The 141,996-nt window shown below is 44.6% G+C and overlaps 4 protein-coding genes and 1 long non-coding RNA gene across 19 annotated transcripts; 2 read left to right on the top strand and 3 right to left on the bottom strand.

Annotated features, from left to right (window-relative positions):
* Positions 1-2,498: 2,498 nt before the first annotated feature.
* On the bottom strand, positions 2,499-38,146 carry Itgb1bp2 (integrin subunit beta 1 binding protein 2). 4 transcript variants are annotated; one of them, XR_007228430.3, is made up of 14 exons: positions 37,774-38,146; positions 37,509-37,558; positions 37,360-37,416; positions 37,144-37,286; positions 35,396-35,490; positions 35,234-35,292; positions 35,052-35,122; positions 34,861-34,960; positions 34,490-34,603; positions 34,012-34,074; positions 29,238-29,276; positions 15,088-15,241; positions 3,777-3,961; positions 2,499-3,267 (listed from the first exon to the last, which is right to left on the bottom strand). XR_007228430.3 is itself a non-coding variant. In XM_085684856.2 (12 exons), the coding sequence occupies exons 1-11, from the start codon at positions 37,835-37,837 to the stop codon at positions 33,505-33,507; spliced, it is 1,047 nt and encodes a 348-aa protein (XP_085540982.1). In that variant the 5' UTR covers positions 37,838-38,141; the 3' UTR covers positions 30,481-30,891; positions 33,480-33,504. The 4 variants fall into 4 exon arrangements, 3 of the variants coding, with proteins under 3 accessions (XP_085540982.1, XP_048273680.1, XP_048273682.1); XM_085684856.2 differs by lacking the exons at positions 2,499-3,267; positions 3,777-3,961; positions 15,088-15,241; positions 29,238-29,276 and adding exons at positions 30,481-30,891; positions 33,480-33,735 and having other exon boundaries at positions 37,774-38,141; XM_048417723.3 differs by lacking the exons at positions 2,499-3,267; positions 3,777-3,961; positions 15,088-15,241; positions 29,238-29,276 and adding an exon at positions 33,343-33,735 and having other exon boundaries at positions 37,774-38,140.
* A 266-nt stretch (positions 38,147-38,412) lies between these two features.
* Positions 38,413-59,251, bottom strand: Nono (non-POU domain containing octamer binding). 2 transcript variants are annotated; one of them, XM_048417722.3, is made up of 12 exons: positions 59,099-59,251; positions 58,354-58,413; positions 49,116-49,281; positions 46,962-47,155; positions 45,556-45,857; positions 44,308-44,403; positions 43,802-43,998; positions 42,932-43,016; positions 42,346-42,448; positions 41,421-41,460; positions 40,613-40,722; positions 38,413-39,471 (listed from the first exon to the last, which is right to left on the bottom strand). In XM_048417722.3, exons 3-12 carry the CDS (start codon positions 49,270-49,272, stop codon positions 39,337-39,339), a joined length of 1,419 nt encoding a protein of 472 aa, XP_048273679.1. In that variant the 5' UTR covers positions 49,273-49,281; positions 58,354-58,413; positions 59,099-59,251; the 3' UTR covers positions 38,413-39,336. The 2 variants fall into 2 exon arrangements, with proteins under 2 accessions (XP_048273679.1, XP_087758658.1); XM_087902532.1 differs by lacking the exons at positions 58,354-58,413; positions 59,099-59,251 and adding an exon at positions 54,917-55,007.
* A 9,250-nt stretch (positions 59,252-68,501) lies between these two features.
* Zmym3 (zinc finger MYM-type containing 3) lies at positions 68,502-85,065 on the top strand. 9 transcript variants are annotated; one of them, XM_087902525.1, is made up of 25 exons: positions 68,502-68,713; positions 70,267-70,952; positions 71,825-71,868; positions 72,178-72,250; positions 72,696-72,990; positions 73,219-73,396; positions 73,751-73,969; positions 74,260-74,410; positions 74,621-74,736; positions 74,902-74,988; positions 75,103-75,253; positions 75,490-75,662; positions 75,821-75,986; positions 76,541-76,638; positions 76,723-76,882; positions 77,105-77,217; positions 77,372-77,546; positions 77,721-77,867; positions 79,170-79,273; positions 79,575-79,743; positions 80,052-80,203; positions 80,748-80,862; positions 81,856-82,110; positions 83,389-83,503; positions 83,612-85,065. In XM_087902525.1, exons 2-25 carry the CDS (start codon positions 70,280-70,282, stop codon positions 83,802-83,804), a joined length of 4,122 nt encoding a protein of 1,373 aa, XP_087758651.1. In that variant the 5' UTR covers positions 68,502-68,713; positions 70,267-70,279; the 3' UTR covers positions 83,805-85,065. The 9 variants fall into 9 exon arrangements, with proteins under 9 accessions (XP_087758651.1, XP_087758650.1, XP_087758653.1 ...); XM_087902524.1 differs by lacking the exon at positions 68,502-68,713 and adding an exon at positions 68,802-68,893; XM_087902527.1 differs by lacking the exon at positions 68,502-68,713 and adding an exon at positions 68,993-69,071.
* Positions 85,066-87,601: 2,536 nt separating this feature from the next.
* LOC146889135 (uncharacterized) lies at positions 87,602-95,679 on the top strand. 2 transcript variants are annotated; one of them, XR_015736936.1, is made up of 6 exons: positions 87,602-87,820; positions 90,019-90,133; positions 94,023-94,126; positions 94,614-94,652; positions 94,927-95,184; positions 95,598-95,679. It is a non-coding gene; the product is annotated as an uncharacterized LOC146889135 (long non-coding RNA). The 2 variants fall into 2 exon arrangements; XR_015736937.1 differs by lacking the exon at positions 94,614-94,652.
* A 2,617-nt stretch (positions 95,680-98,296) lies between these two features.
* Gjb1 (gap junction protein beta 1) lies at positions 98,297-106,636 on the bottom strand. 2 transcript variants are annotated; one of them, XM_048417899.3, is made up of 2 exons: positions 106,501-106,636; positions 98,297-99,813 (listed from the first exon to the last, which is right to left on the bottom strand). In XM_048417899.3, exon 2 carries the CDS (start codon positions 99,795-99,797, stop codon positions 98,946-98,948), a length of 852 nt encoding a protein of 283 aa, XP_048273856.1. In that variant the 5' UTR covers positions 99,798-99,813; positions 106,501-106,636; the 3' UTR covers positions 98,297-98,945. The 2 variants fall into 2 exon arrangements, with proteins under 2 accessions (XP_048273856.1, XP_048273857.1); XM_048417900.3 differs by having other exon boundaries at positions 106,534-106,626.
* Between the last annotated feature and the right edge of the window lie 35,360 nt (positions 106,637-141,996).

The following is a 141,996-nucleotide window of genomic DNA, read 5'->3' on the forward strand; positions in this document are numbered from 1 at the left end:
GGGCTACATAGAGACCTTGTCTCAAAAATAATAATAAAGCTTACGGGGCTGCAGAGATAGCTCAGCAGTTAAGAGCATTCATCATTCTTGCAGAAGACCCAGGCTCCATTCCCAGCGCCCATATGGTGGCTTGCAGCTGTCCATCATTCCAATTTGAGAGGAGCCAACGCCCTCTTCTGACCTCCCTGGACAACAGGCGGTACACACACACACACACACAGAGTCAAAACACACATAAAATAAGAAGAAAAATAAAAATTTAAAAATCTAATCTTAGAACATTTTCATCACAATCTAAAATTGCCTATTTTTAGTTGCCTCTGCGTCCGGAATGCTGGGATTAAAGGTGTGCACCACCACCGCCTAGCAAGTAACTCCACCTTGTAACAAGTCACCAGGTAGCCATGTCATGTGCCAGATTTACATAAACTGCTCACAGTTAGACTGTGTTTGCTAAATCCAGAGAAGTCCCCCAGTAAGGACAAAGATAATATTCGCAGAGTCTGGTTCAAGCTTTTAATCACCTCTGCTAATATAACACTAGGTGGCGCTCTAAAATCAGGTTTGTTAATATTACTGTCGCTTTAACGCTGTAAACCAAAGGAGGATGAGAGGGTAGGGGGTTGACGATTTTGGGAAAATGAAATTGTCCACATTTGTCTTTCCCCCTGCAATGCTACGTAAGCATTTTATCAGTAAGTTCCATCGAAGATTTACTTAAAAGTGCCTCATTCTTTGAGCCATCCCAACGCAAAGTCAGATGTGGGCTCTTCCCAGCCTTTTGGCTAAAATCATGTGCAGAGTCAAATGTTAATTTACATCTAGGGATAGTCTCATGAGAATCTGCCATCTTTCGAGGCTAGTTTAAAGTTATTGATATTACAGTGTTCATCAGTACTTTGTCTAATTTTATTACCTAATTACATTTCTTTGTGGGTTTTGTTTGTTTTGTTTTGCTTGAGGCAGGGTCTCTCCTGTAGCCAAGTCTAGCTTTCAACACAAAGCCTGTTTGGAGCTCCCAAGTGCTGGGATTCCAGGTGTCTGTGTTACCACGCCCAGCTCAGCATATATCTTTTGTGCTCTTTGTATTTCTCTTTTTTCTATAAAACTTGCTTTTATTATTTTTATTACATATAGATGTGCATGTTTGTATGTGGGTATATGCACATAGGTGCTATAGGGGCTCCTGGAACTGGAGCTAAAGATGGCTGTGAGCCACCTTAAGTTAGTTCTGGAAATCAGACTTGGGTTGGAGGAGTCACAAATGCTCTTATCTGTTGAGTCAGCTCTCTGATCCCTTCTTTTAAGTTTCATTGTTTTTCTTTATTTTGATTTTTTGCTTATTTTTCTTTTCATTTGTTGCTTTTAATTCTTGTTGATTTATTTTTTACTTTTTTAAAAAGGGGTATAATTTACTCTTCCTTAGTGCATGTCTGTGGGAATGTATGCCATTTGTGTGTGGTGGTTGTGCAGGCCAGAAGATGCATCGGATCAGTCTATATAATGTTACTTGTATGTATGTTCTCAGGGCTGACTATTGGGATTGGATAAGCAGTTGGTGTGCTCCTCCCTGGGGAAGACAGTACCTCTCCCTCTAGCATTCCTTAGTTGACTGTGGGCCTTGTGTAGGGCTGAGGCCTCCTGGGCTTTCCCCTGTCCATGTTACCATGTCTACTATTGTTCTTGTTTCTTTGCCTGTATCACTTTATATCTTTTGTTACTATTATAAGTAGAATTTGTTTCCTATATGTGCTCTTAATAGAGCCATCTCTCTAACCCTCAAGATTCAGGTATAATTTTAGGTCACTTTGCATATAAATGCTTCCTTTGTTTAGTGAATGGGGAGTTGGCTGTTTGGATTTCCACCTTGTTATAGGGTATTCACCAGGGAAGGGTGCTTGGGGACATGAGTTTAGGTCAACAGAAAGGCTTTATTAGCCACTAGGTGACTACACTGTGTGTTCAGGATCCGTCTTTCTCAGGGTGGCCTTTTAAGCACAAAAAGACATGATCTGGGTTGACATATTTCAGTAAACAAGAACAGTTAGCCAGAAGCAGAACCACAGAAGCCAAAAAGCAAGGTTGGTGTATTTAGAGACTTTCCCAGAACTATGGACTTTGGTGGATTAGGTCTTTGTTTTAGTTTTGGCAGGTGGTGCTGTCTATATGCCAAGTTTTATGGCCTGAATGATACTTCCATCATGGGGTCAGTTGTATTAAAATCTGGGGGCCTAAAAGGTCTGAGGTCCTTTACAACATCAACTGGAAATGATGAATTTCTTATTACCTTTTATTTTGAAGTCTTATTTCGCTGCATTGGTTAAGATTACCACAATACCTGGGGTTGAAGCTGAGGGCAGAACACTTGCCTAGCATACACAAGGCCCTGGCTCAAATTCCCAATATCACAGGGGAAAAAATAGAATGCTATCATAAGCTTAAATGGTAGCTAAGTTGTAATTGGGTTTCAGGAAATAAGAGGAAGACTGCCAGTCAGGTAGAGTAGCACAAGGCTTTAATGATGGTATGGGGGTGTTGCAAGGAGGGCTACAGACAATCCCTTTGGATGTCAGTGTGGCGATTTCTCAGAAAATTAGGAAACAACCTTCCTCAAGACCCAGCAATACCACTTTTGGGTATACATCCAAATAATGCTCAATCGTGCCACAAGGACATGTGCTCAACTATGTTCAAAGCATCTTTGTTTGTCATAGCCAGAATCTGGAAACAACCTAAATGCCCTTCGACCAAATAATGGATAAGGAAAATGTGGTACATTTACACAATGGAGTACTACACAGCAGAAAAAATAATGAGATCTTGAAATTTGCAGGCAAATGGATGGAGCTAGAAAACATCATATTGAGTGAGGTAACCCAGACCCAGAAAGACAAATATCATATGTACTCACTCATAAGTGGCTTTTAAACATAAAACAGAGAAAACCAGCACACAAATCACAATCCCAGAGAACCTAGAGAACAAAGACGACCCGAAGAGAGACATACATGGATCTAATCTACATGGGAAATAGAAAGTAGAAAAAGACAAGATCTCCAAATTGGGAGCATGGGGACCATAGAAGAGTATTGAAGGGGAGAGGAGAGGAAGAGAGGGGAGCAGAGAAAAATGTATAGCTCAATAAAATCAATAAAAAAGAATGGGCTCTATCCTCAGCAGTGCATAAACTAAGGGGCATGGTGGCACATCCTTGTAATCCCAGCACTTGGGAGGTGGAAGTAGGAGAATCTTGAGTTCAAGGTCAACCTGGAACATAAGAGAGCTTATCTCACACACACAAAAAGATAAAATATAGCTAAGAATTTCCTCTGTTTTTAATTGAAACAGAATCACACCACTTTCCCTCTACCTTTCTTCCCTCCAGTCCCTCCCAGGTACCCTCTCATTAGCCCCTTCCATGCCCCCTGCTCAAGTTGACATCCTCTTCTGATTCTTATTGTTACATAATACATGTATATGTGTGCATACAAATATATAACTACAATGTATTTAGTCTGTTTTTGTTGTTTGTGGATATATATTTCAGGGCTGACCCTCTGTGTTGAATAAGTAGTAAGAGGGCTCATCCCAGAGAAAGTCTCCTTCTCCCAGCAGCCATTAGTTGCCTATAGTTCTTTTTAGAAAGGAGGGACCCTGAAAATCTCCCCCTTCCCCGTAAACATGTCCACTGATATTGCCACTGTCCTGATCTTTGTCAATAGCCATTTCTATGAGAGACTGTTTCACAGTGGGTTCCCTGGTGTTCTGGCTCTTACAATCTTTCTGCCCACTCTTCCATGTTCTTCCCTGAGCCACGGATGCAGGAGCTGTGATGTAATCTGTTAGGGCTGGGCTCCCCACGATCTGTCGGTCTCTGCATTGGGTCCAGTTGTGGTTTCTCTAATGTTTCCATTTGCTGTAAAGCAAGGCTTCTTTGATGAGGGGTGGCAGCTACCCTTCTCTGTGGGAGTAAGGATAAGATTCAGAATGCAGTAAGGCATTACACTGGTCTAGCAAAATGGCAGTAGTTGATTCTTTTCTAAGCCCATGACTCACTAGCCCCAGAAAATTATTTAGGTTTCTAGTTCCAGGTATGATTTCCCTCTTTTAGAGTGGGTCTATTAGCCAGCTGTTGTCACCAACAGTGCCACTTCCTGCACCTTTACAAATCCCTTGCCATGCTGGGGACTGTCACCGTTCACAGGTGTTACAGCTGGCTAGGACTATTTAATTGCTTTCCTCCATTGGCAGCTTGCATAGTATTTTTCTGTCACCATGGAAGCCAGACTGTAGGAAAGAGGCTTTTAGGTCAGATCCAGCTCTAAGCATCCTAATGCTGGGTCCTAAGTGCAATGTCTTCAGCGATAGGGGTCCACCCTCAAGCTGAGGGCAACCAAGGGTTACAGTGATAGTCTAGTGTTGAAAGTCACTTGGACTACACTTACCAAGCACTCAAAAGGAGATTTATTGTGCCTCGTACTAGGGTTTTTGTTAGCTTTGTTAGCTCTATATCTGCCAGAGGATTAGTATGAAGAATGTACAAAGAACTAAAAAAAAAAAAAGAAAATCAAGGAAACAAATGACTCAATTAAAAATGAGGTAGGGATATAAACAGAGAGTTCTCAATAGAGGAAATAAAAATGGTGAAGAAATACCTCCAAAAGTGCTCATAATCCATAGCGATTATGGAAATGCAAATTAAAACAACTTTGAATTCATTGTCACTTTGGCCAACCCCTTGGACAAAGCATCTGGAGACTTTCCAGGTGGGAGAAGAGCTGTGTAGGGTGGGGGTGGATGGGCTCAAATGTGAGCACAGGTAAATTGTTGCTGATAGACTGCATTTCCTATTTTTAAGTTTCATTTGGATTTTAGACATTGGGGGAGGTGGTGGCTGGAGAGATGGTTTAGTGGTTAAGAACACTGGCTGCTCTTCCAGAGGACCTGGATTCAATTCCCAGCACCCACAGAACAGCTCACAACTGTCTGTAACTCCATTCTAGGGGATCTGGCTCCCTTGCATGGACATAACTGCAGGCAAACTACCAATGCACACAAATAATAAATAATAATAATAATAAAGAAATTGTGTGTGTGTGTGTGTGTGTGTGTGTGTGTGTGTGTGTCTATGCACATGAGCATAGGTGATGGTGGAGGTCAGAAGTATCAGGTCCCCTTTGGCTGTTGTTATAGGAACTTGTGAGCTGATATGAGGATTCTCAAAAATGAACCTATGTCCTCTGTAAGAGCAGTGGGCAGTATGCAGTTTTATTTTGAAACAAAGTCTCACTATGTAGCCCTGGCTGTTTTGGAACTATCTTTGTACACTAGACTGGCCTCCATCTCAGAAATTCACCTGCCTCTGCCACCCAAGTGCTGGGAATAAAGGTGTACATCTGGACATCAGTATGGTCTCTTAACTACTGTGCACAGAACTCTTGTCTTAAAGATTTTTATTTATGCATACGCATGTGTTTCTATATGGGGGTATGCACATGTGAGTATGGTACCCCAGGCCAGAAGAGAGCAGCAGATCCCCTGGAGCTGGAAGTATAGGCTGCTGTGTGTTTCCTAATGTGAGTGCTGGGATCCAAACTCAGGTCCTCTGGAAGGGCAGTATGTATGGCTCTTAACCACTAAGCTGGCTCTCCTGCCCCAGGATTTTCATTTTTTAAATGTGACCCCAGACTGTGTGGCCCTACTCTAGGCCATAGAGCAATCTCTTCAGAGACAAGACCAGAGAAGTCACCACCACAGCAGTCACGCTCTGGGTGAGCCTTTGTCTGTCATGAATGAGTGCTCGCCGTTCTTCAGAACCCCCATGAGATTTCAGCTGAGACGTTACAAAATGTCTAGCACTGAAAATCCATTATAAAATGCCAGTGAATCAGCCTGGAAATGGTTGCATTAAGAATAATCTAGAAAGTTGGGGGCTGAGAGAATAGGAATAAATTAGTTTATAATGTTTTTGTGTAAGGTGTGCTAAAAATCAGAAGCCAGGCAGGGCTTTGCACATGCTTAGCTACACTCCTAGCCTATTTTCTTCCTTTCCCTTTGGAGGCAGGATGTCTTTTAGCCCAGGTTGGCCTCAAACACACTTATGTAGCCAAGGTGACCTTGAATTTTGCTCCTTTGGCTCCTGTTCCCCATGCTGGAATTATGTACACCACAGCACCAACATATGAGGGGCAGGGATGGAACCCAGGAATTTGTGCATGCTCTACTAGCCGCCCAATCCTTGCTTCCTGTTCTTTCCTGAAACAGGGTCTCTTTGTAGCCCTGGATATCTTTAAATTCACAGACATCTGTCTGCCTTTGCATCCCAAGAGTGCTGGGATTGAAGGTGAGTGCCACTATGCCCAGGAACTCTTGTCTTTCTTCTTCTTCATTCTTTTCCTTCTTCCTCTCTGTCTCTCTGTCTCCTGTATATCCTGTATATTAAGTGTTTTGTCTGCATGTATGTATGTGCTCTATGCTATCTGTGGAGGACAGAAGATCCTGGAACTGGAGTTCTATATGGATGGCTGTGAACCATCATTATACAGGTGCTGGGAATTGAACCTGGTTCCTCTTAATCACTGAGTCATCTCTCCAGCACCTCTTTCTTTAGCTCTTGTTTGTTTGTTGAGACAGAATTTCTCCGTAGCCCAGACTGTCCTGGAACTTGTGCTGTAGACCAGGCTGGCCTTGAACTCAGAGATTGGCTCCCACCTCCACTCCGCCTCCTGAGTACTGGAATTAAAGGCATGCACCTCCAGCGCCTAGAACCTCTTGCTTTCTTAAGACACGGTCTCACTATGTAGCTCATATTAGCCCCAAACTTGCTATGTCACCCTGGCTGGGCTTAAACTCTCCTTTCTTCTGGTGAATTAATTATAATATATTTTTAAGAAAAAATTTACTACCTTGAACTGTATTTAGTACTTTAAAGATTTTCCAGCTGGACGTGATGGCAGAGACCTTGCTCAAAAAATTCTAAATAAAGGTATTTTCCAGACCTGTTTAATAGAAATTAAATAGAAGAACCTCATTGTCATTCTGTGCCATTTGCCACAGAACCCTAGTTCTCTTAAGTGCTGCATTGCATCGGACTGATCGCCAGAGGGAGCAGGAGCAGGATCTCGGCCTCCCTGGACAGCTGCCTTCAGGCAGAATTTAGCAGAGGGAAATAGCTGAAGTCTGGCAGGCAAGAGGAAGGAAAAGTATGATATTCACCCCTCCCTTTTTCTTCCCTGCCCCTGTCCGGCTGCAGACGAGGTTGCTCTGTGGTGCCAGCTCTTTTGTTAATCCTTGGGTTGATCACAGTCCCCCACTGACTTCTTAGTACTTGCCATTGACTCATTACTAAATTTTCTCTGTGCTTCCTAGTTTCCAGATTAAAACCTAAGTGCTAAATCTAGCATCATACCAGGAACTCACTAGACATGATTGTTAAATTGGGTGCATAGCCCCAGCCCCTGGCAACAATCCCAGCCTCCATGACCTGGGAGTTGCTTTGGTCTGGACTCCAAATCCCAGCATATCAGGACCACTCCCACAGGGCATTTAAGTGGGTTCCCACAAGAGAAACACGTGGTTTTCGGGTCTTCATGGGCTCCCTGCTGTCCTCTCTCCCCGCCATGCACTCGGCCACCAGAGAGCGTCATTCTTAATAAAATGATGGGCATTTTGATTTGGTTTGATTTGACCTAATTGGATTTCTTGCCCCGGTGGAGCTGCCCTTTTCTTACTATTTTTACTTAACAATGATTTCTTTTGAAGTAGATTGTATTGCTTCTATTAGTTCTCCCCCCCCCCCCCATATAGGTCAAAGGGTATCTCACAGGAGTCAGTTTCCTACTTCTAGTGAGTTCCAGGGCTCAACTCATGTCATCAGGCTTGGCAGCAAATGAATTTGACCTACTAAGCCATCTCACCAGATATTTGCCCGTATTTTATAAAGTAGAATGCTGAGTTAAGTTGAAATACCAGCCAGGTGCTGTGGCATATGCCAATAAACCCAACTGTAGGGTAGAAAAGACAAAAAAACAACTGGGGCAGGAAACCGACCAATCACTGAGCACCTGACTCTGAACCCAGGGCCAGTGAAAGAAACACACCCTGTGTTTGAGACCTGAGCCGGGAAAGAAACATCTTTATCCCTGAACTCAGAACTAAAGACGTGTGCCCTGGCTCTGAAACTAGTGTCAAAGAGACATACTTAGTCCTTAGAATCAGAGCCAGTGAAAGAAATGTGCCCTGGTCCTAAGATTAGAGTCCAAAAGCTAAAAAGGACCAGTGAAAGAAACACAGTTTGGCCATGAAGGCAGAGCCACCTCTGCCCTGACCAGTTAAACTGGCCAATCCCTGAGCAGGGAAAAATTAACCAATCCCCTTTCTTCCTGGAAAAACTCCACTTCCTAAGAAGCCCTATATAAGCATCTTCACCCCTTCGGGTGAGAGCTGCCACTAAGTGGCCTGTGCAGTCAGTCCACTCTCCCGGACTCCTCCTTCCCTTCCCAAGTAAATCTCTTTCTCAAAAGAGTCTTGAGTGACGATCTTCATTCACCGCTTTGTCCAGGGCTGAGCTGTCCCATTGCAGCTCTGGCCTCCAGAGCTTGTCTTATTGTAGCTCTACCACTCCAGAGCTACCCTATTGTGGCCCTACATATATTCTCACTTCCTGATAAGTCAGGACATCCCAATACAACTACTGTACCACATTCCCCTACACCAACTACTTGGAAGGGTGGGACAGAGGGATGGCAAGATCAAAGCAAGTTTAGGCAACATGACAGACCATACATCTAAAAGACAGGGTTAAGCCACTCAAGAACAGAACAACTTATTTAAGCAGTTCTAAGATGAATCAGACATGATGGCATGTGCCTGTAAATCAATAAATGGTTTAAACCATTCATAATTCCAGTTCCAGAGGATCTAATACTTGCTACTCTGACCTCCGAGGGCATCAAGGGCACATATGGTACACATGGGCAAAACACTACACATAAAATGAGATAAGCCAGGTAGGTTCAGCACTTGGGAGGCAGAGGCAGGCAGATCTAAATTTAAGGCCAGTCTGCAGGAAGGTTACAGCTAGTAATTACCCGCCTACTGGGGTGTGGCCTCATATACTATTTACCCAGATGCTGAAGAGTGTCCAGTCCTTATCTCCTCCACCCTGGTCCTCATTTGCTCATTTGGATTATTTTGGATCCCATCTCCATCCACTGTTCAAGCAGAGAATCCTGATTTGTAAGTTTTCCCACTAAACAAATATCTATCTCTCAGTTCTGAGCTAGTGTGGGATTTCTTTTAAGCGTCCAATCTCTCCGCCACCAGTCTACAGAGTGAGTTCTAGGACAGTCACAGCTATACTTAGAAACCCTGTATCAAAAAAACAAAATAATAAACAAAATTAAAAGTAAATAAATCTTTATTTGAGATAGGGCTTTATAGTGTAGCCCTGGCTGTACTGGAACTTAGACCAGGCTGGCTCAAACTCACAGAGATCTGCCTGATTCTGCCTTCCAAGTGCTAGGATTAAGAAATCTTTAAAAGTTTTTAAGAGGCCTGGCACTGATGGTGAACACCTTTAATCCCAGCACTTGGGAGGCCGAGACAGGCGGATCTCTGAGTTTGAGGCCAGCCTGATCTACAGAAAGCATCCCAGGACAGTCAGGGCTGTTATATGGAGGAACCCTATTTTGAAAAAAAAAATCTTGAGAGGGGAAAGGAGGGGTGCTATAGTGATGCCTCAGTAGTTAAAAGCATTTACTGTTCTTGCAGAGGACCCAGGTTTGGTTCCCCAGTACTCTGCCTCTGCCTCCCAAGTACTGAGATTAAAGCCATGTACCACCATGCCCAGAAATTTTTCAGTTTTCATAAAGCTGGGTATGCTCACACCTGCAATCCCAGCATTGGGGAGTGAAGCCAGGAGAATCACTGAGGCTTGCTGACAATCAGTCTAGCTCGGGTTCAGTGACAGACCTTGTTTTTAGGGAGTAAGTGAAAAGCAGTAGAGCAGGACATCCAATGGCATCTACACAAACATAGGTACATGCCCGCTCACATATGTAATTAAAACATGATGGCCCAGCAGTAAAGAGTATGGGCTGCCCTTCCAGAGGACCTGGGTTTGATTTCTAGCACCCATGTGTTTGTTCACAACCACCTGTAATTCCAATTTCGGGGGATCTGATATTCACTTCTGGCTTCCACAGGCATACACATGCACAGTACACAGATATACATGCAGGAAAAACACCTGAACACATAAAAATAAATTTATGGAATTTAAAACCTAGGTTAAATCCCTAGAACTACAAGTCAGATTCAGTAGCATGCACCTGCCATATCCAGTCAGGAGACTGAGGCAGGAGAATTGTAAGCAGTAAGGACCTGTCTTGAAATAAAAAGGGACTGGAAATATAGCTCAGTGTTATAGAGTGCTTAAGTAGCATGCACAGAGCCTGGCTTTAATCTTCAGTACTGAAAAAAAATGTATGCCCAGCGGTGGTGAACACTTTTAATAACAGCACTTGGAGGCAGAGGCAGGAGGATCTCTGAATTGGAGGTCAGCCTGGTCTACATAGTGAGTTCCAGGACAGCCAAGGCTACATAGAGAAACCTTGTCTTGAAAAAAATAAAATGCAAGCCATATGTGCACTCAGAGAAGGCTAAGACAGAATTTCTTGGGCCAAGGGGTTTGGGACAGTTTGGGCAATAGAGCAAGACCCAATTTCTTTTTCTTCTTTCTCCCCCCCCTTTTTTTGAGGTGGGGGTTAGAGACAGGGTTTCTCTGGGTTTTTTGTTTTGTTTTGTTTTGTTTTGTTTTTCGAGATAGGGTTTCTCTGTAGCTATGGAGCTAGTACTGGAACTTGCTCTGTAGACCAGGCTGGCCTTGAACTCACAGAGATCCACCTGCCGCTGCCTTCTGAGTGCTGGGATTAAAGGCGTGCACCACCACTGCCCAGCTTTGTTGTTTTTTTTGAAACAAAACACCACTCATCTTTTTCTTGGTTTTTTTTAAAAAATTATTTATTTATTAAGTATACAGTGTTCAGCTTGCATGTATCCATGCACACCAGAAGACACCAGATCTCATTATGTGTGCAACCATGTGTGTGTCACCATGTAGTTGCTGGGAATTGAACTTGGAACCTCTGGAAGAGCAGGCAGTGCTCTTAATTGCTGAGCCATCTCTCCAGTCCTGTTTTGTTTTTAAAACAAAAATTTAAATATATTTTATAACAAAATTTCTCACATTCATTTAGTGCACGTGAGTGTGTGTTTGCATGCATAGCCACAGTGCACATGTTGAAATCAAAGGGCAACGTTTGGGTTCTGGGCATCAAACTCAGGTAGTCAGGCTTGGCAGAAAATGCCTTCGTCCACTGAGCCATCTTACTGGCTCTCTATTTTGGCATTGCTTTGTTTTGTTTTTGAGACAACTTTACTATATAGCTGTGGCTGGCCTTGCACACAAGGTAATATTCCTGATTCAGTCTCCCAAGTACTAGGATTATAAGTGTACAACCCTATGCCCACCTAGCTCAGACCCAGTTTCTTTTGTCTTTTATTTTATATGTATGTTTGGGTGGTATGTGTTTATACGCGTTTCTCTGCATAGGAAGGTACACATACATGTGGAGTCAAAGATTAATATCAGGTATTTTGATCTGTTGCTTTGCACCTTTATTTTTTGAGATAGGGTTTCTCACCACACCTGAAACTGATTCAGCTAGACTGGCTGACCCGTGAGCCCCAGGGCTCATTAATGTCCACCTCCTCCCCAGTAATGGGGTTACAGATACATGGTGCTGTGATCAGCTTTTACACTAATACCCTTGACCCACTGAGCCATATCCCTAGATCCCAGACCCGTTTCTTTTAAAAATGTGTCAATGTGGTAGTGTGCACACCTTTAATCCCAGGATTTGGGAGGCAGAGGTAGACAGATCTCTGAGTTTGAGGCCAGCCTGGTCTATAGCATGAGTTTCATGACAGCCAGGCAGAAAAATCCTATCTCAAAAAACAAAACAATAACAAAAAGTGGCACACTGCATTTCTATATACTGGCAATGAAAATTACAACCCCCCTGGGGGGTGATCTAATGCTCTATTCTTATTTCCATGGAAACTTCAGGCACATGGACACATACATAAATACAAGCACACAAGTAAATGCAGACACACATACATACACATAAAATATTAAAAATAAGACAAATAGTCAGGTGGTAGTGGTGGTGCATGCCTTTGATCCCAGCACTCAGGAGGCAGAGGCAGAAGGATCTCTGTGAGTTCAAGACCAGCATGGTCTACATAGCAAGTTCCAGGACAGTCAGGGCTACATACACAGACCCTGTCTCAAAAACATGTTATAAAACTCACCCTAATAGTCATATAGGATCTGAAAGAACCTCAAGGAGTCAACATAATAGTAAAACAAAACAAAAATGGGGGGCTGGAGAGATGGCTCAGAGGTTAAGAGCACTGACTGCTCTTCCTGAGGTCCCGAGTTCAATTCCCAGCAACCACATGGTGGCTCACAGTCATCTATAATGAGATTCGGTGCCCTCTTCTGGCCTGCAAGCATACATGGAAGGAAAGTTGTATACATAATAAATAAATCTTTTTAAAAAATGGGTTGAAGAGATGGCTTAGAGGTTAAGAGCACTGGTAGCTAGAGGTCCTGAGTTCAATTCCCAGCAACCCCATGGTGACTCAAAGCAATCTATAATGAGATATGGCACCCTCTTCTGCCACATAGGCATACATGCAGGCAGAACACTGTTTACATAATAAATAGATCTTTAAAAAATTGTCAGAGAACTCAAACTTCTGGATTTCTTTTTTTTAAACTTTATTTAACTTTATTTCATGCATATTGGTATAATGATGTCAGATTCTCTTGAAGTGGATTTACAGACAGCTGTGAGCTGCCATGTGGGTGCTGGGAATTGAACCCAGGTCCTCTGGAGGAGCAGTCAGTCAGTGCTCTTAACCACTGAGCCATCTCACCAGCCCCCTCAAACTTCTGGATTTCAAAAGTCTCTGCAAAGCTTTAGTGTAACTGGAGGTTTCTCTCCCGCCCGTCAGTTTCCGAATAACCACTCTGAGGCTTAATATTAATTACAAACTGTTTGGCCTATTAGTTCAAGTTTATTATTAACTTGCTCTCACAACTTAAGTTAACCCATTTCTATTTTATATTTACCACAAGGTTTGTGACTTGTCACCTCACATTTTGCTTCTCCAGCAGCTATTGGCATCTCCCTCGACTCTGCCTTCTTTCTCCCTGTATTCAGTTTGACTTTCCGGCCTGTCAAAGGCCAAAGCAGCTTCTTTATTAACCAATGGTAATAAAACATATTCACAGTACACAGAGGGAATCCCACATCACTTCAGTAATGAAAACTGTGGTCCTGGTGCTGGGGTTGCAGCTCAGTGCTTTACATGTGAAATATCCATGCTACAAAAGCACTCCATCACTGAGTTACATACATGCTCAGGCTTCTTAACCATTTTGAAATGTACAGCACACCACTGTTTACTACATTCAACAGACAATATAATTCATCTCAAAGAAAATTAAACTTATTCATTCTAATTGAGACATCAGACCTTTGCCTATCATCTCCCCATTTCCTCTACCCCTCTCAGCATCTACTTATCACCATTCTGCTCCCTGCTTCATTGAATTTAATTATAATTGAGAAAATACAGTAATTGCAGCACTATTCACAATAGCCAAATTGTAGAGATCAGTCTAAGCATACATAAACAGATGAATAGATAAGGGAAAAGATAATTTATGTGCACAGAATGAAACACTACTTAGGTTTTAAAAAGAAACCTTGGGGCCAGTGAGATGGTTCAGAGGGTAAATGTACTTGCTGACAAATCAGATAATGCAATCCCTTGGACCCATTTGGTGGGAAGTGAGAACCAATTCCTGCAAATTATCCTATGACCTCCATATGCACATTGTAACAAACACACATGTACACATGCACATACACAAAATACATGTAAAAAATTTAAAGAAACTTTGTTATTTGGAAATAGTTCCGAAGGTAGAAGTAGAGAACATGAATCAACCTTGAAACATGCTAAGTGAATGAAGTCAGATACAAAAGGACAAGTGGGGTAGGATTCCCTCTCATGAGCAAACTCATTGGCACTTACATAGGCAAACTCAGTAGTAAGCAATATTTAATATTTATATACTTCAAATTACTAAAACAGTACACTGCCTGAAAAAACTCTTTTTTATAAAAGAAATACAGAATGAGTTTGGTGGATCTCTGTAAGTGGAGAGAGGTGGGGAAGAAAAGGGGAGAGCAATTCAGGAAATATTTCAACTCATATGATAAAGATCATCCTTAGAATTTTCCCAATGATGTTTTTTTTAGTAAACAACTGGACAGCGGCCACGAATGGCATATATACTCATACAGGAATGAAATATACATAGCTTTTTGTTGAGACAGGATCTCTCTATCATGTAACTCTCACTGTCCTGGAACTCACTCTGTAGAGCAGGCTGGCCTCAAACTCACAGAGATCCACCTGCCTCTGCCTCCCGAGTGCTGGGATTTAAAGTGTATCACCACGTCCAGCCAGCTTTTAGTTTTAAAAAGCCAGTCTCACTGTATAGTTGTGCCTGACCTAGAACTCACTATGTAGACCAAACAGGCCTCAAACTCGTAAAGATGCAACTATTTCTGCCTTGCAAGTGCTAGGATTAAAGGTGTATCACCATGCCTAGCATATAGGATTTTAAGTAGGTGACATGTGGAGAGAAGAGGAAACCCTGAGTGTGTGAAGTCCTGAGTGGAGTGTGTTGCTACCATGAGCTGGCCATGTCAAGGACTCTAGTCTCAGACAAATGGTCGAGCCTTTCTCCTGGGTAAGGTTCAGTGGGATAGCAAAGCCTTTCTCTTGCTTAAGTACAAATGTTGATACTGTGTGCGGAACATGTCCACTGGAGCTTTCTCCCCTAGATACTTATGACTGAAGACTGCTCCCCTACAGAACGTGCTCCTAACCCAAGATTAGTTAACCTGCCTCCTTATGCAGCTGTATGTAATAGCCTACCTCCAGTTCAACTGTATATAATAAATGCACCGAACTTCCAGGATGCTGCAGTTTCTCCACCCGAGAGCTTAGTGGTCCACCAGATCCCAGCTTTTTCATGTATCCCTGTGTTTCTCCTTTCTTCATTTTCCTGCAGCCCCTGTTAGGCCAATCCCTGGAGCAATGAAAGATGTGGCAGTGAAAAACACAAACCTGATTTTACTGAGATTATAAATTAAATACAAAAGATCATAAATTAAACACAAAGCAAGACAAAAACTTTTATTACAAAAATGGTAATATCAGGGATCGCTGAGGAAGAGGGCACAGAAAGACCTTAAGAGCCAGAAGTGGGAGATTTTTTTCAAGGAAGCATTTCACTGCACATAGAACTCACAGTGACGGGGACTGCATGCACAAGACCTTTGAAAGTTCAGACCAAAGTCCCAGCAACTGATTGGTGTTTACAGTCCTGGGCATCAAGTCCCACCCCTGAGGTGTTATTGGCATTCAAGAACTGCTGGCAAGGGAGAGTCAGTGTCCTTTTAAGAGTGTCACCTCTGGTAGGGCCACCATACTCCAGGAAACGCCCCCAACCCAACAAGACTATTTGGGCAACACAAACTGGGCTACATGGTTGGGTAGAGAGGTGGGGGTGAGTGTTGGAGGAAGTGGGTGAGGGGTGAATATGATCAAAACACATTGTATGAAATTCTCACAGAATAAAAGTACTTTTGAATGGTAATATCAGAAAATATACTAATACATTATTTTGGTAAGAATATAGAGAAACACCCTCCTGTTCTATTGTTCAACTGTTGGTATAAGTTCTAGAAAGGCAACTTGTCAAAAATTTTAGCAGTACACATTCTTACTGGGCATGGTGCCACATGCCTTTAGTCTCAGCACTCAGGAGGCCAGCCTGGTCTACGTAAGAGTGTTCCAGGACAGCCAGGGATACACAGAGAAACCCTGTCTCAAAAAACAAAACAAAAAAAAGCACGCATCCTTTTAAAATTAGCAAGTTACAAAAAACCCAATTCCAATAGGTTTCAACACTAAAGAGAATTTCTCGGTTCATTTACTTGCAAGCTTCAGAGGAGCAGGTATTATGCTGGTTTGATTTCATAGATAACAATATCAAAGACCTAATTTCCTTCCTTCAGCCTTCCAAAGTATATGGACTTCATTTTAAATTTGATTTATTTCTTGGTAGCAAAAGGAATGAAGTACCTGGAGGCAGTCATACCACACTGTCTAAAAGAAAAGAAGAAAAAAAACATAAAAATATTCTACCCACAAAACCTTCAGCAAATCTCCTCAATCATTTTATTGGTTTTCTGGTGCACTCCCAATCAATCCCCTTGAACAGGAAAAATGGAGTCATGGGGGTAAGCCTGAGTCACCTGAACCAATCTATAAGGCTTACAGGCATGATTGGGTTTCACCCATGGTACACCACTCTAGAAGCTGGTGAAATCAATTCTGCCTCTCCACTCCCAATGTTATGAGTACTAAAGATGAGGAAGATGTGGGATGAACTGCCAAGGAATGATATCATCATCTACCATGTGATATCCAGCAATACCACTAGGATTTACCCTGCATTATACTGCACATGTGCACAAATAAGTGTGTTCAAGGGGTTTTGCACGTTAGGAAACTGCAAATAACTGAAATGTTGAGGGCTGGTTAAAGTACGACATAGACATATAGAAAAATAAGGCACTGTGTATATATATTGGTATAATACAATCTTAGAGATGTATTAGTGAAGAATAGAATAATAGTGTGTGACTAGTTCTGGGAAAAAAAGGAAGAGATATTGATACATTCCAAGTAAAAAAAGAAAGTAAGCTTCTGTTTTTAGCAATAAGCCAGACTAGATATATAAACACACGCACCAGCAGGCATGGTGGCACAAGCTGTAACACCAGCACTCTTCAGTTTGATGCTATCTTGGGTTATATAGTGAGTTTCAAGTCATCAAAGGCTAAACAGTGAGACTCCTTTTCAAAAAAACACAAAAACCGAGGCTGGAGAGATGGCTCAGCGGTTAAGAGCACTGACTACTCTTCCAGAGGACCCAGGTTCAATTCCCAGCACCCACATGTCGGCTCACAACTGTCTGAAGATCCAGTTTCAGGGGATCTGACACCTTCACACCAATGCACATAAAATAAAGTTAAATAAACCATAAGAAATATTTAAAAAAAAACACAAAAACCATTAGCAATAGAAGCTGCATCTGAAAAGACAATCAGGGAATTGGAGTAATATATAAAAAAGTATGTGTGTGTGTGCATGTACATGTTTCTTGTGCTTGTTTTTTCTCTATGTCCATTTGCTTTATTTCATTTTTTTAATAATTTATTTAATGTGCACTGGTGTGATGGTATCAGATTCCCTGGAACTGAGTTACAGACAGGAATGAGTTGCATGTGGGTGCTGGGAATTGAACCTGGGTCCTCTGGAAGGGCAGCTGAATCATCTCTCCAGCCTCCTGGTTTGTTTTTTATTGGCTTATTTATTTTCAAAAGAGAGAAAGAAGGTGTGAAGGTGTGGAGTTGGATGGGTGGGGAGGCGGAGAGAGTCTGGGAGGAGATGAGGGAGGGAAAACTGTGATCTGAATATATTGTATGAAAACAAATCTTTGGTTTTTTTGTTTTTCAAGATGGAGGTCTGTGTAGCCCGGGCTGTTTTGAAACTAGCTAGGCTGATTTTGAACTCAGACATCCACTGGCCTTTGCCTCCCAAGTGCTGGGACTAAACGTATGCATCATTATGCTTGCCTATAAACAAATTTGCAGCTAAAAAAACAACCCTACATAGCGAGTTCCAGGATAGCCAGGACAGTTACACGGAGAAACCCTGTCTCAAACAAATGAAACAAGAAAAAAAAAAAACAAACAAAAACCAACCTAAGTGTCTATCAATAGGGGAACAACCAGTGTATAAAATATCCACATAATAAAGTACTATGCAACACAGACTGAGTATCAGAGATTTCTACATATTGACAAGAAATACCTTCAAGGATTATATGTGGAGGCTCGGTGTAGTCAGTGATAGAGCACTTAAGGGCCTGGCTTTGATCCCTAGTTCCACATAGTGGATTATACAAAGATGATATAGTTAGTGGTTACACAAGTTACAGAACACTATTACAAAATGACTGCAGGCTGGGGATGCAGCTCAGTGACAGAGCGAATGCTTAGCATGCACAAAAGTCTGGGTTCAATATCCAGCATCAAAACATTTTTTTATTCAAAATTATCCAGAAAGAAAAAAATAAACTTTGCATATTAGGAATTGTGAGTATTTGTTCAGACATTTTCTATGTCTCTAAAGCAGTGACTTTCCACCTTCCTAATGCTGCGAGCCTTTAATACAGTTTTTTACGTTGTGGTGACCCCAACCATACAATTATTTTTGTTGCTATTTCATAACTATAATTTCATTACTATTATGAATTATAAATATCACATATGCAGGATACCCGCTATGCAAACCCCATGTTGAAAAAACACTGCTCTAATGTTCTAGTGTATATTTGAAATGCCTAGAAAATAGATGAATCACGGACCACAGTGACACATGCCTGTAATTAAAAAGAGGCTGGAGGATCACTACAAGTTCATCAAGGGCTACATACAGCCAAATGCTGTTTCACACTTCTCCACTTGTACCTCAAAAGGAAAAAGGAAATTGATAGATGACTGAGTCTACCAAACTGCTAAATGTGACTTTCTCTGAAGAATAAATTGGAGGAAACAAAATTTTCATTTTCATTTAACTCATTTCTGTAAACTTGTTCCATTTTAGAAATGAAGGAATCTTATATGAAAATATTAATACTATCAGACACGGTGGAACATACTTTTAACTCCAGCACTGAGAACAAGGGGACAGGAAAATTAGGAGTTCAAGGCCAGAATCTGCTTTGTGAGACCTTCTAAGTTTTTATTTTAACTTCATTGATTTACTTTGGATCTATATGTGTGTGTACATGTGGGTATGTGTATGTGACTATCGTGGTGGCTCCATTTCCAGGGGATTGTGATAATCTTCTAACCTCCAAGGGCCCCAGGCATACACATAGTGCACAGATGTACATGGGAGCAAAACACTCATATACACTAAATAAGTCTAAATAAATGAATAAAGTTCGCTATTTTAAAATAGCACAATGATGCAGGTAATGCTCAGACCTATTTTGAGTGGTGACTTTTCTCACAAACTCCAATATTGCATTTACCACTAAGTATCTCCTTGCTTTTCTATTCCTACATGTCAATTTTCTCAAACTCATTTCTAAAATAACATTTTCACAATAATATTCAAATAAAATTAGTTCCCATTCATTGCTTTGCTATGCTTTTTTTGTTTGTTTTTATTTTTTGAGACAGGGCCTCTCTATTATGTAGCTCTGGCTGTCCTGGAACTCACTAGATAGACCAGGCTGGCCTCAGACTCACTGTCTCAGCTTGCAGAATGCTGAAACTAAAGGCATGTGCCACCACATCCAGCTTGTTTTCCTATGTCTTCTAAGGTCCTAGTTTTCAGGGCTCAAGATGAACTCAGTGGGATTACTTGCTTAGAACATGCAAGACCCTGGTTTAAATTTGAGGCATAAGAAGCTTGAGAAATGGCTCAGCAGTTAAAAGAATCCTGGATACTCTTGTAGTGAAACCAGGTTTGATCCCCAACATCTACATGATGGTTCACAGCTGTCTGTAATTCCAGCTCCAGGGGGTCTAACACCCTCCTCTGGCCTCTGCTGGTATTAAGTATGCACGTGGTCCACAGACATAGGTGCAGGCGAAACATTAATACACATAAAATAAATATTGAAAAGAAATTTTAAAGTCTTTTAAAAACAATCCCAAGCATAAGAAAGAGTATTAGCCTTCTACTTACTACTTCAACTTAAAATCTCAGAAACATTTTATATATTTTTTCATCCTATCACAAAAATGTCATCTTCCAGAGCTGGGGAGATGGTTCAGCAGACAAAAGCATTCATCCTTCAAACCTAAAGACCTGAGTTTGGTCCCCAAGACCCACAAGCTGGACACTGAAACCTGAGTCCACAAAGGTGTCCTTTGGACTCCACATGCGAGCCATGGTGTTGACATGACAGTGCATGTGGGTGCACACACACATACAGCTCCACTTCCAGGGTTCCCTTTTCTTTCCTTCTTCATGGCACTGGTACAAACCTAGTGCCTCTCACAAGCTCAGCTATACTATACCACTGAGCAGTATCGTCAGCCTGAGGATTTCCTTCCTCTGTGTTTTTACATGCCACCCCCACTTTTTTTTCTGAGACAGGGTTTCACTGTGTAGGCCCCACAGGCCTGTAACTCCCTGTGTAGACTAGGCTGACCTCAAACTCAAAAGAGATCCATCTGCCTCTGCCCAATGAGTGCTGGAATTAAAGGCCTGGCTCTTGTTTGGTTGAGACAGGATCTCACGTAATCCAGGCTGAACTGGATGTTCCTGTCTCAGTCTTTCAAGCAGCTAGGACCACAGTGCGCGTTCCGGCACCTGGCTCCTACCCATTCTTTGCCAGCTCAATTGAAGTCCTTCATTCAACAAACATTTATTGTTTATTCTTTTGATTTTTTGAAATAGGGGTTCTCTGTGTAACAACAAACATTTATTAATAACATATTGTGTATATACTTGGTAAATTTTGGTTCTGAGAATATTGCATTAATACAGCATTTTATTCTAGTGGAAAAGAAATAATGTACAAATAAATGAACAATCATACAATAAGATAACACTTAACGTTAACATTTAGCAATGGACCCTGTACCAGGCACTATGCTGAGGGTGTTTATATATGTCATTTGATTTACTATTTCTAATGATGCCATGATATAGTGTTATTCCTGTTTTATAGTTAGGTGTACTAATACACATAGTTCCTAAATACTTCAAGGTAATATAGCTAGAAAGTGGAGAAGACAACTTGAATTCAGTCTGACATGATAGTGTATCCTCTTACTTTTCTGCTCTACTGCTTCTCATGTAAGGAAACCAGTTGATAAAGGTTATGGGAAAAATAATCAAGGCTACTCTGAACATAACTGGGACACTAGGTGCTGATTTAAAGGAGATTGTCTAGAATGGCCTTCCCGAGCCAGGTACAGTGGCACAGGCCTGTAATCTTAACACTGGGAAGGCTGTGAGTTCAAAGTCAACCCAGGTAACTGAGTTACAGTACTGAGTAACTGAGTTTGAGTAGTTTGAGTAACTGAGATTACATGCCTGAACTACCACATCCAGATTGATCCATCGATCGATCCATCCATCCATCTATCTAACTATATATCTATCTAAACAGGGTCTATGTAGCCCTGGCTATCCTGAAACTCACTATGTAGACCAGGTTGGTCTATAGAGATCTGCCTGCTTCTATCTCCCTAGTGCTGGGATTAAATGCTTTTGCCACCACGCCATGCTCCACATCTATATTTTTTTTTCTGTAGGAGACTGCATATTCGTTTCCCAGCTGCCCAGACCCAAATAATCACACAGAAATTATATTACTTACAACACTGTTTGGCCAGTGGCTCAGGCATATTTCTAACTAGCTCTTACATCTTAAATTAACCCATTTCTATTAATAAGATTTCCCGGCTGGCTTTGCTCTTCTAAATCATTGGCTGAAACAGCTTTATTCATCAACCAATAAAAGTAACACATATACAGAAGGATATCCAACATCATCTTTCTTTAAAAAATGGTAATATTCTAATTTGTTGGAATACTTTTTTTTTGGTTTTTCAAGACAGGATTTCTCCATAGCTTTGGAGCCTGTCCTGGAACTAGCTCTTGTAGACCAGGCTGGCCTCGAACTCACAGAGATCCGCCTGCCTCTACCTTCCAAGTGCTGGGATTAAAGGTGGGCACCATTACTACCCTGCTTTGTTGGAAAACTATAAAAAAGGACACAACTAATATTCTAGTTCCCCTGGGAACAGGTTAATGGTGCATTTTTTTATTGGCCAGTTTTTCAACTTAATTAACCAATTATCAACTAATAGTTATTAATCCTTATCATGATAGGTAATTTGAAATCTGGAAGAAAATTATTCTAGGCAGAATAAGCAGATAGCACAGAGACACTAGAGACTGAATTGTGTGTGTTATGTTCAAGAACAGAGAAGAGGGCTGCAGTGATGGCTCAGCCATTAAGAGCGCCTGCTGATTTTTCAGTGTATCTGAGTTTGATTCACAGTTCCCATATGTGGTGTCTGAAACTCCAGGTCCAGGGGAATCCGACACTTCTCATATCCAAAGGCACCTAAACTCATGTGTGACATGTACATACACACACAATGAAAAATAAATATTACATAGAAAAGAACAGAGAAGAGCACATTTCTTCCTTATTCCTAGCTATCGCGCTTTCTCTCCAGCCCATGCACATACTTTCTGTTCTCCCCACCAGAGCTGGACTATGTTCTGTCCTAATCTGGACATGATGGTACACACAGGGAGTCCCAGGTGAGGGTGCTACTGGATAGGTTCAACTCAAATCTTAAGGCCATCCTGGGCATCGTAAACCCCATCTCCTAAAAAATATCAATCCCTTGCTGCTGGAGAGATGGTTCAGTGGTTATGTACACCGGATGCTTTTACAGAGGACCAGAAGTTAAGTCTTGGCACCTACACAGCAGCTCACTACTGTCTGGAACTCAAGTTCCAGAGGATCCCATACTCTCTTCTGATCTCCAGGGCACTAGGTGCACATGTGATGCACAGACATACAACACATATGAAGACAAGACAATTATACTTTTTTGTTTTGGTTTGGTTTTTGAGACAGGGTTTCTCTGTAGCTTTGGATCCTGTCCTAAAACTACCTCTTGTAGACCAGGCTGGCCTCAAACTCACAGAGATCCACCTGCCTCTGCCTCCTGAATGCTGGGATTAAAGGTGTACACCACTGTCCAGTAACAGTCATACTTATAATAAAGAAATTTTAGAAAAGATTATGGGTTCATGTGACCACTCTTAGATACAGTATCTTTAATTTAATTTAATTTAATTTAATTTTGGTGAGAAGGTCTTGCTATGTAGCCTTGTCTGGAACTTGCAGCAATCAGCCTGCCTCTGCCTCCAGAGGACAGAGATTATATTTTGAGTCACCACACCTGTTAGGTAGGTAGGTTTGTTTGCTTACTGGAACACAATCCCCAGTAGCCCAAGCTAGTCTCATAACTTCCCTATGTAGAATGACCTTGAACTCCACACCCCAAATGATAGTACTAGAACCCTGCACATACCACCACTCTTGCCTCATTAAATGAATCTTATTTTGCTAACAGCACTATTATAAAATTATCCATATGATTTCTTTCCTCTTTTTCTGGATTTTGTTGAGGGGAGGCAGACGAGGTCTCTCTACACAGCCCTGGCTGTCCTGAAACTCACACAGGAACTCTGTATCCTGTATACTGAGATTAAAGGTGTGTACCACCATGCCTGGCTTACCCATACATTTTCACCAATAATTAGGGAGAGTTAAAAGATTTGATGATTTGTTTAACCTTTTTTCATTTGATGTGTAGGAGTGTTTTGCCTGCATATATGTCTGTGCACCACTATCTTCCAGCCCCATAATAAATTTCTTTACAAAATAATCAAGTAGTTAGACATGGTGGCACACACCCTTAGTCCCAGCAGAGAAATAGGCAGATCTCTGAGTTGAGCCAGGGTGGTCAACCCGCCTACCAGACCAGCATGAGCTATATAGGTGCGAGAGTCCTATCTAAAAAACATACAAAGCCTTTAATTACAGGTCAGCAATACATATGAATGAGTTAAGGTGATGGCCCTAGGAATGACTGACCGCTCACCAGGACCTACCTGGCAGAAGGAGAACTGACTCCCTCAAGTTGTTCTCTGATCCATGCAAATGGTGAGTAGCGTATCTCTTCCAACACAAACAGCAAATAAATGTAACTCTTTAATTAAACAAACAAAAATTCAAAAACCCAGTCACTGCTAAGAGCTGTCTTAGTGCCATCCGAAAACATGCAAAGTCTAAGACCCTGGCAGGGATCTTAGAAGAAAAGAGCATCCCCCCAGCTTCCCAGTCTGTCCCTTTGACCAGCCTAACTGCGGACTGGGGATCCTCTTGCTCAGTGATGTCATGCACTGATGTGAGACTTTTCTAAGTTACTCAGACCTCCCCCCACAATGGCCTGATCTCTGACCTCAGTGGGACTGCAGCCACTGCACCCCCTACTTCTCCAAATTAAGACATTCTCCCAGGTATACTTGCCTTCACACTCCCCTGCAGCAGCCACTTCAGTGGCACTGCCTCTGGGAGTCCCTCATCTACTTTCTTTCTGCTCTTTCTCTTTCTGCTCCTAAAGTCCCAGGTCACTGCTAGAGGGATGAACCAGGCAGGCAAATATGAATTCATGCTGTCCAGTTCCAAGTTGGCCCTCGCAGCTGCTCAGCAACCCTTTATTTGTCTCATCCACTCCCTGGCGCTCTCCCGCAGGGCTCTTCAGACCGTCCTCATCTTAAATTCCACTCCTCCTGTTCTACTCTTTCTAACTAATATATAGACTTTCATCAAATGCTTAGAATTTAAAAAAAGTTGTTATAAAACTTTTTTTTGTGTGGAGAATTTACAGCAAAGACAAAAGTAGGCAGAATAGCTTAATCATTTACCAAGCATGCAGAAGGAATACAAATTTCTGGGCAACCTTGTTCCAAGTATCTTTCATTCATTTCCTTTCTCCTATATTATTTTGAAGAAACTCCCAGACAGTGTATCATTCCATACTTAAGAATTTCAGTGTGCACCTCGAAAAATAAAAATCCTAATTGTAAAAAAATCCTAATTCTAATGCATTAGCACATAAAATAAATGACACCCAATACAAATTGGTATCTGTATTTACAAGTTTCACAAATGTAAAAAATATAGCTTTTTTTGGTTTGAATCACTATCCAAATAAAGTTAGACTCTAGCATTGATTGGTGGCCAGATATTATATGTCACCTTTTTCTCTTTTCTTTTTAAATGTTGTATTATCATATATGAATTATACACAGTAATGGGATTCATTGTGACATTTTCATATGTGTATATGATGTGCTTGCCCATATTCACATATCCACACCTATTACTTTATTATCTCCTTCCACTTCTGCTAATCCCCTTCTTTGCTGTCAGCCCCCTTTCTATGCTCATGTTTTTGTTTTTTGTGATCTAGTAAGTTACATTAGGATTGTTTACTGGAGCATGGGCGGCACCTTACCAATGGTTACATCACTGAACAGCATGTTTCTCCTTCTCCCTTCAACTGTTAAATGTATATAAATCCTTAGGAGCCAGGCATGGTGGTGCACGCCTTGAATCCCAGCACTTAGGAGGAAGAGGCAGATGAGTTAGAAGCTAGCCTGGTAAGTTCCAAGACAGCCAGAGCTACAAAATGAGACCCTGTCTCAAGGAAACAAGTCCCCATGGAAGAGTAGGTCCATAAGTCGCTCCCTCCCATGACAGAATGATAGCAGGCCCAACCTCGTGCAGTCATCATGGCTGCTGTGAGTTACAGGAGTGCAGCAGCCATGACATGTCTGGAGGTGAGCATTCGTCTGTCCTCCCTCCATCTTTTCACTCTTTCCACAGTCTTCCCCAGTAATTCCCTGAGCATTGGAGTGTGGGATACAGATGTCCCATGTATGGCGATTGCTCTGCAATCACTTTTTCTTAACACTTTGACTAGTTACGAGTCTCTGAGGTCACTGCTAACCACTGCAAAAAAAGTTCTCTAATCAAAACCAACAGCATTACTATTGTGTGAGCATAAGCACAGTTATTTAGAAGGCATTTGCCCAGTTTGCAAAAGAACAGTAGTAGCTAGCTTCCCTGCTAGGGCCAGGCTTCAAGATCTCCCCAGCCATAGACTTTTGACTAGGTTTATAGGACCATATCTTCCTTTTTTTCCTTTCTTGCAATTGTTTTAAGAATCTTACTGGGGCTGGAAAGATGGCTTGGCAGTTAAGAGCAGAGGCTGCTCTTGCAGAGAACCCAGGTTCGATTCTCAGCACACACTCACAGTGGTAGACAACCACTTCAGTATCTTCAGTTCCAGGGTATCTGTCTTCTACTAGCCTGCATGTGGACTGTGTGTATGTGACACACAGATATACATACATGTGGTAACTCATACACATAAAATAAATATTAAAATAAGAATCTTACTATGTAGCTCAGGCTAATGTTGAACTCACTATTAGTCCAGGGTTGCTTTGAACTTGTTCTCCTTCTGCCTCCATCTCCTGAGTACTGGGGTTAGAAGTGTGCATCATCGCATAAATCTTCTTTTTAACTGTTTCTTTGTAGTTTTGAAGCCTGGATTTTACTGACTGCATGTCTATTATGTAGTTTAACCTGTTCTTTTTACCTCTTTGTATTAACATCTTTATAAAAGCATCATTTTTTTAAATTTTTTGAGACAGGGTTTCTCTGTTTAACAGTCCTGGCTGTCCTGGAACTCACTCTGTAGACCAGGCTGGCCTCAAACTCACAGAGATCCATCTCCCGAGTGCTGTGATTAAATGCATACACCACCATTACCTGGCTAAAAGCATCTTTTATATTCATTGTCCTTCCTGGTTTTAGTGGTGTGGAGAAACTGTCCATATGACAAAGGAAATGGGAGACTGCTCACTCACTGGCTTGTAGAGTGACTCAGGACAGAACTGGGACCTCTTTACTAGGACTAAAACAGATGGTTGGAGTCAAAGCTCAATAAATAGTAACAGAGGTCCAGAAAAGGTAGGGCGTGCGAGGGGCCTTATAGTGTCCAATTTCCACACAGCTGGTATGCGTAGCAGGCCAGGCAAGGAACATTGAGGTTGAAGTCAGAGCTGGAAAAGGAGAAGCTGCCGTTGAGGCAGCAGCTGGGATTATTGCTCAGGGGATTACTCTCCTCAACTCCTCCTGTTTTCTAAATATATCTTCTCTCCCTCTGTGCCTTTGCCCAGGACAAGTCCTGTGTTGGAATTTCTTTCTCTCTTCATGTGTAACAACCAGCACACATTCTTTGTTTCTATCTTTTTACTGATAGGGTCCTATGTAAGGAAGAATAAATGAGAGAAATGGTGATTGCTTTTCCAGCAGGGAACTGGATAGGTAAGAGAAAGAAGGGCTGGAAGTCAGACAGATAGTACTAATTTGTTGTGGACAGAACAGTTAATCTGATCAGAGTATCCAGCAGGGAATCTTTTGAAGTAGGAGTGCGACAGGAATTTGTAGTTTCAGAAGAAGACAGACGGTCTGAAGAGCCCTGCGGGAGAGCGCCAGGGAGTGGATGAGACAAATAAAGGGTTGCTGAGCAGCTGCGAGGGCCAACTTGGACTGGACAGCATGAATTCATATTTGCCTGCCTGGTTCATCCCTCTAGCAGTGACCTGGGACTTTAGGAGCAGAAAGAGAAAGAGCAGAAAGAAAGTAGATGAGGGACTCCCAGAGGCAGTGCCACTGAAGTGGCTGCTGCAGGGGAGTGTGAAGGCAAGTATACCTGGGAGAATGTCTTAATTTGGAGAAGTAGGGGGTGCAGTGGCTGCAGTCCCACTGAGGTCAGAGATCAGGCCATTGTGGGGGGAGGTCTGAGTAGCTTAGAAAAGTCTCACATCAGTGCATGACATCACTGAGCAAGAGGATCCCCAGTCCGCAGTTAGGCTGGTCAAAGGGACAGACTGGGAGGCTGGGGGGATGCTCTTTTCTTCTAAGATCCCTGCCAGGGTCTTAGACTTTGCATGTTTTCGGATGGCACTAAGACAGCTCTTAGCAGTGACTAAGGTTCTAATTAGTAGCCACGTGGCCTCAAGCAACCCAAACAATCCATTTCTTTCTTGTATCTCTTTTTGTTTGTGCGCCTGTGATTGAATGCATGACCTCAGGCACACTTTAGCACTAAGTTATATTCTCAGTCTACCATTGTTTCTTTTTCCCTCTCTTTTTTGAGAGAGTCTCATAGAGCTCAGATAAGCCTTGTTCTCTCTATGTAGCCAAAGACAATCTTTGTATCCATTTCTGAGTGTTGGCATTATAGGTGCATGGCAACATGCTAGGTTTATGTGGTGCTTGGGATAGAACCTAGGATCTCACATGCTAGATAAGTATTTTACCAATTGAGTCATATCTACCACCCCATTTCCTTGATTTCTTCATCTCTAAGAAGTTGGGAAATAGTGTGGTGATAAACACATGTAATTCTAGTACTCAGGCTGGATAGGAGGGTTACAAATTCAAGGCCAGCCTGGTCTACAAGAGCTAGATCCTGAACTGGCACCAAAGTTAAAGAGAAACCCTGTCTCAAAACAAACAAACAAACAAACACCAAATGATAGATTAGTAAGAGTAATAGTAAATATTTACATGGCAATTATTAAATCTGGACCAAAAAGGAAGACGTGGCCTAGAGATAAAAAGGTGAGCAAATGCCCTACATGAAATGTTTGAAGTCATGGGTAAACTGGATGTCTGGAAAAGGAGTCACATAAGAGAAAGGCTACGATTGAACAGCCAAGTAGAAAAAGAGAAGCTGAACAGGAGTGGCTGGAGTGGTAGGAAGACACGGGCCTGGAAAGCCTGTGTATAAAAGGGGTTTCAAGGAAGAAATAATGCTGAGTATCACATATTGCTTCATAGGTCAAGGAGGATGAGAACTAAACGTATCCATTGGATTTATTGACTTGGTGGTCAATTATGACCTTATTATAAACTGAGGTTTGGAGGTCAGATTAGAATGTACAGAATAGGAGCAAACAAGCAGTCAGGCACTTAGGAGGTGGAAGCAGAAGGACCAGAGGTTCAAGGTCTACTTTGCCTCAGCTACATCTATGGGAATTTTCAGGCCAACCTGAGCTACATGAGAAAAAGTATAAAAACCAAAGAAAGACAAGAAAGAAGGGAGGAGAGAGGGCTGAGAATAAAGCTCCTTGGTAGTCACACTTAGACCTATACAGATCACATATTGGATATACAGATCATATTGGAAATTTCTTATATTTTAGACTTTGGCTTTATAAAATGAACTAGTACCATACTTTGTTAACACTAAACATTTGGCATTTTATATATAAACCTTATATATAAGAATTATCTGAATTTTTTGAACCCTTACCTTCTTTCTCTTCAGGATTTTGGGACAGTTGCTGTTATCCTGATTTTGATAAGATAGAAAAACTTACAGTTAAGATTAATGCATATTATGTATCTTTCCCTAGTCATTTTACCTCAAACTTTGAAAATCTCCCTATGAAACCAACACTAGCCTTGAACTTGTTACATAGCCCAGGGTGTCTTCAAAGTTGCCATGTACTTCAGTTTGGCCATGAACTCATGATTCCCTTGCCACAACTTCCAAGTGCTAAGATTACAGATGGGTATGCACTACCACACCTGGCGAGGGGGGAATCATTGTTTTCTTCTGATTTTTGAGATAGGGTCTCATTACACAGCCCTGGCTGTCCTGAAACTCTCTATGTAGACCAGACTGGCCTTGTACTCAGAGATCTGCCTGCTTCTGCCTCTAGGAATTAAAGGCATAAGACACCACATCTAGCCCCTACCTGACTGTTTTACCTCTAACTTTGTTTTTGAGATAGGCTCTTGCTATATACCCTATACTAATATTGAATTCATATTGATCCTCCTGCCTCAGCCTCCTGTGTTGGAACTACAGGCATGTGCTACCATGCCTGGCTGACATTGCTAACTTTTAAAAATATTAACATTAAGAGTAAATTGTAGGTTGGTAAGCGTAAGATGGCTCAGAGGGTAAAGGCACTAGCTCCCAAGCCTGACAATGGACTTCAATGTCTGGAATCTACATGGTAGAAGGAGAGAACTGATTGGTACAAGTTGTCCTCCAACCTCCACACCATATATACTACCCCACCCTGTGCATGTCTAAAAATAAATTAAAATGTAATAAAAATTTTTAGTTTCGGTTTTTTGAGATAGGGTCTTACTATGTAGCTCTCGTTGGCTTAGAACTTGCTGTGTAGACCAGGCTGGCCTCCAACTCAAGAGATTCACCTGCCTCTGCCTCCTAATTCTAGGATTAAAGGTGTGTGGTGCCATGTACAACTAAAGAAACGAATGGAATAAAAAGTAAAGAGTAAACTGCTTCCAAGTTTGGAAAGCATTCTTAGCTGAAGATAGTGGCATAAACCTTTTGAATCCCAGTACTCAGGAGGCAGTGGACCTCTGATTTAGGTCAGCCTGGTTCAAATTTTCAATTTCAGTGTCAGTTCAAGGGGAGCTACATAGTGAAACCCTGTCCCAGAAAAAGAAGGAAGGAAAGAAGGGGGAGGGAGGGAGGGTGTAAGGGGAAGAAGAAAGGAATACAGGACTCTTGAGGCTTTAGTTCAAAGGAGAAAATTTATTTGCCCCACACGAATCCAGAATGAGAGCAGTGAGACTTGGTGAATGAGAGCAGTGAGATATTATGTACTCTATAAAGCCAGGACGTCTCTTTACCTCTGATCAAACTCCCCTGTGGGTGGAACTCACATCCTTGGAGATATCGAGATATCCCCTGCCATTGCCTAATGTTCCCTCAGCCTCCAAATCCTCATGTACACTACTGTCCACATTTCTTCCAATTCATTTCACTCCTGAATCCCAATCACATAGTAGTTATCTTCAATCTGATCCCAAAAGACACCAAATGAAGAGCTTGATGTGGGTGTGGTGGCAGGAGTATCTCCACAAGTTCAAGGCTTACGTGGTTCACATACTGGGTTCCAGGTCAGCCAGGGCTACATGATACCCTAGAGAAAGGAACGAGGAAGAGAGGGAGGAGACAGATGAAGGAAAGAAAGGATGGGCAGTGGACTTAGGAGAAATAAAGAACTTGAGATTGCCTGAGGTTTGAAGAGCTTCCTTGCTGGGTATTTCTTGGAAATTTATTATTATTATTGTGTATGTGTCTGTCTGTCACACCATGTGTGTAAGTGTGGGCACCCACATGCAATAGCACATGTGTGGCGATCAGAGAACAGCTTTCATGAATTGGTTCTCTATCATGGCTTCCAGGGACTGAATGCCACCAACCTTGTGTATAAACTGTCTTTACCCCTTGAGCCATCTTTCTAGTACTGCTTCTTAAAATTTGATTTTCTCAGATTGATGATTCTGCTGAGGGAGACTAAAAATAAACCACAAGTCTACATTTCAGCTGGGTATGGTGGCCTATTCCTGTTGCCCCAATATTCAGAAAGCTAGGTAGGAAGATTGTTCCAAGTTTGAAGCCACCTGAGCTATATCTAATGAGTTCCAAATCATCCTGGGCAACAGTATGAGAGCCTCAATCACAAAACCAAAAAATAAGAACAACAAAATCAAAATAAATAGAATGGTCTATGCAGTCATTCTGTGTAATGTCAGCAGGAAGGAGGAGGGAGGGCCATCCAGGAACCTCCAGCTTGCACCAAGCTTGGAAGAGTCTTAAATTCTTTATATGAAAATGCATTATAGCTAAGTGGTGGTGGCACATGCTTTTAATCCCAGCATTTAGGAGGCAGAGTCAGGTAGATCTCTGAGTTCTAGGCCAGCCTGGTCTACAGAGTGAGTTCCAGGACAGCCAGGGCTACTCAGAGAAACTCTGTCTCTGAAGAAAAGGCATAGTATTTGCATATAACTTACACATATTCTCCTATCCACCTCTAGATTATAGTACTAAGTAAATGCTTTGTAAATGATCACTACACTATTAGTTAAGAAAATCTATAACCATTTAGTGCAAATTTTTCTTTATATCTTCAACTCACAATTATTGAATCCATGAACGCAAAATCTCCAGATACAGTGAGCCAACCATAATGTCTTTTATTTATTTTTGAGCATTTTTTAATAATTTTTTTCCATCACTCAGTTGTGTAGTTGTTTTTAAGAGTTTAAAAATTCCAAGTGGCCAGACGGTGATGGCGCACGCCTTTAATCCCAGCACTAGGGAGGTAGAGCCAGGCGGATTTCTGTGAGTTTGAGGCCAGCCTGGTCTACAAAGCGAGTTCCAGGACAGCCAGGACTGTTAAATAGAAACCCTGCCTTGAAGAAGCCTCAAAAAATTATGTGTGTGTTTGTGTGTGGGGGTATGTGCATGTGAGTGCAGGTGCCCAGAGGTCACAGGAGTTGGATTCCCTGGATCTGGAGTTACAGATGGTTGGAAGCATGATGTGGGCAATAGGAACCAAGCTCAGCTCCTCTGGAAAAGCAGTACACACTGTGAGCCGTTGAGACATCTCTCAAGCCCCCATATTATCTTTTAGGTTCCCTTTAGCAGGAGCTGTGGCTTCGTGGTAGAATGTCTGTACAGCATGTGGTAGGTCCTGGGTTAGAGTATCCCCAGTACTACAAACAAAAATATCCCACACATTTTGGGTCTAAGCATGGGGACTTGCACCTATAATTAGAGCAGTGAGCAGGCTGAGGCAAGAAGATTCTGGGTCATATAGCAAGACTATATAAAAATAATAACCTATAATTTTAGGATTTTTTTCAATCTAGCCGCACCCTACTAACTTTTGTGTCTTCTCCTTTACACATACACTCTGATATGTATTAAACAATAGCAAAAGCACTAGGGTCACCAAAACTGTCATCCAGGCACCTGGACTTTCTATGTAGCCTAGGTTGATCTTATACTTACAATCCTCCTGCTTCAGCCTCCTGCTTACTAGAATTGTAGGAACAAACCACAACAACTAGCTAGGAGGTTTTTTTAAATCGAACTAGACCAGGCTGGCCTTAAAATCATGGCAGTCCTTCTACTTCAGCTTTGCCAGAAATGGGGTTTGGGGTGTATGAGTCATCAGACCCAGCTTAGAATGTCATTTCCTTTTTGTTTGTTTGTTTGTTTGTACCTTTTATTCAGAGGGAAAGTTGTAAGACAAGGTTTCATGTAGCCCAGCCTAGCTTCCAATTCAGTATGCAGGTGAGGATGGCCAAGAACTCCTGACCCTAAGTGGGAGGATTACAGGCATGCACCACCATGCCCAGCCCAGGTCTTTCTCTTGAGAGAAATGAATGAGCCTGATTCTCAGCTTTCTGTAAACCATCTAACATGGAACTGGACATATAGGAGGTGCTCATAAGCTCCTGGTGGCTATGAGGAGCAGAATGCATATGCATGTGCTTGTTTTCACATGTGTGCCAAACATACAGCCAAGTGGGGGTGGGGCGGGACTGAATCCACTCTTCCATGATGAGGTGAGAGATGACGCTTATGTGAAACTGCAGAATATAAGGTTTATTTAGGGGAGCAGCAGCACAGTTTGTTCTCTCCTCCTCCAGCCTCCTGCTGCTCAGTGACACCACACAGTCAACTATATCCTAGTCTCTGAGGTCGCCGAGGGCCTACCTAGAAACTCAACTGGCTGCTGTTATTATTCCCCCATAGCTTCTTCCTCCTCTTCCTCCTCCTCTGTCCAGCTCAGGTCATCATCTGAATCCTCAGATTCTTCCTCATCCATTTCTAACAAAACCCCTGCCCTTGCCTTCTCAGCTAGTGAATCGGGGTGCTCCAGCTGGGCCCAGGATCCTGGGTCAGCCTTGACCAGGGAGATTTCCACCCGTGATGGCATCAAGGAGACAGAACTCTGCTCCACGTTTATGACCTAAGGAGGAGGGAGAGACAGAAAGAATGAAGAAATCACAGACTTGGGCTTAGAGTGTTGATGAATAAGAACAGAACAGAAAAAGAAAGGGGAAGACAGAAGGACGCAATGGGGAAGAACAGAAGGAAGGAAGAGGGAAGAGGAGACAAAGGAGGGAAAACCAAAGCAGGTAAAGAAAAATGCTCTATTCCCCACAGCTTACCCTCTACCGACTCAGTCTGGCCCTCCTCTTACCTGTCTATCCCCCCTTGCCTCTGCCCACTTCTCTTCACTTACCCCCCAGAGCTTCATTTGGGCTTGGAACACGCGGTTACCATCAAAGGCAATGTGGACATGAAGCTGAGAGGAAAGAATTAGAAGAAGGGTAGTATCAATTCCAGAAAGTCAGAAAAAGTCATTACTTCAGAATCAGGTAAGAGGCAAGATCCACAGGCCTGCCAGACAACCCTGCTGTAATAACTTTCCATTCCTCTTGGGGGACTCTGGAACCTAAAGAGTGATGGCATATGGGTAGTGGTGGCACACGCCTTTAATCCCAGCACTCGGGAGGCAGAGGCAGGTGGATCTCTGTGAGTTCAAAGCCAGTCTGGTCTACAGAGTGCATCCCAGGACAGCTAGGGCTACACAGAAAATGCTGCCTTGGAAAACCAAAACAAACAAAAAAAGGGAGTGGCAGCATACAGCACTTGTCCCTGTAAGACTGTACGACCACCAGAGTTCACTCACCCCCATCCTGCCCCAGATCATTGCTCACCTCAGTTTGACTGGCTTTCACCCAGTTAAATGCAGGAAGTGGAATCTGGCCATATACAGTCAGCACTACCAAGGAATCTGTTTGGTGCCAATCATGGCGGCAAGAAGCTGGCAGCTAGAGATGTGAAAAGATTGGAAAAAATCAACTCTTAAACCAGGAGGAGTCTCATGGGGAATAAAGACACAAAAAAAAACTCAGAAAGATTAACTATTTCATGTTGCCAAGATTCTGGGCTATAGAGAGATAAAAAACAGAATTTTATTTGACTCGTATTAAAGGAAAATTTTAGGGAGGTCAGCCAGGAAGTACGAGGAGAGCTTATCTCTGTAACTGGGGCCTAATCAACTGTTTAAGAAGGGGGTGGGGCTTACCTGCTTTGCCCAGTCATGTCTACCAACTCTGCATCCTGGCTGTGCCAGGAATGCCCCAAAATCCAAAGTCTGGATACCACAACAGCTCCAAGACTTCATCCTGAGGAAGGAAGATCATTTATATGAATTCCACCCCAAGCCCTTACTCTCATTTATATTGGGAGAAACCTACCCAGTACTTTATCTCTTACCCCTCATGAAACCGAGGTGCCCCTGGGTGGTAGGTACATGGAGCAGAGTCACTCTCAGGACCTTGGTAAACCTAAGGCCAAAGGAGAAACAGGTCATTCAAATTCATGCCTCTCCCCACCCAGGCATTGCTCAGGTATCTCAGCCACATGCTTGAGCACAACCCCCCCAAACTCTCACTCACAGCATCACATCCTGGGTTCTGGCAGCTGGAACCAGTCCAGATCAGACTACTGTCAAGTCCTGGACAAAGGAAAGAGTCAGGAACTTTTCTGTTTCCCCCACCCTACTGCCATTTACATGAAATTCCAGTCTTTGAGATTTGTCCTATTAAAGGCCCACCTACCTGCTCCAGGTTCCTGGTCTAGTTCCTTCTGTTCCAATGCTACTCCCAGGGCTTGAGAAATAATAAGTGGCAGCAGTTTCGGAGGCATCTCTGCCCTACAGGTTATAAGCATGCATTTAGATCTGATCCATTCATCAGAATAACCAGCTCTAGCGCCCCTACCCACATTGTTGGAATCAAGTAAGTCTGGTAAAAGTGTAGCAGGGTCAGAGAAATCAGGGTACAACTCTACTGGCAATTCTCACCTGTGGACATTCAAATCCCATAGCCCTGGAGAAGGCTTAGGGCTTCCTTTGCAGTTGGTTGCTTCTACTCTTCCCACATTTCTCTGCAGAACCTACATCACTTCCTATTCCTCTTTGTGAACCTAATGCCTTCTTGCTTATAATATTCTCTGCAACCTTCTGCCTTCCTAATACTACTTCCTATGATGTAAGGTAGCTTTTGTTTTTGAGAGGTTTCTCTGTGTAGCCCTGGCTGTCCTGGAACTCATTCTGTAGACCAGGCTGGCCTGGAACTCAAGAGATCTACCCGCCTCTGCTTCCTGAGTGGTGCTGGGATTTAAGGCATGCACGACACCTGCAAAATGTAGCTTTTTAAGGGGCTGGAGAGAATGTGCAGTCTGAAGTGGGGGAACCTTATTGCTCTTGCAGAAGACCCGAGTTCAGTTCCCAGCATCTACACCAGGCAGCTCACAATCACCTGGAGCCACACACACTTACAGAAATAAAAATGTCAGGTTACCTTGTTTCAGAAAGAAATTCAAATAAAATATTGAGCTTTTGTTTTGAATTTTTATTATTACTAGCATAGTGTCAGGGCTGCATATTATAGCACACGTGTGGAGGTCAGAGGATAACTTTATGTAGACTTCCGGGACCAAACCCAGTTAGTCAGTATTATTGAGGAATCAGCTTTTTTTGTTGAGTCATACTACTGGCTCCTTTTGTTGTTTGGAGACAAGATGTCACTTGGTAACCATAACTGACCTGTAATTCACTGTATAGAATGGACTAGCCTCAGAGGCTGACACCTCTGCCTAAGCTTTGCAATCTACGGGCACAGAGCAACATGTGCAGCAATTTAAGATTTACTTTTTGCTTTATTTTCTGTATCCCAGGCCAGTTCAATATCCATAGCAATCTTACTGACCGAGCATTCTAAGTATTGAGAGTACAGGAATGAGCCAACAAAACACGTAAGATTAAGTTCTTCCCAAACCAAAGAGATCAATCGAGGTGTGTTGGGGAGTAGGCACGAGCAAGGTATAATGATACATGTATGAAAACTTGATGAAACCCATTACTTTCTATACTAACTAAAAATTAAAAACTAAAAATGCACAACAAAACTATCACTTCATTTTCAAGCAGGTGTGGTTGTGCACACCTGTAAAAATGTCGGCTTTCACGAAGTTAAGGTAAGAGGATCAATTTCAAGACTGGGCCACACAGACAGCCTAGTTCAACAAAATCAAAGCACAGGTTATCTAGTCACTACTCTGCTATATACCATGTATTTGAGGAGTTACCTAGTCCCGAGAATAAAGGGGTCTCTTCCATCATCCTTATACCATCTTATAGCAACAGACATTTGACACAAATTTCCCCTGTGACAAAAGATGCATCATGCAAGCCACCAACACATGACCCTCTTCACATCTCTAACCCCTTGTTTCTAATCCCTAGTGAGCCATTAATCCCTAGAAAGCTGCATGGGTAGAGAAAAAAAGCCTTGGGTCTCTTTACTTAGGCCTTTCTCGGAGCAAGGTCTCTGCTGACTTTGGAATTGTATTCAGAGGTTTTTGCTCCTGAAGCGAACTCGTGGCAGGGCCTTCAGGCTGAGGGCCCTCAGGAAGCTTCTCAGCACAGTGTGGTCCCACAGTACAGCCCTAGTAGATAAGGAGATAAGGATTAGAAGAGTTCTTCCATAGGGACTAGAATCCAAGGAAGTAAAGGCTTTACCTTGATATTTAAGAACTCAGAGAAATCTACAGTTCGCTTTCGGCAGCAGGACCAACCCTGACAACAAGAGACCCTGATCAGCTTAGATTCCCTGGGTATATTTCCCTGGGGAAAATGCTCCTGCTAGGCCCCCATCACCTATTCCTCACCTTAAGTGCATCATGGAAGATTGGGACCCCAGGGTGATAGTGACAGGAATCTGTAGATACCAGAAAGCAGGAAAAGAACTATGTCAAATAGCATCCCTCATATTTTCTTCAGGTTCGTGTTAATGGTTCTTCATATAATGTGGAAAGTAAACCAGCAGACTAAAGATCACCCAAATCATGCCCAATTTTTGTTCTCCCTGTTCCCAATAGCCAGCCAGCTGAACAATTAACACCTACTCAGAGCCCAAGGTCAGTATTTACTCACCAGGGAGATTGACATTATGGTCAAAGTGTTGCCCGCAGCCTTTGTTATGGCAGAGCAGAGACATGGAAGCGTTGGTTGAGCTTACTCAAAGGGTATTTCAAGGAGTCTGGCTGCAGAGTGGGGAACACCTCTTAAGTCTGAAGGCTTTTAGCTGCCTAGAAGGGCCAGCTGTTTCTATCTTTAGTTCAGGAGGCGTCCACCTCCAAACATGGGCAAGGGAACTTCAGTTGGTCTTCCCAGCCAATAGGAAAGTGCTCCAGAGTATTTTAGCTCTGAGGCTCAGGAAGAGCCCTTGGAACTTGGGTGAGGTCAGTAACTACAGCAGCTTTAGATGTTGCCAATTCCAAGCCTCTGACATACCAGCAGCTGCTAAGAAACAAAATACTAATTAAGATCCTCCCTCCCTATGTGGTATGGATACAACCCCTCCATTTTCTGCCATTTGGAGTAGCTTGTCTGCCACTACCATTACCCAGCATTGATGCTAGTCACTCTATCTTGCATCTCACCCTCCCCTGCCCATGCTTGCCTAATGTTTAGTATTTCAAAAGGTGACAAAGATCACCATTATGTAGTCTACTGTATGCATCTCCCAAGACAGAATTTTTTCCCTTCCCCTTCAAAAAACAGCACAGAAAATTAAAAGGCTTCAAATGTATTTTAATAAGGTGATGTGGCATTACTGCTTCATTTCTCAGAAAAATTTCAAATTGAAGGTATCAGGAACAAATCAAACATAGTAAGTACACCAATAAAAAAATGCACAGCGTAACTACCTAAGATAGGCATGGCTAAGAGCTACTGTCAGACCTTCAACACACAGCAACCCTGTTCCCAAGATTGTACTAGGCCTATCAAGAAAAGCTGTGAACAGCAATATCAGACAGAAAAGGGCATTCATTCTTGAGTAGTCCTTACCCAAGAAAAACATGAAGGCAAGTTAACACAAGACTTTTTTTTTTAAAGATATACTAAAATGAAAACCTCTAAGAGAAAATGTCTTCCTTAGGACATGAAGGGGTTATATATGAGATATAACAGAACCGTATGTATGTTGTAACCTCTGCGGACATTTGTCTGAATTCTCACCTGGGAGTGAATGGAGGAATTGGGCTAGGTCATTGGAGGATGTTTAGATTTTGTGGTATATATATGGCAGTGTCTCTGGGGTTGAGGGGAATAAAGATGAAAAAGTAATTAAAACATGATGAATGAAGGGGGGAGGGATGGAAGAAAGCAAGGAAGGAAAGAAGGAAACAGGAATGATCAAGATTAATGGAGCTCTCTGAGTTCACTTTGCTATGGTTCAAGGCCCTCAACAATCAACACATTTCAGGAATGCACCAGACAGACTTGAGAAAGCAATATACCACAGACTTTGATTTGTTAAATTAACACCCCTCCCTTGCCCTCTGCCTCCAAGCATACTCCCTAGAGTATTACAGGCAGGGAAGACCTATCTATTGGGAAGAACCCCTAACACTTTTCCAGGGTAGAATTCTGGCTAGTCCAAAAAGAACCTTCTTTTAAGGGTTGCGGGAAACTAGACATTGCAACTTTTATTTAGTATCGGCGGCGTTTATTTGGAGCAAATTCAGCTCCAGGAGCTGGACGGTTGAAAGCAGGAGGATTTCCACCAATTGCTCCAATTCCTTCCATTGTAGCAGCTTGCCCGAAACGTTCAGTTGTTGGTGGGGTCTTAAAAAAGAAAGAGAACAAGGTTAAATACAGTCTATGTTCTCAGTTTCTGGCTCATTTATGGTCTTGCCACTATAAGCCACTTCTACTTAACTATTCAAGACTCCTGACTGCTAGGGGCAAGGTAACTAAGTCTGCTTAGAGTTCTCGTGGACCTGAAAGGAACAGAAGGCTGTACTTCTTTAGCTTTTTATTCATATTTTATATACAACTGAAATTCTTATTTGGATAGGTTCTATCCAAGTTCTTTTTCCAAACCAGGAAGATCAGGTTACTATTTCTCTAGAAACCTTAATTTTATCCAGTTTTGGCCTATTCCATTTTGACATTTGAACAACTTCCAGACTTTAAGAACCATGAGGCCTTTGAATTAACATTCGTTATATGTCATATCTAAGCTTTCTTGACTTGCCCCTCTAAGAGCAACCTGCTGGCCAGGCAATGTGGTGCATGCATTTGGAAGGTAGAGGCAGGAGCATCTCTGTGAGTTTGATGCCAGCCTAGTCTACATTGCAAGCTCCAGGACAGCCAGAACTACAGAGACCCTATCTCAAAAACCCCCAAATCCACAAAACAAAAAGCAATTTGTTTACTGAGGACAACAAATACAGTCAGATATCGTTTAAATTCCAATGTTAAAATAACATGGTATTGAATTTTCTCAAGATTACAAATAAAATACCAGGGACACGGAATAGTGAGACACCTGTTGCCTTACATCTATCAGATCCTGGGTTTAATTATCCTTACCATCCCCTAAACATCTTAAGGTTACATTTTATGTATACCAATACTAATAAAAATCAATACCTGTAATGAAAAACAAAGTAAACTCAGGTAGTAGACGCTGGGCAGATAGCTTAATTGGGTAACTGGGTAAAGTACCTGTCCTGCAAGCTTGAGAGCCCCAGCATCCAATGTTAAAGACCAGTCAACCTAGCCTAACTGGCAAGTTCCAATCACAGATGAATCCTGAGAAACAACACACAATGCACACTTACATGTAGACATATGTGTGCGCACGCGTGTGCGCGCGCACACACACACTCGCACACACACATCCATAAAAATTAGATTCCAGAGGTTGAGAAGTTCATCCTATCACTATTTACAATTATTATGAAGCCCTGTAGTTTATTACCAATCCCAAAGTTCCATCTGGCATCATAGTGGCAGGTCCTGGAGGAGCTGGGGTACCAGTTGGCACAGGAGCAGGGGGCATGGCGCCTCTATTGTTTATGCCCATAGCACCTAAAGCAGAGCAGTATGATTAGTATAGGGGAAAGAGTCTCTTTCCCTACCAAGAAACAATTCAGTAGGATCTGTAGACAAGATATATCAACAGCCGCCCATTTCTAGCCCTAATGTTTCTGGAAATGTCAAGTCATTTAAATGTGGACTATGTAGAAGCTCCGTAACTCAGAGATCAGGTTTAAAAAAAAAGAAAAAAGAAAAGAAAAAGAAATAAGGCTCGTCGGATCTGAGTTTAAATTAAATGGGGGGAAAAAAAGCCAGGCATGGCATCCTAGCACTCGGGGAGAAGACAGGTTCCATGAGTTCAAGACCAGCCTGGTCTACAGGCTGAGTTCTAGGACAGCCAACAGCCAGATATACATAGAAAGACCCTGTCTAGAGAGAGAGAAAAAAGAGCCAGGCAGGATTTTGTGAGGTAGAGACAGGCAGATCATAGTAATTTGCCAGCCAACTCAGGGGGGGAAAAAAGGCAGGCAGTTTTTTGATTACTGGATACCTGCTGCTCTTTCCCTTCTTTCTTTTCTTCTGATGTTACCATGTTTATATTTTCCCATTTCACAGCACCTAGTCTGGCTGATGGGCCTGGAGTCTTTTGGGCTAATGGAGTGGCATCAAATGACCCATTATTGGCTTTATTTCATGCTGTTCTTTTCTATAACTATCCTTTTTGCACCCTAAAAGTCACCAGAACTTACCTCCCATAGCCATTTGGCCCATCCGAATCTCTTGTTCTCTCTGAAAAACAATACAAACTCAACACAGTCCAAGACAACAATCCACTTATGACAAGACAAAGGAAGTAAACAGTGATGACATACTAATGCCCTCTTGCTATTTGTGCAATTACTTCAGGTAACAAATTAGAATTTTCTATTAGGAACTGTAACATGATGGCCGGCTTGTTGGGGTTTCTGTCCCGCCCGGTACCCGACAGCCGGCAACTCCCAAGGAAAATCATACACAAGACTCCATAAGATTATAAACTGATTGGCTCATTAGGTCAGGCTACTTATTAGTTCTTATGACTTATCTTAACCCATTATTCTGATCTATGTTAGCCACACGGGCTCAGTACCTTTTTCAGTGTGACAGCTTACATGTTGCCTCTTCGGTGGTCTGCGCAAGAGTGGCTGAGGGTTTCCTGTGTCCCAGAATACTCCCAATCTCTTTGCTCCACCCCTACTTCCTGTCTGGCTTTCCCGCCTATACTGCCTGCCTGACCAATCAGTGTTTTATTAAAATATGATTGACAGAATACAGACAATTCTCCCACATCAAGGAACAAAAAGAGGCAACAGGGGAAGAAAGTACTAATTTCTTCTTGGGGCTGCAAACCATCTAACTACACGGATAGCAGTGAATTAGCCAAATTCTGCTACAGGACTCGATTTACCTTTTATTGTCACTGGACATGAACAACAAATTTTATCCTAAATTTGCAATAAAGCAAAAGCTCTCTTTCAAACCTTACCTCACTTCCCTATTAACATCTTTTTTCTCCTAAAAGGAACTTTATAGCATAGAAACACTGGTCATAACCTGGTATCCTAACAGATATTTTATGGTAGTTTTGTCTTATCACCACTGGCCTGGCACGTCATGGGCACATGGGAGATATACCGCATCAGGGAAGGTTCCCTTGAATCCTTCTTGCTGTCGCCGCATCATTTCTTCTTGTTGCCGCCGCATTTCTTCCTCACGGCGTCTGCGTTCCTCTTCCTGCCTATAGAGTCACCAAGGTATTTTAATATAAAGGCATTCCAGAGCATGAGCAGACCACTTGGAACAGGAAGAAGCTTTGAGGCAAAGAGACAACCTTACCAAAAACCTGCATAGCTTGCCAAGTACCAGGGCAACACTCAAAGAGATCCAGAGACAAACACTCAGCTCTTTCCCTTTAGTGAAGCCCTAAGGCAATCCCTAGAACCCAAATGCAGCTAAAATATCTACCCAAAGGGAGAACCTGAGAGGCAGCAGGAATTTGCCAGGGAGAATGAAAAAAAAAAAAAGCATCACTCTTGGAAAAAAAAAAGTTAAAGGAGTTACAAGGCTGGTGAGACAGTTTGGTGGAGAAAGGTGCTTACAGATGACCAGTTTAATCCCTAGGACCACACAGGTATAGGAGGGAATTGCTTCTGAAAGTTGTCCTATGGCCTCCACACACTGTTAACATGCGCCCAGGCCCCAAACAAACAAAAGGAGCTACCTGAGCTCTAGCTGCTTTCGTTTCTGAACCTCTTGGTTATGCAGCTCCTCCATTCTCCGAAGTTCTTCTTGACGCCTCATCAAATCTAGCAACAGATTGAGACTTTGATTTTTTCACATATACAATAATTTCCTACAAATATCCAGAAAGCAAAGATGTTGACTAGACATAAGCTATAGTCATTTTGGAAGAGGGAACCTCAATTGAGAGTGGTTGGTGGACAAGCCTACACTGCATTTTCTTGAATGATGTGGCATGGCCCAACTCATGGTGGGTAAACCAGGCATGCATATGCCTTTAATCCCAGCACTCAGGAGGCAGAGGCGGGTGGGTTCACTACACAGAACAAGTTCCAGGACAGCCAGGGCTTCAGAGAGAAACCATTCCTCAAACAAGCAAACAAAACCCAAAAAAAATCAAAAAGAAAGCAAGCAGGGTGGACAAGACATGAGGAGCAACCTAATAAAATTCTCCATCAGTTCCTTCCTGCAGGTCTCTGCCCTACTTAAGTTCCTGTTCTAGCTTCCTACAATGATAGACTGTTATCTGTAATTCTAAAACAAAATAAACCTTTTCCCTCCTCAAATTGCTTTTGACCATGGTGTTTCATCACAGCACTAGAAACCTTAACTAAGACAGTATATAATCCCAGAATGACTATCCAAATGAACTCAAACCTTACTATTTGCTTCTTCATAGAATCTATCTAGTATTCAATATTCCAAACCCACCCACATCAAAATCAACTAATTTATTTCAGGGAACAAAAGCAGAAATTTGTTTTATTCTACCGAAGGACAAAGAAATTACTGAACAAAAAATGACATTTGATATTTATTGTAGTTTTACAACCCACAGGCCTATACTCACCCTGCCTCATTAGCATAACCTGGTGCTCATGGCGTGCTGCCTCCATCTCCATCTCCAGCTTCTCACGAGCCTCCTTGATGTTGCGGTCCACTTGATCCTGCTGCTGCTTCTCCATCTCAATGAGTGCCTTCCAGCGCATGGCATACTCATACTCAAAGGACCCCGGCTGTGCAAATCTAGGTGGCTGTTCTCGCTCCCTATAGACAATATTATGTATATACTTAGTTCAGAATTTCTTAGAATCATTCTTTTCTAAGAGCCAAGTGAACACACACATCTATGTATATATACAAAGATTTGCACAATGTGCAGACACAAATACATATATACACACAGACGTGACTCTTAAACACCACTTTAAATTTCAAGAATGGGAAAGTAACTAGGAGATGGAAGTGTAGTCAAACAGGTTATGATCCTGGGTTCAACTGCCAACACCACATATATAAACACACACCCCACCACCACCACGGAAATACATGAGTCAATCCATCTGGACCACATACTTGTGAAATTGCTGGTTTTTTATAACCAGCTTCTCTGGAAGTCCCTCCTCATCATCTAACTGGTCCATAGGCTCCACAGTCACAGGCCGAGGAAATCTAGGTAAAAGAAGGAGTTAGTGTTAATGAAGTCATACCCCAAAAAGCATGCTCCCTATGCTTGACACTGGCATGATAAACTAATTAGGGACCAGAACTTCAGAACTGGACAACTACAACATTTTTGCCAGGAATGGGAATTTGGCAACAATTCAAACTGTAAGCTGGGTTGGTCTCAAGTTAATGGAGTTAACTCCTCTTTCTTAGTCTCGCAAGTGCTGAGATTTTAGATGTGAATTGCCACATCTAAACATATTTCTGAAGAGATTTTTATACTCCAAATAACCAAGTCATTCTTACTGGCATTATGGATAATTTGGAGTTAACAGCCCAGGTTTCAGATCTCTCAAAAGAGTAAGTCAGTATGTTCTAAGAGTACTTATCTAATATTTGGTAACTCTAGAAAATGAAGAAGAGAAAATGAGACACTACATTCAACAAAACAATTTCCCAAAATTCTAAAATGGGAAAATGTGCTATGATTATTCCACTTGTATGTTTTTCCCTGCATTTATGTCCACCTGGTTCCTGCTGAGGCTGGCATCTCATCTGAAGTTACAGATGGCTTTTCTGGTTTTTTGTTCTCTGTTTAACAGCTCAGGCTGTCCTCGAACTCGCTTTTGTAGACCAGGATGGCCTCAAACTTAAGAGATCTACCTGCCTCTGGAATACTGGGATTAAAGACACGTGCCACCTGCCCAGTGTTACAGTTGATTCTGAGTCAACAGGTAGGTGGTGGGAATCAAACTCAGGTCCTCTGCAAGAGCAGACAATGCTCTTAACCACGGAGGCATCTCTCCATCTTGAAAGTTATCCTCATACCCCTTCCATTAATTTATGATCTATGGCCAGCATGACAGTTCAATGGATAAAGGCACTTGGTTCATGCAAACTAGGCAACCTGAGCCTGGTCCTGAAGCTCATGTAGAGGTGGAAGGAGTGAAAACTGGCTTCCCAAGTGTCCACTATGGCATTTACATGCACTTATATACATAACTATTTAAGATTACACTGAAAATCGTTATTAGAAAAGCTGAGTTAGTGTTAAGTCCTTAAATAAATAAAAATAGCAACAGGATTACAAGACGTTAACTCTCCATACCAAAGAAAGATTAAGGAACCCAAAAACCATTGTCTGAAAACTCTACTTACGTGGTTAGCAAGAAGGAGCCTTCACTGCATCTATCCAGAGCTTTCCGAGCAGCTGGCTTCCCTGAGAACTCAACAATGCCTTTCCCTGAGGGCCTTCCTCGGTCATCCACAATGACCACAGCCCTCTCCACCTGGCCAAACACAGAAAAGGCTTCCTCCAGCAGTTCGTTGGACACATACTGAGGAAGGTTGCGGACTGTAAGGGATGCACTATGACAGGCAAAGCGCACACGTAGCTGCTTTCCACGGAGTGGCATATTATCCAACTCCACTTTGGCAATTTCCGCTAGGGTTCGTGTTTCCTGGGAAAAACAAGAAGATTAGAATTTAACAGAGACGAAATGGTGGGTATGGTGGCATATGCCTTTAATTCTAGCCCTCAGGAGGTAGAGGCAGGCAGATATCCTAGACCAGCCTAGACTACATATTGAGTTCTAGAAGAGGGTCAGAATACTTACCAGTTCAGAATATTTTAATTTACACTATTACACCACAATTACTTCTATTCTAAAATAGTAACTACTTTGTGTACGAATGTTTTAACTGTATATAGATTTATGCATAATGTATGTACTTGGTGTCTTTGGTGGTCATTAGAGGCTATCAGAATGCCTGACCAAGAAACTTATTTAGGTCAGGCAGTAGTAGCACACACTTTTAATCCTATCACTCAGGAGGTAGAGGCAGGTGGATGTCTGCAAGACCTAGTTCCAGAACAGCCAGAGCTACATAGTTAAGTCCTTGTCTTGAAAAACAAAAACAAAAACAAAACAAAAGCTTCTTTCTTATATACTATTCCTAAACCAAATGAGATTTTTATTTGTTTTTTTGAGACAGGGTCTCTCTGTAGCCCAAGCTGCCATGGACCTCACTGCACATCACATTGGCCTCGAACTCAGAGATCCTGCCTCTGCCTCCTGAGTGCTGGAATTAAAGGTGTGCACCACCACTGCCCGGGTTAACTCAAACCAGACTTAAACATAAGATCTGCACAAAACATCGGCAGAACTGAGAGCACCACTGAGCAGCAGCACATTTATCTAATATCAGAGTCTGCATTTGATTCCCAACTGTCTCCCTCAGAAAGAAAATGCACTTTCACTTGACTAATAGTAAAAGATTTTGAATCCCTTGGGGTTTTTAAGAGTAAGACAATACATGTCATATACACGGATTTTGGGAATAATATAAACCTTGATAACCACCAAAACAAACTTCATTTTCACTTAACCCAAGCATGGTAGTGCAAGCACGTGTATCATCCAGCACTTGGGAAGTAGACGTAGGAATCCTATGAGTTCAAGGAAACCCTGGGGTTACATAATGAGATCTGCAAGCAAAAATAACCCCCATACTTTATAGGCTTTGTGTACAAGGCCTTCAAGTCAAAGGGAAAATAATCTTACCAAGCGAATAAAGCCAAAGCCTTTATCCTTATGAATGAAAACCTCGCCTGCTTTCCCGTATTTCTCAAAAAGTTTCCTCATTTCCTCCTCAGTGATGTCAGGAGGAAGATTGCCCACAAAGAGACGGCTTCGTTGGGTGAAAGTCTTCTCTCCTGGTTTCCTAAAGTTCTTCAGGTCAATGGTTAAACCTTCATCTAGAAGAAGACAGTCAATCAAAAGATTAGAAAAAGAATTAGCCATATCCTCAGCATTGCTTTTGTGATGAAGACAAACACCACTTCCAAGTGCATCCTATCCAATTCATCAGTAAATGGCATTTTAGAATGTGAAAGCAGCAGTTGTGACACATGCCTTTGATCCCAGCACTCGGGAGGCAGAGGTAGGCGATGTCTGAGAGTTTGAGCCCTAGCCTGGTCTACAGACCAAGTTCCAGGACAGGCAGGGCTGTTAACACAGAAAAACCCTGTCTCAAAAAAAAAAAAACACAAACAAACAAACCAAAACAAACAGATGTGTATGTATGTCTGCCTGGATGAGTTTATATGCAGATCCCTGGAACAGGTGGTTGTGACCCATCTGATATGGGTACCCAGAATGGAACCTGGATCTTTTCCAAGGCTCAGCTTTTAATTAACTACTGAGCCACCTCATCAGCCTCTACTTCTATTGCCTCCATTTCAAAAAAATTACTTTATGTGTGTAAGTGTGACTATGTTCCATGTGTGTATGGGCCCCCATGGAAGTCAGAAAAGGATGGTGGATTTCCTGGGAGTTACAGTTGGTACAAAAATACCTTATGCAGGTGCCAGGAATCTAACTCAAGACCTCTGGAAGAGCAAAATTAACCATTTCTCTAGTCACCCCCATATTATTTGGTTTTTCAAGACAGAGTTTCTCTGTAGCTTTGGAGCCTGTCCTGGAGTTAGCTTTTGGAGACCAGGCTGGCCTCGAACTCACAGAGATCCACCTGCCTCTGCATCCCAAGTGCTGGGATGAAAGGCGTGCACCACCACTGCCCAGCCAGGTTTCCATTCTTATAAGTACTCAGATTCCTAAAGGAACGAGAACACACAAAGACTTTTTAACAGATTAAAAATAACCCGGGCATAGACCAAAAACTAAGTCTTATTATAATTAATATTCCATTAAGTCTTAATTTTTTTTCCTATATCCTCTGATGGTTATCTCTAAGGCCCAAACTACACACAGGCAGATATTTGTTTGTCAGTAGAACATGCCAATAACAGTATACCTATACTCTACTGATGTCTGCTCAGGTTATCACCCCCCTTCTATCATAAAAATACCACTTAATAACCAAATAGGAAAAGCTAGAGTTGGCTTGGCAGGTAAGAGCACTTATTATTCTTCAGAGGATACAAGTTTGATTCCCAGCACCAACGTGGTAGCTGACAACCATCTAAAAACAAAAAAAAAAAAAAAACAAAAAAAAAAAACAAAACAAAAAACCTCGGAAGATCCAATGCCCTCTTTTGACCTCCATGAGCACTAGATACACATAAGAACAAAACATTCATACACATAAATTAAATCTTATTTTAAAAACAAACAGGAAGCTGGAAAGATGGCTCAGTGCTTAAGAGAAGCCAGTTTCAATTCCTAGCACCTATATGGTAGAGCTCACAACTCTCTGAAACTCCAGTTCCAGGGGATCAGAACCCTCACACACCATCAATATACATAAAATAGAATACATAAAATACATAAAATAGAATAAATTTTAAAATTTTTTTTAAAAAAAACACACACACACAGAACAAAACAGAACAGGATATATTCCAATATTCCGGAGGGAAGCAGAGGCTAAGTCGGCAGTCAAGGGCTGCACACTGAGACCCTACCTGAAAAAAAAAAAATAAAGGCCAGGCAGTGATGGCGACTCCTTTAATTCCAGGACCCAGGAAGGCAGAGGCCAGCCAGCCTGGTCTACAGATTTAGTTCCAGGACAGCCAAAGCTGTTAGAGAAATCATGTCTTATAAAAATCGGGGAAGAAAGTTAAAAAAAAAAAAAACAAAAAAAACCAACAACAACCAAAAGTATGCTACAAAAGCCCTATTCACCCATAATCCTAAAAACCATGAAACTGTTCTTGATGGAACCTATTTATGTTCCATCACTCACAATTTACTTACTCTGGCTGCTGGCCTGCTGTCCATTTGCAGGTATTGGTGGGGGTGGTTGCTGCTGCTGTTGCTGCTGCTGCTGATGGTGCTGCTGGTGGTGATGTTGATGGTGCTTCCTTGGAGTATGGTTCTGCTTCTCCAAGTTAAAGGTTTTATTGCTCTGCATGTTTGCACCCTACAGAAAAAAGTAGAATGTCAAATATCCAGCATTAATTATCTTGATATTCTATCGTCTGTGTTTTGCAACTGGTTTCTCTGAATAACAAGGCACAATTTAGGACAGCCTAAGATATTTAAGGCTGTATTTTTAGCATATGCCTTTAATCCCACCACTTGGGAGGCAGAGACAGGCAGATCTCTGTGAGTTTGAGGCCAGCCTAGGCTACAAGAGCTAGTAGTTTCAGGACAGGCTCCAAAGCTACAGAGAAACCCTGTCTCGAAAAACCAAAAAAGACTGTATTTTTTTTAAAAAAAAAAACCTCCCCCCGCCATCCTCCCAAGGTTTGTGAGGCAGAGGCAGAGAGATCGCTGAGTTCAAGTATAGTCTGGTCTACAGTGCAAGTTCTAGGACAGCCAGGGCTACAGAGAAACTAAAGCTTGAAATACTAAAAAACAACGAAATAAAACAAAACCACAAAGGGTCAGGCCTGATGGAGCACACCTTTAATCCTAGCACTCAGGAAGCAGACAGAGGCAGATCTCTGAGTTTGAGGTCAACCTGGTCTACATACTAAGTTTCAGGCTAGCCAATACTGCCCAATGAGATCCTGTCTCAAAACAAAGAAGAACAAAAAATCACAAAGAGTTAGGCATGGGGTATGGTGCTGGTACATGCCTTTAATCCCAACACTTTCTAAATTTTTTCTAATCTATTTAAAATACATTAGTGCTGGGTGGTGGTGGCACATATGTGGCTTTAATTCTAGACTTGGGAGACAGAAGGTGGATTTCTGTGAGCTTGAGGCTAGCCTGGTCTACAGAGTACAAGGACAGTCAGGGCTACACAGAAAAACCCTATCTCAAAAATAAATAAGATGCATCTAACTCCAGCTCCATATAATTAAATGCTATCTTCTTGCCTCAATGGGCACCTGCCCGCACTCACACAAACAAACAAAAAATCTTTACAAGTTTTAAATTAAAAAAAAGCACCCACTCAGTGTGCACCTGTTGTAGTGGCACATGCCTTTAATCCTAGTACCTGGGAGGCAGAGAGAACCAGGGTTACATAGAGTAAGTAGTGGTCTCCAAAAAACAAACCACAGTCTGGGATGCTGAGAATCCTGGGATATCTCAATAAAATAACAAAAGATAAAAAGCAAACAAAACTACCATAAAAAGTTCAGAAGTCTTGATCATCATCATTACCTAAAGCAAAGTTCACTATAGATACTTCCAAATTAAGTGAGGAAAGTATGGACTGCAAGGTTAAAGACTTAGGTTTGAATTATGGTCCCAATACTCACTACAGTGAAATCTGCCTCATTTCTTATAATGCTGTTATAAACAGGCATTCAAAAATATCTGCTCCTTGATATGGCTATAAGGATTAGAGAATAACTCACCACTGGCATATATTGAGCACTCACTAAAGTTTTTTTTTTTTTAAACAAGTTCCAGGAGATCTGGGGCTGTTACACAGAGAAACACTGTCTTGCAAGACCAAAACAAAACCTTACCCCTGAGGAGCAGATTGGGTATGAGGAAGGTGAGAGAGGGGGAATGCGAGGAAAGGGGGGTTACTGGGATTGGCACGTAAAAAAAATAAATTTAAAAAGACATTTTAAGTGCATGGGTGTTTTATCTGCATGTCGATGTACCAAGTGTATTATGTGCCTTATGTCCTTTGATGCTAGAAGATGGCTCTGGTACTAGAGCTACAGTTATAAGCTGCTACCTGGATGCCAGAAATCAAGCCCAGGTACTCTAAAAGTGCAACAAGTACTCTTAATGGCTGAGCCATATTCCCAATCTCTATAGTAATTCTTAATCACGATAGGGTTTGAGAACAGGTTGTGAATGAGCCTAAGAGTGAACTCAATTTGTAGCAAAGCAAAAGAAAAGCAAATACAAAAAAACAAAATGTTCCCTTTTGTCATTTGAAAACTAAGAAAAGACAAGATGAGTCAGCCTTACAGTAAGGGCTCTTGCCTCTAAACCTGATAACCTGAGTTCAATTCCTGGGCTCCACATAGTAGGAGAGGAGAGAACCACGAACTTACTAATTAATTCTTGCAATTTATTCTTTGATTACACATACACACAAATATATGTAATAAAGACTAAATCTCTGTATGTAGCCAAGGCTGGTCTTGAACTCTGATCCTCCTACTTTCAGTTCTCAACTGCTTGCTTTATAAGCACGTCCAACCGTGTCTAGCTAAAAAGCTGACAGTCTTTTAAAAACGGAGGATCACTGTCCTCATCCCAAAACTCATGACTCATCCAGTGAATGAAGATCCCCTAGTCAGAATTCAGTTGAAGCAAAGTTGTCAATAAAAGGAGCAGAAAGGCCAGGTGGTGGTGGTGCAAGCCTTTAATCCCTTGGGAGGCAGAGGCAGGCAGGTCTCTGAGTTCGAGTCTAATCTGGTCGTGAGTTTCAGGACAGGCTCCAAAGCTAAAGAGAAACTCTGTCTCAAAAAAAAATATTAATAATAATAAAAAAAGTACAGAAGGTTTTTCCACATACTGTTATCACAGGATACCTTTAATAAAAGAAAAATTATGTCCCAAATTGTGATAAATTTTTGACTGTTGGTTTTAGTTAAGTACATACAAAAGTTTTTCTGTTCTTTATTTTCTATCTGAAGGCTATTTCAGAAGGCAGAAAGTGTGTCAGAGTCAGATCAGTGGGTAAAGGCACTTGTTAACAAGCCAGTACTGAGTTTGATCCCAGAAATCACAGGATGGAAGGGGGAACCAACCCCATGAAGTGGTCCCATGATTCTCTACATGCATACCATGGTACACACAAACCTATACATAGTATTTTTTTAAAATTAAAAAAAAACACACAAGAGCCATCAAGATGCTCATACCTTTTCAATTCAGGAATAAGAATCACACTCCTAGACTTAACCTAAAAAAATTTTAAACGTCAGAAAACTAAAAAACCCAAACAAAAACTCCAATTGAGGCAGTACATCAAAAGATCAAAAGGTGGAAGCAAAAGACGAAGTTTCAGGCCAGCCAAGGGCATAAAATTTCAAAAACCAACTGGAAAGACAGGTCAGCAGTTAAGACAGCAGTTATGAGCTCTCTTGCAGAGGACATGAGTTCAGTTCCGAACATCAATGTCAGGTGGCTTCATGACCTGGGCTCTGTGTGTGTGTGTGTGTGTGTGTGTGTGTGTGTATCTGAAGAGAGAAACGGTTTGGGGCTGGGTGGGTAGAGAATCTAGGAGTTGGGAGAGGGAAAGAATGATCAAACTATATATACTGGATGAAATTTTCTATTTTAAAAAAGATATGCAGGCAAAACACCCCCACACACACACAAAGGCACAAAATAATGAAGTATTTTTTTTAAACCACAAAACAGAAAAAAAAAAGAAAAATTTACGGTGTGGCCATGAAAATATTCACTACAATGGCCTTTATGGAGATGAATACTAAATTTTTGAAACAACTCTGATGGGAATCACATGGCACTGAAAATTATGAGGATTATATTGTCTGTGTGTGAGAGGGAGAGAGAAAACTTTGATTTTTCAAGAGATAAATGAACAATATACAGACCAAAAAACACGTATCTGTACTATTGATAATCTTTCATTTCACCAATTCATTTAACAAATACTGGATGCCTACTATTTGCTAGGTGATATTCTAGATGGACATATCACATTTTGGTTTTCAGAGCCTACTTTTCTGTGAAAGCTAAAATAGACATAATAAACAAATTACACAGGACTTAAGAGGTTAAGTGCCAATTAAATACAAAACTGGGAGAGATGAGGCACAAATGGGCTATCTGGGGGCCGAATGTGATTTTGAATTGCCTGACTGAAAAGCTGACCTTTCGGAATAGACATGAATTGTCACAACATTCCCTCCCTCCTTCTCTCTCTCTCTCTCTCTTTTTCAAGACAGGATTTCTCTGTACAGCACTGGCTGTCCTGGAACTTGCTCTGTAAACCATCCTCTCTGTCTCCCACAGGGATTAAAGGTGTGTGCCACCACACCACTCTCACCACATCTCTCTGCAATGTTATAAAGCACCAGTTAATAAGGCACTTATTAACACTCTGTGCTGCACCCCTAGGACCCTTACAGCTAAAGGAGAACTGACTCCTACAAGTTGTCCTCTGACCTCACTTACATACACACACTGAACTTAAAAATGGTTGAGACAAAATTTCTCTATGTACTCCTGGCTACACTGTAGCTTACTGTGCAGACCAGGCTAGCCTTGAACCCAAAAGACTCACCTGCCTCCCAGAGTGCTGAGATTAAGGCATGTACCTCTAGGCCCAGATGGGACAAAACCCATGCCTGGTATGTGAAAAAAAAAAAAACAAACAAACAAACCACAAGCCCAAAACAACCAAACAACAAACCCTACGGTGGGTAGCTCATGCCTACAATTTCAGCACTCTGAGAGCCTGAGGCAGGAAATGAGTCTGAGGGCAACCAGGGTTATACAGACCAGGAGGGAGGGAGAAAAAAGGAAAAAAACAAACAAGCAAGCCTGGTCCCAACATCCATATTGAAAAATTCACAAATGTGTGTAACTCCTGTGCTAGGAAATCAGACACCTATGGTCTTCTTGAACACCATATGCACATATCCACATACAGATATACATAAAAAACAATAATTATCATCATTATGGTACACCCTTTGTGATGACTATTTTTGGTTGTCAACTTGACTATATATGGAATTAATTAAAACCCAAGAAGCTAGGTACACCTGTGAGGGATTTTTTCTAAATTAAGTCATCCGAATTGTGAAGACCCACCTTATGGGCCACACCTTCTGGTGGCAGCAAATATAAAGGACATGGAAGAAAGAAGCTTGCTTTCTTTGTCTGCCTGCCCTCAATCTCAATGGCAAGTCCATTCCTTCACGGGCACTTTACACCAGTTGAGACATCCAGCCTCATGGACAGAACTACTGGGTTCTTGAACTTTCCATTAGTAAACAGCCATTGTTGAATTAGCTGGACCACAGCCAATCAGTCACTCCAATAAACTCCCTTTATATCTATCTATCTACCTATCTATAAATAGATATAGACAGATCTATCCGTTCTAGAGAATCCTAACATACCCTTATAGTCATTAACATAAATTTTTAAAATTATTTTATTTTCATTATGTGTATATTTGTGTGTCTCTGTGTGGCATTGTGTATGCAAGTACAGTGTCTGATGAGGACATGACAGCCCCTGGAGATGGAGGTTTCAGGGAGCTGTGAAGCCTCCTGACATGGTTGTTGGGAACTAAACTCAGGTCCTTTGCAAGAGCAATGGATATTCTTAACAGCTGAGCCATCTCTCCAGCCCCCATCTGTATCTTTTTGAAGTTGCACATTAAGGCAAACAGTTTGTAGGAAGCTAAAGACATAGTTTAGGGGTTAAGAACACAGGTGTACACAGATAAACCCTGTCTCAAAAAATAAAACAAAAACAAATATTTGTTGTTCTTGAAGAGGACCCACAGTGCTTCACATCTACAGTGTAACTCAGTTCTTCTGACCTTCATGGACACACAAGGTGTAGACATACACACTGATGAAATACCCACATGAAACAAAAAATAAATAAATCTAATTTAAAATATGCCAGTCAGAGGTGGTAGAATTCACCTTTAATCTCAGCACTGGGTAGGCAGAGACAAGTGGATCTCTGTGAGGTCTACAGAGCTAATTCCAGGACATCCAGCTACACAACCAAACCCTGTTTCCAAAAGCAAACAAAAAAAGAAAATACCAGGAAAAAAAGTTTGTAACCTTTCTTATGATACACAATAAACCACTATGTAATTAAATCGTTAACATGGCTGGACATGGTGGAGCACACCTTTAATTCCATCATTAAGAAGGCAGAGGCAGGCAGATCTCTGGTCTACATAAGATCCAAGGTTGCCAGGGCTACATAGAGAAATCCTGTCTCCCCCTGCCACCTCTCCAAAAATAAAGTGTCAATCATGTCAATCACGCCCCTATTGTATTGGACACTTTAGGTTGCTTCTAATATTTATAATTAGAATCAATGCACACAGAGATTCATGTTAGTCTTTATTTTTTGAGAGGTGGCAGGGGGAGATTTACTTTTCCTGAGACATTACTGTTTTACTTTACACTCCAATGTACCATTTGAGGTTTAGCTTTCCCTCATTTCAGTAATGTCAACATAATTTTAATGAATCCTGGATACCCAATTTATTAAACTACCATAATTTAGGAGCTTTTAGTTTTTTTCCCTATTACAGCACTGTAGTGCTTTAAGCTTTGTTTACTTATTAGGAAACACTCTTAGTTTTGTGACTCTCGCTAATGTAGTTTTCCTGAAAAGCTATTATTTTAAATGTTATCAACAGGTGTAGTGATTTAATGGCAAATAAAGCATATTTTTTTTTCAAAAAGTTTTTGCTTTTCAAGATAGGGTTTCTCTGTGTAGCTCTGGCTGTCCTGGAACTTGCTCTGTAGACCAGACTGACCTCGACCTCACAGACATCCACCTGTCTCTGCCTCTCCAGTGCTGGGATTACAGGCATGCGCCACCAAGCACAGCTCCTGGCAATGATTTAAAAATAAACTGGGTACTGAGTAAAGTGACTTAGTCCTGTAATCCTAACCTCTGCTGTTTGAGGTCAGCCTGGGCTATAGTGTAAACCTGTCTCAAAAAAAGAAAAAAAGATGTAAGATGTGATGGTGCATGACTGTAATTCCACCATTGTGTAGGCTGAGGTAAAATAGTTTTAAGAAAGCCTTGGCTATGTATCAACACCTCCCCCTCCTCTAAAAAAAAGACAAAGAAATGAAAGCCCACCCCAGAAACAGTTGAAGATAGGGAAAGAAAGGTATTAGAATCCAATCTTTTTCTATTTTAAGTGCAGGTATTAAATGTTCCCCTTCCTCTACTTCCAAAGCAGTCAGTGGCTTTTTGTCCTCTTCACAGCCATTTGTCCCTCTAAATCTTACCTTTTCTCAGGTTGGAATCCAGGAAACATTTTTCCTCCAGCCTTTAATTACAGTGACACTCTGAAGGCCAAGACAGGATGATTCCCAGGTTTCCTGCCAGCATGGGCTACACATAGTTCCTGGACAACCTGGGCTATATAATGAGGCCCTGTCTCCAAAAACAAACAAAAAACTGGGTATTCTAGGCCACTCCTTTAGTCCCAGCACTGAGGGGGCAGAAGTAGGTGGATTTGAGTTCCAGACCTGAGTTTTCCAAGTCAGCTATACCTACACAGTGTAATTCTGTCCTTAAAAAAAAAAAGAGAAAAATATTCTAAACCATTTATTTCAAAGGAGGTTGTATTTTGGCTTTGGAAAGTATATTCTGGAAAAATAAGTTTATTCTGGGGCTGGCAGAGATGGGAGAGAATAAAGAGGATGAAGGGGAAGAGCAGCCATCTTTATGTACTATAAACATGTATGAAATTGTCAAAGAATTTTTTTTTAAAAAGTGCACTCTACAAATTAAGATAACATATTTAGTGTTCATTAAAATCCAGGCAACAAGATGAATGAGAATGGGATGATGCACACCTTCATTCCCAGGCCCCACTCAGGAGGCATCTTAGCCCACTCCTTTAGTCCCAGCACTGAGGAGACAGAAAAGTAGGTGGGTCTCTGTGAGAGAGGCCAACTTGGTCTACATGGTGAGTTCTAGGCCAGGCCATTTAGAAATTGAGACCCTGTCTCAAAAAAAAAAAAATTCCAGGCAATGTTCTACACGTACATTATTTTATTAGTGCCCCCAGCTGTTATTATTTTGAATGAAAACAGAAACCTAAAAAATACTTTACCCACACAAGGCCACACCAGTGTAAGAAATGGAACCTAGATCTGTTGACCTCTAAAACTCAAAACCATTCCGCAGCAAAGCCTTAAATTCAATTTAAACTCCAACAAATTCACTGACTACGTCACCTAACTTGTGATGTAGTGACAAGTTTTATATATATAAAACATATATATATAAAATGGGAGTGAATAGCAGTTAGTGACCTTAAAGGCCTGGTTAACTTTAAGGCCTAAGTGAGATACTACTACAAAGCATTTAGCTGTCATTCTGGAATAGACAAAGCACTTGTTCCTGCAGGAAACTACCATTTCTAGTTCCACTTATGGAGCAGGAATGTTAAACAAATGTCCTCTCAGGAGGCAGAGGCACTCTGTAGAACAGGCTGGCCTCAAACTCAAGAGATTGGCCTGCTTCTGCCATCACACCTGGCCATGAAAAACTTCTAATAACCAAAATGCCCACGTTTATGTTTTGAATAAAGATCCCCACAATCTGTCCCTTTCTTGTAGTATTTTCCCAAAGTTTGCATTTGCCAATGAATGTAAGGTAGTACTGTCTAAAGCACCTGAGCTACCACCGTATTCACAGTTGAGTACCAGGCACTCAAGACATACTTCCTACCACCAACTGCAGCAATGTAATTTCACGATATATGCAGAAATAAACTTAGGAACCCCTAACTCTTGGCCTTCAGAAGGAGATCAGCAGCAAGAATTTCTGTTCACTTATGTGTCCTAAGATTACCCATGATGAAAAGGACTGTTGAGAGTGTATGTGTTGATTAGAAAGACTGTAGCTACTGTGTGCGATACAACTGCACACGTGTTTAGTACAGGACTACGTTAGTACAGGCATCTGAGAGCTAAGTCAAGGATCAAGGATCCCTCAGTATTTAGAAGAGTCAAATTACTAAGTGGAAAACGCTGGAGAAATACAATGTGAATTTACCAGGCTGAAATGGCCGCCCGGTGGGCCACCGTGAAAGCTGTAAAATACAAACATGGTAAAGGCTGCTACTGAGGTTTTTTTTTAAGGACTTTTAATTTAATAACAACAAAGTTGTACAAACATAAATTTAAGCACTATCTCCAATTAGAGCAGCCAGATTTGGGGGGAAAAAACTCACACAGCTCAGTCTCATTTTAAGATTAAGAAAAAATTTCGCTTAAATAACATGAAAAGTCCACCAAAATTTGTTGTCAAATTGAAGTCCGCATTCAACTGAGCATCTTGCACTTTACCTGGTAACTCTAACTCCTACACCTACCTTGACTTCGATTTGAGCACAGCAAAGTGTCTGTCTCCCAATCCTCTCTAACCCCGACTTCTGTTAAAAACACAAAGAAAGGTGTCAGCTTACAGTAAGACTTCCACAAAGTGAAAAAGTAAAGCCATAAATCTAAGTTTAACTTGGAAAAGCTTAAGCAGCAAGAGGTTTGGAAAAAAGGCGCGCGCGCTTGAGAGCGCGAAGATGGGGTGGAGGTGTTTCATGAACTTAGCTCCAAAATGCCAAAGGGGTCTGAACTAGCAAACTTCAAGCTTAAAAGTTGTTTTCACAAAGAAACATAGCTCCAGGGGCCCCACTGGCCCTCTCGGAATTAATGGCCTCGCGGGGCTGAGGAGGAGGAGGAGGAGGAGGAGCGTCCGACAAAGCAAAGCGCCACCTCCTCCAACCACGACTTCAGGGCTTTCGCATAATAGACCCCACACCCTCCGGCCCAGGGCGGTTCAAAAGCCACCAACTTATGGTCGCTTTGGGAATGAGTAGTACAAAAGAGCCGGGCAGGAAAGCAAGAAAGGCATGGGCTTAAGTCCCGCGCGTGGAGCGGCGAGCGTGCCGGACCCCACGGGTGGGCTGCGAAGGCCGTACGCGGAGGGGGAAAGGCCTCACGGGGCCTTCGAACCCACATCCTCTGTCCAAACTCAGCCTCGCCCTAGCCCCTTCCTTCGCGGATCGTCGCAGGAAGCCCCACTGCCCTCCCAAATAAGCACCGAGCCGTCCCTAAACTCACCCTCTGCCCACAGTTCTTTGCTCAGAGTAACGGCGACGCTGCACGGCCTCCACCGTCCCGAGAAAAGAGCGCGCGACCGCCGGAAACGAGCCGACGGAGCTCGGTGCCTCCCAAGGGGGTCAATGTTGGATTCCCGATTGGCTACGTGAACTGCCAATCAAAGTTTATCTCCAGAGGAAGACTCATTTGTCCGCCATTTCTTAGATTCTATTGGCTACCAACTGTCAAAGCCTTGGGTTCGTGTGAACGACAGATGGGGGACAAAGAGCGAGGCTTTGTACCTTCTGCGCATGCACGAGAGGCGCTGCGTGAGAGACGGAAAAGGAAGGGGGAGGGGAGGTAGCTTTGGACGGTAGGAGGTCGGAAGGAAAGACTAACCGGCCCACGAAAGGACTGAAAGACCTAGTGGTGGGAGGAGGAAAGGAGAGAACTAGTGAGAGAGGAAAAGTGGAGAGAAAAGGGAGAAAATGCGCGTGTAGGCGTGCGCTGAGAGTTTGTGCACTGCGCCTGTGCAAAAATCAAGAGTAACAATGTCATTGTATTCGGTGTGGCAGAGCTAGCTGTTTGCTACTGGAAAAAAAAGTGCCCCGCCATGTTTCTTTTTTCACACTTCCTCAAAGCTTGTACCCTAACACTATGTCCCATTTTAGCTTCCTTTCCCAGTGCTGAGTATATTTGGGAAGTGCAACTGAAATGGTATTGATTATAGAAAGGGGCAGGAGGTTAAGCGATTTTGACACTTTAATCTCTGTGCGATTACCCAGAACTGTAGCCAGCACTATTTCCATGGTAACCAGAGAACCCGATAGGCCAGACATCTGTAAGGTTCCCATCGCGGAGAGATTCAACAGGTTGGTCGGCAGTGCTGGAGCCAGTATGTTGGAGGTCTTCACATCAGACCTCCACTATATCCCATAGAAAGCCTGTCAAGTAATAATAATCTTCGTTGCTAGGCGGTTAACCGAGGATTACAAGCTTTAATTGATAGGCACCAGTAGTTAATTCCTACTAATTAATTTGTACTCTGGATGGCAGATTATCCAAGCAGGTACTACTTACCTTACACGGGAACAATGATCCAGACCTGGGTTGTCTGGAAGGTTCTGTGGCACCGTTCAATACGGTAGAGATTAGCCATATTCTACACCACCCCGCTGTGTGTGTATGTCAACATATGGCTACTATATATTGGGTATATTTAGCCCAATGGTTCCCAAACTCTGAGAGAAAAAAATAACACATGTATTGCGAAAAAAGAAAATGAATTCCTACTCATGTGGGAAAAAAGTCGAACAATGCTCAACAGTACAAAAAGTCTCACCCTTTTTACTACTCTCCTATACCCACTACCCAATTCTGACAGCTGCTTTCTGTGTATGACTGTCCCAGTCAAAAGGAAATTAGTATGCCTTTAATACCTGCACTCAGGAGGCTGAGAAAGGGGTTCACCCAGGAGGCCATCTGGTCTACATAGTGAGGACCAGGCCATCCAGTGCAGAAGACAAGACTCTGTCTCGACACATAGTCACACAAAACTACATACACATGTGTATGTATGTATGATTTAAAAGATAGATATACTTTTCTAAACTAAGACTTTCTGTTTTTAAAAAAGATTTATTGGGGTCTGGAGTAATGGCCCAGCAGTTAAGAATACTGGCTGCCAGAGGACTAGAGTACCTACCCCAGCACGCACTGGTGGCTGCCAACTGTCTGTATCTGACGCCCTCTTCTGGCTTCTGTGGGCACTGCATGCATATAGTTGTTGCACAGCCATATACATAAAATGAGAGAAGTCATATACATAAAGTGAAAGAATAAACAACAGAAGGTTTATTTCTATTTTGTGTGTGTGTGTTTTGCCGGCATGTATGTAAGTTTGCCATCTCTGCAGTGTCCAAGGAGGACAGAAGACAGTGGATCCCCTAGAACTGGAGTTACAGATAGTTGTGAGCCACCATGTAGGTCAAGGAACCCAACCCAGGTCCTGTAAAGGAGCAGTCGGTGCTCTTAACCTCTGAGCCATCTTTGAGGTGGCAGATTTTCCTTTGTTATTAATTTATTGTTTTTAATTGAGCTATCCCTTCCCCCTCCCCGCTCTCCTTATTTCCTCCAAAATGCCAATTTTCTAAACCACGATCTTTTTTTTGGGGGGGGGGGAACATAACACAGGGGCTGGAAAGATGGCTTCGGAGTGAAGAGCACTGACTGTTCTTGCAGATAACCTGGTTCTGTTCCCAGCACACACATGGCAGCTCACAACTATTTGTAACTCCAGTTCCAGGAGATCTAACACCTTTCCTGACTTCCTGCATGCTTGTGATGAACAACATACATACACTCAGGCATAGCCCATCACATAGGTGGGATGGCCACACCTTTGATCCCTGCACTTAGGAGGCAGTGTTGGGATCAAAGCTGTGATCCCATTTTCTGTGAGTTCGAGGCCAGCCTTGTCTACAGAGCAAGTTTAAAGACAGTCAGGGCTACACAAAGAAACCTTGTCTCATAAAACAAACAAACAAATAACAAAAAAAAACTCAGGTGAAAACACACACACAAACAAAACTTAATAAAAACAAATATTTTTAAAAAATACTTTAACAGTATTGCATGCCCTTAATTTTAGCACTCAGAAGGGGGAGGGAGAGGCAGGTAGAGTTGTGAGTTTGGGACCAGTCTGATTTACAGAGTGAGTTCCAGGACAGCCAGGGCTACACAGAGAAACCTTGTCTCAGAAACAAAATCAGTGTTAGCAAAGCCGGGCATGCCAGTAGTGCTCACCTGCAATCTCAGCACTCGAGACTGAGCAAGGAAACTCTTCAGTGTGAGGCTAGACCAGGCTACATAATAAAACTGGATTTTTTGTTTGTTTTTGTTGTTGTTTTGATTTTTTAAAAAAGCTGGGTTTGGTGGCTCATGTCTTTAATCGGAGCTTTTACTCGGGAGGCAGAGGCAGGAGGATCTCTGCGAGTTTGAGGCCAGTCCGGTCTACATAGCAAGGCATTCTCAACAGCAACAACAACAAAACAAAGCAAAAAGTCAGGACCAGTAAGATAACTTAGCAGGTAAAGGCACTCTACTATCCTGACAACTTGAGTTCAAGCCCCACGACCCACAAGGTGGAATGGGAGAATCAACTCCTTCATGTTGTCCTCTGACCTCCACACACGTGTTGTGGCATGTGCACATATATAAATACATATATACATACAAATACATAAAAAATAGAAAAATTACTTATTGTATGTGGTGTGTGCCACATGGAATTATAGGTAGTTATAAGCTGCCCAATTTGGATGTCAGGAACCAAACTTGGGTCCTACAGGAGAACAGGAAATTAATTCTCTTCACCATTGAGCCATCCTCTAGTCACAGAAAATTTCTTTAGAAAAGACAGGCGGTGGTGGCGCACACCTTTAATCCCAGCACTCGGGAGGCAGAGGCAGGTGGATCTCTGTGAGTTCGAGGCCAGCCTGGTGTACAAGAGCTCGTTCCAGGACAGGTTTCAAAGCTACAGAGAAACCCTGTCTCGAAAAACCAAAAAAGAAAAAAAGAAAAGGAAAGAAAGAAAATAAGAGAAAGAAAAAGAAAAAAGAAAAGACAGTCTACGTTGCATATGCTAGACTCTAGCCCTTCTTGCCTCAGCCTCCTGAGTACGCGAGACTACAGGCCTATGTTATCTGGCTTATTTAGCTGTCTTGCCATATAGAAAGTGACCTACTAGAACTTTTCTTTTTGGGGAATAGGGGTAAGACACAGTCTCACTATGTAGCCCAGTTTGGCATCATATTCTCCATCCTCCTGGCTTGGCCTGCACCACCACCTCCAATTTCTAGTTCATTTTAATGAAGTTAATTTTAGCCCTATATTGCTAGTATATCATTCCATAGACCTATAATCCCAGCACTAGAGATGCTAAGGCAGTAGGATGGAGAGTTTGAGACCATGGTTGTCAAGGTGACTCAGTGAGTAAAGGTGTCTGCTGTCAAGCCTTTTAACCTGAGTTTGACCCCTAGAACTGAGGAGAAATGAAAACAGACTCCCACAGGTTGTCCTCTATCCACAGTGGCACATGAATGTTCCCCACATACACACATAAATTAATATTGCAACTGGAGACATAGCTCAGTGGGTGAGACATAGCACTGATTATTCTTGAAGAGGACCTGGAATGTGCGTCCCAGCACTCAGTTATGGTTCACAACCATCTACAACTCCAGTTCTAAGGGTATATGATGCCCCCTTATGGTCTTTGCAGGTACTGCATGAAGGTAGCACACTACAGGCAACTGATGAGTTTGAGGCCAGCTGGTCTACTGAGTGAGTTCCAGGACAGCCAGAGCTGCACAGAAAAACCCTGTCTCAAAAAGTCAAAACAGTAAAAACAGACAGACAGGCAGGTATATAAACAAACAAACAAACAAATAAATAAATGCCTTAGCTCAACACACACATACTTATACATCAATAAACATAATTAAAAATATATCGGGTTATGGTGGTACAAGCTTTTAATTCTAGCCCTTGAAAAGCAGAGGCAGGAGGATCTCTGTGTTTGAGGCCAATCTGGTCTGCATAGCAAGTTCCAGGCCAACTAGAACTACATAGTGAGAAATGTCCCAACAACAAAAAGAGCCTCCAATAACTCATTGCAGAGCAAGTGTTTCCCAGATAAAAAGTCTCTAGGTTTGATACCCAGTGTCAAAAGTGCAAATAAGCCGGGCAGTGGTGGCACACCTTTAATCCCAGCACTCAGGAGGCAGGCGGATCTCTGGGGGTTCGAGGCCAGCTTGGTCTACAAGAGCTAGTTCCAGGACAGGCTCCAAAGCTACAGAGAAACCCTATCTCAAAAAAAAATGCAAATGAAAGAATTACCATATTCTTTGTAGCCTTTTACTTTTGTGTGGGCATTGGGGGTGCAAGCATGGTATGGGTGTGGAGATCAAAGGACAATTGTCTGAAGTCAATTCTCTCCTTCTACCATGTGAGTTCCAGGGATCAAACTTAGGTCATCAGGCTTGGCAGCAATTACCTTTACCTGCTGAGTCATATTGCTGGCTCTGTTTGTTTGTTTGTTTTGTTTTAAGATTTATTTATTTATTGTGTAAATTTATTTATTTGTGCTCTTAACCTCTTGGCTATCTCTCCAACCCTTGTTTTTTTTAAAAAAAGATTTTTATTTATTCGTTATGTATATACAGTGTTCTGTCTGCCTGTAAGCCTGCAGGCCAGAAGATGGCAGCAGATCCCATTACAGATGGCTGTGAGTCACCATGTGGTTGCTGGAAATTGAACTCAGGACCTCTGGAAGAGCAGCCAGTGCTCTTAACCTCTGAGCCATCTCTCCAGCCCCTGGTTTATTTTGTTTATTTATTTGTTTGTTTGTTTTCATGACGGGGTCTCTCTGTGGAGCCTTGGCTGGCTTCGAACTCATTCTGTAGACCAGACTGGCCTCAAACTTGAGATTCACCTGTCTCTGCCTTCCAAATACTGGGATTAAAGGTGTGTGCCACCTGGCTGGTTTTTTTTTTTTTATTTCTTTTGAGACAGGGATTCTCTCTGTAGCCCTGACTATACTGGAACTTATTATGTAGACCAGAGTGGCCTCAAACCTGGAGATTGATCTGCCTCTGCCTCCCAAGTGCCGGCATTAAAGGCATACACCACCACCATCTGGCTCACTTCTTCCTTCCTTCTTTCCTTCCTTCCTTCCTTCCTTCCTTCCTTTCCCTTTCCTTTCCTTTTTTTTTCCAAGATAGGGTTTCTCTGTATAACATTCCTGACTTTCCTGAAAACTCACTTTGTAGACCTGGTTGACCTCAAACCCACAGAGATCCACCTGCCTCTGTCTCCTGAGTGCTGGGATTAAAGACATGTGCCACCACTGCCCCGCTCTCTTTCTTAAAGCTTTCTGTGCTTTCCAAAATCTTTAGAGTGAAGGAGTGAACATTTATAGATGAGATAGATAGGTAGATAGATAGAATATAGATAGATAGATAGATAGATAGATAGATAGATAGATAGATAGATAGATAGATAAGACTGAGGAGATTGTGTGTGCATGTGTGCTTTTGTGGCTTATGAGGCAGTATCTCTCTACATAGTTATGGATGTCATGGAACTCACTTTAGACCAAGCTGGCCTGGAACTCAGGGATTTGCCTGCCTCTTTCTCCATGTGCTATGAGTACCATGAGCTACTACTCCTAGCAGAATGCAAAGCAAGTTCTCTACAATTCTATCCCCCAATCCTCTTTTTATCTTTTATTCTGAAAGCCGGACTGTGGTGGTGCACGCCTTTAACCCCAGCACTCGGGAGGCAGAGGCAGGCGGATCTCTGTGAGTTTGAGGCCAGCCTGGTCTACAAGAGCTAGTTCCAGGACAGGCTCCAAAGCTACAGAGAAACCTTGTCTCAAAAAAAAATAAAATAAAATAAAAACAAAAAACAAAAAAACAAACAAAAAAACAAAAAAACCCATGTATATCTTTTATTCTGAAACAGTGCCCCTCTCTTTGAGAAAGAATCTCACTTTGTAGCCCAGACTGATCTGGAACTCAATATGTATGTAGACCATACAGGACTTGAACTCGCAGAGATCTGCCTTTACCCCCAACCAAAGTGCTGGGATTAAAGACGTGTACCACCAGCCTTGAATTTTACTTTGTAGCCCAGACAGGCCTGTCTCAATCGCCTGAGTAGCCTAGTTTGTCATTCAAGCCACTAAGAGGCCTGGCTGAGAAATGCTGTTTTTTTGTTTTGTTTTGAGACAGGATTTCTCTGTAGCTTTGGAACCTGTCCTGGAACTTGCTCTGTAGACTAGGCTGACGTTGAACTCACAGAGATCCGCCTGTCTCTGTGTCCTGCAAGCTGGGATTAAAATCACGCACCACCACTACCAGGCCTGAGAAATACTCTTAATAGGTAATAGGTTGACCTTGAACACAGTTGTCTCCTATTAGCCTCCTGAGTACTGAGGTTATAGGCCTGTCTTTCCATGACTGACCTATTTATACCTTTGCAATCAGAAAAATATATAAAACGAAGAGGGTGTGGCTCAGTTATATAGCATTTAGCATATATAAGCCTCGGGTTTAAGTCCCAGCACTACAAAAACTGAAATAAATAAAATCTTCATGCTGTGTGGTGATAGCACATGCCTTTAATCCCAGCACTTGGGAGGCAGAGGCAGGTGGATCTCTGTGAGTTCAAGGCCAGCCTGGTCTACAAGACCTAGTTCCAGGACAGGCTCCTAAACTACAGAAAAACCCTGTCTTGAAAAACCAAACCAAAACAAAACAAAAAGAAACAAATAACAACAACAACAACAACAACAACAACAACAACAACAAACCTTCTGGGCTAGGTTCAGCTGAGGTGAAATTGAGGTCAAATGCCTGCCTAGTATTCACAAAGCTCTGGGATTGACCCCCAGCATAGCATAAAACAGGCATTGTGACACACGTGAAATCATCCTAGGTAGAGGCAAGAAGATCAAAAGTTAAAAGTCATCCTTGGATACAATCGGAGTTCTAGGCCAGCCTGAGTTACATAGCAAGTTCAAAAACTACCAGACTAGGGCAATAAGACCCTTACCCAAAGCAGAAAAAAAAAACAAACAAAAACAAAATCTCACTCAAAACCAAAGATTTGCGGCGAGGGGGCTAGATTTTTAGTTTCATAGTAAAATTTGTAGAACATAGCTTTCTCGTATAGCTGGTATCCCTGCACACACGGCCTTTCCAGCTGTCAACATCCAGGGCAAGACAGGTACATTTGTTGCAATCCATGAATAGACAGGGATGCCTATCATCACTTGCCAAAGTCCATGGCTTACGTTAGCACTTATTCTTAGTATTTTACATTACAGTTGAATAACGGATGTTGACCTGTATCTACCATTAGGACATCACGTGGAGTGATGGTAGTTGTAGAACTCCGTGTTCCTTGTCATTAGTTCTCAAAAATGTATTGATTTTGTGCGCCGGTGTGTATGCATACGTGCTGCACCACAGGTGTGAAGGTCGGAGGACAACTTGCAGGCCTAGGTTCTCTGCTATTATCTGGGTCCCGTAGGCTTGGCAGCAAGAGCCTTTGCTCGCTGAGCCATCTCACGACCTCAGTTGTCCTGTAGTAGGACTGCAGTTTTGTTTTATTTCGCTTTTGTTCTTTTGAAACAGGGTCTTGTTACGTATTCCAGGCTGGCTTCGAACTGCATGGAATCCTCCTGCCTCAGGTTCCCTGTGTGCCACCACACCTAGGTTTTGTTTTTAATGTTTGTTTGGTTTTGGTTTTTTTGAGACAGGCTTTCTCTGTAGCTTTGGAACCCGTCCTGGAACTAACTCTTGTAGACCAGGCTGGCCTCGCTTCCCGAGTGCTGGGACTGAGCCACCACCGCCCAGTCAGGCTTTGTTTTTGTTTTGAGATAGGGTCTCACTGTGTAGCCCAAGGTATTCCCAAGTTCATAATCCTCCTGACAGCCTCCTAAATCCTGGAATCCCGGACCACTATGGCAGATGAGAACTTACCCCTCCCTCTTAGATGGTCCGACAATTAGTGATGAAGTATTCTACCACCAGCGTGGCTGAGGAGCCAGGCCCACCGGTGTTGAGGGGGGCAGACAAAAAGGAACTAGGTGGCCCAATAGAAAATACAAAGGCAGTACAAAGAGAAAGAAACAGAAAGTGGGAGACAAGTGCACAGGATCCTGATTAATAAAGCTGGGTTTAGGCAACCTACACTGAAACAATTTACAGTTATCTCTGATGGAGGAGAGAGTAAAGACAATCTCAAGTCTGATAGGGGAAGCTAGGAAAAACAAGGTTTCTGTGAAAACGTGGGTAAATTTCCCAGAGACTAGGCTGTGGGAAGGAGGAAAGGCCAGAGGCTAGAGGGGCAACGGGCAACACTGGACTCTTTTCTTGCCCGAGTTTCTAATATTTAAGCTAGCCAGTGCTGTGCAGCCCTTAGGAACTATCGTGGGACTGGGGAAAGAGGGGCTGTAAAGTGCCCTATCACGAGGCCTGAGAATGAACACTGGCACTTGCTCTTTTCTAAATCAAGACCTAAGCTAAGTGGTCTCTACCCCTACCCTTCTTCTCGCCCTAACCGTAGCCACGCCCACCAAGTAGGATCCCTGGAGCCTGTGTTTGCCTGAGTGCTCCAGAGGCAGACTCGGGAGACAGTGAGGGAGAGAGACAGACAAGATCCGAAAAAGAGGGTAGAGGGAAGGAAGGACAGTGTGCGTCCGTGTGTGTGTGTGTGTGTGTGTGTGTGTGTGTGTGTGTGTCGGCGCGCACACGTGAGCGCGCGAGCGTGTGTGTGTGTGTGTGTGTGTGTGTGTGTGTGTGTGTGTGTTGGGGGGGTGGAAGCTTCTGGTGAGGAAAACTATTCAAGAGATAATTCAAGCTCCTACAGTAAGATTCAGTGAAATGATCGCAGAACTTACCCAAAGGCCATGGAGGAAAAAGGGGTGTAGCCTTGCAGAACCTGCTTTGGGGGTCATCAGGCAGTAACCGTTACTGCATAGGCGTTGTCAAGAAGCCAGAGCCATTTAACTGGCAAGGGTGGTTGGAAGCAAGCTTAAGACACCCCATAACTACGACTCTTAGACAGGTTGGAGGGGGGGCTGAGGCTTGCAGACAAGGGGAGGAGGGGCACTTGAGGGTTGGGTCTTTGCTTCCCCCCCCCATTCTCTGCTGTCACTCTCTACCCCAACAGTCGCCCGGGGGGCGGGCCCCGGAGAGGTGGGGATGGGGGAGGGTAATCTTGGCAGGCGTCTGCTGCATGGCGTAGGTAGGGACTGCTGAGGGGGTATGCGGGGGGGGGCGCTGAACACGAGTGGGAAGCGAAGAGAGACACGGAGAGGGGGAGGGGACCGGGAACCATTTGAATGAGAGGAGGGGATCACGGGTACAGTGGGCTCTGAAGGTAGGGCGGGCACGGGTGTGACGGGGCCAGACTCTTGAGCCAGGTAAGGAAAGCAGGTGCGTAGATCTGGGTTTTTCCTCATTTTTTTGTGTCTTTAGTGTACTAGGCCCTTCGGTAGAAAGGGGGCGCCGCCTTCCCCGGGGGCGGGCTTCAAAGCTCCAGAGGCTATCTTTCCCTCAACTAACGGGGCCCCGGGCGGGGGCTCAGACTCCATCCCCAGTGACTATACTCCAGTCCGCAATTTCCAGGCGGCCACTGGGCTGGGAGTCTCGCGCCGGGGGCCGGCGCTGTCTCGCGAGCCCCCTCCTTCAGCCAGCCAATGGGATTGGTTACTGGCACCGCCCGCCTGCCTGGTGCAGAGCGCTCAGCGCTGCAAGCGGCGCTGCCATTTAAAGGGGCCGCGACCCCTGTCCCGGCTGCTAGGGAGGGAGGTGGAGAAGGAGTGCGGGGCCGTCGCTGTCTGCAGTTCTAGGCTTGTAGCCGTTACTCTAACCCTGCCTCAGGTAGGGGTCGGGCCTGATCAAGCCGAACCGAACCTGCAGGCGGGATCTCACAGTAGCCGGGAGGGGGGTCTAAGGAGAAATCGTAGCTCCAAAATGTCTTCCTGTAAATGCCTGAGGTGGGGGGTGGGCAACAGGAGAAGGGAAAGACTAGGGGAGCAGTAGGGAAGGGGGACGGGGCTGAGGAAGTGGTCCACCCTGAAAGGTAACCGAAAGGGGGAATGGTTAGGAAGGGCAGTTTGTGGGGGCGGGGAAGGACTGAGGGAGGACGGGGCTCTGCGGGGAGGGGCAGCGGGGCTGGACAGGATGGGTAGAGACTGGAAACCTGAGGGGCTCTCGGAGAGTAAGGGGGGACCGGGGGCTGAGATCGCTGGAGTGGGAAAGGCTTCTGGCTACAGCGGCCAGAAGAGACTCTGAGGGGGCGTTCAGCCTGAGGTGGGGGGTGTGTGAGAGGTAGGGAGGAAGGAGCTACGAGTATCGGTGGGGGGTGTCGGGCGGGTTAGAGACCAACTGCCTGGCGAGTGTGGGCACCGGGCCAGGGCGGGGAACGCCACTCCCCACAGAGGGCGCTGTATGGGGGGGGGAGTGGACATTGGGACTGAAGCCTGTGGAAATGCCCATCGGTTGTGGGGGGCGGCTGCTAATGAGAAATCTAAGTGCATGACGGGGTGTGTCTCATAGCCTACATAAGAAATTCAGGCTAAGACCACCTCTACTGCCCCCTCTTCCGATCTGCAGCCCATACCCAGCCATGGACCCCAGTGATTTCCCCAGTCCATTTGACCCATTGACCCTGCCAGAGAAGCCCCTGGCTGGAGACCTTCCAGTAGACATGGAATTTGGAGAGGATCTGCTGGAATCTCAGACTGCTCCAACTCGAGGATGGGCCCCCCCAGGTCCGTCTCCATCCTCTGGAGCCCTGGACCTGCTTGATACCCCTTCTGGCCTGGAAAAAGACCCTGGAGTAGTCCTGGATGGAGCCACTGAGCTACTGGGGCTGGGGGGGCTGCTTTATAAAGCCCCCTCTCCCCCAGAGGTGGACCATGGTCCTGAGGGGACCCTTGCATGGGATTCGGGGGAGCAGACCCTAGAGCCTGGACCAGGGTGCCAGACCCCTGAGGTGATGCCACCTGATCCAGGGGCTGGGGCCAGTCCCCCTTCACCTGAGGGGCTACTAGAACCTTTGGCTCCGGATTCTCCAATAATCCTGGAGTCTCCTCATATTGAAGAGGAGGAGATACCCCCCATAGCTACAAGGAGAAGGGGCTCCCCTGGGCAGGAGGAGAAGGAGCATACCCAAGGGCAGCCACAGAGCCCAAATGCACCCCCTAGCCCTTCAGTGGGAGAGACTCTGGGGGATGGAATCAACAGTTCTCAGAGCAAACCTGGGGTCTCTATCCCTGCTACACATCCTTCTTTGCCAGGTAGGTTGCCTAATCATTTGGAGGGGGCTGGGGAGAGGGTGGTGGTAAGCAGGGCTGGCTATGTGCTTTGAGAACTGAAGGAGGGGGGCAGGAGGGGGGAAAGATTAGAGTAGGGATCCGTGTGGGGAAGGAGTTGGGGTTTTGGAAGGAAGAGTGGGGTGTGGTGAAGATTATGGATAGTAGGGATGGGAGGAGTGGGGGGGCTGCGCAGGATGAATGGGGTAGTATGAGGGGCTAAATTTGATGGCATAGCTTCCCTTTATCACATCCCAGTGGGCTGTCAGTCCCAGGGTCCTTCCTTCAGAATTTGAAGGAAAATAGCAGGCTTCTAGACTCTAAAAATTTTCCAGTTGTTTGGCTCTAAATGGGAGTAGAGTTTCTGGGTTTGATGAATGGTAACTCCTCTTCGAAGTCCCTAAGAGCATACTGATTTCAGGGGAATAGTAGAGAGGCAGGATCTAGAATGCATCTCTGGTAGGGGAGGGGCTATCCCTTAATCCACCTAGTGATATCCTTCCTCTAGGCTGTGATAAGGGTCTGCAGGTATATAATCTTAAATATCACCAAAGCCCAGAGGAATCTACCCATACTCTATAACATTTGTTTTCGTTGGCACAATATAAATTCTTCATGACCAGTGGGACAGAAATGAGTAGAAGGTAGGATAATGCATTTATTTAATGGAGAACAGCCGCACACATACCTTTCCCACTTCCACCTTAGTACCAAGTCTGAGGTAACCCTGGAAGGGTTAGAAGCCAGACACCTGAGTTTTCCCTTTCAGCTTTGAGTAAATTCTTCCCCAGGAGTGGAGGTCGGGCTTGGGCCTGGGCGGGCTCAAGATTTAGGCTACTTTCTTGCTTCCTTTGCAGGAGATGGTCTGACTGGGAAGGAGAGTGAGAAGCCGCCTGAGAGGGTGAGGGGGAGGGAATTGGAAAGAGTCTGGGTCCCCCTATAGCCCTGAGAAGGACAGATGCTTCATTTTCCTTCCTAGATGTTGGTGGGGGGATGCTGTCAGGAGATTCAGAGGAGGGAGGAGCTCTTGTGTCTACTGATTCTTAAGAATGAAATCCAGTTCCCATTTCCCCCTTCTCTTCAGGGATGGGCCAAGGGTCCCAACCCTGTCACCCCACCTTCCATCTCCTATTCCTTCCCCAACCGTGGGCTCCAGTTAGCGGTTAGCGTGCTACTAGCTTCAGCTTTCCTCCCTGCCCCTCTTTCCAAGGTACAGAAGAGAAGCGAACGCGTTAGAAGAGCAGAACCTCCAAAGCCTGAGGTTGTGGATTCCACTGAGAGCAGTAAGTAGGATTTGAGGAAGTGTGACCTGGGAATTCCTGGTGTAGAGAAGAGCTGAAGGTGGGATTATGACAGGGCACGGATCTTCTGGCTCCTGTAGTTCCTCTCTGCAGAAAGAGAAGTGCCCGTCTCTGCTGTGGGTTGGCATGGGAACCAAGAGGTAGTGGGGGAAAATTGAAAACCTGAACAATAAGAATAGAAAGTTTTATGTTTCAACTATACTGTGTCTGTCCCTAGTCTTCTTTCTTGGAAGTCCCCTCCTGAATATTGTACAGTAAGCATGAGTAGCTTAAGATACCAATGTAAAGGGAGAGGAAGTATAACAGCCAGAACACAAGGAGTCCCAGAGATCCCAGGATCAGTTTTGAACTTACTATTAGTCTGGTCATCGAATGGCTGGAGATCTGTTCTGGCGGTCTTTTCTCACTGCCCCGCCTACTCCCACAGTTCCAGTGTCAGATGAGGATTCTGATGCCATGGTAGATGACCCCAATGATGAGGACTTTGTGCCATTCCGGCCCCGGCGCTCTCCTCGCATGTCCCTGCGCTCAAGTATGGCACAAAGGGCTGGGCGCTCTTCAATGGGCACCAAGATGTCTTGTGCACATTGCCGGACACCACTGCAGAAGGGGCAGACGGCCTATCAGCGCAAGGGGCTGCCTCAGCTCTTCTGTTCTTCATCTTGTCTCACTACTTTCTCCAAGAAGCCTTTGGGCAGAAAGACCTGTACCTTCTGCAAGAAGTGCGTGGAGATCCTAGGGTGGGAGGGGGCAGGGACCAGGGGAGGGAGTTCTGGGTAAGAGAGATTGTGTTGGCAAAACCAAGCAGGATGGAGATGATAGGGTTAATTTAGGGAAGTGGTTAGAGTATTTGATTCTATGATCCTCAATCCAAATCCTAGGGAGTACAGGGGTTACTGCTGGGATAAGAGGGTGGTCCTGGGAATGCTCAAACCTGTTCCCACCTCCAGGGAGATCTGGAACACCAAGGACTCAGTTGTGGTGCAGACTGGTTCAGGAGGCTCCTTCCAGGAATTCTGCACATCTGTCTGTCTGTCTCTGTATGAGGCCCAGCAGCAGCGTCCAATCCCCCAGTCTGGGGATCCTGCCGATGCCACTCGCTGCAGCATTTGCCAGAAGACTGGAGAGGTGAGGCTGCTCACCACAGGCCAATTGACAGAGCCTTCTGGCTCTGACCTGCCCCCCTCTGGTTCCGGAGCTGCAGGGGCCAAGCCCCGGGGGAAAGGGATTTGGGTGGAAAAGGTAGTCATTATGAGGGAGCAAATTCAAGGATAGAGCTTCTCCAGGATGTATGCAGCTGACCTTCCTTACCTCCCAGGATCTCGCCATCAAGTCTACAGCCTGACGCACAGGTTGGGGGGTCCTAGGCCCACTGTCTGCTGTGAAGGTCTAGGGTGAGGTGGGAGTTCTGTCCTTGCATTGATTGGGGTGGGCGGTGGTGGCCTGGCCTCAGCTCAGGGTGTGTATATGTATGTGTGGCAGGTCCTACATGAGGTCAGCAACGGCAGCGTGGTGCATCGACTCTGCAGCGATTCTTGCTTCTCCAAATTCCGAGCCAACAAGGGACTGAAAACCAACTGTTGTGACCAGTGTGGGGCTTACATCTACGCCAGGCCTGGGAGCCTTGGCCCAGAGCTCCTCTTCCATGATGGTCAACAAAAGCGGTTTTGCAACACAACGTGCTTGGGGGCATACAAGAAGGTGGGGCCGAGGGAGTAGTGCATTAGAGGGCTATGGAAGGGGGTGTGGTTCTTGGGTGATAAATAAAGGTGCCTGAAGGGTCGAGGGCTGGGAAAAATAAAACAAATAAAGGGGGTTTCAATTGTATCTGTTATGTTTTATTTTTGAAGCTGGCTGGTGGACACGCAGGTCTTTGTTATATCATCATCTATACTTTTTTGTATGCCTGAAAAATTTCATGTTTAAAAAATTTTAAAAATAAAAGTGAAGGGACAAATCCAGCCTCAGCCTCTCCTTCCCCATCCTCACAGAAAAACACACGTGTGTACCCATGTGTCTGGTGCAAGACCCTGTGTAAGAACTTTGAGATGCTATCACATGTGGATCGTAATGGCAAGACCAGCTTGTTCTGTTCCCTGTGCTGTACCACTTCTTACAAAGTGAAGCAGGCAGGGCTCACTGGTAGGTGCAAAGCCCTCTTCTCTGAGATCCCTGCTGGCCTTCCTTCTACTTCCCACATTCCCCTCTTCTAGAGTAATTTCTGCTGCCCAACCTCAGCCCCAACCACATCTTCCCATGGATTTTTCTATTCCGTCTCTGCCCTGCCTTACACCTTCTATGTGCTCTCTCTTCCTCTTTCTCTTTCTTTCTCTCTTTCTTTCTATGCCCCAGGCCCTCCCCGACCCTGCAGCTTCTGCCGCCGCAGCCTCTCTGACCCTTGTTACTACAACAAAGTTGATCGCACAGTCTACCAGTTCTGCAGCCCCAGCTGCTGGACCAAGTTCCAGGTACTCCAGACCCTGGACCAGGGATACAGGGTGTGGCAACAGGGAAAGGGTAGGAGAACTGGGGTAGGTAGGTCTGGGTAGTGCCAAGAGAAAGCCTGACCTCCCATCCCCTCCAGCACTGCACACATCTTGCCCCCACCCCTTATTTGTCTTCCTTCCCTCCAGCGTACTAGCCCTGAGGGGGGCATTCACCTGAGCTGTCACTACTGCCATAGCCTCTTCAGTGGCAAGCCTGAGGTCTTGGAGTGGCAGGTAAGATTCCCCCCACCTACATCTTGCCACGTGTTTGAAGAAGTCTTCTCGAGCTGTGCCTTTCAGGTGCAGATGTCCTAGTTGTGCCCTTCCTGTCCTGTGTTTCCACCTCAGGACCAGGTCTTCCAGTTCTGCTGCCGTGATTGCTGTGAGGACTTCAAGCGGCTTCGGGGTGTGGTATCCCAGTGTGAGCACTGCCGGCAGGAGAAACTCCTGCATGAGAAACTTCGGTTCAGTGGGGTGGAGAAAAGCTTCTGCAGTGAAGGTAAGGAAGTGAAGTAGGAACCGAGGCCCCATCTCTTGTGACCAGGGAGGATGGCAGAGAAAGGAACAAAGCTTAGAAAGCAGTGTGTAAGGTAGGGCCTTGTCAGAACGCTCCACTCCACTTACGCTAAGGCTTTAGGCAGACGAGGTTTCAGATGTGGCACTTTGAAAAGACTGGGTCTTATACCTATGAACAACTCTGTCTCCAGGCTCTCTTTCCTGTTCTCCCCTTTCTAGGCTGTGTGCTACTGTACAAACAAGACTTCACTAAGAAGCTCGGCTTATGCTGTATCACTTGTACTTACTGCTCCCAAACCTGCCAGCGTGGAGTCGCTGAGCAACTGGATGGCAGCACCTGGGACTTTTGCAGCGAGGACTGTAAGACCAAGTACCTGTTATGGTACTGCAAGGTAAGGAGAGTCAGCATGTCAGAAAGAAGGCGACAGGGGCAGCATCAGATCTCCAATCTCTAGGCTGCTCTCCAAAGAGAGAAACATGGCTTATCATAGAAAAGAGGGTCCAGCATATTTCTAAGAGGCAGGTCTGACCATTCTGTCAATGTCCTCAGGCTGCCCGGTGCCATGCCTGTAAGCGCCAGGGGAAGCTGCTGGAAACCATCCACTGGCGTGGGCAAATCCGTCATTTCTGCAACCAACAGTGTCTGCTGCGCTTCTACAGCCAGCAGAACCAACCCAACTTGGATACCCAGAGTGGGCCAGAAAGCCTCCTGAACAGTGAGTCTGGGACAGTGTGACTTTATTAGAACTGGCCTGGGCTCTTTCAATGTCGGGTCAAGCCCCTTCTTCCTCTTCCTTGCATTTGCCTGTTCCCTGGCCAGAGTACCACTCTCATGTTCTTTTATCTTTTGGACTCTTTGGGTATTCTTCTTAAATTTTGGACTGAGTCTGCTGGTTTTCTGCAAGGATGTGTAGTTGAAGGTGTACTCAGGTAGGATAGGACTTGTGGTGGTTATGGTTAGTTTTCAGAGAAAGGGAAGTATCAGCATAAGCTTTACCTTCAGTGACACTGAAAACTGGTACCATTTCTAGAACGTTAGCCTGGTGCTTCAGTCACTAGGGATGTTTCATTCTTCTTGGTAGCTAGAAGCAAAAAGTCTTCTTGGCTACTGTTTCTGGGGCCCAGAGAAGACTAGACCTGGGGTAGGAAGGAAGAAAAATCCTAGACTTCCTATTTCTAAAGAGTGCTCTTTCATACAGCTCCCCTAGAAAAATGGTGCGGAAAACAATTAGTTCCTCCAGCAAGAGCATTTCCTTGTTTGATTCTACAGGTCAGTCTTCTGAGTCAAAGCCCCAGACACCCTCTCAAACCAAAGTGGAAAACAACAGCACAGTGAGGACCCCAGAGGAAAATGGGAATTTGGGCAAGGTCAGAACAAAAACCAAGAGGGAGGACTGTTTCAGAGGCGGGTTTACTATAATTGGCAGAACTTACATTCCTTTGATGCTATAGATTCCTGTGAAGACTCGATCAGTTCCAAGTGTGCCCACTCCTCCACCCCCACCACCCCCAGCAACACCCCGTAAAAACAAAGCTGCCATGTGTAAGCCGCTGATGCAGAACCGGGGAGTCTCCTGTAAGGTGGAAATGAAGTCCAAAGGAAGTCAAACAGGTGAGTGCCATGATACCTCCATTCCATGGACTGTGTTCCTAAGTTGTCAGCTTCCAGCTTTATGTCCAGGAACCTAGGTAGCACTCTCTCAGTTTGTTCAAGGCAGTTTTGTGACATTGAACACATGTTTAGAGTTTGGGGGGATGACAGATGAGCATCAGGACCTAGATCAGATATCACTAATCTAGAAGGGGGTGCTGAAAAGAGTTTTCTTGTCTGCAGAAGAGTGGAAGCCACAGGTGATTGTGCTGCCCATCCCAGTGCCCATATTTGTGCCAGTGCCTATGCATCTATACTGCCAGAAAGTCCCGGTGCCTTTCTCAATGCCTATCCCGGTAAGTGAATTTGCCCTTCCTGACCAGTCCTCTTTTATCCTGACCAGTCGTTCTTTATCTAGGATTCAGGCCCGCTCTCTCTGGTTTTCTCATAGGTTGGTACCCTTATCCACTGGTGTGATTCTTGACATTTTATTGGGATTTGTGTCTCTAGGTGCCTGTGCCCATGTTCTTGCCCACTACCTTGGAGAGCACAGACAAGATTGTGGAGACCATTGAGGAGCTGAAGGTGAAGATCCCTTCCAACCCCTTGGAGGCTGACATCCTGGCCATGGCGGAAATGATTGCAGAGGCTGAAGAGTTAGACAAGGCCTCTTCTGATCTCTGTGGTATGCAATGGATAGCTATGATGGCGGGAACAGTGCTACCAGTCTGCCTGCCTAGAAGGGTGGGAGATGTGGTCTTGGTGCTAAGTGGGATGGGAAGGGATGGTTGGGACCAGCCCCAGAAGCCTGTGTGGGCGTTGGACAAGAGTTGACTGAGCTGACTTCTCTACCTCTCAGATCTTGTGAGCAACCAGAGTGCAGAGGGACTTCTGGAAGACTGTGACCTGTTTGGCACAGCTCGAGATGATGTCCTAGCCATGGCTGTTAAGATGGCTAATGTCTTAGATGAGCCTGGGCAAGACTTGGAGGCAGATTTCCCCAAGAGTAAGTAGGATTTAAGGCATGCCCACTGAATTTTGTAGCGTTGTGCTATTAGGAAAGGAGTGTTTCTTGTGATCCTGAGCATGACTCTAAAGAATGTTTATTAAGACAGGACAGGGGTTAGATGGTGGTGACATATGCCTTTAATCCCAGCACTCAGGAGGCAGAGGCAGGGAGATCTCTGAGTTTGAGGCCAGCCTGGTCTACAGAGAATTCCAGGACAGCCAGGACTACATAGAGAAACCCTGTCTTAAAAAAAAAAAAAACAACCAACCAAGCAAACAAACAAACAAAAAACAAAAATAGACAGGACAGAGTACTGTTTGGTTTTTGTTTTTGTTTTTTGAGATAGAGTCTCAACTAACCCAGCTCAGACTGTCCTTGAATTCACTCTGTAGCTAAGGATGAGCTTTAAATTTCTGATCCTTCTGCCTGGATTATAGGTGTGTACCACCACTCCTAGATTGAACCCAGGGCTTCATGTATACTGGGTATATGTCTACTAGACTACATCCCCTAGCCTTTGTTTTTTATTTTTAGTTGTGTGTAAGTGTGTGTGTATGTGTGTATATGTATGTATGAATGTTCATGTGTGTACAAGTCCATGTTCAGTTCAGAGGAAAACCTTGGGTATCATTCATTAAGCACTGCCCACCCCCTTTTTGAGATAGGTCTCTTTCACTGCCCTGGCACTTGCCAAGTATGCTAGACTGACTGATCAGCAAGCCTTGGGGATCCACCTGTCCTTGCCGCTCCAGTGCTGGGATTACTAGTGCATGCTATCACTCCTGGCTTCTCGTGTGTGTGTTGGGGAATCAAACTCAGGTCCTCATGCTGGCATGGCAAGCACTTTATCAACTGAGCCATCTCCTCTGTCCCCATTGTCACCATTTTTATGTGTGCAGTTCAGTCATGTTAAGTTTATTCATGTTGCTTTGAGTTTGTGAATATTTGTGTTCAGTGTGGTTGATTGTAGGAATTCAATCCAAGGTCCTGTGTATGTTAGGCAAGCTCAACTACTGAGCTATCCCCCAGCCCTATTTTTTGCATTTTATTTTGAGAGAGGGTCTTTTGAGTTGCCCAGGTTGGCTTTGAACGCATTCTGTAACCTAGAAGGTCCTTTGCCACATGCATAGCCTATGTCTGGTGTTTGTGTACCTCTGACTGCTTTTCATATATTGAGTTCAATGAAGCTGACGAAGTACTTCTTCCTGAGTTCAGTGAGCAAGTAACAAGGATGGGATGAGAGGACTTTAGAGTTGAGGCCTAAAGAAATTGATTTCTTCTTTCTTTCCCTTCTATTAGATCCTTTGGACATTAACCCAAGTGTAGACTTCCTCTTTGATTGTGGCCTTGTAGGGCCTGAGGATGTATCTACTGAACAGGACCTTCCTCGAGCCATGAGGAAGGTGAGGACTGGGGTTACTGTATCCACAAAAAGAAAATGGACATCTGAAGGAGTGGGGCTGCTCTCATAGACAGACAAGAAAGATTCCCTGGTCTCCTTTCTCCAACACTAGAAGTACTGAGATCTAGTCAAACTTTGCTCTTCTCCTAGTTCACAAGATTATCAAAACTATTCTGGGGCTTTCTGCCATGGTAGCTTTCTGTGCTCTTACACCAGTGATCCCATCCCCAGTGGTGAGCACTGTCCCGCATGGTGCCCTGGTGTTGCCTTTGTTACCATCCTCCTATTGTCTTCCTTTTCAGGGTCAAAAGAGGCTGGTGCTTTCTGAAAGCTGTTCCCGGGACTCTTTGAGCAGCCAGCCTAGTTGTACTGGTCTTAACTATTCATATGGCGTTAATGCTTGGAAGTGCTGGGTACAGTCAAAATATGCCAATGGAGAAACCAGCAAGGGTGATGAGCTACGCTTTGGTCGTAAGTACTTGGGAGGAAAAAAGGCACAGAGAGGGAACGAGAAAGGGGCTATATTAACCTACTTAACAGCTGAAGATGTCTAGGAGTGGTGAGGGTGTGATCACTTATGGGTTCCCCACACAGTAAAGACAGTGAACAGATATAGATTAAAGGGAGAGCCTGTCTAGGTTCAAGGCTGAGGACTTCTTTCATAATTGATGGGTTTTTTCAGGAGCTAGTTGTGACGAAAGGGTTAATGGTGGAGCTATGTGAAATTCTCCACATAGAGTTTTCTTAATCCTATTTACCTCTACTACATATCACTTCAGCCAAACCCATGCGTATCAAAGAGGATATTCTCGCCTGTTCAGCTGCTGAGCTCAACTACGGTCTGGCCCAGTTTGTGAGAGAAATTACTCGACCCAATGGTGAACGATATGAACCCGACAGTATCTACTATCTGTGTCTTGGCATCCAGCAGGTACCTCTTGCATGCCATCTTGTTTTCTATCACTTTCAATATAGCATACACAATTCTATTGAACTGCTTCTAGCCCACTCCTTCTTGTCACTTGTCTCTTCCCCTGAATAGGCAGCTTGTCTAAATTTCCTGTGACAGTTATATGTCAATGGCCTCCTAAAATCAGTGCTCCATTCCAGGACTATTGGTCAAGCACCAGTCTCCATTGCTGTCTGGATCCTCTAGATCACCCTTGAGTCTTGAGGAAGGATGTGAGGGCTGAGTTCCTTGAGTAGTTGGGTAATGTTTAGTTCTCACTCGGTGAAGTTAGCAGTTAGGACCTGATAAGGGCATCTGAGCTTGTGAGGGCCGTCTGTCTCCAAGCTCCACCTCTTTCACCAAAGCGTCAGTCCACCAGCAGTCATACCTGAGGGAAAGTGTGCTCGGTTATCTACTGGTTATCTACTCTTTAAATTATCGAGGACCGTGACTGCAGCTTTCATCATCATTCTCTTTCCTGTAGATCCTAGTCTGGCTTTATGTATTTCTGTTTTTCTTTCTCTAGTATTTGCTGGAAAATAACCGAATGGTGAACATTTTCACGGACCTTTACTACTTGACTTTCGTTCAAGAACTCAACAAGTCTCTGAGTACCTGGCAGCCCACACTCCTTCCCAACAGTAAGGGACAGGAACTTAGCAAGCCCTTCTTCCTCTCTTCCCTTCTTCCAACACACCACTATAAGAGTCCTGTACAGTCTGGCCTGTCTCTAAGGGTTCAAGGGTAGGAGTATACACCTGGTTGCCTCAGGGTTTCAAGCTAATGGAGCCAGAGTCCCTGTCCTTGAACATGAGGAGGAAAACCACTTGTGGTGAGGCATGCCTTTAATTCCAGCATCAGGGAGGCTGAGGCAGAATTGTGAGTTCTGGACCACCCTGGACTATAGAGTGAGACACTTTTTAAAAAAAACACATGAGTTAAGCATGGTGGTATATGCATTTAATCCCAGTGTTAGGAGAGTTCAAGGTCTTAATAGTGAGTTCTGGACCAGCCAGCCCTACATAGTGAAACACTGTTTTTTTTGTTTCTTGGTTTTTTGTTTTTGTTTTTGTTTTTGTTTTTAATTTAAACGGAAACACTAAAAGAGGAACATGAGGAATAGGTCAAGACTTTTAGTCTGATCCAGGGACGATGATATGTGCCTATAGTTCAGGCTTCTTGGGAGACTGAGACAAGATCTCAAGTTTAAGGCTAGCCTGAGTTACAGAGGGGAACCCTTTTCTTAAAAAGGAAAAAAGACTCAGGTCTGTAGACTTATCTCTGGGACCAGAAAAAAAGACAGTCCAGGTTTGGGTGGTTAGTTAAGATAAAAACAACAAGATGTGGGAATCCTAAGCATTAGGTCTACCTGCATATAACTTGGAGATGGTCAGAGAAGTGTTACATGCAGATGAATAGTTAATACAAAATGTCCAATTCCAGGCTAGGCTAGGCTACACAGAGAAACCCTGTTTCAACACCACCACCTACCCCAAATTGCCCAGCTCTACTGTGTAGTTCAGATGTCAGGGTTTATATACAGTAAGAAGCCTACAGTTAAGTGTATGTATGTGTAGGAACTCAGGTGGGTTTGGGAAGCCGATCCCCTTTGTTTTTCTCTTTGTCCATCACAGATACTGTATTCTCCCGTGTGGAGGAAGAACACCTCTGGGAGTGCAAGCAGCTGGGGGTCTATTCTCCCTTTGTCCTTCTCAACACCCTCATGTTCTTCAACACTAAGTTTTTTGGACTGCAGACAGCTGAGGAACACATGCAGCTCTCTTTCACTAATGTGGTACGGCAGTCTCGCAAGTGTACCACTCCTCGGGGCACCACAAAGGTGGTGAGCATCCGCTACTATGCCCCAGTCCGACAGAGGAAAGGGCGAGGTATGAGGCTCTCCCCTCCTTTGCTTCTGCCCTTTATGTTCTTTTCCTGGCATTCCCACCATACCCGCCAGGTTGGTCCTCTGCTTTGCCCCCAGCTTCCCTCTGTGTTTGCAGAAAAGATGAAAACAGTCCTGATAGACAGCGGCTGGCTGTTTCATAATAGGAGGGCAGTGAACGCCTGTTTCTCACCTTCATCATTTCTAGGCAGTGTATTTGCTTGCCGTATTTTGAAAGAATGAGGGTAGACAGATAGTAAGCTGTTACGTGTGTCTGGCTATCAGGGAGAGTTGAGAGTGAATAACAAATTTTGTATGATTCAAAAACTATGTACAGAGGACTGGAGAGATGGCTCAGTTGATAAAACACCTATGCAAGCCACATAATATGAGCTCCTGAGTTTGGATCCCTAGCACCCATGTAAACCTAGGCATGGTGGCCTATGTCTATAACCTAGAGCTGGAACAAGCAGGGGTAGAAACAGGTAGTTTCCCCAGAGCTCATTGTTCAGCTAGTCCTGCTAGTCGGTGAGCTCCAGGCTCAGTAGCAGACTCTGTCTCAACATAATATAGAGAGGAGAGAGGAAGGTACCCAGTGTCAACCTCTGGCCTCCACATACGCACATATGCACCTGCTCTCTCATGTGCCCATGCACAACAAAAATATGCACTCACACATACACACAAGCATAACAATAAAATCAAGACTGTACAGAGGGAGGAAAAGAAACTATATATTGGTTTCCATTCTCTGTGGCCCTGGAATTCTGTCCTGTCTGCATGTGATTCTTCAGGTCCCTTCTTTGTGCCTCTACATAAATTAATGGGCAAAGGTTGTGGCCATCATTTTTAATCTGACCTAGAAGGGAGCCTAACCTTCCAACAAACTGTTTTACCAATTATTTTGTATGACTTGTGAGATCACCTCTTTAAGAAGTCAACTTGGGAAGGAAGAGCTGGAGAAACCCGCAGAGTAGTACTCCTATAGGATGTTTGCTTAGTGTGGAGACTAACAAACCATCTGCTTTTCTTCCTTCCCTCCCTCCCTCCTTTCTTTCTCTTTTTTGTGGTAATAGAGATAGAACCCAGAGCCTTGTATGTGCTAGGCAAGCACTTTTCTACCTAGCTATACTCCTAGCTTTCCTTTATTTGCTGTTTATTTCTTTATGAAGCTGTATTTTTTTGATCCTGTGGCCTTATCTCTGTGTCCTTGATTGTGCTCTGGGAGGTGGCTCATTGGGCCTGTGTTCTAATGCATCTGGGTCATTTCCCTCCACTATAGACACAGGTCCTGGGAAACGGAAGAGGGAAGATGAAACTATCTTAGAGCAACGTGAGAACCGCATGAATCCCCTCCGCTGCCCCGTCAAGTTCTATGAGTTTTATCTCTCAAAATGGTAAGTTAGTGAGTTCATAGGAATGGTTTACCATGTGGACCTAAGAGGCCTACTCTGCCTTGGTATACTACTAATGTCTGTCTTCCACCCTCATCCCCACTATTGTAGTCCTGAAAGCCTCAGGACTCGAAATGATGTGTTCTACCTGCAACCTGAGCGCTCCTGCATTGCGGAGTCACCTCTCTGGTATTCTGTGATTCCCATGGACCGAAGCATGTTGGAGAGCATGCTTAATCGCATTCTGGCTGTGCGTGAGATTTATGAGGAACTTGGTCGTCCTGGGGAAGAAGACCTAGACTGAACCCATGTGGTACCTTGTATCCATCTTTCACATCAGTGTCTGTCCTGTGGGGCAACTGGCCCAGGAACCAATGTTATCCATTCTGAAGGCCCCTGACTGCCTCTTTCTATTCTCTCATTCCCTGCCTTTCCCAGGAATCCCTGGCTTTAACCTTCCATACCACTTGTAACCATGGGGGCCCCAATGTTCTGTACTCGTGGGCTAGTACCCCTGTAATGGGCATGAACCAGGTAGCCCATTTTCTTTCTGCTTCACAGTGAACCCTTTCTGCTGGGGCCTGACTCTGATGGAGTGATAATAGCTCTGGTGATCCTGTTGGCTTTGGGTTTCCTGACCTATATCTATGTAGGTGAAGCCCTGTGTTCCTAGGTCTGACCTAGGGAAGAACCCAGCTGCCTTCTCTGCCCTGTGTCCTCTCTCTCTCTCTTCTCTTCCCCAGTACCATGTGAAAGGGTCTTGTCTGAGAGATATGAAATAAATGAGGGGACCATTTCCCTAAAGCACAGAGCTCAGACACTTGTATCCCTCCTGAAATAAGTGATTGTTAGCACCCTTCCCCACCATGTCCCTTACCTGCCCTTTGAGCACCGCTGGTGCTGTAGTTTCTCAAGGGTTCCAAATGCTTTCTTTTCCTCAAAGGCAGAGAATGACTCAGTATGGGGAGCAGACTCCTATTGTGCATATTCCTGTCCCCTTGGTTTATGTGTTTGTCTCTCCTGCCATCTTAGGGTGCCATGAGCCATGGTGTCAACATGCTTACCCCTCTGTAACTGCCTCCCTTTAGTTTCACGAACAGAGCACTCAAAGCAAAAATGACCTTCTAACTTGGATTGGGGCTGGGTTCCCCAATGTTGTTGTTCTCCCCCTATCATCAGAGCCAGGCCTACCGTATGGGGGCCTAGGCCATACAGGATGGGGTTTGTGGTCAAAAGATAGGTGAGGAACTGTGGGTAAGGGTCCTGCTCCTACTACCTACATCTTCTCTTTTCCCCATCTTACATTTGTGGGCCCAGAAAATGTAGTGTCTGGCAGAGGGAGTGCCCAATTCTTTCCCTGTTGGCTTTGCTGCTCCCCAGCCTTCTTTTTGTGTTTTTATAACTGTCACCAGTTTAGCCACTGTTTAAATTGTATATATTGTAATGAGGTGCCTGGCCTGTTCCTTCAGTGAGCCATGCCCACCCTTGTGTTGTAGTGAGAAACTGTTGTCACAACTAACCTTCTGTCTCTGGAATTGTTTGTTTCAAATAAAGAGTTAAAATTGTCCTTTGCTTTTTCTGGGGGAGGGAGAGCTGGCTTTGAAGGAGTAGGAGATAAAGAGGAAAAACACTGGCTGTGGATCCTTGAGAATTATTCTTACCTCACCCAACAAATATCAGAAATTTGGTCCTTTTGTCATACATTTTCTTTTTTTTTCTTTTTCTTTTTGAAATTTATTTGAATTTATTTCATGTGCATTGGTGTGAAGGTGTCAGATCCCCTAAAACTGGAGTTACAGACAGCTGTGAGCTGCCATGTAGGTGCTGGGAATTGAACCTGGGTCCATCTGGAAGAACAACCAGTGCTCTCAACCACCGAGCCATCTCTCCAGCCCCTTGCCATACATTTTCAGAAACATCAGAAAAAAATATATTTTTCAAAGTCATTTATTGAGCTGGGGTGGCTCATGTCTGTAATCCCAGAAGTTGGGAGGCGTAGACAGGAAGATTAGGAATTCACAGTCATCCTTGACTACATGGTAAGTTCAAGGCCAACCTGGACTGTATGAAACCCTGTCTCAAAAAAACAAGAATAAATAAATAATTGCAGGAGGTAGGGAAAGCATTAAATATAATTTTAGGCCCTTTAGGTAAAAATAATTGTCACACAAAAGTAATTGAAGACCTGAACTTGATCCCTAAAGTCCACAGTCAAAGGAAAGAATCCCCCAATACCCAAAACACCCTCTATCCTCAATTTGTGCACTTTTATTTTGAAACCAGGCACAGAGGTACATCCCTGGAATCCCAGCACATAGAAGGCAGAGGCAAGTAACTCTCTGAGTTCCAGGCTAGCCAGGGATGCATAGTAAGACCCTTTGTTTAGCCAGGCGGTGGTGGTACACACCTTTAATTCCAGCACTCGGGAGGCAGAGGCAGGTGGATCTCTCTGAGTTCGAGGTCAGGCTGGTCTGCAAGAGCTAGTTCCAGGACAGGCACCAAACCTACACAAAGAAACCTTGTCTCGGAAAAACAAAACAAAACAAGAAATTAGATAGTTTATGGTAATATTCTTTTATGCTGTGGCTTGAATCCAGGGTCTCTTGTATATTAAACAGAGTCTCTACTACTGTGAGTGCAAGGCCAGCCTGGTCTACATAGTTCCAGGACAACCAGGACTGTTTCACAGAGAAACCCTGTCTTGAAAAATGAAAAAAGAAAAAAAAAAGGAGTGGCCACTAGTGGAGATACAACAACCAGTGTGAACAAAGCCAAGGAGGAGGCACAATACAACACAAGTATGTGTGTGTGTATGCACATGAACAGGCACACATACCATGGTTAAGCTGAAATTTGGGCTGTAGAGGGTTTCACGATTTCCTGAAAGAATGAGGGTGGTGGGAGGTCCTGCTGGGGAAACGCAGATCAGATTGGAAAAGACATTCATTACTGCCTCCCTGCCCTGCAAGGACAGAATTCACCCAAGACTTTTTTTTTTGCAGTGAAAAATCAGCAAGGCAAGGAAACCCTCACTTTTGACAAGTGGGTGTGGTCAAACCTGATCCTGCATAGTATCCTCCGCTGTGCTTTACCTTAGAAGCAAAGGAAAGCATAAGACTATCACAGTGTTGACAAGGTAGCACAGGTTTACGTGCCCAGCAGCCAGAAGACAGAGGCCGGAGGCTCACAGATTCAAGGCCAGCCTGTGCTACGTGGAGAGTCCCTATTTTAAGGTAAAGACAAGAGCTGAGCATGTGGCTCAATGGCGGAGCATTTGTCTAACAAATACAAAGCTCTGCTTTGCTCCTTAGTACCATACAAAAAATGAAATTAGGGCTTTCACTAAGAATTGGCAGCCCAACTTGACTCTGTGGCTGGGTGTGTGAGTGTGCAGCTTATGCAGACATGTGTGAATGTGCGTGGGGAGGCCAGGGGTCAAGATCAGGTATCTTCCTCAATCACTATCTTAACAGGATTTCTCATTGAACCTGAAACTCCTCAATTCACTAGGCCGACTGGCCAGTGTGCTCCAGGGATCCTCCCATCTCTGACTCCCCAGTGCTGGGATTACAAGTTCAATGGTCTGTCCTGTCCCTTTAAGAGACAAGCCACGCCACGCCTACTCCCTCCCCTGTCTGCCAAGCAAGCTGATCTGCTTCCCACCTGAGCCTTCATATTCTCTCTCTCTCTCTCTCTCTCTCTCTCTCTCTCTCTCTCTCTCCTTCCCCTTCTCCCCTTCCCTTCCATAACCCAATAAATAAGCATCCAACTTCATTCTGCATGGCGTGCCTATCCTAGGTCTCTCACCTGCCATGTGGCTTCCTGCCTGGGACCCGCTGCCTTCATGGCCTGCCATGGTCTTGGGACCCACTGCCCTGAAGCATTTTATTTAAACCATTACAACAAGCACACCCCCAATATATCCTATTCTTGCTTTTAATTTCTTTCTTTCTTTCTTTCTTCCTTCCTTCCTTCCTTCCTTCCTTTCTTTCTTTCTTTCTTTCTTTCTTTCTTTCTTTCTTTCTTTCTTTCTTTCTTTCTTTGCTTTCCTTCCTTCTTTTCTTTCTTTCTCTTCCCTCCTTCCTTCCTTCCTTCCTTCCATCTTCCTTCCTTCTTTGGTGTGGGAGAATTGTCTGTATTCTGTCAATCATATTTTAATAAAACACTGATTGGCCAGGCAGGCAGTATAGGCGGGAAAACCAGACAGGAAGTAGAGGTGATGCAATGAGAACAGGAGAATTCTGGGAAGCAGAGAGGTTCCTCTGTCATTCCTGTGCAGACCACCGAAGAGGCAACATGTAAGCTGTCACACTGAGAAAGGTACTGAGCCCATGTGGCTAACATAGATAAGGATAATGGGATAATATATGTTATAAGAGTTAACAAGAAGCCTGACCTAATGGACCAATCAGTTTTTAACCTTATGGAGTCCTGTGTGTGATTTCCTTTGTTGCTTGCCGGCTGTTGGGGTACTGGGCTGGACAGAAACCCCAACAAGCCGGCCCTCATACTACACTTCTTTTTTTCTTTTTTTCTTTCTTGAGACAGGTTTCACTACATAACCCTGACTATCTTGGAATTCACTCATAAGCCATGCCTGCCTCTGCCTTTCCAGTGCTAGGATTAATGGCATGTATGTCTGTACCCTAATTTTAAGCAGATGCTGTGATTTAAACCCAGGCCCTCAAGCTTGTAGGTGGCAAACATTTTACTCACTGAGACATCTTCCCCAGAACCATGGTGTCATGCTTTTTTAAAAAATATTTTATTTTTAATTCTCTCTCTCTCTCTCTCTCTCTCTCTCTCTGTGTGTGTGTGTGTGTGTGTGTGTGTGTGTGTGTGTGTGTGTGTGAATTTGTATATACACATGAGTACGTTGCCCATGGAAGCCAGAAGACGCCAGAGCCTCTGCAGCTGGAGTTACAGGCTATTGTGACCTGTCCAATATGAGTGCTGGGAACTGAACTTGGGTCCTCTGCAAGGGTGGCTAGTAAGTGCTCTTAACCATTGAGCCATGTCTTTAGCCCCACCATGGCTTCATGCTTTGTTCATCTGAAATAAAGTCTCACAAGGTAGCCCTGGCTGGTCTAGAACTCACTCTGTAGACTAGGCTGGTCTCAAACTCACAGAGATCCTTCTGCCTCTGCCTCCCAAGTGCTGGGATTAAAGTGCTGGCCACTTTGAGTTTTAAGGAGACTCTATCATGTGTGGACGAGAAGATGTGTGAGGATAGGACACTAAAGTAGCCTTGACACCCAGACCAAGGGGACAGAATGGCCCAGAAATGGTTAGTTCTTTGTCTTCAGCATCTGGCTAGCTGGAGTTCCAGTTCCACAGTTTGGCTCCTTCTTCCTAGCTGAGTGATATGGATAAGTTATTTATTCTGCATGTGCCTGTTTCCTCATCTGTAAAATAGGGACAGCATGGTGCTCACTCAAAGGAAGGGTGAAGATTAAAAGAGATAATGTTTAACACAGCGCCTGGCACGGAACAAGCACTTTAATAAGTATTAAGTCCCCTGCTACACCTTATCAGTTAGGACATTATGGCTACCGAGGAGGAAGAAAGGGATCTGAGAAAGCTTTGAAAAGAATTACCAAACCTCATGTGTCTGTCAGGCAAACCGCCTATATTTTTGTGAGAATGAGTTCAGGGTGGAGCTAATTCTCCCTGGTGTTTTTGTTGGAGGTGTCGAGGTTACCCAGAATGAAACCTAGGACCTTGCACACGCCAGACACTCTACCACTAAGCAACATTATCCTCCATCCCCCACCCCCACCCCCTCCCCTTTAACCTTTCTGTTGACACAGAGTCTCACCAAGTTTGCCTGGCTAGTCTTTCAGAACTAATTAGTCTCAGTATCTGAAGGAATGAAAGGCTCTGTCTCTTGAAGGGAGGCCATTGAGGAGTCTGGAAAAGACAGAGGGAGGCTGGAGGTAGAGTGCTTGATTAGCATGAGTAAGGTTTAGGTTCCTTCCCCAGCGTGGGGCGGGGAGAGTAGAAAAGCCTAGAGGGATTTTAAAAGGTCACTGCTGGATTGAGGAGAAAGGAGGAAGTTGAAAAGATTATCTTGAGAGAGCTCAGGGGTTAAGGGCACTAGCTGCTCTTTTAGGCGGCCAGGGCTCCAGCTGACAAACAACAACCTATGACTCCAGTTCCAGGGAATCTGGGGCCCTCTTCTGGCCTCCGTGGATACTAGGCACTAAAGTGGTGTACCTACGTGCGTGCAAAACACTCATATACATAAAAATAAAATAAATGCAAAAAACTTACCTTAACTTAGATATCTGAAGGTTGGGAGCCTCTTCCCACCTTCCCTGCAGCCCTGACCACCTGCAACCCACTTTGGGCATAGCTTCCCACAATGGCCTCTCTCCTGCATCCCCCCCCCCCCACTCTAGGGGTGCAGAGTGGCCATTATTTTGTTTGTTTCTTTTGTTTTGTTTCGGTTGTTTGTTTTAACTTTCAACATTTCTTTCTTGAGCCGGGAGAATCAAATGCTCATTTTCCCCCTGCAGGTTAGTGCTCAGGGACATTTTACTAGAGTGAGCTCTGTGTAAACCACTTCACGCCGCAGAGCCCCCTTCAGCGTGCCTCTGGGATAGAGAAAATGGTGCAAAAGGAAACTCACTGGTAAGCATTCGTCCAGTGTGGATAAGGCCGTGGGGTCCATCTTCAGCACCACCTCTCCTCCTAAAAAAGATTAATAGACAGGAAATAGTACAAATTTGGGATTGGGATAGCTTTAGGATGTTTTTTGGTCATTATTTTGAAACAGTGCCTTGCTATAGCTCAAGCTGGCCTTAAAGACCTCTGTCTTGCTGGTTTGTGGTGGTGCATGCCTTTAAGCCCAGCACTCAGGAAGCAGAGGCAAGCGGGTCTCTGTGAGTTTGAGGCCAGCCTGGTCTACAGAGAGCGTTCCAGGACAGCCAGAGCTACCTAGAGAAACCTTGTCTTGAAAAAGCAAAAGAAGAAACAAGCAAACAAACAAAACCTCCAAAACAAAAAACCACTTCTGTCCTCTTGCCTTGGCCTCCCGAGTGCTAGGATTATAGAAACACCACACCAGGCTGCCCGGGATTCAATTCTCTTTTCTTTCTTCCTTTTTTTTTTTTTTTTAAGCAAAGTCTCAAAAGTCCTGACTGGAACTTGGTAAGTGGACCAGGCTGTTTTTGAATTCACAAAGGTCTACCTACTGGGATTAAAGGGCGACCACCATGCCCAGCTTAAACTGTGCAACGTTTGGAAATATCTGTCTGTCTGTCTATCTATCTATCTATCTATCTATCTATCTATCTATCTATCTTTTCCTTCCTTCCTTTCTTTCTCTTTTTTTTGGGGGGGGGTTTGTTTTTTCAAGACAGGGTTTCTCTGTAGCTTTGGAGCCTGTCCTGGAACTAGTTCTTGAAGATTAGGCTGGTCTCTAACTCACAGAGATCTGCTTGCCTCTGCCTCCCAAGTGCTAGGATTAAAGATGTGTGCCACCACTGCCCAGCTTGGAAATATTTCTTAACCTTTCTGAGCCACCATTTTTTCATCTACAAGTATTGGAATAGTAATAGCTGTTTTACTAGTACCGATGTATGATATGATGTGATGAGATTATATTAGTGCTTAATATGGTGTAAACTGCATGCTTCTATCCCCCCATTTTTTTGTTTTTTTTGAGATAAGGTTTCTTTGTATAGCCTTGGCTGTCCTGGAACTCACTCTGTAGACCAGACTGTCCTTGAACTCACAGAGATCCTCCTGCCTCTGCCTCCTGAGTGCTGGAATTAAAGGTATGCATCACTACCACCCAGTGTTCCTATTCTTTTTTATAAGCAATTTTTTTGGAGACAGGATTTCTCTATGTAACAACTCTGGCTGTCCTGGAACATGCTCTATAGACCAGGCTGGCCTTGAACCCAGAGATCTGTCTGCCTCTGCCTCCTGAGTGCTGGTTCTAAACGTGTGTGCCAACACTGACTGGCTATATGCAAATTTGTATTTATTTTGTGTGAGTCTATGTGTGTCATGCATTTAGGGAAGTTAGGTCTCTGCTACCATATGGATTCCAGGGACGGAACTCAGTTTCAGACCCGGCATCAAGCACCTTTACCTGCTGAGCCATAGTTTCTTCATGAAAAGTACATTAAGAATTATAGCCAAAGTCTAAGAATACAATTCAGATGGTAATGTGTTTGTATAGCATACATGTGTTGTGTAGCAGTCTTCTCTGAGATTGAATCTGAGAGTTTCGTGAGCCAGAAAGTAAATAACACAACACAACTTCAGGAAGTTCCTGAAACTGACCAGATTCACTAAGCTCCTCCCTTATACAATTAAACAATGGATGCTGAAAGTCACTTACAGGCAGGCCAAGTTACAGTGAAGATTTTGAGAACAGAACAGCTGCCTGGAAGAGACTTAGGCCAACTGAGTCCCATGGAAAGAACACTCTCTGATCTGATGAACTGCCTGAAGGCTGTGCTCCAGGTTCCCAGTTTTTGCAAGCTGTTATTGGTGCGGGAATGGGCTTTGATGATGCAGCTTTGACTCGTTTCTGCATCCATAAGTAACCAGCCCCTCACCCATATTCCTGTAAGTAACCCCAATAAAATTCATTAGTTCACTAAGTTGGATTTTGGTGGTGTCTGTGCTTTGGTCTGTCTTGGGCTCCCTATCTGGGGTGAGTAGATGCGGATGATGCACCTCCCCATGTCTCTGTTCTATTTCTATGAAGAGACACCATGACCAAGGCAATTCTTATAGAAAGAATACATTTAATTTGGGGCTTGCTTATAGTTTCAGAGGTTTAGGTCATTTTCATCATGGCAGAGAACATGGCTGCACACTGGATGCAGTAACTGAGAGCTGCATCCTGCATCCTGATCTGCTGGGGGAGAGAGAGAGTCTGACTAGACCTGGCATGGGCTTTTGAAAACTCAAAGCTGGTGCACCCTCAGTAACATTTCCTCCAACAAGTCTACACTTTGTAACCCTCCTAAACTCAAACAGTTACACTCCCTAGAATTAAGCATTCAAATATATGAACCTATGCAGCCTCCCACCCACTCCCGCCCCCGTTTTTGGTGTTTTGAAACAGAGTTGCTCTATGTAGCCCCGACTGTCCTGGAACTTGCTCTGTAGACCAGGCTGGTTCTGAATTCAGAGAGTCACCTGCCTCTGCCTCCCAAGTGCTGGGACTAAAGGTGTGAACTATTACTACCACCAGCACCAGCTTGCCCAATGGGGCCATTCTAGTCAAAGCACCACATCCCAAGAAAAGTCTTGTTATGCCACAACATGAAACCCTGGTTTTGATCTCCAGTGCCACAGACAAGTGGGCAATAGTAGTACAGGCTTGTAATACTGTCATTCAGGAGGCAAAGACTGGCAGAAGAGAAGTTGAAGGCCACCTTTGACTACATAGGGAGTTAGAGGACTGCCTGGGATACATGAGACCCCTGCTTCTCAAAAGTAAATTGTTTGACACCTGTCTGGTCTACATAGAGAGTTCCAGGCCAGTCAGGGCAACATAAGACCTTGTCTCAAAAAATTAAACTCGTGTTGGGTGGCGGTAGTACATGCAAACAAAATATTTATACACATACAATAAAGTAGGCTAAAATTAAAGCAGGGTGGGGAGAGCTGGAGACATAGCAGCTCACAACATGTGATGCCCTCTTCTGACCTCTGGCACCACAGACTAATGTGGTATATATATTTATATTTATATGCAGGTAAAGCAACACTCATACACATAAAATAAAAATAAATATATATTTTTTCAAAACGGGGTTTCTTTGTGTATCCCTGTCTGTCCTGAAACTCACTCTCTAGATCAGGCTGGCCTCGAACTGTTTTAGTCTGAGGATCCACTCCCCAACTACCTAGAGATTGTCTTTTTTCTCTTTTATTACATATATTTATCTGTTTTGTGTGCTGTGTGTGTGCACATATATGTGTGGGTGCACACATGTGATGGCAAAAGTATGGAAGTCAGAGGAGGACTGTGAGGCGTTGGTTCTCTTCTACCACGTAGGTCCCAGGGATCAAACTCAGGTTGTCAGGCTTGGCAGCAGGCACCTTTACCTGCTGAGCCATCTCACCTGCCCTTTTTCTTTTCTTTTCCTTTTTGAGACAGGGTGTCAGAAAGCCCAGGCTGGCCTCAAACTTGATTGGTAGATAAGGCTGGCCTTGAACTCCTGAGTTTCAAACCTCTACTTTCATGTACCACTGACATGTACCCAGTTTTGTGCAGCTCTGGGGATCAAATTCAGGGCTTTATAATGGTTAGTCTACATTGAGCTATTTCCATAAGCAGACTTTTTTTTTTGTATTTTGAGATAAGGTCCATGTAACCTAACTGACCTCAAACCTACTGTGTAGCTGAGGATGACCTTGAACTTATGATCTTGTCTTTACCTCTCAAGTACTAGTACAGACATGTACTAACATGCTTAACTCTTATAGACATTCTTATAATTTTTTTTAGATAGTGCTTTTAGAAAGATTTGTTTTATGTGTTTTTCTCAAGTGTATGTCTGTGTACCACATGTGTGCCTGATGCCCATGGAAATCAGAAGAGGGCCTTGGATCTCCTTGAACTGGATGAAGTTATTAATACTTCAGAGTTGCCATGTGAGTACTGGGAATTGAACCCAGGTCCTCTGCAAAACCAAGTGCACTTAACCACTGAGACATCTCTTGTGCTCTCTTATAGATATTGCTTCTGTTTTTGTTGTTGTTGTTGTTTTGTTTTGTTTTTATTTTGAGACAGGTCTGTCCACATAGTCTTGCCTTTTCTGGAACTCACTAGTAGACCATGCTGGTCTCGAACTCACAGAGACCTCATGCTTCTACCTCCCCAGTGCTGGGATTAAAGGGGTGTGCCACTGTGCCAACCTCTCTAAAAGATAGTCTTAACTCCTTAAAGAGACACACTGAAAGGCCTGCCCCACTCTGGCTACAGTTTGTCTTTCCCTCTGCCATAGCCATTCCATTTCTTGGATCCTCCACGACAGATTATTTATCTGACTCTGAAGACAGCACGCCTTTCAGATGTCTGCCGCCTGCTTTATTCTCCCTCACTTCAATGCCCCAATCCTTTCTTTGCTTGCCCTTTTAGGTTCAGCCTGGCCTAGTCTGGCAATCAAAGCGAGCTCAGGTCAGTAGAATTGTCTAGCCCCTGTATACTACAGGTCAGATCCAGCATTTAAATATTGTGGAATCTGTAAAGGAAGTGAGCATTCCCCTCCAGCCCCCACTTTGTGCGCCCAGGCTATCTGATTGAGCATCTGAGCCAGTTTGTGGTTGCCATGCCAATTCTCTATGGATACTGCGGCTTGCTCTGTAATATTGACTCATTAGCTGGTGCTTTGACTACTGTCCGTAGTTCAGCTTGCTTCCATCCAGGAACCAACTCCGTCTTTTCCCTGCAGCTGCTGGCATCTGCACACAGACACCTCTGAAAGACCATAGATTCCTGCCACCCAACAAACAGCAGATAGGGAGTACTCCAAAAGGTCTGCTCCTCGACCTTTCCTGTCCTCAAGAGAGAGCCCTTGAATATTGACCCTTCAATAGGTCATGACGAAGTTTGCAACATCCCTGGACTTTGTTGTTTGGACTGTTGCCTGCTCCCTGGAGAAGCCTTATTTTTGCCAAGATTTTGTTTTTGGTTTCAGACAGGGTCCTTGGTAAGTAGCCCAGTCTTGAGGTCTCACTCTTTCCTCAGACTCTAGAGTGCTGGGATTATAGATATGTGTCAAACCTGGCCTTATACCGCCAAAATCTTCCTTTTTCTTCCTCTTCCTCCTTTGACAGCGTCTCTTTGTAACCTTGGCTGTCCTGAAACTTACTCTGTAGACCAGGCTGGCCTGGAACTCACAGAGAGACCTGTCTGCCTCTGCCTCCTGAGTGCTGGCATTAAAGGCGTGCTTTAATTCCAGCTAACAGAGCCAAATTCTTTACATAAGTTTCAGCCCGGCTGAACTGGATTTCCTCCTTCCTGACTCCTGGGGAGTTCTAATACACACTTTCTAGGTGCCTTTGAAACTATCTTACATTTATAACTTGATTTCTTTTAACGTTCTTATTGATTTTTTGACAGGGTCTCATACAGCCCAGACTGGCCTCAAACTCCCTGTTTAGCCAAGGCTGGTCCTGAACTTCTGCCTCCACCTTCTAAGTGCTGAGATTGCAGGTATGCCACCAGTCCTAACTCATTACCTTTATAATTTTTTAAAGATTTCTTTAAAGTTTATCTATTTTTATTTTTATTTTATGAGCATTGAGGTTTTACCTGCAAGTAAGTCTGTATGAGGGTGTCACATCCCCTGGAACTAGAGTTACAGACAGGTGTGGTGCCATGTGGGTGCAGGGAATTGACCCTGGGTCCTCTGGAAGAGCAGCCAGTGCTCTTAACTACTGAGTCATCTCTCATTACCTTTACTTTTATAATCAGTTTTTGAACACAACTTGTTTGATTCTCAAAAAGATAAATAAAAATAAAAACCTAGCTGGTTGCAGTCGTTGTGCACGCCTTTAATCCTAGCACTTGGGAGGTGGAGGCAGGCGGCTCTCTGTGAGTTCGAGTCCAGCCTGGTCTACAGAGCGAGTTTCTAGGACAGTTAGAACTGTTACACAGAGAAACCCTGTCTCGAAAAACCAAAACAACCCTGTGAAAGACAGTAGTTATTATACACTCTATACTGCAGGTATAAATACCTACAAGTATGGAAGGGGTCAAGCCCAGCAGTGGAAAGCCAGGTCTTTTAACTCTAGCACCCTCTTCATTATCCAGCTCACTCAGCACATGATGAACTATGGTACGTACTAAGCCCTCAGTGTGTTTCCCTCAAATGAAACCATCAGACCTGGGGCAGCCTCTCCCACTACGTTTTTGAGACTTTGCCTCTTGGAGTTCCCTTCAAGATTCCTTCAGCCTGTTTCCACCTGGCAGGAAGGACACAAGAATCCTGTGTCCTATCCTCTCTCTGGTTCCTAATGCCTGATAGCTTTGTTGCCCCACAGAGGTAGCCTCCATCTGGAGATGGAATTTTCTTTCTCTTCCTTTTTTTTTTTTTTGACAGGAGCTCTCTAGCTAGCCCTGGCTGTCCTGAAACTCTTTATACAGACTAGACTGGCTTGGAACTCACAGATCTCCACAGAGATCCTCCCAAATGCTGGGATTAAAGGCACGCACCACCTCATAGGGTTTAGGATTGGAATAGTAGATTTCCGACATGATGAGCAGTTTATCCTTTCTCGCTCGGACACTGGTGTGAGGGTCCCTCAAGGACTAGGATTAATTAATCGTGTTGGGGACAGAACCAAGGCAAGCATATTAGAAACACACTCTACTGAGTTACATTCCCCAGCCCCCAGGATGAAATTTTGCAAAAGAAAATCTTTCTCTTGAGGACCTTTTGCACAAAGAGGAGATGGTTTATGCTTGTTGCATCATGGGAAAAGGGGATGGATTTCCATGGGAAGAGGAATTTTGCGGCCCTTGTGTCAGGCACATAAGGACTTGTCCACTGATAGAGTATGATGTTAGTTTCTAAGGAGAAAGGAGACTTCGCATAGGATAGGAGTGGTTTTGCTGTTGTTCCTGAGGCAGGGTCTTACACCATAGCCCCAGCTGACTTGGCACTACGTACCTCAGGCTGGCCTCTAATTTGCCACAATCTTCCTGCTTCCACCTCCTGAGTGATGGGATTACAGACAAGTACCCTGCTTGCTTCCTGGTTTTGTATTTTATGCTTTCTCTTAGAGAGGAAAAATTGACTGACAGAGGGAGAACAATTCTGATGAGGTCACACCTGATTTTCTTCATTTCTGGTGTTATTTCCTCCATGTTTCTCTGAGAGGAAGTGACCAATGTTCTGTCCAACTCAGAGTTGGGAAAGCTGAGGAGAAAAACTTGCTGGGGGGGGACTTGAACCCTGAGGCACCCTTTGTGTGGGCAGTGGCAGTGGGGGAAAGCCCTGTGAGGCTGGAGAGGGGTCCTTAAGAAACGTAGACAAATATGGGAGGGAGGATGGAGAGGTGTGGGTCAGCCCTTGTGTGCACATAGGGAAACAGGCTTGGGAAAGGGCACACCCTGCAAATAAGAGACACAGTTAGGATTTGAACTCTGCTTTGCCAAGTTCCAAACCTGGAGCTTTTCCTCCAGTAGTTGACAGGGAAAGGAGGGTCTTGGCAAGAAAACTTCTACTGGACATGCCTGACCTCTGATGGAGTCCTGGGGGGGCATGAATTCAGAGAGGAAAAAGGGAGGGACACTGGGGAGACAGATGGGCTTGCAGGGCACCAGAGGGTGAATGTCCAGGGAGGAAGGGGACAGCTGTCTCAGAAGGGTAGCAGAAGGGCCTAGCTATCCGAGGTAGCCAAGAAAAGTATACCACACTCTCATCTCTCTCTCTCTCTCTCTCTCTCTCTCTCTCTCTCTCTCTCTCTCTCTGTCCTGAGCCGGTTCTGTAGCATTTCTTGTCTCTCTAGAAGAGGCTGTCATTTATTCTTAAAACAAAAGAAAGGAGGCGTGTGAATTAGATACCAATAGATTATAAACAATAAAAAAGAAAAGAAATAAGGAAAAAAACAAGCCAGAAGAAGAAGAAAAACAGAATAAGACGGCTCCAAGGTTGGCTTCGCCAAGCTCCTACTTGCAGCTTCAAGGCACTCTTCCTTCTGCCCTTTTCTTTTCTTGATCAGCAAAATGCCAACCAAGGCCTGCTTATCCAGGGGGAGGTCAGAAAGGAGGGTGCAGGAGAAAGAACTTCAACAAACACTCAAAGCACCTCTTCATTTACTGTAAAATCCTGTTTAATGTGTAACATTTGCCCAGAGAGAGAGAGAGGCCTTGGGAACTGGGGACTGGGAGCAGCCCTGACCAATTCCCACTCCAGTTTATTATCTGCCTGTTTCTTCCTCCCTAACTCCCTCACCCTAGACATGGCCTTCTTTTCCTCGCTGCCTGCCGCAGACAGCAAGGCAAGCACTGTTCTTCCTTTTCCTGTTTTTGTTCCCCTCCCTTCTCCACCCACGATGCAGAGCCCCTCCTCCACTCCGCTTGCCCACATCCCTCCCCACTGTTGTGACTCCCGAAGTGGGGTACCTAACAGCATGGGGGTTAAGATTAGTTTCATAATTGAAAACACCGGCAGAGCATCTCATCTCTCAGGGAGAGGAAGAGGGAAGAGGAAGGGGTCCAGGCAGAAAGAGCTACCCCCACCCTCAGTAACCTTGAGCCCTGGTGCAGAGGTGGCTCTCCACTCCCCAGCAGGCTAGTTCTTAGACAGAAGGCTCTCGAGGAAGGGGAGTAGGGAGAGAAGGAAGGTTTTGATGGAGTAATCCCTAGCAGGCAGAGGCCTGCTCACCGGCATAGGAAAAGGAGGGGCAGGCCTAGGGCTGGGTGAGGGAGGGGTGGGATGGGAGGTTGCCTGGTACATGGGCATCAGCAGGCTGAGCATCGGTCGCCCTTCTCAGCCAGCCCGGCCCCGGTACCAGGGCTGCGGCGCAGTATGTCTTTCAGAGAGCCATCCTGCTCGCTCAGCAGCTTGTTGATCTCATTCTGCTTGTATTCAGGTGAGAGGCGGTGGCCGAAGCCCGAGCCCTTGCGGGAGGGCGGATTGGAGCGGCGCTGAGCACGGCGGGCACAGGCCCGGATGATGAGGTACACCACCTCTGCCACGTTGAGGATAATGCAGATGCCGGAGGCGGCGAGCATAAAGACAGTGAAGACGGTTTTCTCGGTGGGGCGGGACACAAAGCAGTCCACTGTGTTGGGGCAGGGGTAGGCCTCACACTTGACCAGTCGCACCATGGCATAGCCGGGGTAGAGTAGATAGAAGACATACATGAAGACTGCCTCGAACAGCAGCCGGAACACCACGCTGATGACATAGGTCCACCACAGTGTCCCTGAGATGTGGACCTTGTGCCTCTTTACCTCTTCCAGGTGGATGGGGTCCGTGAGCCCCTCTTGTCGTAGCATTTTCTTTTCTATGTGCTGTTGGTGAGCCACGTGCATTGCCACGAGGAGAGCTGGGGTGGAAACCAAGATAAGCTGCAGGGACCACAGGCGCACGTGGGAGATGGGGAAAAACTGGTCATAGCAGACGCTGTTGCAGCCAGGCTGGAGGGTGTTGCAGATGAAAGAAGACTTCTCATCGCCCCACACACTTTCTGCAGCCACCACCAGCACCATGATTCGGAAGATGAAGATGACGGACAGCCATACTCGGCCGATGGCGGTAGAATGCCGATTCACGCCACTGAGCAAGGTGTACAAACCCGTCCAGTTCATCCTGCCTCATTCACACCTGTGAGACAAGAGGCAGGAAGCAAACTGTCAGAAGGTTAGGGCAGGAAGCTGGGCAGAGTAATGCTGCCTCCCCTGCCCCCATCTCTTCCAAGAGCAGGTGATGGGAAAGCGAGGATAGTCATAGCTTTCCTCTTCCGTCCCTCTTGGTGTCAGGCTTTCCTTCTCATTCGCTTGACTTGACCTCTCTGAGTCCCATCCCCTTTCTTCACATACATCCAGCATTCTTTTCTCTTGAGTCCCTCTCTTCACCAGGCCTATCTAGTTCTGCTTTTAGCCAGCTCTTCTGGCTCCCCTCCCCCAGCTAGCTACTTTGCACCTGACTTATGGCAAACCCAGAAAGCCCGGTTACCTCGGGGAGCGCCTATCCTTGAGGCCACCCAGACAGCTCCCCTATGGTCTCATGTCTGTGTAGGGGGAGTGGTCCCTGTGGTCGCGCCTGCGTCCCAATTCATCGCCTCCCGGTGCTGGAGAGTCATATGCTGCTTTATACCCAGTGTCTGTACAATGGGACCTTTGTGGGGCGCTGAACAACACCCTTTAGAATTCAGATCAAACGCCCTGACTTCCGCCCACCCTACACACAGAGCACTTGTGTCCCAGCGCCGGACACCCAGCCTTCACCCACCTGTTCTGTGCCCGCCCGGTCCATCGCCGCACCCGCCCCATGGCTCTACCAGAATAATGGCTCTGGGGGAGGGAGCTAGAACACAGACAGGTGCATGGAAACCCAGACCCCAGGGAGCCAGGAGACTCTGGACTAAAGCCCTCTTCCATATTTCTACCAGAAACAAGAGTCAGCAGGAGTTTTGCTAGTCTTGGGTCCCCTTCCGGGTATGAATGTGCCAGGAGGGAGGAAACGTAGGGCATCGAGTTTATCAAGCCAGGAAGTACAATAATCACTTCCCCATGCATTCTTCCTTTTGACCCATTCAAGAATCCTGCTATCCACTCAAAGTACCCTAGCTAAAAAGATGAAGTACAAAGGAGTCTGAAGCAGACTAGAGTCTCACAGCAGCAGACTCCTTGCGCTTTTGCAGACGTGCCAGCCAAAGAAAAAGCTAGCCATTAAAGAAGAAAAGAAGGCTAATTTGATGTCACCCTGAAACACATGAAAATCAAGGAAACTGTCCAGCAAACTCTGACTATCCTCAAACTGCAGGAAAGGGAACCTTCTCCAGGGGGTGGGCAGGTGGGCTCATGGTGAGAACAAGCCGAGTGATAAAGCCATCAGGCAAGTAGCAGGTTAGACAATGGATTATGCACGGGTCATGTAGCTTCTGTTTGCATCCTGATTCTTCACCTTGGGCTATTTACTGACTTTCCATAGGCCTGCTTGCTCATCTGTTAATGGAGCCCACGCCCAGGGTTGCCGCGGGTGTCAATGAAGATACCTGCTCCAGTTTCTCAAGTGACTATCAAGGGGTTAAGAACTGTCTCTGGAAGAGGAAACAATACTGCCTTGGGCAGCCAAATGGTCCGCTAAGCCCACATCTCTCCTTTTTCTCTCCAGTAATGTGTAGCCACCTAGAGTGTCTGCCATAGAACAGACAGCTTAGTTGCTGCCCTGGCCCCAATGTCAAGTACATATTGTAACCTCCTGCTTATGAGTCTGCCAATGACTCTAGGGAGGAAATTCTCCTCTCTCCCTTAGGCAGACAAAGAAGGCCTCTCCCCACCTCCCACCACTTCTGCCATTGAAGTTGAAAGGAGATTGTGTTAGAAGCAGGGAGCTGGATGAGAGTACCTCAGGCCTGGACTACAGAAACACAGCAAAGGCAGTGCATTTTCGGCCTTACCCAGGGCACCTCCACAACAGGGGTGGCGGGTGCAGGAAGAAGCCTTGTAATCACTCTGGGTGCCTGTCTTGGTTACAGAGGGAAGAGGCAGCGAAATAGTTACTGGAAATGTTGGGGAGTGAGAGAAAAGAAACAGGAGATCGGGGCAGGTGGTACACACCTGTAGTCGGGCTATCTGGGGTGTGAGGATTAAGGGAGGAGCCTCGCAGGTGGTACACACCTGTATTCCAGCTATCTAGGGTGTGAGGGTTAAGGGAGGAGGCTCACAGGTGGTACACACCTGTATTCAGCTATCTGGGGTGTGAGGGTTAAGGGAGGAGGCTCACAGGTGGTCCACACCTGTATTCTGGCTATCTGGGGTGTGAGGGTTAAGGGAGGAGGCTCACAGGTGGTCCACACCTGTATTCCAGCTATCTGGGGTGTGAGGGTTAAGGGAGGAGGCTCACAGGTGGTCCACACCTGTATTCTGGCTATCTGGGGTGTGAGGGTTAAGGGAGGAGGCTCACGAGCTCAGAAGCTTTAGACTAAGGCCAGGCATGATGATGCACACCTGTAATCTCAGCACTTGGAAAGTAGAGAGTCAAGAGGTCAAGGCCAGCCTCAGCTACAGTGTGATTTCAAGGCCAACCTGGATTACACGTGGCCATGTTTTAGCACACAAACACACACAGAGAAGCTCACGCACATATTTAAAAACAAAAACAAACAAGAGTTCTAGTCCAGTCTATGCAACTTAGGGAGGTCCAGTCACAAAAACAAAGCAAGAGGAGAGGAAGAAGGGACAGTTATGGGACATAAGTTACTTCTCTACACGATGTTTCTTCATTTACGTTTTTTATAAAGGTCCTGTCAGGCATGGTGACACATATCTTTAATCTCAGCACTCGAGGAGGTAAAGACAGGCAAATTGCGTTGAGTTCAAGGCCAACCTAGTCTACATAGTGAGTTCTAGCAAGGGCTACAATGTGAGACTTCCCCTGTCTCAAAAACCAAAAAGAGTGGGTTGTGGTAGCATACATCTTTATTCCTAGCACTCGGGAAGCAGAGGCAGAAAGGTCTCTAATGAATTTGAGGTCTGTCTTATCTACAGTGAGTTAGTGAGTTCCAGGACAGCCAGGGATACATATATAGAGAGAGCCTGTCTCAATCCTCCCACCTCAAAGAAAAAAATAATAATAATAAAAATAAAAAAGAAGGAAAGGAGGGATGGAGGGAGGAAAATGTTTTTGCCAATAAGATGTTTTAGGCTTCACAGACTAGATGTAGGTATTTGGGTCAGTGGTAGAGGACTTCCTTTGTGTGCACACAGCCCTGGGAGTGAGGAGTAACCTGGGCTAGCAAGATGGTTCAGTGAGTAAGGGTGCTTGCTGCCAAACCTGATTACCTGAGTCTGATACCAGAATCCACGTGGTGAAAGGACAGAACTGACTCCTGTAAGTTGTCCTCTGACTTACACACGAGAGCGAGCACACACGCGCACACATAAATGGAATAAAAACCCAACTCCTGCAGGAATAAGCATTTGCCAAGTATATATTAATCATGTGCCAAGCCCTTGAACGCGTGCTTTCTCCAGTGAGTCTCAGAACAATCAGCAGGCCAGAGCACTTGTCGGGCAAGCCTGATGACCTGAGGAAAGAATCATCTCCTGAAAGTTGTCCTCTGATTTCCATGTGTGCCCGGACACTGATGCACCCACCCTGACACCCGTTCACGTTATAAATACACATGTAAATAGGCTAACAATATAAAAGAAAAAGATTAAGGAACATCTTGGGGAGGTAGGATGTTATTTTTAGCCTCTTGTCATGGAGGAGGAAACTGAGGCAGAAAGGATCGTTCCTGCCGTGCGGTGGTGGTGCACGCCTTTAATCCCAGCACTTGGGAGGCAGAGGCAGGTGGATCCCTGTGAGTTTGAGGCCAGCCTGGTCTATAAGAGCTAGCTCCAGGACAGGCTCCAAAGCTACAGAGAAACCCTATCTCGAAAAACAAAAACAAAAACAAAACAAAACAAAAAGAACAAAAGAAAGAAAGGGTCATTCCCTAGGATCATGCAGTCACAGAGATGGCCTTTGAGGGAGGTAGGACTGACGTGAGAGTCCACGTTTTGTCCATAGCTTTTTTTTTTTAAATTGTTAAGTTCTACCTTTTTTTTTCTCTCCATAAACGCTACGGCATCTAACAGAGTTGCCACTTTCCTTTCCATGTTTGTTCAGGGCCGAGAAGATTCAAAGCTTCCTTCCCAGGGCTTCCCTTGCCTCCTGATTTGATCCATTTTCTTTTTCTCAGGCTGTTCCCATGAACCCCAAAGCAAACATAGGTGTTTTCTTTCTATTTCTCCTCAGAGGTGCCCCATACACCTTCTAATCAACCTCAAGTTTCTAGGTTCTTCTAAGAAATTCTTTGCCTCTTACTTTGCGTTTTCTGGGCCACAGCCAGTAGCTCCCGTTGGGACCTCTGAGAGCCCTTGTGTGGGCACTGGGATCTCAATTTTTGCTTTGTCTGCGTCAACACCAGTACCTCAAGGCTGCATTTTAAAAACATCCAGAGGAGTGACCTGATTTTGAAATCCAAACTGTTTTCCTGACTTTAGGTTAAAGTCCAGCTGTTGATATGGTTTGAGTTGCAGCAGGCATGTTTTGCTCTGTGTTTAATTAGGTAGGGTTTCTGAGGCCTTGTCAGGCTTTGAATTCAGGTTTGCCCAGCACTTGAGCACAGAACAAAAGCAGGAGCTCATGAAAAGTTCTGTAATGTTATCCCCATTTTTCAGACCAGGAGGTTGAGGCAGAGAGAGAGAGAGAGAGAGAGAGAGAGAGAGAGAGAGAGAGAGAGAGACTGACTCAGTAACTTGCTTCACTGGCAATTGCTCTACTGCCAACTAATGGAATCAGATTGCAAATTGATTTTCCTCTGACCTCAAAGCTTTTGCACAGAGCGCTGCATCTGAGGGCCCCTCTTCTGAAGGAATGTTTGTTCTGAGACAGAGCACACAGCCTGCAAAGCCGTACTCCTGTGTGTGTTGGCATGTGTGTGCACACATGGCGCATTTATCACCTCAGTCTCCCTTCCTATCCTGTCACTCTTTCCACCTGCATGTGACTCCTTGTGTTTTGTGGGTTTGGGCAATGCGACTCTGGTGGGACTGGATGAGGTTACTACACTCAGGCCCAGACACCACGGTTGAGGATGTGGTTCAGTTGGTAGAGTGCTTGCCTAGTTGGCACGAAGCCCTGAGTTCGATCCCCAGAAGCAGTAGTACTTGTGTATTTGTTCCCAGGAGGTGGGAACAGAGGGATCAGGAGTTCAAGGTTATCCCTCAGCTACTTAGTCTGAGGCCAGCCTAGGCTACATAAGATCCTGTTTCAAAAACAAACAATAAAAAGAAAAAAAATTAGCCCAAACTCTATGTTCTTTTCTGTCTCTTAGGCCACTCATAGTCAGGAAGGGACTTTCTTCTGAATTTTGGGGCGCTTTCCTCAGGCTGGTGTGGTTAAAGCCAGCCTCACCTGTCTCCTTCTCTTTCCCTGCTATCTTCACGCCTCCACCCCGTGGTTCTATAGAATCTCAGGTCTGAATTAGTCTCCACCCCTTCATCCATCTGTCATGGTCAGGCTTGCTCACCATGACCAGTCTAGTGCGTTCACTTTTCTCTCTCCCCCTCCCTGCTGTTGCCTCTTCAGAAGGCTTCTGCTGACATTCCTTTTCCTGTCAATGCTTGGCTTATTGCTATTTGCTCCTCCATCATCCACTTTACTTGCTAGTGTTGTTTGGGCTCATTGTGACGGCCACCATTTATAGAATGCTCTCTGAGTATCAGGAATTGCATGCTCATGAACTCTCATCCTCCGAACAACCCCAATTCACACATGTAGCCAGATTAGTCTCGAACTCACAATCCTCATGCCTCGAGTCTTCTGAGAACCGGGATTATAGACGTAAGCCGCTATGCCTGGCAGAAGCTCTAACTTGTTACGCAGCCGGTAAACAAGTGGTAAAACTCAGATTGCAAAGCATATTGGCCCCTCTTCCAAGACTGGGTCCCTTACCAATGGTTTCTGCCTATTAAAACTTCTTTTGTGGCTGGGCTGGTTGGTGCATGCTTTTAATCCTAGTACTCACTCAGGAGATAGAGGCAGGAGGATCTGTGAGTTGAGCCCAGACTGGTTTATATAGTAAATTCAAGGCCAGCTAAGGCTACAGAGTGAGATCCTGTCTCAAAAACAAAAACAAAACAAAACCTTTTGTGTAGGTTCTCTTTCCCCCATCTCATTTTCTAAGTTCGTGGGTTCTGCTATGCCATTCCTGACAGCTGGAATGGCTCTTTAACAGCTGGGAGCCACCCTTCCAGTAAATTCTCAAACCATCAGTTACCAAGTCCAGCTTGAGCTTGCCTGCCCCCCCACTCAAGCAAATGGAAAGGCATGCTCCCACATCCTTGGCCCTGTTAGCAGGCCCATGTCAGATACGTGCCTGCTTTACCTTGTGGCCCAGAAAAGAAAGCGGCATGTGGCATTGTCTGACAGTCCCACAGAACCCTGACCCTGCATGCCAGAGAATGTCTTGGAAAAGCAAACTTGGCCACCTTATGTTTCGAGTTCTTCAAGTCTGTCTTCCTGGGACTCTGACCTTATGGGCATGAGGAGAATCTTTGGCTGAGAAAAAGGAGAAAGAAGACCACGGAGCCTGGAAAGAAGGTAGGAGTTGGAGGCTGAAGAGAGAATCTAACAGGCTGGGCACCTGGCAGGAGGGCGCCATCCCAGTTCAGAGGGAAGCACAGAAAGGCCCCAAGTGGCTGAATGCTGAAGTCAGGAGAAGATAAGACCCAGGCTTTTTGACCCCAGCACCATATCAGCCCACCGTAGCCCCCCTTCCCTCCCCACACTCCTCACCTCCCAGGCACTGCCACACCTGGTTGCAGCTACCTTTTCCCAGGGAATGTATGCAGGCGTGTCTGTTCAATGCCACTAGGTACTGTCAAAGCCCAGCCCAGGGGAGGGACAATAAGTCCAGGACCGGAGCTTTACATGGCCCATAGCCCAAGAGGAAGCAGAGAAACATTAACCAGCCCCACCCCTGTCCCACACACAATCATTAAACAAGATTGATCCCTGAGCTCCCAATGGATTTGGACCTAGAGTTCTTGCCCTGTTTCAGAGGAAGAGAAGCATCACTGTCACCAAAATGTCATGTTGGGCCCTATCTGAGGTACTGAACTGGACTTGACTCCCCTCTACACCCCTCAGTTCTGCCCCACTCTCAGCCTTCAGGGGACCCACTGTGTGGGCAAGCAGCAGAGAGGACTCCGGTGCTGGATGCCATCTCTTCTAGATCCCAGCCTCTAAAACTATGGATAATTGAGAAGACAAAATGCCTGAGGTCAAAATGGAGGACGGCCTTGCTCCCTCCCTATATAGCAATACCAGGGTATCATCTACTTATTGTCCATGAACTTATTAGCTGGAGACAGACTACAGTATTTCCAGTTACATACCAAAACCATAAAAGCCTACCTAGAAATTATCTTCTACCCTTGGGGCCAAGGCAGTTAATCCACAAAGTGTGCCATCGGCAAGCCGGGACTCTTGGCAATCATTTAGGTAAACAGACAGTGTCAACCATTAACCGAAGGATCTGTTTAGTTTCAAGGTCTCTACACTGAAGGGCTCACCTGAGGATCCTGCTCTTTCTGCAAACTGAACCCCTGAGGAAACATGTGAAGTCAGCAGAACCAACTTCCTACCTTCTGATTGAACTCGCTGCCAGGAATCAAGTCAGGGCCTCAGCTTCCCTTTGCCAAATCTGAGTTATGCGAGATATGTCAGCAGCTGAGTCTTTGCTGGATACCTATGGAGAAGCCGGCATGAGGCTACGTGCTGGGGTCAAGGGGGCAAGGGAAGAGAGAACATGCTGATTCTTAAAGCGTTTATTGAACTGGAGGTGGGGCCCAGTGTATGTACTTAGCCTTGTGTTGAATGTCCAATACTTGGTACATCCTCAAACAAGCTAACGGAATTTAATAACCTCTTGAGGCTACGTGACCAAGACCAAAGAATTGCTTTGTGTTTTCTGGCAACATGGTTCCGATTCTGACTGGGAGGGGATTCAAAGGGGAAGAGAGAAGAAGAAACTGATATAGGGCTGGGTGTGGTGGTGGCACACACTTTTAGCCCCAGGTTTTGGGAGACAGAAGCAGGCAGAGGCCGGCAGAGGCAGGCAGCCTGGTCTACAAAGTGAGTTCCAACCAGGACAGCCAGGGCTAACACAGAGAAACACACCTCTCAGAATGACTAAGATCAGAATCACAGGTGACAGCTCATGCTGGAAAGGATGTGGAGCAAGGGGGAACACTCCTCCATTGCTGGTGGGAATGTAAACGTGTGCAACCACTATGGAAATCAATATAGGGGTTCCTCAGAAAATTGGGAATCAGTCTACCTCAAGACCCAGCTATACCGACCACTCTTAGGCATGTACCCAAAGACATTCCATTCCACCACTCGGACACTTTCTCAACTTTGCTCAGCGTTTGTATCATTTGTAATGCCAGAACCTGGAAACAACCTCGATGTCCCCCAACCAATGAATGGATAAAGAAAATGTGACATGTTTACACAATGGAATAGCACTCAGCTACAGAAAACAATGATCTCATGAAATTCTCAGGTAAATGAATGAACTAGAAAAAAAAATCCCGAGTAAGGTAACCCAGACCCAGAAAGACAACATGGTATGTACTCACTCATAAGTGGGTATTAGCTGTAAAGGTAACCAGGCTACAATTCACAGATCGGGAGAAGCTAAGTAACAAGGAGGACTGGAGGCGGGGGATGCATGGTTCTCCCCGGGAAAGGGAGCTAGAAGAGATTTTCTGGGTAGATGGGGGTGGGGGGATGGGAACAGGAGGGATCAGGTGTCAGTGGGGGGAAGGTGGAGGGAGCGAATAAGAGGAGAGATGAGTTTTAACTGGGGGGATTTGGGGAACTATGTGGAAGCCTAGTGCAGTGGGAACTCCCTGAAATCTACAAGGTTGACCCTAGTGTGGACTTCTAGTAATCGGGATATAGAGCCTGAACCAGCCATCTCCTGTAATTAGTGATGGGACTGGGACACCAAACCAGCCATAACAGGTAAAGGTGGCTTAGAACTTGTGAGAGTGGCCAACCAATGACTGGTCTAACTTGTGGGCCTATGCCACAGAGGGAACTCAGCCCCCTTTGATGACCAGGGACCAAGGCTGGATAGCCCAGAGACATAGGATAGAACCAAACACGCTGGCAAAAAAAAGTCAATGAGTTGATTCCTAATGATAACGTTCTATACTCAATAGATCGGTGCCTAGCCCAGTCGTTGTCTGAGAGGCTTCCTCTGGGAGCTGATGGGAACAGACCAGAGATCCAAAGCCAACATTATGCCGAGCTTGGGGAACCCTCCCCCAAGGAAGAGGTGGGGAGAAGGATTCTAGGAGCCAGAGGGGTTGAGGACAACAGGAAAACACAGCCCACAGAATCAACTAAGCCGGACTCACAGGGGATCAAAGAGACTGAAACAATCACAAAGCCTGCATGGGTCTGAGCTAGGGCCTCTGCATGTGTGTTATGGGTGTATAGCTTGGTATTCTTGTAGGACTGACTTCTACCAGTGGGAGTGGAGCTGTCTCTGAGTCTTTTGCCTGCTTTTGAGATCCTTTTTACCCTAGGGAATTGCCTTGTCCTGCCTTGGTATGAGGGTTTGTGCCTAGTCTTACCATAACTTGTTATGCCAACTTCAGTTGATACCTCTGGGAGGCCTGCTCTTTTCTGAAGGGAAATGGAAGAGGAGTGGATCTAGGGGAGAGGAGAGATGTATGTGGGGGGACTGGGAGGAGTGGAGGGGTTGGGAAACTGCAGTCAGTTGGGATGTAAAATAGAAGAGAAGGATAAAAAAGAAAACTAGTAAAAAGAAACTGATATAGTCAGGGAGGGTTTCTTAGATGGGGTAAGGTTTGAGCAGAGAAGGAAAAGATAGGAAGAAGAAGGAAGGGAGAAGGTGGAGGAGGAGGAACTGTGTGAGAAAAGGCACAGAACAGAAATGAACAAGGCTTATCTGTGGGACAGCAAGGAGCTGTCTTCCAGTCAGCCAAGGGTTCGGAGCACTGGCAGAATTTAAAGTTAGCTAGGGAATTCCTTTAGTGAGTGTTTGCAGAAGGTGGTATATGACACCAAGTCAAAATCCCTGGGGCACAATTGGGAGTGACAAATGTCATTTTGATTCTTTGTGATTCTTGCTCAGTATGGGCTGGAGTGGATGGAAGGGTGTCATTTTTTGAGTACTTAATGGCTGAATGGCAGTGTCCAAACTGTTTTTGCAAGTTCTACTTTGAGCCTCAAACTCATTCTATGAAGTAATATTACTATGCTATTGAGGAATTAAGGCGCAGAGAGGATGAGTAACATAGCTAAGGTCTCTTGGCTAGTAAGTAACAAAGCTGGATTTGAAACCAGACACTCTAGCATTAGCACTATACCAGAGTTGATGCGCTTTGCAATTTTCATCAAGAACTGGCATAAGAGGCTGGGAAGATGGCTCAGAGATTAAGAGCACTGGATGCTCTTCTGGAGAATCTAGGTTTGATTCCAGCACTCACATTTCAGCTACCATCTGTAACTCCAGTTCCAGAGGATTCGATGCTCTCTTTTGACCTCCATGGGCATCAGGAACTCACATGCTGCAAAGAGACATGCAGGCAAAATGTCCATCAACATAAACTAGTTAAGAATAACAACAACAATAATAATTGGTATAAGGGTCTGGAGAGATGACTCAATTACTACTCTTCAGAGGACCTAAGTTGGGTGCCCATCACCCACACTGGGCAACTCATAACTGTCTGACACCTAGATACATATGGCACAGACTTCATAGACTAACAAACTAGCAAAAAAAGTAATATTAAATTGGGGCCAGAGAGATGACTCTAAGGTTTAATTCCCAGGACCTACACAGTGATCTTTAACTCCAGTCCCAAGAGAGATCTGATGCCCTCTTCCGGCCTCCACAGGTACCAGGCATGCATGCAATGCACGGACAAATATGTGGACAAAACACCCACACACAAGACAGATACATAAATAAATAATAAATATAAGTTAAAATAAAATCAAGGTTTTGTTTTGTTTTTTAAGATAGGCTTTCTCTGTGTTATAGTCCTGGCTGTCCTGAAACTCACTCTGTAGACTAGGCTGGCCTTAAACTCAGAGATCTGCCTGCCTCTGCCTCTCCAGTGCAGGGATCAAAGGCATGTGCCACTATGTACAACAAGAAAATAAATCTTGGGGCTGGAGAGATGGCTCAGAGGTTAAAGAGCACAGACTGCTGTTCTAGAGGTCCTGAGTTCAATTCCCAGCAACCGCATGGTGGCTCACAACCATCTGATGTCCTCTTCTGGTGGGCAGGTGTACATGCAGACAGAACACTGTATACATAACACATAAATAAATCTTTAAAAAAGAAAATAAATCTTTAAAAAATAGAAGAGGAAGAAAAGAAAAGAAAAAAAAAGAAAAGAAAAGAAAAAGAAAGGAGAATCCGAAGGAGAACCATGCATGGAGATGCATGTTTGTAGAGCTCTGTACTTGGGATCTGTACTTGGGAGGTGAAGGCAGAAGACTCATGAGTCTCATCTCTATAGTGATGTTCAGGCCTGTTAGGGTTATATAGTGAGACTCTGTCTCAAAGCACACACACACCCCAAACCAAACACACAAAAGACTGTAAGAAGCAGTCCCCCATAAGCTAGAAGGAGGGGTGAAATAGTCAGAGAGATCAACAGTCAGGGAACAGCTCCCAGGGGTAGAATTCACAAAAGAGGCAGTACGGCACTTGTTACAGGACACAGAGGGGCTGGACATTTCAGGAGACAGGAAGCCATGAGATGTTTTAAGAAATGGTGGACAGACCTGTTCAATGAGCAGGCAGAGCTCCTGAGAGGGAAGCTCCAGGTCAATTTTCAGCATACTCAAGGTTCCTAGGAGCTCGGGCAGGGCATCTCTGAGAGGCTTGCAGTTCTGGGCCACAGGAAGTCTATTTGAGTAGTTTGTAGCTGTGGAAAGATGTTACTAAAAACAAAAGAAAAAAAATCAAAAGTAATTTTTTTCTAACACAGGGTTTCTCTATGTAGCCCTGGCAGTCCTGGAACTCATTCTGCAGACCAGACTGGCCTCAAACTCACAGAGATGCCACTGCCTCTGCCTCCCAAGCACATACACCACTACCTGGTGTAAATGAATATTGAAAAGCTACTGCTGTTGGAACCAGCTTGTCCAAGGCCTGTTACCACTCAGTTCATTTCCTTGCTGAGAAGCTGCACAAGAGAGGAAGGAAAAGGGGGGTGGGGGAAGAAGGGCTCCAGCGCAGGGCCTGTCTTTCAGCTCCCTACAAGCAGCTGAAGGCAGCTTCTCCCTTGGCTCCTCAGCAGACTTTCTTCTCCTAATGAATGTTTGGGGGCCAGTGTTGACGCATTTTAGGTCAGCCTGGTGAGTTCCCGGAATCTGCTCAAGGTGCCCCTCATTGGATCCTGACACATACAAGGTAAGAGGCCCTGAAGACAATAAGCCTGCTGTCTCCAGCGCTGCTCTGTCGTCAGCTCAGACAAGGGCTCTCATCCCTGTTCTACCCAAGACTGGTACAAAGGATGGAGAAAACTGATTGTATTCTGTAGGGCACATCTGATCAGCAACACTGTCATAGTTCAGAAGCCTGGGCTTCATAAACAGTGGTGAGAGAGCTCTGCTCACGACGTCACAGGAGAGTGACCTCAGCAACAGCAGTCTCAGCTGGCAGACAGCCGTACTGCCTCACACATGGAGTCCATCATCCGGATGTCCCTGGGCTTCATTACCAAACAGAATGAGCCATTTTGGGTGACTTTGATCAATGAGACAGTGTTGTTGTATGGTTCAGGCGTCAAAGGGACACTTTTCAGTACAAATGACAGTTTTCAATACACATCGGCAAAAGCTTCCTAAGTGGGTCTCATGGGATGAGGGAGATGGTTGACCCAGAAAATCTGCATACCGTTTCAATAGTTCCCACCTCAACCCGGGCTCCTGGGGAAAATGGAGGTGGCTGTGGAGTTCCAATTGTTATGGTTATTTATTATTTGCTTGCTTATTTATTTATTTACAAGTCCTTGCAAAAGGCTACGTCATCACATGAATGAATCCGTGCACCAGAAATGCATCTTCTTAGGAGGTCAGCTGGAGGCAATTGTCAATATTTTTCTAAAGGTTTCCCCAGAGACTGTGTTAGTCCGTTTGCCATTGCTGTGACTAAAGACATGAGGAACACCAAGTGACAAGGAGGATAGGTCTCCTTTGGCTCTGAGCTCAGGCTTAGGGCCGGTGGACAGACAAACACATATGCGGTGGCACATATGCACGCACACGAAATAATCAAATAAAATGTACAACGGAGGAAAGAAAAGATGGGAAATTTGGAACTCTGCGGCTCCTATCACAATATTGCTTAACATGGGCCCTACTAATCAGTATCTACACCCTCTTCTCTATGCCCTTGATGTAGAACGTGGTAGAACCCGTGGAGAGACACAAGGGTAGGAACAGCACCCAGATTAAATTCCACGCTAGATTTTCACCCAAGAGATTTAGAAGGTAGGGCAAAGTAATCACAGAGAAGTCCAAGTCTCAGACCGGAGAAAATGAGGCCAAGTGTCAAAGCTGAGGGTGAGGCACAAATGACACAGAAGAATTGAGCTTGTTCTGTGTTGGTCAACCAACTGATAAGTTTCTGTCCTGCCCATGAAGCTGTGAATAGTTAAAGAACATTCCCTTCCATTTCCAGTCTTTGTGTGCACAGTCATCATTGAAACCTAGCTACCAATCTACACAAGGGGTTACCCCTGTAGGTTTTCTTCCCCCGGGTGTTCTATGGAGAAATCTACCCATCCATCACCCACATCTCAGACTGATGATTTAATGGAACATAGTGGGCTGGAGAGATGACTCAGCAGTTAAGAGCCCTCGTTCTTGCAGAGGACCTGGGTTTGATTCCCGCACCCACTCACAACCATCTGTAAGTCCAGTTCCATGGGTTCCAGGGAATCCAAAGCTCCCTTCTGGCCTCTGTGGACACCAGGCATGCATGTTGTAAACATACTTACATTCAGACAAAATACTTATATACATAAAAATAATAAATTAATAATAAAGCATATAAACTATATACCCTAAATAGATCCCTGGTAGTCACCGTTCCTGTTGAAAGAAACTTTGGACTACCCTACTCTCCTCTCGATTAGTCAAGCTTGCCAACAGAACTCACCAATGCCTAGTCCAGACTCCCCTAGCCTCAGGAGCAACAATCACCATGCCTGCTACTTCCACGAATCAGTCAGTAATTCCAGATCACTAGATAGGGCAGTGCCGACAGCACCCTTGGGCCCAGACCTCAGGTGGCAAACATTCATGGGAGGGATGGTGGAAGTCCAGGTAGAAAACGAGGGCTGCCTTCTTCCTGTTCCACCTGCCCCAGCCAAGACTGTGCAAATCTAAGGACTGATTCATAGGGCCTTTTGACCAGCAGAACCTAGGAACACCATTGCCCTCTGCTTGAAATTCCCCGCCTCCCTTTCCATACATGTCCATCAGTTTTATCAGAATCAGGGAGCTAGAGCATGCCGTTGCTGAGGTTCCTGGACAATTCCACCATGGAAGATTCCAGCACCTGGTCCAGAGAAGCATCCGCAATAGACTTCATCCAACCTTGACGTCGCTCTGTAATGCCTTGGTGCCTCCGTAAAGCCAGTTTAGCCCTGCCTGGCCTATACAATGTATGAACAACTCAAAGGGAAATGGCATATAGCTTTGAATGCTTTCTTTTTAAAATTTATGTTGGCTTTTGGAGACAGGGCCTCACACAGCCAAGATAACTTGAAACTCAGTGTTTAGTGGAGAGGGATCCAGAGCTCCTGGCCCACCCACCTTCACCTCCCAAATGTTGGGATACGGGAGAGTGCCACCACACCCAGCTTCTGCATGCCTTCATTGTGACAGCCTTGAATTCAGCATCCTTCTGCCTCAACTTCCCAGGCGCTGGGCTACAGGCATGCTCCATCCTACTCCCCTGCGTACACCTTTTTAACCTATTGTCCTTAGTCTGCTCCGAACCCCTAAATGGGATAGTATTTCTCTCAGGTCTCCAGGCCAAAGACTGTCTCCATCCTTCTACCCTGATCCTGGCCTCACTCTTGAGCAAAGACTGCTTCTCCTCAGTGACTCTGCTGCTCCAACTTTCCTCAGGTGAAAACCTCTTCTTGTTGGATCCTTAGGATCCTGCTCCTTCTGCTCACCCCAGAAGCAGGCTTATCCAGCAGTCTGTGGGGGGCCCATTTCGGGTATAAACGACTTCAGACTCTCTGAAGGTACCTCGATTTGTGCAGCTTTTCTTCCACAAAAGACGAAGATGACTGAGCTGTTTTATTGTCTCCTAAGAAAATGGGTGTTCTGTGGCACTTGGCTTGCCAGTGTGGGGGTGCTCTGCAGAAAGCCAGGCCATTATTGATTTCTGAAGCTGAGTGAGTGCTTTACAATAAACATTAACTGCTCTTTGCTGACATTTCACCCCACTGTGTCAAGGCTGGACTGAGCCACAGAATGCACCAAGCTTTGGTTCATTCCTAGAGAAACAATATCACCTATGGGACTGGCCTTCCCGTATTGACAAGGAAGCCGTCACTTTTACCGTATGAGTCACAAACATTTCCGTAGCTACTTCACACCCATCTCAAGCTTTTGGGCTTCTTTCTCTGAAGATTAGCTGGCACTCTGAATTACGTGGTTGTATGTGCAGTAGTGGGTTTTATGCTCTGGTTTTGTTCTTTTTTTTTTTTTTTCAAGGAAACTTCATTCAGAAGCAAAGGGATGGCACCAATCAGAAGCGCTGCAAGTCAATAGGCAGCTGCTTGACTTGCGTACTTGAGAGCAAGCGTTGGAGGACTTTCCGCAGTTTTTGTCAGTGGCAGCTTTGTCTCTGAGTGTAGCAGAGCCTTTGCTGATGCTGGTGCCCTGAGGTGGGCCGCTTTTCCTGTTCTGCGCTGTGCAGAACCCCTTGCACGGACAGCCCAGCGTCAGAAATCCTTCATCCTTGTCTCTCTTTAGCGTCTCAAGGACACCATATCTGACTCCCAGTCTGGCTAGTAACTGAGCTGAACTTCTACCCTTTCGCTTTCCTTTTTTGTGGTTCCCCAGCCCCAGCTTGGGGTTGGGAATGGAACCCGAGTCCTTGAGTGCGTTAGGCAAGCATTCCACCATCGAGTTCTTTCCAAGCCTTCTCAACTGCATTTTGGAAAGACACTTCTATGCTTGATGGCTCTATTTCTTTTTGTTTATTATTAACATTTTAATTCCTTTTTACTTAGCGTGCATGTGTGTGTACGTTCCACAGTACGCACGTGGAGGTCAGTGGACAATTTGTGGGAGTCAGCTCCCTCCTTCCATTGTGTGGGTCCTGGGAATCAAACTTGGGCCAATAGGCTCTTTAGACAGCGCCTTTGTCCACCGCAGCATCTCCCTGGCCTGAGATGTCCCTATTTTTCATCTCCCTGGCCTGAGATGTCCCTATTTTTCATCTCCCAGTCATTCTTCAGTTCTGCTCCACATGCTGCTCCCAATCCCCTCTCTACTGAAATCATTTTCAGCAGCCACCCGGTGCCAAGGGTCCTCTGCGAGCCATACCTCAGAATGAGATTCCCTAGCCCTCTATGGTGCTTGGCCACTCCTATTTCCTTGAAACGTTCTTGTTGTTGTTTTTTAAAGTTTTCATTTTAATTTAATTTCTTTATTTTATGCTTAGGTGGATTTTGCCCGCTTGTATGTCTGCACGACATGTGCTTGCCTGGTGTCTGCGTCCAGGAGAGGGCGCCAGATCCCCTGGAACTGGAGTTCACAGCCAGTTGCGAGCCGCCATATGGATGCTGAAAATCAAACCTAGGTCTGCTGGAAGACGAGCCGGTGCTCGGAAATGCGGAGATATCTCTCCAGTCTCAATTTAATTTTACTTTTCGAGATAGAGTCTAACTTTGTAACTCAGGCCGGCCTCAAACTCTTTATGTAGTCCAGGCTAGCCTCAAACTTATCTTCCTGTCTCAGTCTCTTAAGTATTGAGATTTTACAAGCGCCATCACCATACTGAGTAAATTCTTTTTCTTAAAATTTTTTTGAGGGATTGGAGAGATGGCCCAGCGGTTAAGTGCTCTGACTTCTCTCCTAGAGGACCCGGGTTCAATTCCCAGCATCTACATGGCAGCTCACAACTGTCTGTAACTCCAGGTCCAGGGGATCTGATGTCAATGCATATAAAATAAAATTAAATAAAAAATTAAAAAAAAATTTGAGGCAGGATCTCATGTAGCCCAGGCTGGCATGGAACCATTATGCAGCTAAGGATTATTTTGAGCTTTTTGGACTTCTGATCCTCCTGCCTTTAGATTCCAGTTGCTGGGATCACAGGCATGTGCACTACACCTAGTTTGTGGGTTGCCGTGGACAGAACCTAGGGCTTTAGGTATGTACCAAGCAGAAGCTTTAGCACCTGGTCCATATCCCAATCTGTTTCCTCCCTATTGTTATTTATTTTAAAGATTTTACTTTAGCCTGGTAGTGGTGGCTCATACATTTAATCCCAGCACTTGCGAGGCAGAGGCAGATGAATCTCTGAGTTCGAGGTCAGTCTGGTCTACAGAATGAGTTCCAGGACAGCCAGGACCACACAGAGAAACCCTGTCTCAGAAAACCAAAACCAACTCCCCACCAAAAAAAAGATTTTTAATTTGTCTTAGTTAGGGTTTCTGTTGCTGTGAAGAGACACCATGACCATAGCAACTCTTATATAGGAAAACATTTAATTGGCTGTCTTACAGTTCAGAGGATTAGTCCATTATCATCACGGCGGGACATGGTGGGTGCAGGCAGACATGGTGTCGGAGAAGGAGCTGAAAATAGAAACCCTAACTAAGACAGTGCCACTCCCTCTGGGGCCATTTTCTTTCAAATACATGTAAAATGTGTGTGGGGTGGGGATGTGGAAGCAAATACAAGCTCCCCCAGAGGCCAGAGGAGTTGAATCCCTTGGAGCTGTAGTTACAGGTGATTGTGAGCCACCCAACATGAATGCTGAGTCCTTGGGTCCTCTGGAAGCAAAAGGATCAGCTCTTCAACAATGACCTGTCTTTCTAGCCCACTCCTGATTTTTTTAAGCTAGACATGGTGGTGTATGCCTTTAATCCCAGTACTCACACAAGAGCTAGAGGCAGGTCAATTTCTGTGAGTTCAAAGCTAGCCTAGTCTACATAGTGAGTTCCAGGACATCCAGGGATACATACTAAGGGCCTGTCTTTAAGAAAGTTATTGATTTGTTTTTATTTTATGTGTATGGGTGTTTTGCCTGCACATATGTCTGTGTCCCACATGTGTGCCGGGTGCTGACAGAGACCAGAAGAGGGTGTCACATCTCTTGGGACTGGAGTTACAGATGGTTGTGAGCTGCTAAATGGGGGCTGGGAACCAAATCCATGTCCTCTGCAAGATCAGAAAGTGGTTTTATAAAAATTATTTTATTTTATTCTTTTAGAGTGTTTTTTAATGTGTATGGGTATTTTATCTACATGTGTGTCTGGTACCACGTGTGTGTACTGCCTGCAGGACCAGAAGACGGCATTGGATCTCCTAGAACTAGAGTTAGAGACTGGTAGCCACATGGGTGCTTGGAATTGAACTCAGGTCTTCTGGAAAATCAGTTAGTGCTTTTAAATGCTGAGCCATCTCTCCAGCCTTCCTTCTCTACCCACTCTTTTTAAATATTAATTTTAGATTTGCTGGTTATTCAAGTAATGCATAGGCTTTCCAGAAAAAGCTAGAGAATATTTTAAAAGTTCCATAAGGATTATCTTAGTTGGGGTTTTTATTGCTCTGAAGAGACGCCGTGACCACAGCAACTCTTATAAAGAAAGCATTTAATTTGGGCGACTCACTTAGAGTTTCAGAGGTTCAGTCCATCATCATCATGATGGGGAGCATGGCAGTGTGCAGGATGGCAGATGTGGTGCTGGAGCTGAGAGTCCTACATCTTGCAGGCAACAGGAAGTTGACTGAGACACTGCGGTATCCTGAGTATAGGAGACCTCAAAGGCCACCCCCACAGTGACGCACTTCATCCAACAAGGCCATACCCACTCTAACAAAGTCACACCTCCTAACAGTGCCACCCTATGAGGTTTTGGAGGCCAATCACATTCAAACCACCACAATGATGAAAATAAAAATAGTCTGTAACAATTCTCCTTCCCTGAGATACTAGGTGTGAAACCTTGAAGACATTTTTTTTTTCCAGTGAGAAATATACACATACACCTTTAGGGCTAAGGGTACAGTCCAGTTGTGGGGTACTTGCCTAGGCTCCATCTCCAGCACCACTGTCGGAAAAGGAAGTTGTCGTCACGCACCGTATGTTACTCTGAATCCTGCTTTCTCACTTGCCATTATATCTCAGCCATATCAGAATGTTGTGCCGGCTCGTTTTATGTCAATATTGACACATGCTGTAGTCATCTGAGAGGAGGGAAGCTCAATTGAGAAAACGTCTCCATAAGACTGGGCTGTAGGCAAGCCTATAGAGCATTTTCTTAATGAATTCTCGATGAGGGAGGACCCAGCCCATTGAGGGTGGTATCATCCCCGGGTTGGTGGTTTTGGGGTCTATAAGAAAGCAGGCTGAGCAAACCATGGGAAACAAGCCGATAAGCAGCACCTTTCCATGGCCTCTGTATCAGCTCCTGACTCCAGGTTCCTGCCCTCCCTGAGTTCCTGTTCTGACTTCTTTCTTTGATGAACGGTAACATGGAAGTTTAAGCCAAATAAACCCTTTCCTCCCCAGTTTCCTTGTGGTCATGGTGCTTCATCACAGATGTCATTAAATGTTTCTCTTAAACATAAATTTTAGTGGTTTTGTAGGTTTCTTTATTTTATTTTATTTTTGAGGCAGAGTTTCTCTGTGGAACAGCCCTGACTGTCATGAGACTAGCTCCTGTAGACCAGGCTGGCCTTGAACTTACAGAGATCTGTCTGCCTCTACCTGCTGAGTGCTGCAATTAAAGGTGTGCATCATCTTGACCAATGATTTTGTAGTTTCTTATGGTTTTTTGTTTGTTTGTTTGTTTGTTCGAGAGAGAGAGTCTTATTATGTAGCCAAGGCTAGTTTGGAACTTGTGGCTAGTCCCTGTCTCTGAGTGATGAGGCCGTAGGCTTGCAGGTACAGCTGGCTAGTTCTCTATGCCTTTTGTCGGGCTCTATCTTGTTAATGTCTTTGACTGCGCCATGCCTTCCTTTCACCGTGGCCCCCAAATGCTGCTGCTCTTCCGAGTCCCAGTCTCTGTCCTCTGCTCTTTGTTCTTATTGCTTTTTATACTTTTTGGGTGGTAGGGAGGATGAGACAAGGGCTCATTATTATATCACAGGCTGGCCTGGAACTCTAATCCTCCTGCCTCAGTGCCCTGAGTGGTAGGATGGCAAGTACATGCCACCATATCTAGGTCCTTTTCAACTCTTCCTAAGTGGTCCCATCCACTCTTGTGACTTCAGTTTTTTAAAATGTACTTTTTTTTTTTAGTTTTGGAGTGAGGTTTTTCTCTGTAACCTAGACTGACCTCAAGCTCTTGACTTTCCTGCCCCAGCCTCTTGAATAGTTGGTGTGATGGCAGACACCCCTATTCTAGGTTCAACGAATTTGTGGGAGGGTGGGGAATGGAACTGCGCACAGGTCTGCCCATATGCTAGACAAACACTCTGCTATATTGACAACTCTATTTAGTACTTGGAGACAAGGGTTCAACAGTCAGCCCAGACTGGCCTTGAACTCACTCTATAACCCAGGGAGGCTCTGCAAGGCAATCTTTCTGCTTCTGCCTTCCAGTCAGCTAAGATTACAATCTGTGTCATCAGGCCCAGTTCTCAAATAGCCCAGGGTCTCAAATATCCCAGACTGACTTCCAATTTGCTGTTTAGGGGATTATGGCCTTGAATCGCTGATCCTCCCAACTACTGGAAATCTAGGCATGTGCACCACCGTACCTGGTTTATGCAGTGCTGAAGGTCAAACTCACAGTTGCCTGTATGTTAGGCAAACCTTTTACCAACTGAGATACATATGTCTTTATCCCTTTAAATTATTTTGAAAGAGAACATGTCTTGCTATTTTACTTACTGATTTTTTCCTCTGCTCTTTTTTCTTTACCCTTTAATTATTTTCTTTTAAGATTTATTTGTATTGTTGGTTGTTGGTGGTGCAAGCCGGGTGGTGGTGGCACATACCTTTAATCCCAGTACTTGAGAGACAGAAGCAGGCAAATCTCCATGAGACTGAGGCCAACCTGACTCAATAAAACAAAACGAAACAAAACACCAAAATATTTATTTGTATTATCTTTATTTATATGTGTGAATGAATAACTCATGTGTAGGGGTGCCCTTGGAGGTCAGAGAGTGTTGGACCCCTTGGAGGTGGAGTTAACACTTGATGCAGGTGTTGGGGACCATACTCAACTCCTCTGGAATAGCAGTACACAGTCTTAACTGTTGAACCCTTTTTCCAGCTCCTAAACATGATTGTTTTTGAGACAGGATCTCATGTACCCGAGGCTGGCCTCAAGCTCAGTATGTAGCTAAGAATGGTCTTAGATTCCATTACTATGTTCTACCTCTATGTTGGTCTCAGTGTTGGAATTATAGATGTGTACCATTGAGACCGGCTTAAATTTCACTTGTTTTTAATTGATTATGTGCAGCTCAGTTTTTCAACTATTACTCTAACAAATACCTAAGATAAATCAACTCTTTTTTGTTCTTTTGGGAGGGAGTTGTTTTTATTTGTTTTAGAAAGTATCATATAGTTCAGGCTATTCTCAAACCTGTCATGTAGTCAAGGCTAACCTTGAATTCCTGATCCTCAGGTAAATTATCTCTTAAAGAGGAAAGGTTGGTTTTGGTTTGCAGATTTGGAAGGTTCAGTCTGCTATGGGAACTCCTTAAGCCAATAGCCTTTAAGATAATGGCCCATTTTGGGCGTGGTCTCATGTACTATAAATGCAGACATAAAACATGTGGGTCTCCTGGCTGCGGGATTTGGTTCCAGTTCCCAGCACATTCAGAGGACTTCAGATTACTACTCTCTCTGTGAGTTTATTCCCAGATAAATAAACCTACCTTTCTTTCTTTCTTTCTTTCTTTCTTTCTTTCTTTCTTTCTTTCTTTCTTTCTTTCTTTCTTTCCTTCCTTCCTTCCTTCCTTCCTTTCTTCCTTTCTTGTTTTCTTTTTGGTATTTTGAGACAAGGTTTCTCTGTAGCTTTGAAGCCTATCCTAGAACTAGCTCTTGTAGACCAGGTTGATCTTGAACTCACAGAGATCCACCTGCCCCTGCTTTCTGAGTGCTAGGATTAAAGGTGTGCACCACCACTTCCAGGCCATAAATAAACCTTTCTTATACTCCATTCTGGGCTATTGTGGAACTCTTTTGTGTGCTGACATTGGTCTGAGAACAGCGTCACTCTCAGTCTGCAGCGGCACATCATGGTGGGAGTATGTGGCAGAGCAAAGCCCTTCAATGTTGTAGCTGGAAATAAGACAGAGAAAGAAGGAGAGGAAGAAAGAGGGACTAGCATCCCCTTTCTTTTTGCAGAGCACACACTCACCAACTGCAAGCCATGCCTTCCCGTGGATAAAGATCAAACTACCTTTCAACAGCACCGAGCTGGGGATCAAGCCTTTAACATATGGGCCTTTGGGAATATTGAACCCTCAAATTAAAGCAAATATCCAAACTATAGGAGACAAAGATAAATTGTTTGTGTTTATGGGGTACAGTGTGACATTTTAGCACATTACACATCGTGTGATAATTAAACAGGATATTGAGCACATTTGTCACTCTGCATTTATCATTTCTTTGTGGTAAAATTATTAATATTTCTTTCTTCTGAAAGTTTTGTTCTGGTTTGGAAATGGGTCTCACTGTGTTGCCCAGGCTGGTCTGGAACGCATGAACTCAAATGCTGTTCCAGCTTCAGCCTCCTTAATAGCTAGGATTACTGGCATCAAACTATCATGAAATTTAAGTAGTTTTTTTTTTTTTAAGACAAAGCATGGTGGCTCACACCTTTAATTCCAGCAAGCAAAAGGCAGAGGCAGGTGGGCAAGGTGGATCCCTGTTGAGTTCAAGGCCAGCCTGATCTACAGAGAGAGTGTGAGTCTATAGAATAAGACCCTGTCTCAAAAATAGTCTTTTGAAACAAAAAAATAAGCAATTGTAGGGAAGCTAGTGAGATGACTCAGGAGGAAGAGGCACTTACTGAGGACCTGAGTTCGGGTCTCAGAGCCCGTTTCCATAAATTTCCCTCTGACTTCCACACATGCAGCATGGCAGACAAATATTCACACACATGCAAACACATAATAAGTGAAATAAAACAAATAAGGGAAAGGAGAAAAAATTAAAGCCACCATAATCACAATACTTCAAAGTCATAGAAAACAAAAAAATCTAATGCTGTACGCATTTTATCTTGAGGCAGGATAGGAGAATCGGAGAAGTTATAGACATGAAGGGGAAAGGAGCCCTTATCCAGGAATCGTGTGTGTGTGTGTGTGTGTGTGTGTGTGTGTGTGTGTGTGCGCGCGCGCGCGCGCGCTTGCACGTTCATGCCTCTCTCCAACTGAGAAGCAAGGATCCCTACATAATTAGTAATATTTGTTTAAGACCTTTCTCCTTTCCCAGTTCTAAACCCAATCTCACCAGAAACCCCATTACAGCAACAGAAGTGTCCTAAGCCCCCTGTGCAACCCTGGTGGCTTCTGTAATCCCATCCAAGTCACCTCTGGAGCCACCCTGCAATATTACAAAAGAGAAAGAATAGAGGGGGAAAGTTTCCCAGCAGTCTTCTGAGATGTAACTTGAGAACAACCCAATGGTATATATGGCTCCTGGTGAGACACTTCAGCGAGACTCTCCCAAAGACTATATCCATACTTGAGTGTTTCAGTTCTCTCCTGAGCATTTTTCTTTCTTTTTAATTTATATACTGTATACATGCATTTCATTTAGTTTTATTTTATGTGTTTTGCCTGCATGTACACCATGTGTGTGCAGTACCCATGGGGACCAGAAGAGGGCATAAGATCCCCAAAACTGGAGTTACTGATGGTTGTGAACTGCTGCATGTGTACCAGGAACCAAATCTTGAATCCTTCTCAAAAGCAGCCACTGCTCTTAGCTATTGAGCCATTTCTCCAGTCCCCCACATCTCTTCCTTAATCCCTGTGTTCCAACCAGTTTGGTTGAAGTGGGAGCTCCAGGTTCAATGAGAGACCTTGTCTGTCTGTCTGTGTGTCTGTCTGTGTGTCTGTCTGTCTCTCTCCACACACATACACACACATACATGTACATATACATGTACACGCGTGTGTGTGTGTGTGTGTGTGTGTGTGTGTATGTGTGTGTGTGTGATGGAAAATGATTGAAGACAGCCAATGTTATCCTCTGGCCTCCAATACATGTATACATATGTGAAAGAATACACACACCCACACGCACGTACTTGAGAACACACAAGTCTTTTAATGAACTGTAACTCTCCTTTGAGACTTCCATACCTATGATTTATTCTTTCCCTGAGTGCATTTCTTTCCATTTTTAATACACTCCAACTTTGCTTCAGACTGGCTCATCCTGAAATTCTTTTTTTTTGTGTTGAAGATAAGGATCCCTAATTGAAGGCCCCTAAAGGGTTAAGGAAGTCCTCAGGATGCTTCAGGCAAGAGAGTGCAGCTGTGTTCAGTCCCTGCTGCTGCTGGCAAGCCCATTCCCCAAACAATAAATGTATTTCTGGTTTTAGCTTTTTTTGAGATAGGGTATCACTATGTAGCTCTGGCTGACCTGGAACTCACAGATATCCTCCTGCCTCTGCTTCCTAAGTGAGTGCTGGGATTAAAGGTGTGTGCCACTGCACTCAGCTCTTGTTTTTGTCATTGTTTGCTTTTCATTGGTTTAAAACTTTAAATGTAGAGAGGTGCAGCTAAGGATGTAGCTCACTTGATAGAATAGCTAATAGAATTACGAGGCCCTTGTTTTGATCTCTAGCATTGCATAAACCTGATGTAATGGTGCAGTTCGAAACACTGGAGAGAAGTGGAGGCAAGAGGATCAGAATTTCAAGGTCATCTTCAGTTATACAGGGAATTGTTAGATAGCAAGATCAAGGTCTTTCTGGTCTACATGAGACACTGTCTCAAAAATCCATTTGGATTTGGAGAGGTTGTAAGATGGCTTAGCAGGTGAAGGCACACCTGCTACCAAGCCAGACCTGAGTTCCGTCTCCCAGACCCACGTGGTGGAAGGAGAAGGGCAGATCCTGTTGTCTTCTGATCTTAACATGTGCACTGTGACATACATAGAAATAAAATTTTAAATGTATTTTTTTTAATTAGCCAGGTGATGGTGGCAAACGCTTTTAATCCCAGCACTTGGGAGGTAGAGACAGGTGGATCTCTGTGAGTTCGAGGCCAGCCTGGTCTACAGAGTGAGTTTGAGGACAGGTTCCAAAGCTACAAAGAGAAACCCGTCTCGAAAAAAATTTTTAATTGTGTGTGTGTATATATGTGTGATGAGGTGAATCCATGCTAAGCATTAACTATACGATGATTTTGCGACTCATTCGCATGTAGTCCAGGTTGGTCTCAAACCAGGCACCTAGAGGATCCTCATCCAGCTTGTGCAAATCCAACCAGTGCTGACAAACAACCCTCTTAAAACATCAAACAAAGGGTAGAGTGAGGTGTCTTGTGCCTTTAGTACTAACACTGAGGAGACTGAGGCAGGAGGATAACAGTATGTTTGGTCTAGTTAGCTCAGGCCAGCCAGGTCTACAGAATAAAATACTGTCTCGAAAAGAAATAAGCGGGGTCAAAACAACAGCAAAAAAAAAGCGGTGGTGGCACACACACACCTTTAATCCCAGCATTTGGGAGGCAGAGGCAGGGGGATCTCTAGCCAGTCTCACAAGTGTAGAGTCCTTTACCCCTAAGCATTTGGGTAAGCAACTTTGCTTTATTACTTAATGGTATGATCAGTCTTCCAAGGTAGTTTATGTAAGCCAGGTCCATTATTTTATTTTTATTGATTAATTAATATGTTTGGGATGATCTATAATATTTAAACTTTTATAGGATACATAGTATGATGGCTTCAATTTATTTTTCCTTTTGTTACTCTCTTAGGTTTCTGGTTTTTTTTTTTGTTTGTTTGTTTTTTACAAAATAATAGGTTTCTTAGTGGCAATTTTATATGTATGTCTTAGGGTTACTATTGCTGTGATAAAATGCCATGACCAAAGCCACTTAGGGAGGGAAGGGTTTATCTGGTATATATATATATATATATATCTCCAAGTCACAATCCACTGAAGGCAGTCAGGATGGGAACTCAAGCAAGGCAGGGACCTGGAGACAGGAGCTGATGCAGAGGCCATGGAGGGGTGCTGCTTACTGACTTGCTTTCCCTGGCTTGCTTAGTCTGCTTTCTTATAGAACCCAGGACTACAAGCACAGAGTTGGCCCCATCCACCACGGGCTGGGCCCTTCCACATCAATCACTAATTGTGAAAATGCCCTATAGGCTTGCCTTCTTATAGCTTTATCTTCTGGAGGCATTTTCTCAATTGACATTCTATCCTATCAGATGACTATAGTTTGTGTCAAGGTGACAAAAAACTAACCAGCACACATATATATCTTCATATAAATGCCTCATTCGCTTCCCTTTGTAACTGCCTTTCCCCACTTGATCCCTCCCCTTCAACTGGTTGCCTCTATTTTCCCTTCAGTTTGTTCACTGGTCTCCCCCGCCTCCGCACTTCTCTCCTTCACTAGAGTCTCATGATGTAGTCTCTGCTGGCCTAGAACTAGCTATGTAAAATAGGCTAGCCTCAGACTCAGAATTCTGCCTGCCTTTGTCTCTGAGATTAAAGGTGTGAGACACCAGACTTGCCCTGCTTCTGCTTTCATGGTACAACTGCCTATAACTCCAGCTCAAAGGGATCTGATGCCTTTTTCTAGCCTCTTCCAGAACTGTACTTACATGCTTGTACCCAACACAACCATAAAAAAAGAGTTCAAGGCCAGCCTGGGCTATATGGCAAGATCTTTATAGCAGCCATCTTCTTTGCCTGTCCTGCCCCCCAAATCACCACATTCAGGAGTTTAGGTTTTGGTTTGTATGGGCTTTTTTCGACAGAGTCGCAGTATGTAGCCTGGGCTATTACAGGATTTGTGATCATCCTGTCTCTGCCTCCCGAGGGTTATGATTACAGGCATGAGCCACCATGCATAGCTAAGAGTTTGTTTCTCCCTAATTCTCTACGTCTCTCCTCCTCTCTCTGTGTATGTACCTGATAGTACTTATCATAGTTCACCTTATTGGGTTCCCTCCATTAGGAGAAGTAGTTTTAGACAAAAGACCCATTCATCTCTGGATCAGGACTTCTATATTTGGCACATATTGGTGTTTAGAATAAGGTTGATGAGTGACAGTGAATGAGAATGGCCAACAAAGAAAACACTTGTGGCCTTCAAAATGTCCTTAAGCTGTCAGCATGAGACTTGAGACATGTTAAAATTTTTTGCTTAAGATTTACTTTATTTTTGTGTATATGAGTGTTTTGCCTATATGTGTGCATCATGTATGTACCTGATGCCTGAGAAAGTCAGAAGAAGGTGTCAGATCCCCTGGAACTAGGGTTATGGATGGTTGTGAGCCACCCTGTGGGTGTTGGGCAGGACCCTGGAGGCAGGAGCTGATGCAGAAGCCATGGGGGACTGTTGCTTACTGGCTTGTTCCCCACAGCTTGCTCAGCAACAAGTGCTCTTCACCACTGAGTCATCTCTCCAGCTCCTAGCAGCCATCCTTTTATCTCACCCTCATACAAAACATTGTTTCTAGAACTAGAATGGTCCACACAGCAACTTGAGTGCAAAGCGGTGTCCTGATTGGCCTGAAACAGATCCTGCAACCCAGAGGCCAGGAAGGTGCACCACACACGCCAAGTGCTTGCCCAGTATCACCCATCACCATTCATCTTCTGAGAGAATTATCCAGGCTCTCAGTCAGCAATCCCTTCCCAGGGGAAGATTCTTTTTTGGGTTCTCATAGTCTTTAAAGTTCCAGGGAGTTCTGCTTCTGCCTCCTTTCCTGCTTGGTGCCCATCCTCTCTCCAGTTACCCATGGTCCCCCGGACGAGGATGATGGGCATGTCCGCAGTGTATGGGAACAGATACGTGGACAGGAATCTTATCTGCAAGAAATTTCATAATGAAAAGAAGCCCATAGTTTTGTTCAATCGTTATACCCTAATGAAAGTTCTGATAACAAATATTAGAAATTTGATCATAATTGGAGCAGAATATCAAATTGGATCTAACATCATTCCAGTTTTGAGCTTTTCCATGCATGGAAAAAAAAAGCCTTATCTGAGCTGTCACCCCTCCTACCTCATCACCCTCAAGCAAACTGTCAGGTTGAAAGTGATTGTGGCTGCTCGGAGGCACATTGTTGGAGACTTGCCAACATGACTTCTCTTCTCTCAACATGTCGCTCCGTGATCAGCAACAGGAGTCGGCCTTGCCGCATTCCTAATGAGGCGATATTTCAAGACGTGGTTGCAGAGTGCTCATTTCAATAAATACTTGTTAAGCACCCTTTGTGTGCCAGGATCTCAGGGCTGTGAGGCAGGGGGGAGGTGTGCAAACACAAATGAGACAAATCTCACTGACAAGCAGTTATCCATGTATGCTTGGGACCAACTGTGCAAAGGGGAGGGGAGAGGAAACTCAGACTCACGTCGACTAGACCCCTAATTATAATGGCAGTCTTGTCAAATGTATCTATCGCCACCAAAGCTAATTTCTTTTTCTTTTCTCTTTTGGTGTGTGTGTGGAGGACAGTGGTCACTCTTGGATGCCATTCTTCAGGAGCCACCCCCACATATTTGTTTATGCATTTATGTATATATTTTTGTGTTTAGCTTTTTTTGAGATAGGGTATCAGTATGTAGCTCTGGCTGGCCTGGAACTCACAGACATCGCTTGCCTCTGCTTCCTAAGTGAGTGCTGGGATTAAAGGTGTGCGCCACTGCACTCAGCTCTTGTTTTCATTGTTTCTTTTTGGTTTTTCCAGACAGGGTTTCTCTGTGTAGCCCTGGCTGTCCTAGAACTCACTTTGTAGGCCAGGCTGGCCTAGAATGCAGAGATCCACCTGCCTCTGCCTCCTGAATGCTGGGATTAAAGTCATGCGCCACCCCTGCCCAGCTTATTTTTTAAATTATCCTTTAAATTATTTATCTTATTTTTGTGTTTGTGTGTACATGAGTACAGGAGCATATGGAAGCCAAAGGTGCTAGATCTGCTGGAGTTATAGCCACCCTACAGATGTGCTGGGAACTGAACTGGAGTCCTCTGGAAGTGTAGAAGTATTCTCAACCACTGACCTATCCCTGCAGCCCCTTACTTTATTTTTTTGAAGTTGGATATTTAGTGGGCTATGGAGAGGGAAGGGAGAAGGGGAGAAGAGGAGGGGGGAGGGGGAAAAGTGGGGAAGTGGGGAGAGACAGAAGCTGCCTCTTCGAGAGGGAGACAAAAAAAGAAGGAATTCAGGTTAACTGGCCAGTGAATCCCAGAGGTCTTCCTGTCTTCATTAACCCAGACCTGGGATTACAAGTGAGCCATCATAAGAAGCTTGTTGCTGTTTTGTTTTTAATTTGTTTGTTCGTTTTTCCAGACAGGGTTTCTCTGTGTAGCCCTGGCTGTCCTGGAACTCCCATAGTAGACCAGGCTGGCCTTGAACTCAGAGATCCACTTGCCTCTGCCTCCATAGTGCTGGGATTAAAGACATGTGCCACCACCTGGCTCTTGCTTTTTTTAAAGAACATTTTTACATTTATTCCTTGACAATTTCATTCATGTTCCCAATTTACCTTAATCATATCCAACCTAAATTTTCCATTCTCCTTACCCCCATGCCTCACTACTACTGCCACACTTATATCCTCTTTTTAAAAATCTTTCTAAGATCTATTATCTATCTATCTATCGATCGATCGATTGATCGATCTATCTATCTATCTATCTACCTATCTAATAAATGTGTGTGTGCCCTGTCTTCATGCACATCAGAAGAGGGAATTAAATAACAGATGACTATGAGCCACCATGTGGTTGCTGGGAATTGAACCCAGGTCCTCTGACAGAGCAGCCAGTGCTCTTAACTACTGAGCCATCTCTTCAGCCCATATATGCTCTTTTTTAAATGATCTACCAAGTCTAATTAGTGCTGCCTGCATATGCATGGGCATAGGGCCATCCACCAGAGCATGGGCAGCCTATGAGTAGTCATACACCCAATAAAAAATGGCTCTGTCTCCAGCAGAAACCAATTGCCAATAGTCCCCAGCTAGGAGTGAGCCTTATGAGCCCCTTTTCCATCTTGCTGGAAGGCTGACTCATGCCTGACTTTTTTACTTACGTTCTGAGGATCGAACACAGGTCCTCATTCTTGCATGACAAACACTTTCTTGTCCCTAATTCATTGTTTGGTTTTAATTTTTAAAGACCCATTTTATTATTTTTACTTAGGGGTGTGTTGTTGTTGTTGTTGTTGTTGTTGTTGTTGTGTGTGTGTGTGTGTGTGTGTGTGTGCGCGCGCGTATACTGTGTATTTATGCAGGCCAGAAGAGGTTGTCATAGCCTTTGGAGTTGGAGTGACAGACAGTTGTGAGCTGCCTGATGTGGGTGCGGGGAACTGAACTGAATTACTACTGGAAGAGTCGAAGTGCTCTTAACTGCTCTGAGCCATCTTTCCAATCCCTTGTATTTTGTTTGTTTGTTTGTTTGTTACACGATATTCATTACATGTGTGCCCGAGTGTATGCCTATGCACCATGTGTGTGTAGGAGCCCCTGAAGGTCAGAAGAGTTGTTGGGTCCCCTGGAACTGGAGTTAAAGACAGTTATTAGTCACCATGTGCATACTGGGAACTGAATCTGGGCCCTCTAGAAAAGCAGTAAGTGCTTTTAAGTGCTGAATCATCTCTCCAGCTCCTCACCCAGTGTGGTTTTGAAAAAAGTATTTATATATCTATTTTATTTGTACGTGTGTTTGTCTGAGTGTACTCCGGAGCCCGTGTAAACCAGAAGAAGGTTGTAATGGGCATACTACAGATGAACTTGATGTGTAGACCAGACTGGCCTTGAATTTACAGAGATCTGCCTCCTAAGAGCTAGGATTAAAAGCGCACATCACCATAACCACCTTGGGTTTTGTTTGTTTGTTTTGTTTTTAACATATTCTTTCATTTTTGGGTCAGGGCTCCATGTATTCCAGGGTTACTTCAAATTAGCTGTATGGCCAAGGATAATCTTGAATTCTTAATCCTGCTGCCTCTGTCTCCCAAGTGCTAGGATTACAGCCACGCCCATGACTCATTTAGGCTGTGCTGAGGACTGAATCCAGGCTTTCAATAATACCAGGCAAGCATTTTTACCAACTGAGCTACATCCCAGACTCACGCAGAAATTAATCCTGAGGAGCAGAATTAGCTGAAGTCTGTACCCTAGGAGTTTTCAGTTGGGCCTTGGGAGATAAGAACTTTGTAGAAGGGGAAAAAAAAACCTCAAAGGGACATCACTCTGAGTGGAGAGAACGGTATGTAAAAGAGCAATAGAGCGTGGAAAGCGCATGAGCTAGTCAAGGAACACAGAGTATTGGGCATGGCTGCCCATAGGCTTTAGGAACATAAAAGGCCAGTGCTGCTAATGAGGCATGAAAGGGTGGGTGGGCACCAGATTTTAGAGGAGTTCTAAAGCTTGGCTTGAAATTTTGGAAAGTTTATTTAGTAGGCAAGAAGGAAGGCCTAGAAACTTTTCGATGAGGTAAATGATGCTTTAGGGCGATTCCTTTGGCAGGACAAGCTGGGGTTGGAGGAGATGAGAGGAAGTGAAGGTAGGTAGGTGGTGGTGTCAGTGACCCAAGCAAGAGGTTAGAAGATCTGATCTAGGTGAGTGGCAACCAGTTGGAAAAGAAGTGAAGCCAGGAGGGTCGCAAGGGGCAATATGAAGCAGTCTGAGGCACAAAGGACACTGACTTGGCAGCACTTGGGAAGTGAACACAGGAGGATCAGAAGTTCGGGGTCATCCTTGGCCATGTAGTAAATTGTGAGGCCAGTCTGGGTTATAAGAAACCCAGACTCAAAACAAAATAACCACCACCACCGCCTGCCACTACCTGCCACCACCATCATCTCCACCACCACCAGAAACCCCAAATACATCAGTTTCAATGGCCCTGGATTCTGGTGTAGACTTCCATTTGACAGGCCATGTGTCTTTATCATCTGAAGAATAAGTGAAGCGTGGGAGAGTCCTTATCACTGAGGTCTCTCGCAACTTTGTCATGCATGGATCTTGCTCTGTGTCTGTCTCTCTCTGTAGCTCAGACAGATCTTGAACTCACGATCCTCTTGCCTCAGCTTTACTAGTACTGACATTACAGGCAAATTCCATGGCATGTGGCTTGCCGTGGGCATTTCCTTTTTGTGGTGCTGGCATTGTGCATGCTAGGCAGGCACTCTATCACTGAGCCACATGCCCAGTCCTCACGTGTGAACACTTTTGTAGGATTAGCCGACAAGATTTGACAAAGAATTAGTCTACTAGAAGAACAGAGAGGCACTAATAAGATAGTGGAGCCAGTGAGGAAGGTTTCACCCTCTGCCCTATGGGAAAAATGCTTTCCAGTCATCCTGGTGTGAGATGTTCGAGGACCACTTAGCTGGCTGCAGGAAAGGCGAGATAGGAACTCTGAAGAGAGGTGGGTGGGAAATTTCCATTCGGCAATTAGGAGCTTAAAAGCGTGCACACAGATGAGCTCCTAAGAGGCCAGGAGTGTGTAGGAAAACAAAGAGCAAAGGGCCACAGGCAGCGAGAGGGGGTGGGAAGGACAAAGGAGGACTGGCTGCCTGTAAACCTCGGTACAGCTACTTCCATTTTCTGGCTCTTCAGTCTCCACGTTTGTAAAATGAGGGGGTTGGAGGAAGGAAGTGTTAGGAAGCTTTCAGCTGTGACATCTATGCATAATCAGTTAAGATCGAAGAGTGCAGAATACCATGGAAACCGTAGAAGGCTTTCTAAAAGCGGGCATGAAGAGGTCGTTTGCATCCACCGCTGCAGAGGTGGCAGGGACTGAGCAATTAGAGGAAGCCACTGCAGCGAACAATCCAAAGACGCCTCTAATTTCCTGTCCCCCTCCTCTTGCCCCTGCAATTGCGAACATTCTACGAGGTTCAGTTCTCAGTCCCAAAGAAGCTCAGCCACAATCTTCCACATCAACTGTTATTCCTATAAGGTGATTCACAAATTCCTGGCCCATGCTTTCCTTTCATAATTTAATACGCATTTCCAACCATTTATTAGATGGGTCTAACAGTCACTGAAATTTAGTGTACCGCAAAAGAATTACCTTTTTTTGAGAGATAGTCTCACTGTACAACCTTGACCAGCCTGGAACTCACTACTATGTACAACAGGCTGGCAGAGATACGCCTGCCTTTGTCTCCTGAGTGCTGAGAATAAAGGCAGGTACCACAATGTTTGGCAGATTTTCCCCCCAGTTTGCGTATGTGTGTGTGTGTGTGTGTGTGTGTGTGTGTGTGTGTGTGTGTGTGTGTGTATGGTGGGTACAAGTAAGTACAGGTACCTATGGAGATATCAGATCTCTTGGAGCTGTTTGTGAGCTTCCTGATGTGGGTGCGGGGAGCAAACTCAGCCCCTTTGCAAGAGAAACACCCATTCTTATTAACTGCTGCACCATCTCTCCAGCCTAGGGCTGTTGTTTTAGTTAACATTTTTGTGATCTTTTTAATGATTTAACATATGTCTGCCTTGCATGCTGACCACTCTCATCTACTACCCCTGTCCACCCTCCCCTCCCCTTTCTTCATTCTGACATTTTTTTAAGACAGGATTTTTCTATGTGGCTTTGGCTGATCTTGAACTTGCAGAAATCCTCCTTCCTTTGCCTCTCAAGTGCTGGGGTTACAAATGTGTCTCATCCTTGTGTCAATCTTGTTTTATTTATTATCCGAAACAGACTCGCTTTGTAGCTCATGAGCTCTAGAACTTGCCAGTCTCCCTGGTCACCATGCCCAGCTGCATTTAGTTCACTAAGGCGCAGCTGAGCATGTGTTAAGCTTGGTAGCAGAGTAAATTTGCTAGCTGGGGTGAGCCAGCGGGCTTTCAAAAAAGGGAATTTCCTTATTTAAAAAGATTTTATTTCTTAAAAAAATTTTTTTTTTTTTGAGACAAGGTTTCTCCGTGTCATCTGGCTGTCCTGGAACTCACTCTGTAGACCAGGCTGGCCTCAAACTCAGAGAGATGCACGTGTCTCTGCCTCCTGAGTGCTGGGATTAAAGACATGTGCCACCACTGCCCGGCTTTATTTTTATTTTATGTGTGTGTGTGTGTTTTGCCTGCATGCATGTCAGCATACCAGGTTCATGCCTGGTGCTCAGGGAGACTAAAAGAAGGTATTGTATTCCCTAGAACCAGAATTTCAGACATTTGTGAGCCACCATATGGATGCTGGAAATCGAACCTGTATCCTCTTTAAAACTTCAAGAGCAGCAAATGCTCTTAACCAATGAGACCATCTCTTTACTACTACTTCCTCTTCCTCCTCCCCTTCCTCCCTTTTCTCCTCTTCCTCTTCTTTTTCTGCTTCTTCTTGACAGTGCCTTACTGTTCTGGAACTTTATATAGATCAGGCTGGTCTTGAACTCACAGAGATTCTCCTGTCTCTTCCTCCTGAGTTCAGGAACTAAAGAAATGTACCACTACACCTGGTTTTAAAAGTGAGATTTCCCTGGGCAGTGGCGGTGCATGCCTTTAATCCCAACACTCATGAGGCAGAAGCAGGAGGATCTCTGTGAGTTCAAGACCTGCCTGGTCTACAGAGCGAGTTACAGGACAGGCTCCAAAGCTACAGAGAAACCCAGGGGGTGGGGGGAGGGAAAAGAGAGAGAGAGAGAGAGAGAGAGAGAGAGAGAGAAAGAGAGAGAGAGAGAAATTTCTAGGAACATAAAAGAAAAACGAGATTAATGGAACGGCTGGACCAAGATGAGCCTAGTGGTACAGACCTTTAATCCTAGTTACTGAGGAGGCCAGATCAGGAAGATGGAAAGTTTAAAGTCAGAATGGACTATGGAATTCAAGGTCAGTCATTGCAACATAGTATGGTGAGATCCTGTCTCAAAATAAAAGAGTTGTTGATATAGTTCAGAGGTAGAGAATTTGCTCAGCACGAGTGAAGCCCTGCATTCATATCTGGATAATATTGAAAAATAAATGGTTGAAAGCCGGGTGTGCACACTTTTATTTCCAGCACTGGGAAGTAAGAGGTAGGTAAATCTCTGGGTTTGAGGCCAGCCTGGTCTACAGAGTGAGTTCTAGGACAATCAGGGATACACAGAGAAACCCTAGCGAAAGAAAGAAAGACAGACAGAAAGAAAGAAGGAAAGAAAAAGATTAGTATATACAGACTATAATTTGAACCCAGCAAGTAATCTACTGACATTTCTTTTTCTTTGTGGCACTGATGATGAAACCCAGATCGCCTCCCACAAACTAGGCAAGTGTTTACTTACTATTAAGCTACAACTATAACCTGAGCTTGCTCTCTCTCTCTCTCTCTCTTTCTCTCTCTCTCTCTTTTCCTCCCTCCCTCCCTTCTTTCTGTCTTTTTTTTTTTTTGGTTTTTCAAGACAGGGTTTCTCTGTGTAACAGCCCTGGCTGTCCTGGAACTAGCTCTGTAGACCAGGTTGGCATCAAATTCACAGAGATCCGCCTGCCTCTGCCTCCTGAATGCTGGGATTAAAGTCGTGCCCCACCTCTGGGCATGAGATTTCCACATATTGGTTTTGAAGCATCGCGAGTGCACACTTGTGTATGTCGAGAGAGCAAAGGTTAACTTCAAATATTGCTCCTCAGGAGCTGAACACCTTATTTGTTTTTTATTTCATTTTAACTTTTTTTTTCACTGGGAGGTGGGGCACACGCCGAGGGACCAAAACAGAGGTCAGATGACAACTTGCTGGAGTTTGGTTCTTTCCTTTTGCCACGTGGGACTACAGATCAAATTTAGGTGATTAGGATTGGCGGCAGGTGATTAGGATTTACCTGCTCAACCGTTTCACTCATTCTCACATTGTTTTATGAGACACGGTCGCACACAGAGACCTGAGGCTAACCAATTAGGCTAGGCCTGGCTAGCCTGAACATTCTACGGATCCTCCCGTCTCCACCTCTCCAGCGCTGGGAATACAAGCTTGCACCACTCAACCTGGCTGTTTATGAGCCTGCTGGGTATTAAATTTAGGTCCTCACACAAAGCAAGGATATTACCAACTGAGCTCAGGCAGTTTAAAGCATCCTTTGACAGAGATGTGAGGGTGGGTGTGGCAATTTTAATTGCTTTCTGGTCTGCCGTTTGCATGGCTGTTTCCCACCACACAGCTTGGGAGATCTGGATGTCCTGGGAAAGGCCTGTGGCTGAGGCTTCCTCTGCTGCTCATATAGCAGCAGGCATCAGAGGTGCCCGAACTTGGTCTGCTGTGGTAACTAGCCCTTTGAAATGTAGAGCAAGAGACCCTTCTTTAGATTTTGCTTTGGAAAAGCCATCTGCAAGACAACCCAGAGACTCAGTTAGGATCTGGGCAGTCAGGTTTTAGATCTCAGTGGTACAAGTCAGGAGGGCGATAACAATACTGGGAATATCAATTTGGAGAGTTGTAGCCAGATACTGAAGGAAGCAGAAAAATTAAGAATTTGGTTAAGACTCACAAATTTCCTGTTAATCCCATGCTGGGAGAAGGGGGAAAGGGAAGCCTGGTCTATAGAGCTAGTTCCAGGACAGCTAAAGTTGTTACACAGAGAAACTCGGTCTCAAAAAAAAAAAAAACCAAAAAAAAAAATGCTCAATCTATATAATGTTACTTGTATGTTTTCAGAGCTGACCGCTTGGTATTGGATAAGGAATTGGTGTGCTCTTCCCTGGGGAAGACTATTTCTCCTGCCCTCGGCATTCCTTGGTTGCCTGCAGTTCTTTGGGTAGGATTGAGACCATTAGGGGGTGTGACTTTGTTGGTGTCGGTGTGGTCTTGTTGGAGAAAGTGTGTCACTGTAGTAGTGGGCTTTGAGGTCTCTTTTGCTCACACTACACCCAGTATGGAACACAGTTCGCCTCCTGTTGCCTGCAGATCAAGATGTAGAACTCTCACCTCCTCCAGCGCCGTGTCTGCCTGTGTGCTGCCATGTCCCACAATGATAATAGGCTGAACTTCTGAGATAAGCCAGCCCCAGTGAAATGTTTTCCTTTCTAAGAGTTGCCATGGTCATGGTGTCTCTCTACAGCAATAGAAACCCTAACTAACACAACCACCTTCCAGCACACTCTGGGCATTTCCAACTCCACACAGCACAAACTGCCTCCTCGCCGCCCCATAGAAAACCTGCTCTATATCCTAGAGTCCTGATCTCTTTGTCATGGATGGCACTATATTAGCAGTTTCTCCAGGGGAAAAAAAATCTCTCAAATTGTTAATAACCCCTTTCTCAATCACTGATCACAGCAATCATCAAGTTATACCCATTCTCACTCAGAAACATTTCCCTAAACAAGTCTTCTCTTGTCAGGATCTTATTATATTTATGGATTTAGGAATGTGTGTGCATGTGCATGAGTACATGTCACAGGGTTGAGGTCATAGGACAACTTGCAAGAGTTAGTTTTCTCCTTTCCCCACATGCGTTCCAGAGATCAAACTTAGGTTTTCAGCTTGAGAAGAGCTTGCTGGCCCAGGCTTGGTGATAAGTGCCTTTTCTGCTGCGCCAGGTCACTAGATCTTTAAACATTTTGTATTTATCTTTTTTGTATGGGTGTCATGCCTGCGTTAGGCCTGTGCGCCATGTACATCAAGTGTCTATGGATGTCAGAGAAGGGAGTCAGATTCCCTGGAACTAGAGTTACAGACAATGGCGAATCCCCACATGTGAGCTGCCATGTTGATGTCAGAAGTCAAGCCTGGGTCCTCTGGAAGAGCAGTCAGCACTCTTAACCACTGAGCCATCTCTCCAGTCTACACCCTGCTTGCCCCTTACTATACTCGTCCTTCCACAACTGCAGTAACATCCTGAGGGGCTTACTTACTTTCAGTGATTCTGGGTACTGTTTTCTATGTGGTCTTCCTGAAATACTCAGATGCAATCCAATCACTTGCCAATATAAAGACCACACCTGGCTCTACTTTATGTTTGGAAGAAACCCAAGATCTTCAGCAGCCCTCAGGTCTGCTTCAGACTCATGTGCCCCCGCTGCTCCCTGTCAGACACCAGTTTCCCAGTATGAACTGTTCACTGATCGCCAAATGGTTGGTGGGTATTGGGCCAAGTTAAATTTCTCTTCTTTAAATCCTAGAACAGAACACACACACACACACACACACACACACACACACACACACACACACACACACACACTGTGAAGGCCCCCTTCAGGCGAGGGGCAGAGCCAGTTCTCCTAGGCACATGCCATCTGGGTCAGTTCTCCCACAACCATGGTGAGGGGTGGGGCCGTCCCTCCCATGTACGGGGGAGGGGTCATGAGGGGCAGCTCTCCCACAGGAGGTGGGGTCAGCTCTCCTGCTGCAGTGTCCAGCAAGGGGCAGGGTCAGCTCTCCTAGGGCCAGTGAAGGGCAGGGATGGCTCAGCACAGCTCCCAGATTTCAACATGCTTTGTTCCTATAACCCCCTGTGGTAACATGGACCATAGACATTATCACAGACCCTAGCTCCAGCAGGAACACAGACCCAGAAATGACCGACATGACCCTTGGCAGCGGCTCGGGTATGGATGTCACCATGGGGCCATGCTGATCTGGGTGGCAGGACAGGCCACCCAGATCAGTATGGTCCCGGCAGCTGCAAGGCCCTCAAACACCGACATGGTCTCAGGTGACTGTCCAGACACCAGGCATCTGCACAGCCCCAGAGAGCAACAGGAGCCAGGGCTATCAACCCAGACCCTGGTTGTTTCTGGGCCAGGCCATGCTTACTTATTTATTGTGTATGTGTATGTCTGTGTGTGTATGAGTGTGTGTGTGTGTCTGTCAGTCTGTGTGTGTGTATGTGTTACAGTGCATGGGTGGAAGTCAGAGCACAACTTGCAGAGTTGGTTTTCTCCTTCTAGCATGTGGGGCCTGGGGAAAGGACTCAAGTCCCCAGGGTTGGTGGCAAGTGCCTTCACCTGCCAAGCCATCTTACCACCTCTATTATGTGTGTTTACAGGCTCTCACCATCTAACCTAGGCTGGTCTCCAATTTGTGATCAATATAGTCTCTTTAAATTCTCTCAACAAATGAATCTCCCTGCCCCACCCCTGCAGTTTGTGCTTCTAATAGAGAACTTATCACACAGCCTTGTACATGCCTGTTTTACAGGTTTTACTCCTTTACAGGAGTGTGCCTTGACCTGGTACCCGGCATAGCATTTGGAACATAAGTGTCTAAAAAATTGTTTAAAAAACATCTGGAAAGGAGAAATAATGGAGCTGGTCCTTAACTCTAATAACTGGGCTATTTCTTGTCTATTGAATAAAATCCCCTGCTTTAGGCACCTATTCTGATGTTCCCAACTCCAGAGTCCTACCTTGGTGTCTTGCGGAGTACCTCTGTCTTTAAAGGAATAATGTTTTATCTAGTTCTTACCAGACCTTTTGACATCTGGCATGCTGTTCTGGAAGCCCAAACCTCAAGGCTGGGCCTCTGTCACTAGCTGCCAGATACTGTGATTGCCAACCAGCTGCCTGTCTAGGCTCCCTCTGGGCATTCTGCATCCTCAGGTGCCTACCTCTTCTACCTGAGTGCCAAGCAGCCAACTAGAGTCTCTGCTGCTACTTCTGGGATCTTCTGCTTTACCCTGGCCCAGTCCATCCATGTGTTCTTAAATTTCTAACTCTCTGGGTGATAGTGATGCACGCCTTTATTCCCAGTACTCGGGAGACAGAGGCAGGCAGATCTCTGTGAGCTCAAGGCCAGCCTGGTCTACAGAGCAAGTTTCAGGACAGCCAAATCTGCACAGAGAGGCCATGTCTTGAAAAAAAATTTCTAACCCTGCTTGCTTTCTCTTGGCACAAAATGAATCCTGTTTCTGTAACTGTCCAACTAGAAGACTGAGGTGAGCGTACTGATTACAGTCATAGGCTCTACATTGTGACTACCAGTGTTTGAATCCCAACTCTTCTGACTACAACCAATTGTATGATCGTGGGACAGGTCACTTCATCTCCTTGAATCACAGCCTGATTATCTTCTAAATGGACAGACTAGGGCTGGAGAGATGGCTCAGCATTTAGTGCACGTGGCTCACAACCACTGTAGCTGCACAAAATCTAATGCCCTCTTCTGGCCTCTGCAGGCACACATGCAAGAGCAGCATACACACACACAGACACACACACACACACACACACACACACACACACAAACTGACACATAAAAAATAATAAAATAAACATTTTAAAAATAAGAAGGATAAGATGGCCTTGGTGGTGTACACCTTTAATTCCAGCACTCGGAAGGCAGAGGCAGGCAAATCTCTGAGTTTGAGGCCAGCCTGGTCATCTACAGAGCGAATTCCAGGACAGCCAGGCCTACACAGAGAAATTCATGTTTAAAAAAGGCAGGATAATAATATCTATGCCATAAGATGACTGAGGTATTTATTTATTTTGTTGTGGTGCTGAGGATTGAACTCAGGGCCCCACACATGCTAGGACAAGGCAACTGCTATCCACAGAACTACATCCCTAGCTCCACCATGAGAATTAAGTGATGCATACGTAGGCATGGTGACACAGCGCTGTAAACCCAACATTCAGAGCAGAAGCAGAAGGATCAGAAGTTCAAGACCAGCCTCATAAAGTTGGAACTATCCTAGGTTAAAAACACTAAACATAGGGGGCTGGAGAGATGGCTCAGCGGTTAAGAGCATTGCCTGCTCTTCCAAAGGTCCTGAGTTCAATTTCCAGCAACCACATGGTGGCTCACAACCATCTGTAATGAGGTCTGGTGTCCTCTTCTGGCCTGCAGGCATACACGCAGACAGAATATTAGATACATAATAAATAAATAAAAAAAAACCACTAAACCTAGCCAGTCAGTGGTAGCACACACCTTTAATCCCAGCACTCGGGAGGCAAAGGCTGGTGGATCACTGTGAGTTCGAGACCAGCCTGGCCTAGAGAGTGAGTTCCAGGACAGGCTCCAAAACTACAGAGAAACCCTGTCTTGAAAAACAAAAAACAAAACAAAACCCCAAAAAAGGAAGGAAGGAAGAAAGGAGAAAAAAAGAAAAGAAAATACTGAACCTACCGGACATCGTGATTCAATATACTGTGGAATACTATTCCCCCTCGAAATCACGATCATTCAGCTGATTGGGAGCTGGGCTCAGTTCCACTGCTAACAGTAGTTCTTAGATCGACTTAGCCGCTTGTCTCCAATACAGCAACTAGAGACAAGTAGTAGGGAAAGACTGAGAAGGAGATTTAGTCAATGGTGGCCATATTGAGAAGTGAAACAAATAAAGGGCCCAATGGCCCCCAAGTCCATTTTCTGGGGTGCTAGCATGAAATTCAAATTTCAATAGAGGGCAAGAGGTATGCAGGCCTAAGTAGCCCTGTCAAGGTGTGGTCTGGGCTCAGTCTAGTCAATAAGATGGTCTGATAAATTGCCAGAACTATATGAACTCTCTTCCAGATAAACAAGTTCCTCCCCTAGCTGCCATCAGGGCTTCACTTTTCCCCTTCTCCCAGCATGGGATCACCAGGAAATTGGTATTCTTTGGTGTCCCTTGTTTAAACAGTCTGATAGCAGAAGAAACCAGCACAAATCTCTTAGTAGAATATTCCAGCTGCTGGGTGATTACACCGCAGTCCAGCACCCTGACAGAGGATCACACAGTCTTTCAGTAGACTGGGAAAAGACAAATTTTCTACCATTTGTGTAGTGATTTCTCCCCATTGGATGGTCCCTAGAGCTGTAAATTGAGTCAGCATAAGACAAGGTTTTGTCCTTAAGGCACATAATACAATACCTGGCACACAGAATATATATCCAGTAACCGTCTGCTAGCATTGCTGTTTATACATGGCCAGTAGGAAGGATAGCCAGGATTAGCGCTCAACAAATAC

This window comes from Myodes glareolus, chromosome X, assembly GCF_982192425.1.
Source record: "Myodes glareolus chromosome X, mMyoGla1.1, whole genome shotgun sequence".
NCBI lineage: Eukaryota > Metazoa > Chordata > Mammalia > Rodentia > Cricetidae > Myodes > Myodes glareolus.

What these genes read in the sequence shown, in the direction of transcription:
- Zmym3 (XM_087902525.1), top strand. Translation starts at nt 70,280, where the DNA reads ATGGACCCCAGTGATTTCCCCAGTCCATTTGACCCATTGACCCTGCCA. An exon ending in ACCTGTACCTTCTGCAAGAA is followed by an intron (nt 72,991 to 73,218) that starts GTGCGTGGAGAT and finishes TCCCACCTCCAG; the next exon opens with GGAGATCTGGAACACCAAGG. An exon ending in GAAGCAGGCAGGGCTCACTG is followed by an intron (nt 74,411 to 74,620) that starts GTAGGTGCAAAG and finishes TCTATGCCCCAG; the next exon opens with GCCCTCCCCGACCCTGCAGC.
- Nono (XM_048417722.3), bottom strand. Translation starts at nt 49,272, where the DNA reads ATGCAGAGCAATAAAACCTTTAACTTGGAGAAGCAGAACCATACTCCA. An exon ending in GGCTCCTTCTTGCTAACCAC is followed by an intron (nt 44,404 to 45,555) that starts GTAAGTAGAGTT and finishes TCTTTTACCTAG; the next exon opens with ATTTCCTCGGCCTGTGACTG. An exon ending in CGAAAGCAGCTAGAGCTCAG is followed by an intron (nt 42,449 to 42,931) that starts GTAGCTCCTTTT and finishes GTGACTCTATAG; the next exon opens with GCAGGAAGAGGAACGCAGAC.
- Gjb1 (XM_048417899.3), bottom strand. Translation starts at nt 99,797, where the DNA reads ATGAACTGGACGGGTTTGTACACCTTGCTCAGTGGCGTGAATCGGCAT.
- Itgb1bp2 (XM_085684856.2), bottom strand. Translation starts at nt 37,837, where the DNA reads ATGTCTCTGCTCTGCCATAACAAAGGCTGCGGGCAACACTTTGACCAT. An exon ending in TTGCTCCGAGAAAGGCCTAA is followed by an intron (nt 35,491 to 37,143) that starts GTAAAGAGACCC and finishes TATAACCTGTAG; the next exon opens with GGCAGAGATGCCTCCGAAAC. An exon ending in AGAACCCAGGATGTGATGCT is followed by an intron (nt 35,123 to 35,233) that starts GTGAGTGAGAGT and finishes CTTTGGCCTTAG; the next exon opens with GTTTACCAAGGTCCTGAGAG.